This window comes from Salvelinus namaycush, chromosome 2 (assembly GCF_016432855.1).
Source record: "Salvelinus namaycush isolate Seneca chromosome 2, SaNama_1.0, whole genome shotgun sequence".
In the NCBI taxonomy this organism is placed as follows: Eukaryota; Metazoa; Chordata; class Actinopteri; order Salmoniformes; family Salmonidae; genus Salvelinus; species Salvelinus namaycush.
In genome coordinates this window covers 68,764,316-68,908,494 of record NC_052308.1, presented here as the reverse complement: position 1 = coordinate 68,908,494, position 144,179 = coordinate 68,764,316, and the positions used below count along the sequence as shown (strand labels likewise).

General features: G+C 41.4%; 1 pseudogene; it reads left to right on the top strand.

Moving 5' to 3' along the window:
• The first annotated feature begins 46,453 nt into the window (after positions 1–46,453).
• LOC120023117 lies at positions 46,454–126,429 on the top strand (annotated as a pseudogene).
• The last annotated feature ends 17,750 nt before the right edge of the window (positions 126,430–144,179 follow it).

Below are 144,179 nucleotides of genomic sequence, written 5' to 3'. Positions count from 1 at the left end.
TGTTAAACGCTGAGCTGTAGTCAATGAATAGCATTCTCACATAGGTGTTCCTCTTGTCCAGGTGTGAAAGGGCAGTGTGGAAGGCAATAGAGTTTGCATCATCTGTGGATCTGTTGGTGCGGTATGCAAATTGGAGTGGGTCTAGGGTTTCTGGGATAATGCATTTCATGGCTACCGACGTGAGTGTCACGGTTCGGTAGTCATTTAGGCAGGTTAATATGTGTTCTTGGGCACAGGGACTATGGTGGTCTGCTTGAAAGATGTTAGTATTACAGACTCAGACAGAGAGAGGTTGAAAATGTCAGTGAAGACACTTGCCAGTTGGTCAGTGCATGCTCGGAGTACAAGTTCTGTTAATCCATCTGTCCCTGCGGCCTTGTGAATGTTGACTTGTTTGAAGCTCTTACTCACATCGGCTGCGGAGAGAGTGATCACACAGTCGTCCAGAACAGCTGATGCTCTCATGCATGTTTCAGTTCTACTTTCCTCGAAGCGAGCATGGTCCTCTAATAAACAGCGAGCATCGGCCCTTTAATAAACAGCATTTGGAACGTAAATGCAATGGTTCATTGGACCAGTCTAAAACGTTGCACATACACTGCTGTCATCTATTGGCCAAAATCTAAATTGCACTTGGGCTGGAATAATACATTATGGCCTTTGTCTTGCATTTCAAAGATGATGGTACAAAAAAAATACTAAAGACTTGTTGATTTTTTCTTTATATTATTTTTTACCAGATCTATTGTGTTATATTCTCCAACATTGCTTTCACATTTCCACAAACTTCAAAGTGTTTCCTTTCAAATGGTACCATGCATATGCATATCCTTGCTTCAGGGCCTGAGCACCAGGCAGTTAGATTTGGGTATGTCATTTTAGGCGAAAATTGAGTTCTGAGACCCAACACAACTGCTTGTCTACAGTGGAATCTACCTTTCCTCTCTCTTTAGCTCTGCTTCCTCTATCATGGCAGCTTCCAACTCACCCATTATGCAGCTGGATCTCATTTCACGTGAGAATTGTGAACACACCGAGGAGAGGCTGTGGTCTTTACCGTTGCAGGTGCTGTAAGGAGTACTATGTGTGGTCCAGACCAACGCCATCCCAACACCCCTGCCTGGTGGATCTTGATGTACGCTTGATCTCCAGGATTCAGCCCGTGCTCTCGGTTATCTTGGCACCTGCTCCTCATGTGCTGCTCTCACCTGGGAAAATACACTCTGCAGCGCATGGGTCATTTTCTGACAATAGGACAACATAGATTCTCCCATTATTGCCAATCACAAATTTGTGACATGTGAATAACAGCACCCGGTACTCTCATCATTCTCCCAGTTACCACTTCATGTGGTGTGAGTCCTTTGGTGGCGTTAGTTGATGCACTCATTGACATCAGTACCACGGGTACATTAGTAACCCACTTTCCCTTGGGTGCTCAAAGTCTTGACCAATTTCTCCATAACTACGCTTACTGCTGCCGAGTGAGCGGAATTAGATTCCACACTCAACGCCGCTTGTACTATATCATCCCAGTGAGAATGCTGGTCCACTACCCCCGCAATAGCCGTTTTGAGAACAGGTTTCAATCCAGACATACGCATCATCCATTCAATCCACATAATCACGTATTCCTTCTTTCAGACCCTGAGTACAATTACACATTTTACTGGTCGAAACAATACATTCCCAACTGTAGTTAAGAACCCCTCAATTTCATAATTTTCTGTCGCTGGGTCACACGCTTCACGTCTCAAGGACCGAGCTAACGTTCGATATCCATGTGCGAGTGTTGGCAACATGGCCCTTGGAAAAAGCGAGCACACAACATGATCATAGCCACCAGCATGCATTCCAAAAATTCTCCCCTGCCTCCTCAAGAAACTGATACATTTCTGTCCCTCCCTTATTGGATCTGGTGCCTCTTACATAACACTACGCATTTTGCTCACGCTCAGTGGCTGATGGTGATGTTGAATTTGTATCCATACTTGGGGCTGCGCATAATCTGGAATAGGGTTGTCCTCCCCTGGTACTATTTGTCCCGGTTAATATGTAACCGGTGTCACGTGTGTTTGTACTGGTCGCACATCTCTATAATTGCCTGGATCCTGCTGATCCACTACCCAGCCCGGGACTATGATGTACGAACTCGTAATGTGCTTGTCCTCTGCCTCTCGCAACCCATACCGCTCTTTTTGCTCTATAAGAGAGGGGTATAATGGTGGCCCACCAGTTGTGACCTGTTTCACCTCATAGCATGGGGCGAACGGCGGAGGAGTGGCAATTGAAAATACTCCTCCACACATATTGTGATATTGTTGAAGCGTAACTCTGAGTTGTTTAGTCTATCCTCAAGGTCTTTCTCAAATTCCTGGTTTAGGTTTTGACTCTTTTCTTGCGCAATAGCCAATTCCTGCTTCTGTTCATCTAATCTATGTTCATGCCCTTCGACAATGCATAGTTTTTTTTTATTTGTCGCCTCATTCTTGTCTACTGCCTGCTCCATTTTACCTCGCAGGTCTCTATTTTTCTCTTTTTCCAGTTTTATCCGCTGGTGATAAAATTCTGTGGTTAGGATTCCTGCTTATTGTGGTCTGGACCATTCTCTGATTTCAGTGTTCCACACTACGATTGCATCCATACACTCTTGGCTGGTTTTAAACTTTCCATCTACGGGAAAATGTGTACTAATTTTGTCCAATTTGGCGAATATTACCCACCATTTATTTGGTTCTTGGCACTGGTCATATGCTTTTTTTGGTGCCTCTAAAGCTTTGGTAAGATTTTCCACTTCTACGCTTCCCTTTCTGGGAGTATCTTGGCTTCTAGAAGCCATCTCAGTTATTATTGACTAGGCGTCACCCCCCCAGCGGCGTGAAGTAGTAACAGCTTAGGCTATTAATAATTTGGTCACTCCTCCGTACACTTTTGGTGCTGAACGACACTGTCGTGTCTGCCAAATCACCTAATCTGTCCCAATAGGGCTTAGACCAAACTCTCTCTTTATTGCTAGTGTTACTACAGACGATCCTTGTTCAAACATTCATACACACACACACACACACACACACACACCCTACACCCTCATGGCCACCGTGGCTGGGCTTTCACCCCCCCCCCCCCCCCGCCCCCCCATTACGGGTTTAGTAAGGTACCAACTCCACCCGGGATTTACCCCCTCGGACTTACCCTTTGCAGGTACTATCCTGCTCCGGCTTACCTTCTGGGACTTACCCTATTCTTTATAGTACTCACCGGAACCAACCCACTCGGGATTTACCCGCTAGGATTTACCCTCTACAGGTATTAGCTGCTCGGGGTTACGTTCCGGGACTTACCCTGTACCATAAATTTACGACCGGTCGTAATACAATGGGACTTCTGAATAAGCTCAGGCTTTTTAGGTCCTTATTCTATTACTGTTCAGCCTACGATTCTCATCTCCCCAACATGTCAAAATGAGTGGTAACAGGTGTAGGAACTGTACCGACATTGTTTGTTGTGCGGGAACCTGCACCACTGGAATGCAATTTCTAGTCATAATAAATGCTGTCGTTTAATATGATATTATGGAAAATGATTAGACCTGGACTTAGAAACTATAAATTACATATGACAAGGCCCTAAGACACTGGGTGAAATAGAGGGGGCCCTTCGCAAAAAAATGAAGGAACATTTTTAAAAAACGGGTAAAAACTGGCACATAATCCGTAGTCTGTTTATTGGCTTTAATGAAAAAACGATTTATCTAAATCACCACCAGGGAGGATTTCTAGTTAAAGCTGGAGAAAGAGGAGTGGGGAGGATTCCTAGTTAAAGCTGAGGAAAGAGGGAAAGAAAGGGAAAGAAAACACAGCCATTTGGGCTGTGGCACTATCCAAGTCACGCTTTTCCCTTCTACTTTTTCTGTCTGGGTTAAGCAGTTTATTATAATTAAAGCATATTTCATTATATATAGAATATACAGTATATAATCCATGGTTCTATATTGGGGAAATGCTTTTTATGGATATTTCTGTGTTTTGAGAGTAATGAACTGTAATGCAAATGTCTGCTTTACTTTTCCCACAAATAAATCATATTATACCAAGATATAGATACTAAACCAAGATTGTGTTACAATGTAGTTTTTCATATTTTTTATCATACAGGCTTCCAAACAAAGGGCTTTATCTTAATTAAGTTGTATCAACATTGTGTACTTTCACAGTATCTTTGGTTTTATAGTATGAATATGTACTGTAATTTACATAATTATACTTAATACATTTTAGTTTCACAGATCTTGCTCTGTAATTGCTTTCTCAAGAGGCTAATTTCTAACAAATATGCAGCAACACATTTACATTTTCACTGCATTCAAGATGAAATGAAAGTAGAGACTGTATTATTCTTAGCATGGAATTAGAATTGACTCCACTGTGGTAACATTGAGCATTCCACAAAGACATTATTCTTTATTGCCCCATATACTACCCACCACTGCGACCTGTATGCTCTCGTTGACTGGCCCTCGCTTCATATGCGTCACCAAACCCACTGGCTCCAGGTCATCTATAAGTCTTTGCAAGGTAAAGCCACGCCTTATCTCAGCTCACTGGTCACCATAGCAGCACCCACCCGTAGCACGAGCTCCAGCAGGTATATTTCACTGGTCACCCCCAAAGCCTATTCCCCCTTTGGCTGCCTTTCCTTCCTGTTCTCTGCTGCCAATGAATGGAACGAATTGCAAAAATCACTGAAGCTGCATACTCAAAGCTCCCTCACTAACTTTAAGCATCAGCTGTCATAGCAGCTCACAGATCACTGCATCTGTACATAGCCCATCTGTAAATAGCCCATCCAACTACCTCATCCTCATATTGTTATTTATTTATTTATTTTGCTACTTTGCACCCCAGTATCTCTACTTGCACATTCATCTTCTGCACATCTATCACTCCAGTGTTTAATTGCTAAATTGTAATTACTTCGCCACTACGGCCTATTTATTGCCTTACCTCCCTAATCTTACCTCATTTGCACACACTGTATATAGCTTTTTTCCCCTATTGTCTTATTGACTTATTTTTTGTCGCACTGCTTTGCTTTATCTTGGCCAGGTCGCAGTTGTAAATGAGAACTTGTTCTCAACTGGCCTACCTGGTTAAAAAAAATAAAAAATAATAATAATATTGCACAAATATTAGTTTTTTCTTATCAGAAATGTAAATATTGTTCAAAACAAATTGCATTGCCTAGACATGTAGTCACGCATGGTAAATGCAAAGTTGTGGAGTTCTCTCTTGCTACACAGCTGTGTTACAGAATACCATAGCACAACAGCCTATTGATCTACAGTATATTCTTAAAACTTTATTCTTAAAACTTATCCTATTCTTTAACAAAGCAACTTTTTGTTATAGTTGTTTTGTGACCCCTCACGATTTACTTATAGGTCCACAGGGGTATTCTGAACCACCTCTATCTCATTAAAGGGAATGCATCTGGAGAGGGGTGACTGGGAGTCAAAGTGTAGACCTGTGAGTGCACTGTAAGAGGCCAAAAAACCATGGCAACAGAAGTCCAAAACAAAGTGAAGGTGTAAGCTCTAGTAGCAGCTTGATGCCAACCACTAGACCTGGAGTGCTGATATGGCCAACCCTCTCTCTCTCTCAATCTTCCCCTCACTCTCTACTCATAAATTCACTCTCTTTCTTTCTCTATCGCTCTCCATCTCCTCCCTCTCCCAACCCCACCACCCTTCTCTCTCTCTCTTTCCATCCCACCCCCCTCTCCCTATCTTCCAGATAATGGTGCTGACAGACCCTGAGTTTGAGAGCAGTGTGCTCATCAGCTCAGATGAAGGAGCGAGCTATCAGAAATATCTGCCTCAGCTTCTACATTCTAAGCCTTCTGTTCCATCCAACACAGGAGGATTGGGCCTTAGCCTACAGCCACGACCAGAAGGTGAGCTCCATGTCGTTTTTTCTCTACAGTTGGTTGTTTGATAGAGTATGCTTTGGATTTTGAACTGTGTTACACAGTCGGATAAAGCTCCAAGCTGTTGATGTTTTACCTTTTATTCCATCCCGGTTCCAGCGGCCCCGTATTGGTTTATTGAATATCCTTCTGTAATCTTAATATTATTTATTTACGTTCTTTAAGTTTTTATTAGAATATTGATTATTGCTATCCGTTTGATGATACTTTGGTTAGACTTTAGCTAAATGTATTACCATGGCAATTAGTTAGATGCAATGAACACATTTGTGCTATAACGTGATTACAACTACACAGTAACTTTACTTGTAACTACTATGGAACATTCTAATATTCATTAGGAGATGTCAGCACAATTGGTCTGCAAACCACATACAATGACAATGCAGTCCTATACACCAGTGCGCTCATCTGTAACCTTCCATGTACAGTGCTCTCATGTTGAGGAGAGCTCTGTACCCCCCATTCACACACAGGTCATATCCCATATAACTTCCTGTGAAGAAGACTTACCATTATGGCCAATGAGTCTTACCTAGGCTACCAAGATGGCTATCTCACAGGGAAGACTGGTTGAGGTGGAGGAGGGAGAAGACTGACACCTTGGGTTGCTAACTGACCTCAATATCAGTTATAACAATGAAACCTGGACAGATCCAGAGGTTGTAATTTGTTACGCTTTCGGTCTGTGATGGCCTACGTTGGAGAATGCTGGCTACACGAGTTTGTAACATAAGTTGATGGGCTGTTTGATGCACACTATAGATGTTGGTGATATTTTGTTTGCATTAAAAGGATGGACCTTTGTGGACATGGAACACTCTCAGAAGACATACCTTTGTGGACATGGAACACTCTCAGACAACATACCTTTGTGGACATGGAACACCCTCGAAGACATACCTTTGTGGACATGGAACACTCTCAGACAACATTTTTTATTTATTTTTATTTATTTATTTCACCTTTATTTAACCAGGTAGGCAAATTGAGAACACGTTCTCATTTACAATTGCGACCTGGCCAAGATAAATAACATACCTTTGTGGACATGGAACACCCTCGAAGACATAACTTTGTGGACATGGAACACTCGCAGTCGAGAGAAGTACAATGCTGATTAAAGGATTCCTTGAGCATTGATGCAACATGGAATCTAATGGTGATTAATAAATTAGATAATGTACTGTAGTATATTTCATTGGGAGTCCATACAAGTGCAACTTTAAAACAGTCTGTTCTTTACTGATAACATACATATTTTTCTATATTCAAACAGCTGTGTCTCAGGCTTTGTCAGAACACTTTAATATTTGTCGTCGGTCTTTTTGTATTAAATGCAGGTCAATCTGTATCTCTTTCCTCAATGTCTGGAGTAAACTGTTCTCTTTCGAGTTCTAGAACTCTGGGTGCCCAGTCTTGACTCTTCCTCAGAATTTGTGGGCAGTGTATTTTTAGGGCCTTCCTCTAACACCGCCTGGTATAGAGGTCCTGGATGGCAGGAAGCTTGGCCCCAGTGATGTACTGTGCCGTACACACTATCCTCTGTAGTGCCTTGCGGTCGGAGGCTGAGCAGTTGCCATAACAGGCGGTGATGCAACCAGTCAGGACATTCTCGATGGTGCAGCTGTAGAACTTTTTGAGGATCTGAGGACCCATAAAAACATATTTTGATTCTCCTGAGGGGGAATAGGCATTGACGTGCCCTCTTCACAACTGTCTTGGTGTTTGGACCATGATACTTTGTTGGTGATGGACACCAAGGAACTTGAAGCTCTCAACCTGCTCCACTATAGCCCCGTCGATGAGAATGGGCACGTGCTCGGTCCTCCTTTTCCAATAGTCCACAATCATCTCCTTTGTCTTGATCACGTTGAGGGAGAGTTTGTTATCCTGGCACCACACTGCCAGGTCTCTGACCTCCTCCCTATATGCTGTCTCATCGTTGTCGGTGATCAGGCCTACCACTGTTGTGACGTCTGCAAACTTAATGATGGAGTCGTGCTTAGTCGTGCCTGGCCATGCAGTCATGGGTGAACAGGGAGTATAGGAGAGGACTGAGGGGCCCGCATGTTAAGGATCAGCATGCCAGATGTGTTGTTACTTGACCTTACCACCTGTAAGTGGCCTGTCAGGAAGTCCAGGATCTATTTGCAGAGGAAGGTGTTTAGTCCCAGGGTCCTTAGCTTATTGATGAGCTTTGAGGGCACTATGGTGATGAATGCTGAGCTGTAGTCAATGAATAATATTCTCATGTAGGTGTTCCTTTTGTCCAGGTGGGAATGGGCAGTGTGGAGTGCAATAGAGATTGCATCATCTGTTTATCTGTTGGGGCGGTATGCAAGTTGGAGTGGGTCTAGGGTTTCTGGGATAATGGTGTTGATGTGAGCCATGACCAGCCCTTCAAAACACTTCATGGCTACAGACGTGAGTGCTAATGGTCGGTAGTCATTTAGGCAGGTTACCTTGGTGTTCTTTGGCACAGGGACTATGGTGGTCTGCTTGAAACATGTTGGTATTACAAACTCAGAGACAGCTTGCCAGTTGGTCAGCGCAAGCTCGGAGTACACGTCCTGGTAATCCATCTGGCCATGCGACTTTGTGAATGTTGACCTGTTTAAAGGTCTTACTTACATCGGCTACGGAGAGCGTGATAACATAGTCGTCCAGAACAGCTGATGCTCTCATGTATGCCTCAGTTTTGCTTGCCTCGAAGCGAGCATAGAAGTAATTTAGCTCGTCTGGTAGGCTTGTGTCACTGGGCAGCTCTAGGCTGTGTTTCCCTTTGTAGTCCATAATAGATTGCAAGCCCGGCCACATCCGATGAGCGTCGGAGCCTGTGTAGTACAATTCAATCTTAGTCCTGTATTGGCGCTTTGCCTGTTTAATGGTTCATTAGAGGGCATAGCAGGATTTCTTACAAGCGTCCGGGTTAGAGTCCCGCTCCTTGAAAATGGCAGGTCTACCCTTTAGCTCAGTACGGATGTTGCCTGTAATCCACGGCTATTGGTTGAGTTATGTACGTACATTCACTGTGGGGACGACGTCATCGATGCACTTATTGATGAAGCCAGTGATTTATGTGGTGCAATCCTCAATGCCATCGGAAGAATCCCTGAACATATTCCTGTCTGTGCTAGCAAAACAGTCCTGCAGCTTAGCATCTGCATCATCTCACCACTTCCGTATTGAGCGAGTACCTTGTACTTCCTGCTTTAGTTTTCGCTTGTAAGCAGAAATCAGGAGGATAGAGTTATGGTCAGATTTTCCAAATGGAGGGCAAGGGAGAGCTTTGTACACGTCTCTGTGTGTATTAAAGTCCCCGGCCACTAGGAGCGGCGCCTCTGGATGAGCATTTTCTTGTTTGCCTTTAGCCGTATACCGCTCGTTGAGTGCTTGTCTTAGTGCCAGCATCGGTTTGTGGTGGTAAATAGACAGGTACGAAAAATATACTAGAGCTGCTTGTCTTATAAATCTTTTGACAAGAGCTGTCATGCTAGACAACTGCAGGCCCGAATTGTTTTGTGCAGTTCAGCTTTTCATGTAAGACCCTCCCTGCAGTTGATTCAAAGCGATACAGCAAAGATTCTATTTTTCTGAAGGTGTTTATAGTCTGAGATGTATTGGGTTGGGGGGGTTGGAAAGCTAGTGGTGGAAGTCTCAAGGGAGATATGAACATTAACCTTTTAAAAAACACAAGTCCCCTCGACTCGACTTGTTTTCCATTCTTAACATATTGCATCTCGGCTCACACACCACGTTGGACCTGCGACAAGACTTTGGGTCCGTAATGGATTGTGTAAAGTATATGTTCATCAAAACGTTACCTTTGTGGGACCGTTGAGTTCAAGTATTGAGTATACATTGCAGTTACTGTGGTCACTTGGGGATATGTGGTTTTGGTTTCATGATGTAGTTAGAAGTGTTTATGAGAGCAGACAATTCACCTAAGCTGCTAGTGTAGATAAAATGACATTAGCACAGAAAGACAATGAACATTGATTGTACAAATAAATCCAGTTTATGTCCATGTATCTGTTGCCAGACTATCACAAAGCCTATCAATATCTAGCCTGTTTAAGTTCAACCTTAGCTCTCTTAACACCAGTTTTTCAATAAAAGTGTTCTGAGTTTTATCATATCCTTTTCAGGTTGCTGGTGTTCTAATCAATTCATTTTGGGAATGTCAAGAGGAGAACCCCAGGTGGCGTACATAACTTTGTTTTCCCCAAATGTTCCTGTCAGCCCCCTGTAGTCTCCCAGTCAGACTCACAATGTCAGATGAAGAACGTCAGTCAACAGCATTCGGTACAAGAACCAAAATCATGCTGCTCTTAGATAGTTGACATGTTGGAGATGTATTTATTCACACTTCCTTTCAACCTTTGAAAAACGTGAGCAAAAACGTTTCACTTCAGATGTATCAACAGAAACAAGTCACATTTCTTCACACAGTCAAACGAGCTCACGTTTTCTAGCAAATGTAATATATCAAAACCAATGCGTTTGGAGTCTATCACCTGCATACACTATTTGAAGCTTAGTCACCCAGCACCGTAATTACATTGCAGGCAACCCAACACACCACCTTATCCCCGTTTCGATTATTTGTAATTCCTACCACTGGGGGAAATAATCTGTATTGCCAGACAGAGCCGCTACAATAAAGTGTCAGGGTATCTAAGGTTTATTTGTGACTTCTCCAGTCTCTAACTCACTTGCACAACAGTGCGTATGGGGATTTGATTGGCCACTTGTCTGCATCAGGTGTGTTGCCTGTTACAGATATCAGGATTCGTGTCATTAGTCAAGTGGGGGAATGATGGTTCAGAGCCCAATAGATTATAATACAATAGACTATAACTATAACTAGTCTATTGCTGCTGGTGATTCTCTGATCCACCTCTACGCAGACGACACCATTCTGTATACTTCTGGCCATTCTTTGGACACTGTGTTAGCAAATCTCCAGACGAGCTCCAATGCCATTGGCATTGGCCACTCCTTCCGTGGCCTCCAACTGCTCTTAAATGCAAGTAAAACATGCATGCTCTTCAACCGATCGCTGCCCACACTTGCCCGCCCGTCCAGCGTCACTACTCTGGACAGTTCTGACTTAGAATATGTGGACAACTACAAATACCTAGGTGTCTGGTTAGACTGTAAACTCTCCTCCCAGACTCATATTAAGCATCTCCAATCCAAAATGAAATCTAGAATTGGCTTCCTATTTCCCAACAAAGCATCCTCCACTCATGCTGCCGAACATACCCTCGTAAAACTGACTATCCTTCCGATCCTTGACTTTGGCGATGTCATTTACAAAATAGCCTCGAACGAAGTAGTCTATCACAGTGCCATCTGTTTTGTCACCAAAGCCCCATATACTACCCACCACTGCGACGTGTATGCTCTCGTTGGATTGCCCTCGCTTCATATTCACCGCCAAACCCACTGGCTCCAGGTCATCTATAAGTCTTTGCAAGGTAAAGCCACGCCTTATCTCAGCTCACTGGTCACCATAGCAGCACCCACCCGTAGCACAAACTCCAGCAGGTATATTTCACTGGTCACCCCCAAAGCCTATTCCCCCTTTGGCTGCCTTACCTTCCAGTTCTCTGCTGCCAATGAATGGAACAAATTGCAAAAATCACTGAAGCTGGAGACTTATATCTCCCTCACTAACTTTAAGCATCAGCTGTCATCAGCTTACCAATCATTGCACCTGTATATAGCCCATCTGTAAATAGCCCACCAACTACCTCATCCCCATATTGTTATTATTTTTTGCTCCTTTGCACCTCAGTATCTCTACTTGCACATTCATCTTCTGCACATCTATCACTCTAGTGTTTAATTGTTAAATTGTAATTATTTTGCCACTATAGCCTACTTATTTCCTTACCTCCCTAATCTTACTACATTTGCAAACACTGTATATAGACTTTCCTATTGTGTTATTGACTGTACATTTGTTTATCCCATGTGTAACTGTGTTGTTTGTGTTGCACTACTTTGCTCTATCTTGGCAAGGTCGCAATTGTAAATGAGAACGTGTTCTCAACTGGCCTGCCTGGTTAAATAAAGGTGAAATAAAATAAAATGGTGTTGTGGAGGGGGTCTTCCTGGTGAGGATAAAGCTGGAGAAGGTGTTGTGGTGAGGGGTCTTCCTGTTGAGGATAAAGCTGGAGAAAGTGTTATGGAGGAGGGTCTTCTTGGTGAGGGTAAATCTTGAGAAGGTGTTGTGGAGGTGGTCTTCCTGGTGAGGATAAAGCTGGAGAAGGTGTTGTGAAGGGGGTCTTCCTGTTGAGGATAAAGCTGGAGAAGGTGTTGTTCTGGAGGATCTATATGTGTAAATTGTTAAGCAGAGCGACACAGGGGAACTCAAGAGCAGGCTCAGATGAAGAAACAGGGATGAATGAACCAACTATGTATTGTTACACAGGGAGATATGAAGTGCAGATCCGGGGAAGCTTGGATGAGTTGCAGAAAAACCAGATGTGTAGACTGAGGTTGGAGTTAGCTGAGTAGAACAGGGTAAACAGGTCCTGAGGGGAATCCAAGGTAGTGGTGGTGAGTAAAATTCAGAGCAAGGTAGTTGGGTGGTGAGATGTGGTACGGGAGACAGGAGCCAGAGACAGAGCGGTAAACTGAAATGAGAGGATAAACGGTGTCAGGCAGGGAAACAGGCACAGCAGAGTAACAGGATCTTGAATAATCATAAATGGCTAGAAACATGAACTGACTGAGCATTACGATCTGGAAGAGTGGAGTATTTGTAGATGTCTTGATTATGGAACGAGTTGCAGCTGGTAGGGATTTGCTCTGACTCCAGCACACCTGTCTCCAACCACACACTCACACAGAGAGGAAGAGGGAGAGAGTGAGTGTGTACAGGGGGAGTAACTGCAGGTCAAGAAGACACCGGATGAACACCAGAGGGCGTAGCAGGAGCAGATGTGACGTAAATGCTTCAAGATTGCTAAATGGCTTTGCCACTTGATTTGGAACCTGTGCTATGGTCATGAAAATAGACATCTTTGGCCATGCACCATATCATTTACCTTTTTTTTTTATTAGCTCAGTATTTTTATTATTTATTTTATAGTATTTTTTGCTCATCTTTATCAAGGGTGTCAAATATTTTGTAGCTGACTGTAAGTGGGTATGGCATCCATTTTTTAGTATGGGCAGCTTCTGTATTGCATTCCAAGCCCCAGTTGCAAGGCTAAGGCAGGCTACCTTCATACAGATACTGGGTTATTGGGTATTGGGTTATGTCTTATGAGTAGCCCTCCTTGCCCTTGGTGAAGACCACACGTCCACAGGGTGTATTTAGAATTCCTATCCACTCACCTGGAGGCTTTGATATTTCAGTGGCATTAAAACCTTTATGTGTTGGGGGGGCTGTCAGTTTATTGGTATTTGTCTGTCAAGTCATATGGGTGGTGTACAGTGTGTATGCAGGGAAGGTGAGTGTGAGTGTGTGTGTGTGTCTGTGTCTGTTTATTTCTCTTCTCCCACTCTCTCGCTTGTTTCTTGTCCCTGTCTTTGAATCCCCCTCTTCTCCTCCGCCGCAGACAGAAGTCAGAGTGTGTATCTCAGTATCTCGGCCATGGACAAGGCTGACATTTACCTTTAAAAATAGGATGAGCTGGGTATCATTAACAGAGCTGCCATACTTCCAGCATTTTTCTGTGGGGAAGACAAAATGATCGACGTGATGTTTTAGAACTTTTTTGTTTAATGTGGCCCCGAGATTGGCTCTTTAGGACAACATTAGGAATGTACTAATTGGAGTGTGAAATTATAGGGAGTTGTCTTTGCACAAAATGCCATTGAATAAATAGTGCGGAGGGAGGACAAAGATGTATAGTTGAAAAGTGCTGCGTTCATCAGAAAAATGTATGTAATTTCCAATCCACTCTAGTCGTACCCAGTGGTGTAAAGTACTTAAGAAAAAATACTTTTAAGTACTTATTAAGTAGGTTTGGGGGGTATTTGTACTTTACTATTTTTATTTTTGACATGTTACTTTTACTTAAGTATGATAAGTGTACTTTTTCCACCACTGGTCGTACTCCCCCACATATTCCCCTAATGATCGTAGGAGCCTATAAATCGGAAACAGTAGTGAAACTAAGTGTCTTGACATTATGTGGTTTCCACCTATCCGCTCTCAGAGAAAATCTACCAAATGTCCTGGAGGGAAGTGGCACAATCTCGTTTTCATAAGCTTTTTCAAAAGAAATTATCACTAATTACGTCCTCTTGCCATTTTGTTGTCTTTGGTGTAATGAGGTAAGTTGAATTACTCTACCGGTTGACTAATGGTAATGGGTGACTGAAGTTGACAGGGTCCATTTTGGGTTGTGGTATAATGCTGTTGCTGTTAGTTCATTCCCTATGTGTTAGGAAATCCCATTGGAGGTTAATGGCAAGACGGTTGTCACGTTAGCAACTGCATGTGCATTCATAACATGCATGTTGGGGTTTTAATTATGTTCATTGTGCCACCACGGAGATAAAAACCAGAACGTCCATATATACAAATATACATTCCCAAGCTTATTTTAAAGCTTCCCATAAGGTGAAACAGTGCCACTGTTCACCCAGCACATTTGTTATTGCCTTTGTTTCGTTGAAGAAATGGAGGAGAGGAGAATCCAGCATCGCAGTAAACAGAAATCACAGTACATACTCTTCTGTTTATTGCGCGTTGATGTCAGTGGGAAAAAAACAGTATTTTTTTGTTTGAAGTAACTTCTTTGTTGCTGTAATATTGCAAACGGAAATGAGAGTTTCACAGTTAAGGATTCCTGCTTTAAACACAAACCTATTGTTTAGTAGACTGCCGTACAAAATACTCTATAGGAACATCACAATTCCACTATGGCATATTCCATGTACTCTTATGTTTAATATTGGATTGAGTATGAAACAAACATTGTAGATAATGTTGCCAATATGTCATTGTACAGCCTACTTTGTAGTATACTAGGTTGCGTGATTCAGGTCATTGTGGGAAGGAAATATCCTCTGAAACCCAACAGGATATGACATGTTGTTCAACTGTACTGCACACTTACTTATAGAGCAAGACCTGGAAGTATAAGAATAGTGTTTTTAAGAAACAGCAGGGAGCATTTTGGATGGGGAGCAAATTAAAGTCAAGGGGGCTGAATAATGAAAGAGAGAACAGCCTGAAATGTACATTGTACCTTTTGTCTCTCATCCTGAGTAGGGTGATAGATGGACCCCTATCGCCACCCCCTCCTATCATCCTCTCTCTGTTATTCAGATAAAGTCATGAACAGGAGTTGAGTGCGGCCCAGAGCAAACCATACACTTCAAGGGCATGTGAAAAAGTCTGGAGAATAGTTTGGCTTCTCCTGGTTTCACAGAGATCATACTGAAGAGGTGTGGCCCACATCTGGACAAACCCGTCGTCAGTCTGTCAGGGTCTTAGGATTTGGAGGTATTATCAGTCTGGAGAGAGAGGCAGGCTGGGAAATTAAAAAATAACACTGACTGTTGAGGAAAATGGGCACAACTTTTGTGGCAGAACTAAGTTGTGTAAATGGAGAAGTCTCAGGGAGAGGTAAAACGTTGCTAATCACTAAGGTGTTATATCATCAAAACAACATATGTGGTCGTTCTCTTGACACTTTCTACCTCATTAACTTTGGTGATTAGGTTCCTCCGACATTTATCGCTTGCCATTGTTTTGCTTTTCAAAACACACAGGCCACAAATACATATATGTCAGAATATTGGCTGTTGGCACTTAACTTGCCAGCAGAGTGAATTGTTTTTCTCCAATCCCTTCATCCAGTGGGGTAGCTACCAAAAAACAAATCAGGGAAATGGTAGGAAAGAGCGTCTTTGAGTAAGCCACACAGTCCCTCCAGTCCTTCTATATGGAAACATTGCTTGACTTAATCCACCCTATGGATGCAAATGTATGCCGTTAATTATTTTCTACACGGAATCGTATCACCGATAAACGTTAGCCCAAATGCAACAGGGAACATCTGTCTCAATAAAGTATGCAGAGCGAGAACATAAATAGAAACATTTTTTGTTTTTTCTGTCTTCATTTGCATTAAACTGACTTTATAAAAATGCATTAGCATTTCCAATTATGTGTTAATAATAGTAATATGTGGGATATTGTCTTTCTGTGGATGGGTCTCAGCTCTTGTCGTTGGAGGAGTCTCCTTCAGATAAGCTGGTTTAAATCAATCCTTGTCTGATAGGAGTCAGTGAATTTATAAATCCCAGAGCGATTTCGCTTACAGGATTGTCTCTTGTCATTGTAATCCGCGGCTGACACCTTACTGCTGCTCAATACTGATTCTTCATTCTAAAACCTACCGTTTCTGACATCGACAAGACTTAAATAGATGTACTGCAATACAGAGGGAGAGAGAGAGAGCAGTAAACCATTTTTATGATTAAGGAGCTTGTGTTGTGTTAGCAGAAGCAGCATCTACCTCTTATATGCGTTCCCAGACCTGTAGCCAGGTAGTAAAAGTTTAGTATCCAACTGTGGTTGTATTATATTACGTGGTGCAGACTCTGCAATGTACCTCAATGCATGACAAAATGGCTTCCATACGTCAGCAGTTTCACTCCTCTGCATAAACTGATCCTCGAAGGTGATGTTGATCTTGAGTCAAAATGGCCTCCCCGGTCTACACCACTGCAGTGCATAAGCCCACTGTGTCTTGACGCAACCAGCAAGGTGCTGCGGAGTCAGACCCCAAATTGGTTCCTCCACAATAAAAACACACTCGTGTCCATTCATTTACTAATAGTATGTGCTGATCTAAATCCAAAATGGCCTCCACCACAACCACAGTGCTTCCGCTCCCCCACCCACCTTAGATCTGGATGTGACCCTGCAAGGTGTTACTGAGCCAGAGCCTAAATGGCTGCTCCTTCTCATCCTCCACTGTGGTGCATTTCTCAACTCAATGCCAATCCAGATGGAAGGTATCTTTAGTGCTCAGCCCACTTGTCAGCTGGAGCTGCAACAGGTTGGCTCCCCTTGCAGCTTACTGGACCCAGCAGGTCCTCTCAGGACTCCTTTAATGGACTTTAATTTGAAACACACTATCATGTCAATGCAGACCTCCATATTGCCTTTAACAATGGATTAATAAGCACCCATATTGCCTTTGGCAGTGGACTAATAGTGTAATTTTCTCTGTGTTTACCTCATAGCACTACACAGCGCAATTATGCATAATTGGATAACAATGCAGACATACCAAGCCTAAGTACTTAGCTGGATATTACTAATTTGCATTGTGAATCACCAAATGATTTTTCGCAGTCTAGAAATGCGAAAGTCATGTACTTGCTTACACATCCACACACATTATTCCACCATAACATGAACCTTTTTAAAATCTCTACACACCACTAAACTACACCTATAAAAGGTGGATGGGTTTCTAGGAGGAGGTTGTTGTTGACGAGTTTGCAGAGCGAATCCAAACTCCCGTAATAGATGACTGAGCTCAACAGCTATCATTCCTCCCCACCAGAGATGAAACATTTGGTGACATTGTGAACCAAAGCAGTTGCAGCGCCATTTAAACGGCTGCTATCATTTGTCATTTAACTGCGGTAGTGCAGATGTGTGCCCCATTAAGATCCATTGAGGGTCGGTGGTGGGAGATATGTCACCACAATGCGAGAGGGAATTGGTATTGGTTTATAGGAAAGTGGTCTCCATTAGTGTATGAAGTTCATCTCATGAGATAATTGTTTTATTTGGCAAGTGTATACTACTAGCAACTTTAGATTTTCCGCTTACATGTTTAGCGATACGGTATGCTATATGAGAATACATGCTGTTGCCATTGCAGTGTATTTCATTTCTCAAACTCTGAAGATTATCACCTTCTCGATTCATAGTTTAGTGAGGATGTAATGCTGTGTTGAAATATGTATTAAAGGTCTATAAATCTGTAAGACTGGGAATTAAACATTCTTACTGCAGTGACAGCATGGCACCTAGCAAAAATGATGGACATCCATATAGTATCATCCGGTCTAATTCCATTTCAAGTATTTGTTCATCAATTTCAAACACAACGGTCAAATTAACTATATCTAACTCTGGAGTTCATTACAGAGTATCAGCTGTACTGTACAGTATATGGACATAGTTTACATCCCAAATGGCACCCTATTCCCTATGGTGCTCTGGTCAAAGTAGTGCACTATATAGGGAATATGGGCCCATTTGGGACTGTTCACAGTCTTGTTTCTATAGAACATACAAGTGATGCAGTAGATTGTGCTCCGGAGCAGAGACCTCTTATTCCCCAACACCCTGGCAGTTCAAACAATCCAGATGGTTAATTTGCATACACTTTCACATTCCCCTCCATAGGATCGTCTCCAGCACCGCCGCGTTGCATTCTCCTGGCTCCATAAATTCCTGAAAGAATTGTCCCATCACCTCCTCTTCCGCTCTAGTCAGAGCCAAGGCACTGTCAACCGGTGAGGTTTGATTTACTGAGTACTGAGTACTGTAAATAAATGCTTAAGGAATTCATAGGAGGCTTAATTAGGTGTTGTAAAAGTGACTTATCGTAATTTTTCAGGACACAGGGTCTGTAATACACCATTACCATTTCCATAACTCCACATGTCCTATTTCAGTTGGGAGGAGATTCTGCCATTAGGGTGCTATTGGGGGGATAAAGGACCAATCCAGTCAAAAATGTGATTTATCTGTGTTTTATATATACAGTATGTCCACGCTATTGAATAATACTGTGAAATTGTGAAAATGATGATAATGCCATTTAATTTATAATGCCATTTAATTTTATATTAGTTTCAATAGATTTCCTGAAACTTCAGCCTGTTGTGGTGGGATGGAGTTTTGGCCTTTCTGGTAAAATTGAGATAAAAATGGCTGTATTGGACCTTTAACCTGTTTGGCGTGCAAGCCCGACGTCGGTACACTTATGACAACAGCCAGCTCAAAGTGCAGGGCGCGAAATTCAAAAGATATTTTTTTTTATATTTAACTTGCACACATTAACAAGTCCAATACAGCATATGAAAGGTACACATCTTGTGAATCCAGCCAACATGTCCGATTTTTTAAATGTTTTACAGGGAAGACAAAATATGTAAATCTATTAGCTAACCACGTTAGCAAAAGACACCACTTTTTTTACTCCATCAGTTTTTTACTCCATCAGTAGCTATCACAAATTCGACCAAATAAAGATATAAATAGCCACTAACCAAGAAACAACTTCATCAGATGACAGTCTGATAACATATTTATTGTATAGCATATGTTTTGTTCGAAAAATGTGCATATTTCAGGTATAAATCATAGTTTACATTGCAGCTACAATCAGAAATTGCACCGAAAGCAGCCATAATAATTACAGACACCAACGTCAAATACCTAATTACTCATCATAAAACATTTCTGAAAAATACATAGTGTACAGCAATTGAAAGACAGGCATCTTGTGATTCCAGACAATATTTCCGATTTATCAAGTGTTTTACAGCGAAAACACAATATAGCGTTATATTAGCGTAGCCACAATAGCCAGAAACACAAGACATTCCCCAGTAGCAAAAGTTAGCGATCGTAACAAACCAGCAAAATATATATAATTTTTGACTAACCTTGATAAGCTTCATCAGATGACAGTTGTTACGGATACAAGTGTTCTGTGTGTATCCTGTGTGTATTTCTTTTCTCTCCTTCTCCCCTACTCACAGGTGACAATAATCATTCCCCAATCAGTCATCAATCAGTCGCTAATCGGAAGACACCTGCTCCTTTTCCCTTACCCAATCACAGTCCTTTTCCCTTGGTTTAAAACCCCTGTCAGTTGTTGTCTCCCCAGCTCAATCTCTTTGTAACATGCCTTCTGTCTGTAGATCGCTTGTGTGTTTTGCAGCTACATGTCACTTTGTCCCCACCTGTGAGTATTGTTTTGGTTATGGTGTTTGAGTGTTTGTTTGATGGTGGGAAAAGGGGGTAACCAGACAAGTTGCCCTTGGGCTACACTACCCGTAGTTAAACATTGTTAAAAACACTAGTTAGAACTGGGCGGACCACCCCCTGTATTTTTGGTTAGTTAGTTAGCTGTTTGTGAAGTAGGCTAGTCTAGCTTAGGGGTGTTTTTGAATTATTATTCTTTCATTCCTTGGGTCCCGCTCAGCCCCTTTTCCTGCTTTCCCCCCCCCCCCCCCATTTACCGTGTGTTTATAAATAAACATTTAGTGTTTGACGGTAATTAAGTTGTCTGTGTTATTTGTTCTCACTGTTACGTTTTCACTACTATAATTTGCATGAGTTGTGTTACGGGTCCCATTAACATCCCCCCTAGTATCGGGCCAAAGGGATTCGTAACATAAGTGGGGGCTCATCCGGGATCTGTCATTACTGACACCCATACCGCTTGTGCAGATTGTTTTAGTGGTCTAGTTCAGTGTTGAACGTTATAGCTAAAGTAGAATTGGTGTTTGCTATTTGTTGGCTCTGTGTAGTATTTAAAAATGGCTACATTTGATTTGAAGTCCTTTTTGGATAACCCTTCGTGGGAGGTTTTTGATAGGTGTCGTAGAGTTGATTTAATGACCTTGGCTGACCATTATTCAGTATTGATTCCACAGAATGTAGTTAAAGCGGAGGTTAAACAATTAGTGTTGAATGTTTTGTTGGAAGAACAGGTGCTTGTATTACTGCTGCCTGAGCCTACTACTCCTGTAGGGGATGTTGCTGCTCCTCTAAGCCCAGTGGTGTCTGAGGGCGAGGCTAAAGCTCCAGCCACATTGCCCCGTTTTGATCCACTCTCCCCACAGTCAACCGGTGATACCAGGAGGGATGGCCGGTCAATACAGTTCCAACTGGAGGCGGAAGAGAGAGCCCAAATTAGGCGAGAGACTCTCCAGTTGGAGATGTGTAAAATTGAGGCAGAACGAGAACAGCGGCAGATGGAGTTAAAAATGGAGATGTGTAAAATTGAGGCAGAAAAAGAACGAGAACAGCGGCAGATGGAGTTAAAAATGCGCCAGATGGAACTGGAGGCAGAGACAGCGAGGCTAGCCTTCGTTCCTGCAGTGACTGTTAGTGAGCCGTCCTCACCAACTAGAGCTCCCAACACTTTTGACATTAGTAGGCAGATTGCCTTGGTACCTTTGTTCAGAGAGTCAGAGGTTGACTCCTATTTTTGTGTATTTGAACGTATAGCCGTAGCCTTGAAATGGCCTAAAGAGGTATGGTGCCTATTACTTCAGTGTAAATTAACTGGTAAAGCCCAAGAGGTTTTGTCAGCGCTACCTCTTGAAGACAGTTTAAATTATGAGGTGGTCAAAGCTACTGTTCTTCGCGCCTATGAGCTTGTGCCTGAGGCATACCGACAGAGATTTAGGTCTCATAAGAAGTCTTCTAGTAAGACTTATGTGGAATTTGCTAGAGAGAAGGGAAATCTGTTTGATAAATGGCATGCTGCTAGCAAGGTAACTGATTTTAACTCTCTCCGGGAGCTAATTTTGTTGGAAGAGTTTAAAAATTGCTTACCTGAACGCATTGTAGTGTACCTAAACGAACAGAAAGTATCCTCCCTGTCAGAAGCGTCTGTATTGGCAGACGAGTTTGTGTTGACGCACAAGAGTGTGTTTTCGGCTCATACTGAGAGTAGAGTTACAGAATTGCCTACTTATAGCCCTAGTCGGCCAGCAGTATATCAAGCACGCCAGAAAAATGAGCGTCCCTGTTTCTATTGTCATAAGGTGGGACATATGATTAATGATTGCTTCCTGCTAAAACGTAAACAAGGGATGCCTCTTCGTGCCAAGCCACCAACAGGTGTTGGTCTAATTCGTACGGTTGTGAGGTCTGAAACGAAACAGGTGCCTAAGGGTAAATGTATTTTGAAAGACCCAGTTCCCGACCGTAGTTATGAACCGTTCATTTTCGAGGGGTTTGTGTCCCTAGCGAATGACGAAGCGTCTCAGCATCCGGTTAAAATCCTTAGAGATACTGGTGCGGCACAGTCGTTTATGTGGTCTGATGTGTTGCCCTTATCCGACAATACATACTGTGGTTCCAGTGTGTTAGTTCAGGGTATAGAAATGGGTTTTGTCCCAGTGCCATTGCACTTTGTGAAAGTACACTGAGTTAATCAGTGGAATATTCAGAGTGGGGGTACGTCCTATGTTGCCAGTAAAAGGTGTGACCTTTATAATGGGTAACGATATTGCCGGAGGAAAGGTAGTACCCGTATTGGAAGTATTGGATAAAAGTGACCACTCTCTCTCCAATGAGCTGGCACAGAGTTATCCACATGTGTTCCCTGCTTGTGCTGTCACTCGTGCTCAGGCACGACAAGAGAGTGACGTGATAGATTTGTCGAACACTGTTCTGTTCAAAGAGGATGATCAAGAGGATGGGTTGTGTGCTACCTCTGAGGAGCTGATCATCTCTGACAAACAGCCCAGGAAAGAAGCGAAGAATGTTGAACTTATTGCTGATGCAATACAGTTACCAGTCACTCGTGAGCAGCTGGTTGCTAACCAAAAGGTTGACACCAAGCTTGCTAAATGTTTTTCTAGTGTTGTCTCATTGGAAGAGGTAAAGAAGAAAAACGTGGCTTACTTCATTGATGGTAATCTCCTCATGCGTAAATGGACATCCCATGATGACGCGGGCGGAGATTGGAATGCTGTTTACCAAATAGTGATTCCTACAGCCTTTCGACGAAATGTGTTATCCCTTGCTCATGATCACCAGTGGTCTGGTCATTTAGGAATCACAAAAACTTATGATCGGATTCTTCGCCATTTCTTTTGGCCAGGTTTAAAACAAGATGTGGCTCAGTACTGTCGTACATGCCACATGTCAGATAACAGGAAAACCAAATCAGGTTATTCCTCCCGCTCCTCTTTGTCCAATACCTGTCATAGGTGAACCATTCGAACATGTGGTGGTTGATTGTGTTGGACCGTTACCGAAGACAAAATCGGGTAACCAGTTTCTGTTGACAATTATGTGTATGGCAACAAGATACCCCGAGGCCATTCCTCTGCGAAGGATTACAGCCCCGGTAGTGAGTAAAGCCTTAATTAAATTCTTCACGACATTCGGATTACCTAAGGTGGTACAAAGTGATCAAGGTACTAATTTCCTGTCCAAGCTTTTCAAGCAGGTGTTAAAATCCTTGTCAATTACGCACCGTGTGTCAAGCGCCTATCACCCAGAGTCTCAGGGTGCGCTTGAACGTTGGCATCAGACATTGAAGTCTATGCTACGTAAATATTGTTTGGAATCTGAGAAAGATTGGGATGAGGGAGTTCCTCTAGTTTTGTTTGCTGCTCGTGAAACTGTACAGGAGTCCCTAGGTTTCAGCCCGGCTGAACTAGTGTTTGGTCACACAGTGAGAGGACCAATGAAAGTTCTTAAAGAACAGTTTTTGTCCCAAGAGTTGTGTACAGGAGATGAAAATGTGTTGGACTACGTTAGTCGCTTTCGGGAGCGCCTACACCAAGCCTGTGCTCTTGCAAAGGAAGCTCTGTCTTCCTCCCAAAGGAGCATGAAAAGACACTATGATAAAGAGGCTGTTTCTCGTCCACTACAGCCAGGTGACCAAGTACTGGTGTTATTGCCTGTTCCAGGATCTTCACTGTCAGCTCGTTTCTCTGGTCCTTATTTCATTGAGAAGAAATTAAGTGAAACTGATTATGTGCTTCAAACGCCTGATAGAAAACGCCAATCTCGTGTGTGCCACATTAACATGCTAAAAGCATACCACACCCGACCCATCACCCAAGTGGATAGTTCAAAAACAGAGGAAGGTACGGCTGTCTCCGCTGCTTCTACTGCTATGATAGTGGACTGTCATATTGATAATGTTGAGGGAGATGGATTAGAGTTGCGCAATACTCAGCAGCAGTGCGTTAGATTGCCCAACTCAGAAATGCTGCTGTCTATCCAGTCAGGTCTGGTTCATTTAACGGACGGACAGGCCGACGATGTTGTGAGGCTACTACACAGTTTTCCATGTCTCTTTAATGACGTTCCTACTCGCACAAACGTGTTGGAACATGACATTAACCTCTCTGGGGTCGCGGGACGCTTGCGTCCCACTTGGGGAGCACCCCCCACCCACCCCCCACTGATTAGCATCGCTAGCATAGCGTCACAATTAAATAGTAGCATCTAAATATCATTAAATCACAAGTCCAAGACACCAAATGAAAGATACAGATCTTGTGAATAAAGCCATCATTTCTGATTTTTAAAATGTTTTACAGGGAAGACAAAATATGTAAATCTATTAGCTAACCACATTAGCAAAAGACACCACTTTTCTAACTCCATCAGTTTCTTACTCCATCAGGTGCTATCACAAATTCGACCAAATAAAGATATAAATAGCCACTAACCAAGAAAAAACTTCATCAGATGCCAGTCTGATAACATATTTATTGTATAGCATAGGTTTTGTTAGAAAAATGTGCATATTTCAGGTATAAATCATAGTTTGCCATTGCAGCCACCATCACAAATCTCACCAAAGCGACTAGAATTACTACAGAGAGCAACGTGTATTACCAATTTACTCACCATAAAACATTTCTTAAAAATACACAGCGCATAGCAATGGAAAGACACAGATCTTGTGAATTCAGACAATATTTCAGATTTTCTAAGTGTTTTACAGCGAAAACACAATAAATCGTTATATTAGCATACCACATGTGCAAACGTTACCCGAGCATTGATTCAAGCCAAAGAGAGCGATAACGTTATCATCGCCAAAATATATTAATTTTTTCACTAACCTTCTCAGAATTCTTCCGATGACACTCCTGTAACATCATATTACAACATACATATAGAGTTTGTTCTAAAATGTGCATATTTAGCGACACAAATCGTGCTTACACAATGGAAATAGTGTCCAACTACTCAAGCAATCTGCCCGGCGCCATGTTGGAAAGACACCTATTTTTATCAAAAGCTATTCATAAACTTGACTAAAAAAATAAAAGTTGGATATCAATTGAAAGACAAATTAGTTCTTAATGCAATCGCTGAATTACATTTCTAAAATTATCCTTACTGTGCAATACAGGGTTCGCCAAAGCGAAGCTACACAAAAAAAAAATGGCGATATATGCGTTTAACATTTTTCAACAGAACAACGATTTATCATCATAAATAGTTCTTACTATGAGCTGATCTTCCATCAGAATCTTGGGCAATGTATCCTTTCTCCGGTCTAATCGTCTTTTGGTCGAAAGATGTCCTCTTGTCCCGTCGAAATGGCCACTAACGTTCGGCATCTACAGGAAAAGTGTCCAACTCTTCAAAGTGCGTCACAAAGAAATGCCTCAAAATCGCACTAAACGGATATAAATTGCTATAAAACGGTTTAAATTAACTACCTTATGATGTCTTTAACACCTATAACGAATAAAAATATGACCGGGGATATAGAAGTGCCTAAACCAAAGCTTGGAAGGAGGCCAGTCCGACGACCACTCTGCGTCTAGCGCACTGTTGAAAAGGACGGTCTTTCCGCTCCAGGGTCTATTTATAGAGCCCAGATTGCGCAATCCACTCCATTCAAAATCTCCCCGCTTACTGACATCTAGAGGAAGGCGTAGGCAGTGTTTGTAGCATCATAGCATTCACAGGGACTTATGAACTGACCTGGGAGCAGGGGCCAAGATTTCTGAAATCTCACTCCCTGTCAGGAAAAGTGCTGTAGAATGAGTTCTGTTCCACTCAGAGACATAATTCCAACGGTTATAGAAACTAGAGTGTTTTCTATCCAATAATAACAATAATATGCATATTGTACGAGCAAGAATTGAGTACTAGGCAGTTTAATTTGGAGACGAATTTATGCTAAGTCGAAACAGCACCCCCCATAGGCTCAAGAAGTTAATGTTGGAAATGCTACACCTATCAAGCAACACCCCTATCGTATCAACGCTTCCAAAAGGAAGATAATGAGGGATGAAGTGACATATTTGTTGGAGAATGACCTGGCTACGCCAAGTTCAAGCCCTTGGAGTTCTCCTTGCATTCTGGTTCCTAAACCTGATGGTACGTCCAGGTTATGTACGGATTATCGAAAGGTTAATTCTGTCACAATGCCAGATTCGTTCCCGTTACCCAGACTGGACGACTGTATCGACACTATTGGAGCTGCTAAGTATGTTACTAAGTTGGACCTCTTAAAAGGTTACTGGCAGGTTCCGTTAACTTCACGTGCTTCGGAGATTTCTGCCTTTGTAACCCCAGACAACTTCCTACAGTACTCAGTCATGGCTTTTGGGATGCGAAATGCACCAGCCACTTTCCAACGACTGGTTAACTCCGTATTAGCTGGAGTACCCAACTGTAGTGCTTATCTTGATGATCTGGTGATTTATTCGTCTGAGTGGTCAGATCATGTTGACTCTCTCAGGGTAGTATGTGAACGGTTGGCAGCTGCTTCGCTAACCCTGAACTTGGCAAAGTGCGAGTTTGGAAAAGCTACTGTTACTTATCTTGGCAAAGAGGTCGGCCATGGACAGGTGCGCCCTGTTGATGCCAAGGTCTTGGCTATAACTGCATTTCCCGCACCTACCACCAGACGACAGCTACGCCGCTTTTTAGGGATGGTTGGCTACTACCGTAGTTTCTGTCAAAATTTCTCTGCGGTAGTTGCTCCATTGACCGATTTGCTCAGTCCGGCTAAATCATTTGTGTGGTCTCCGGATTGTAAAATAGCTTTTGAATCTGCGAAAGCCCTCTTGTGTAATACCCCTGTACTTGCTGCTCCGGATTTTGAAAAACCGTTTCAACTTGAGGTAGATGCTAGTGCCAGAGGTGCTGGTGCTGTTCTACTGCAGCAGGACAAGAGTTGAGTGGATCATCCAGTGTGTTATTTTTCTCGGAAGTTTAACAAATGTCAGACAAGTTATGCCACAATAGAACAGGAAGCTCTTGCTTTGTTGTTGGCTCTGCAGTACTTTGAGGTGTACATTGGTTCCAGTGCCCTACCAGTGATTGTATATACGGACCACAACCCCTTAGTGTTTCTCCACCGTATGTACAATCAGAACCAGCGCCTAATGCGTTGGGCCCTGATTGTGCAAAATTATAATTTGGAGATCCGCCACAAAAAGGGTTCAGAAAATGTATTAGCAGATGCTTTGTCACGTGTGTAAAAATAATGATGTTTGTATGTTTTGTAAATGTGTTCGCAATCCCTAGGGTTGCGCTTTTAAGGGTGGGAGTGTTACGGATACAAGTGTTCTGTGTGTATCCTGTGTGTATTTCTTTTCTCTCCTTCTCCCCTACTCACAGGTGACAATAATCATTCCCCAATCAGTCATCAATCAGTCGCTAATCGGAAGACACCTGCTCCTTTTCCCTTACCCAATCACAGTCCTTTTCCCTTGGTTTAAAACCCCTGTCAGTTGTTGTCTCCCCAGCTCAATCTCTTTGTAACATGCCTTCTGTCTGTAGATCGTTTGTGTGTTTTGCAGCTACATGTCACTTTGTCCCCACCTGTGAGTATTGTTTTGGTTATGGTGTTTGAATGTTTGTTTGATGGTGGGAAAAGGGGGTAACCAGACAAGTCGCCCTTGGGCTACACTACCCGTAGTTAAACATTGTTAAAAACACTAGTTAGAACTGGGCGGACCACCCCCTGTATTTTTGGTTAGTTAGTTAGCTGTTTGTGAAGTAGGCTAGTCTAGCTTAGGGGTGTTTTTGAATTATTATTCTTTCATTCCTTGGGTCCCGCTCAGCCCCTTTTCCTGCTTCCCCCCCCCCCCCCCCCCCCATTTACCGTGTGTTTATAAATAAACATTTAGTGTTTGACGGTAATTAAGTTGTCTGTGTTATTTGTTCTCACTGTTACGTTTTCACTACTATAATTTGCATGAGTTGTGTTACGGGTCCCATTAACATCCCCCCTAGTATCGGGCCAAAGGGATTCGTAACAACAGTCCTATAACATCAGGTTATACATACACTTATGTTTTGTTCGAAAATGTGCATATTTAGAGCTGAAATCAGTGGTTATACATTGTGCTAACGTAGCATCTTTTTCCCACAACGTCCGGATATTTTTCTGACACTTTTTCTGACACACATATTCTGACCAAATAACTATTCATAAACATAACTAAAAAATACATGTTGTGTAGGAAATGATAGATGCACTAGTTCTTAATGCAATCGCCGTGTTAGATTTATAAAAATAACTTAATTACGACATCCAGCTTAGGTATAGCGAGAGAGTACCCAAAAGCTGGGCGCAAACGACTAGCACAACATGTTCGACAGATATATGAAATAGCATCATAAAATGGGTCCTACTTTTGCTGATCTTTCATCAGAATGTTGTACAAGGGGTCCTTTGTCGGGAACAATCGTTGTTTGGATTTAGAACGGCCTTTTTCCCTCTCGATTTAGCAAGCACACTTGCCAAGTGGCGCGAATCTCTCCATCGTCAACAAACTCAGAGAACGGAACACGGCAAAACTCCCGAAAAAAATTTCAATAATCTGATTAAACTATATTGAAAAAACATACTTTACGATGATATTGTCACATGTATCAAATAAAATCAAAGCCGGAGATATTAGTCGTCCATAACGACAGCTTATCAGAAGGCAAATCCAGGTCCCTTGACGTGCTCTCCAGAAAACAGGAAACTGGTGACTCGTCATACAAAGAGCAATTATTCGAGCCCAGATCAAGTTACACACTCCATTTCTTCTCTCACTGCTTGTCGACATCTAGTGGAAGACGTATGAAGTGCATCTAAACGAATAAATATCAAGGACTTTAATAGGCAGGCCCTAGAAGAGAGCATCGATTTCAGATTTTCCACTTCCTGTCAGGAAGTTTGCTGCAAAAGGAGTTCTGTTTTACTCACAGATATAATTCAAATGGTTTTAGAAACTAGAGAGTGTTTTCTATCCAATAGTAATAATAATATGCATATTGTACGAGCAAGAATTGAGTACGAGGCCGTTTGAAATGGGCACCTTTTATCCAGCTACTCAATACTGCCCCTGCAGCCCAAACAGGTTAACACCTATATCGAATAAAATCAGAGCCGGATATATCTAAGGGCTATAACGGGAGCTTTCTAGAACGACATCCTGAGGTCTGTCTTGCGTCATGGCGAATGAAGGAAAGAGAGGACCCCACGTTGCCAGCCCATTTATAAGGCCTCAGATCTGCCTAGCAACTCCATTCCAATTCTCACTATTTGCTGACATCCAGGGGAAGGCGTATGCAGTGCATCTCAACCAATAGAAGACATGCAAATTAATAAATTGACCTCAGAACAGCCTGCAGATTTCAGATTTCTCACTTCCTCATAGGAAAATTGCTCCAACTCGAGTTCTATTTTACTCACAGATATAATTAAAACGGTTTTAGAAACTAGTGTTTTCTATCCAATAGTAATAATAATATGCATATTGTACGAGCAAGAATTGAGTACGAGGCAGTATAATTTGGGAACAAAATTTTTACAAAGTGCAAACAGCACCCCCTATTGAGAAAAGGTTAAGACACTGTCAGACTGGTCAAGACACTGTCAGACTGGTCAAGACACTGTCAGACTGGTCAAGACACTGTCAGACTGGCCAAGACTTTGTCATACGTTGTGTGCTAAGAGGTGATGAACTTTGCCTTGTGGAGACATGACTTACAGCTTGTGATGTATTAATCACAGTAATATGCTCACGTTCACTTATAAAAAGCACCTCCAGATATGAAATTCAATGTTCCCATCGAACTGATATCAGTCATATTGCCAATGTTAAAATTAAGCCCATGTATTCCCTCCATTAGAGACCAAGGCATAGCTGTAAACGTTCTGAATGGCTGGCTGCAGACAATATAAAAGCTCTTGTTGTCTGTAAAAAGGCCTGTGTGAGATCTTGGAGCCTTGACTGTGATTCAGCCTGCTGGATGCCCACTCTTTGGGGCCGCAACGCACCATTTGTGTCAGCTATAATGTTTGTCCATAATGTTCTGTGTTTTCCCGTAATCTACATTAGAATAAATTATTCTTTAGATGAAGATGCAACACCTGCTGTGCGACGCCCTCCGTGCCCTCACGCGCCGTGATGTTTTTGTTCTTGTACATAATCAGATGTTTTCGTTAGTCCGCTTGACATGTTCTCAAAAGCTTGCATTGTTTACCTACCTAGCTCAGGCACAACAATCATGACTCTCTTTTTCCGTCTCTCTTTCCTGGTAAACCACATGTTCTACTTTTAAAATTCTGCAGTTGGTGTCAGCGTCTTGCATTCTAAAGTACACAGCTAAACAAGCCTCAGAACACAATGACGTACATACCGCCATATAGATTTCTATTGAAATCCACCATCAACGTGAATAATTGAGTGGAACCAACAACTGTTATCCTCAATCCTTCAACCACCATTTAGACACGTGTCCCTGGCAGCTCTCGCTCTCTGTCTCTTGGCTGTCGCCGGGGAGGCCTCATCAGTGGCTCTGGATCCAGCAGGTGTTTTGATTTATTGACGTGAGTGGAAAACTATGAAGCTCACTTTGTGACAGCTCTGAGTTTTAGAATAAAAATATAATTGGCCTGATGAATGAGTGCAGCTTGAGCTCACCCAGTGGCATTGTATGTCACTGTCCAGAGTGATGAGAGACTAGCCCGGCCTAACTACCGGCTGCCTGGCTCAGCCTGCCTGCCACCACAGACTGCTATTGGGAGGAACATGGCTTCGCCTTTCTGCAACCACAGACTGCTATTGGGAGGAACATGGCTTCACCTTTCTGCAACCACAGACTGCTATTGGGAGGAACATGGCTCCACCTGCCTGCCACATGCAGGATCCTATGAAGTGGAACATGGCTTGGAACTGCTATTTATTTACTGATGGTTTAACTATAGGATCAGATCTGGTACCAAGCCAGTGATAAATAACAGGATGATTATGATGATGACAGTTTAATTGTGTGTGCACAACAACTCTTGAAAAATAGATTTTTATCTCAATGAGAAAAACCTGTATAAACAAAGGTTTAATAAAAAAATATCAAATATTTCGCAAATATGGCAAGGTGCATCTGGTGTTTGATGATTGTTGGCCTCGGGGTTGAATGTCAGAACATTAGCATGGAGTTTGACTGGGGTCACCGACTCTGACTGTAGCACTAAAATAGCAATACAGACAGCCAGCAGAAAGCAACATCAGTACCATCAATCAGTGAACTGGAACAAGATGCACCCTGTCATTATGCACCCAGGAAGTGGGAAATGTAATTAGAACAATGAAATACACCTGCTCGTCAACAGGGCAATATATTTATTTTTGGACACGTATATCCATAATTTACAGTATGGTCATGACTGTCCTGTGAGGATCAGAATGGAAAGATCAACCTGATGGGGGGTGGGGGGGTGACAGTAACCAAGCCTCTCTCTCTAACACAGAGAGGACAGGGTGAGCTGCTGGATGGTCACCCTTCACACACTGCTGTAAATCTCTAGAGGGGGAACCTTTCTCTCTCTCTTCAGTATTGGGATCAGAATGTCTTTGTCTAGAGAGCAACTTTTGCCAGCCAAAAACTCTAACGTCCAAAAAGTGAACTTTAGATCAAATATGTCTAACATCCGAATGTGGGAAATGGTCAATGGGTAGACGTGGAAAATTAGTGTCTATTTTGTGATGTCATTAAAAATGGTATAAAATTGTATAACGAAAATACTGTAATTTGGAAAGTGTACACACTGTATATGTCAAGTTTACATCCAATATGTGGTTTAGAGAATATGACAAATTATGTTAAAATAGGAATGTGATTTTAGTTTTCTAATAAGATAATTGTTTTGAGTATACTTTGCACACTAAGTAGCCACACCCCGAGTGAGGTCAGAGAGCTTGTCAGTGTGATTGAACCTCTTTTAGATCAGAGTGCTTAACCTCTCTTGGGCACGTGAGACGGTAGCGTCCCACCTCTTCAACAGCCAGTGAAACTGGTGGGCGCCAAATTCATATACAGAAATACTCATTATAAAAATTCAGAAAACAAAACATATTTTACATAGGTTTAAAGATGAACTGCTTGTGAATCCAACCACGGTGTCAGATTTTTTAAATTCTTTACGGCGAAAGCATACATTACGATTATGAGAACATAGCACACTAAACAAATCATTACAAACAGTAGCCAGTCAGCTAGAACAATTACACAATTTAGAAATAGAGATAAAATGAATCCCTTACCTTTGATGATCTACATATGTTTGCAATCAGCAGACATTCATTTACTCAATAAATGTTCTTTTTGTTCGATAAAGTATCTTTATACCCAAAAACCTCCGTTTTGTTCGCGCGTTTTCTTCAGTAATCCACAGGCTAAAACGCAGTAAAAACAGGAAGACAAAATAATCCAAATTGTATCCATGAAGTTCATAGAAACATGTCAAACGATGTTTATATTCAAACCTCAGGTTGTTTTTAGCCTAAATAATCAATAATATTTCAACCGGATAATAACGTCGTCAATATAAAATGTAAACAAGAAACGCACTCTCTCGGTCTTGCGCAGGAAAAAGCTCTGTGACACGGCATGGTCCACTCATTCAGACTGCTCTTACTTCCTCATTTTTTAGAATACAAGCCTGAAACATTTTCTGAAGACTGTTGAAATCTAGTGGAAGGCATAGAAACTGCATTTTGAGTCCTAAGTCAATGGATACTGTATTGGCATTGAATAGAAAAACAACAAAAACAACAAAAAAAATCCTTCCTGAATGGATTTTTCTCATGTTTCTGCCTGCCAAATCAATTCTGTTATACTCACAGACACTATTATAACAGTTTTTGGAAACTTTATAGTGTTTTCTATCCAAATCTACCAGTTATATGCATATCATATATTCTGGGCCCGAGATGCAGGCAGTTTAATTTGGGCATGCATTTCATCCAAAATTCCGAATGCTGCCCCCTACCCTAGAGAAGTTAAAAGAACTGGGTAAGAATGAACATATCAGACCAGGAAACGTGGAGCGATAGCTACATGTGGGAAATGGTTGAAACAACACGAGAGGAAGAAGATTTGGTTTCAACAGAGATAGATGACGAACGACGGCATTCAAACACGTAAATACATTCATTGCTTCTTATTCCAAAACGGTGGCGGTTCGTGTGCAAGGTATATGATTAATGTGAAGACAGGCCTAGATTGTATCCATGATAAATGTCCCTTTTTCTCTATCACTCGCTGCCAGTTCGTTTTGTTTCGTCAAACCTACCAGCGTTTTTCCCTCTGTTCCTGTCTCTTGATTGTTCCTGTTTTCCAATTTTCCCAGTTTTGACCTTTTCTGCCTGCCCTGACCCTGAGCCTGCTTGCCGTCCTGTACCTTTGCCCCACCTATCTGGATTACTGACCCCTGCATGCCCTTGACCTGTCTTTTGCCTGCCCCTGTTGGATTAATACACTTTTGTAAATTCAACTTTGTCTGCATCTGGGTCTTACCTTGAAATGTGATAGATATAATACAGTGAAATACAGTGACTCTAACTTGAATTATGTAGCACAGCCTTGCCATTGTACAGTGCCTGACTTAAGAAATTCCATATTTAGGTTGCTGAGTATTTATGCTTTTGTGACGGATACCACTTTTTGGTAGAATAACAAACACACAGTATCTGGCTATTGCTGTTGGGGTTGCTAAGGTAATTTGACATTTTGTGACACAGATCTGGGGAGAATGTCCTCACATGGAAAGAAATCATTGTTGAGACAACGCTGAAATGAGACGTCTATATCTGGAGTGGAATACCTCTGCTGAGACTCATCTCCCTCTGTTTATTGTCTTCTTCCCTCCTTCTCTTCCCTCCTCACCTCTTTTTTCCTCCTTCTCTTCACTTCACCCAATCTTCTCCCATCCTGTTCTTCCCTCCTCCTCTCCTCTTCTTCTATCTGTCTCCACTCCTCCTCTTCCCCTCTTTTCATTACTTTAGCCCTCCTTCCCCCTCCTCCTCTTCATCCTTCCTTCTCTCCTCCTCTTCTTTATTCCAGGTCTGTAACGGGTCTAGACAAGGAGTCAGATCTGTTTCACATGGAGGCACACCCCCAATGGATGTGAGAAGCACTACGTACGCACGCACGCACGCACGCACACACACACACACACACACACACACACACACAAACACACCTCTCTTTTTCTTTCTCTCTCTCTGTCACACACACAGCAGAGAAACGCCCCCACATTTGCAGTCCAATTATCAGCCCTCAAACGATAGAAGAGAGTGAGAGTCTGTCAAGGAATAAATTCCACCCTGGGTTTAGAGCGTCGTGTCCCAGGGGAGAGACAGTGGATTTACCCCACTGATAAATGCAGTGCATGACACTTGATTAATATGGCCTTTCCCTCTCATCCCTCTCACTCTGGGAGTGTCAGCTCTATAACTCGCCACGGCAACGCCACCCAAGGTCCTCCATAGGTGAAATTGTGAGATTGTTTATTCTAGCTATCTGCTGCAGATGTTGTTAGAGCCCCGGAATCAGAGACAGTTTAGTTTTCTGTACACAGAGAATGATCATAGTTGATCATGTTGAATAGTGACAAATCTACAACTTCACGTATTGCATGTATGAACCAATCACCATTATAGAATGGAAACCACAACATACTGGTCAAATTACAACTTTTATATATATATATATATATATATATATATATATATATATATATACTGTATATACACACAGTAAGTATACTGTCACAAGTTTAACACTATCTCCTCTATTGCATGTCAATCACTAACCATACAAAAGTGCCCTGAAGTTCAATTAATACAGACATACAGCCTCGGTTTCCAGGTATCCTCACGTTCCCAGGAATAAGAGGCATGATCCACAGCTGGATGAATCCAGATCTCCAGTAATCTCTATCTCCTCATCTTGCAGGTATACAGTATTAACATGCCGGGCTCTAAAGTGCTCAGAGCCCAACAGAAACAACCCCTTCCCTGGATACATCGACATCAGCTCACTGGTGGTCCAAGATGACTATGTTTATTCAGGTAAGGTTCTGTCTGAGGAGAATATATTGTACCATATTGTATGTAGACCGTGATGCATTGCATAGGATGCACATCGTTAGCCTTGAACGATATGGGCATGTGTTGTGTATTACGCACAACTTGGTTTGTCTAGGACTGGGAGAGGATTTACATATTTTACAACACCACATGCAACAACTAGTTGATCCTCAGGTGTGAGGAAATGGTATGATAGAGCTATCCAACTGTAATTCATAAAAAAATATTAATATTTATGATTCATTCTTGTTTTGACACATTGTATTAACTGCAGCATGTTCTTGATTAGAATAGATATGGGAACCATTGATTGACACAAAGTGTTTTAATTCTTAATTTGCAATCTGAATATGCATATGTATTGGTAATTATGTAATAGTCATTCTCACCTCTGATTCTTGAACAGTTGCTATGCTGCACGGGTATTTTATTTTTCCATAATTTTCCACTATTTCCATAATTTACATTGTCAAAAAAACAATAGACACATTCTGTATGAAGAAAATGCACCTCGCATGACATATGCAAACCTTTTATTTGAACCTTCATTTGAGAGTCTGCATTTGCACTCTATTCTGGTTCAGATGAGAAACCTAGGGAGTTTTATATTTTTCCACACCAGTCCCCAAATATGTCATATTAATCATAATTTGTGCGAGAGAGAGGAATCTGAAATGGCAATGTTCTGAATTCTAAGTAATGCTGGTGCGATTTTGGGGTTATGTTTAAATTTCCCCCCCCGCCGCCTGAATAGCATTTTCTTTGACATTGTGCAAATGAGGACGCACAAATTTAAAAGCAAACAGGAAAAGTGTAATAAATATTTCGCCAATCCAGTCCAGTATAAATAATGTTTCTATCCAAATTGAACTCCAAAGGCCTACGTAGTTGTTTGAAGTATTTGAAGGGGAGAGATATAGATGTATTTCTATTAGAACATGAATTAGGCCCACATGTTTTTCCAAGTCAGGTCACATGGTCAAGTAAAGCTCCTTGTCCAAACTATTTCAATTAGAGCCAGGAGTTTTCTCTTGAGCAAGTGGCTTCACCAGGAAAACTCTAGCCTCCAGTAGCCTATATCAGGGGTTCAGGAAGAACTCCTAGCCCTACACGTGATGCCTTGATAAAATTCTGGCATGTAGTTATAGCCTACTCGGGAACAAGACTTCTTCGAAGTCAGGTCACATGTTCAGGAAAACTCAGAATAATGGTCTGAAAACTGCCAGAATAATGGTCTGAAATATATATCTGTGGTCTACCAGATTCCTCAACCATGTTTGACCACATTCATACATCTCCCTAACATTTCCTACCCAGAAAGCCAGCAGATACCAGATACCAGATACATTCTCGATTAATGGAATTACGAAAGAGTAAGTGAATTAAATACATTTCTCCTTAGTGCTGACGCTAGGAAAATCACACTTTTGTTGACCAAAAATGTTCTCCTATCCTGATAGCCTCCGAATCCTGTGTTCTAATTACAGGTTTCTAGCGCTTTCTTCCCTGCTTGCGGTGTTTGTACTGCATAGGCTAACAGCTCAAGTGTTTGCTTGCCGAGGCACTGGTATCATATAGGATGACTTTCCTCAGACAGGCCGCTGAGCATTGCTTGGCAAAATAAAGATTTATTTTGACAGAAAATAATGAGGATATTGATTGTCTCAATTAGATGGTTGGAAGTAATGGCGCCGGAGGAGATGGCTGCCGTTTTATGGGCTACTAATCAATTGTGCTATTGTGTGTGTTTTTATCTGATTATTTGTAACTTATTTTGTACGTAATGTTTCTGCCACCGTCTCTTGTGACTGAAAATCAGTACAGCGATTTTCTCACCTTAAACTGGATGAAGATTTCTTTAACGAGTCGGACAGGGCCCAAATCCCCATCATTCGCTTGAAGAAGAGGCTCCCGAGTGGCGCAGCGGTCTAAGGCACTGCATCTCAGTGCTAGAGGTGTCACTGCAGAACCTGGTTAGATCCCGGGCTGTATCACAACCGGCTGTGATTGGGAGTCCCATAGGGCGGCGCGCAATTGTCCCAGCATCGTCCGGGTTAGGGGAGGGTTTGGCCGGGGTAGGCCGTCAATGTAAAATAAGAATTTGTTCTTAACTGACTTGCTTAGTTAAATAAAGGTTCATTAAAATAAAACAAATAATAATCATTCCTATTTGCCAACGTGCAATCATTGCATAATAAAATGGATTAGTTCTGATCAAGACTAACCTACCAAAGGGACATTAAAAACTGTAATATCTTATGTTTCACCAAGTCGTGGCTGAACGACTACATGGATAACATACAGCTGGCTGGGGTTTTCATGCATCTGCAAGATAGAACAGCTACCTCCAGTAAGACAAGGGGTGTGTCTATTTGTAAATAACAGCTGGTGCACAAAATCGAATATTGAGGAAGTCTCAAGGTTTTGCTTGCCTGAGGTAGAATATCTCATGATAAGCTATAGACCAGACTATTTACCAAGAGACTTTTCATCTATATTTTTCATAGCTGTCTATTTACCACCACAAACCGATGCTGGCACTAAGACCACGAGCTGTATAAGGCCATAAGCAAACAAGAAAATGCTCCTCCAGAGGCGGCACTCCTAGTGGCCGGGGACTTTAATGCATGGAAACGTAAATCCATTTTACCATATTTTTACCAGCATGTTACATGTGCAACCAGGGGGAAAAAACTCTAGACCATCTTTACTCCACTCACAGAGACGTGTACAAAGCTTTCCCTCGCCCTCCATTTGGCAAATCTGACCATAACTCTATCCTCCTGATTCCTGCTTACAAGCAAAAACTAAAGCAGGAAGTACCAGTATTTCGCTCAATACAGAAGTGGTCAGATGACGCAGATGCTACGCTACAGGACTGTTTTGCTAGCACAGACTGGAATACGTTTTGGAATTCTTCTGATGGCATTGAGGAGTACACCACATCAGTCATTGGCTTCATCAATAAGTGCATCGGTGATGTCGTCCCCACAGTGGCCATATGTACATACCCCAACCAGAAGCCATGGATTACAGGGAACATCCGCACAGAGCTAAAGGGACCCGGATGCTTATAAGAAATCCCGCTATGCCCTCTGAAGAACCATCAAACAGGCAAAGCGTCAATACAGGACAAAGATTGAATCCTACTACACCGGCTTGCAAACTATTACAGACTACAAAGGGAAGCACAGCCGTGAGCTGCCCAGTGACACGAGCCTACCAGATGAGCTAAATGACTATGTGCTCTTCGAGGCAATTATCAGTGTAGCATGCATGAGAGCACCAGCTGTTCCGGGTGACTGTGTGATCACTCTCTCAGAAGCCGATGTGAGTAAGACCTTTAAACAGGTCAACATTCACGGCTCACATCAGCACCATTATCCCAGAAACTTTAGACCCACTCCAATTTGCATACCGCCCAAACAGATCCACAGATGACGCAATCTCTATTGCACTCCACACTGCCCTTTCCCACCTGGACAAAAGGAACACCTATGTGAGAATGCTATTCATTAACTACAGCTCAGTGGTCACCACCATATTGCCATCAAAGCTCATCACTAACATTTGATTTGATTTGCCCACATCTACCTTCAAAACCACAAAGGGCATTGACAACAGGAGAGGACGTGAGAGGAGCAGTTTCTGCTGTATTTTATTTTTATTAGTAGATGCCAGGCACATTGGTTTGAGTGTGTCAAGAACTGCAACGCTGCTGGATTTTTCATGTTCAACAGTTTCCTGTGTGTAATAAGAAGGGTTCACCACCCAAAGGACATCTAGCCAATTTGACACAACTGTGGGAAGCATTGGAGTCAGCATGGGCCAGCATCCCTGTGAAACGCTTTCAACACATTGTGGAGTTCATGCCCCGACGGATTAAGGCTATTCTGAGGGCAAAGGGTGGTGCAACTCAATATAAGGAAGGTATTCCTAATGTTTTGTGCACTCGGTGTATATCTTTACATCATAAATAATGTCATGCATGTTCACTTGTTTGAAGGATGCAAGATGAGTAATGATTGATACATTTATGAAGGTTTTAGATTCATCCAAGGAGTTAATTAATGTTGACACCAATGAGTCACAGATGTGCAGCATGGACACATGATACAAGTGAACACAAAAGGAATACTCAGTGTTTTGACTAAATGTGTTCCAGGTTACAACAGCAGGACAGGCCAGCTACTATGTGTCCTACCAGAGGGATCCATTCCTCAAAATCAAACTGACGAAATATTCTCTGCCTAAAGTAAGCAACATTCATTTTACAGTGATAAGCACATGCCTCCGGATACACAGTTCATGCAGTAGATTAATTATTCAGATTGAATACTTTTTAGTATTTAGCAAATTTGTTATACTTTTTAACTCCGCATTGTTGGGAAAGAGCTCGTAAGTAAGCATTTCACAGTAACGTCTACACCTGTTGTGCACGACGCATGTGACAAATAAAATGTGATTTGATTTGAAGTAATTTGTAACATTACTACACACTGGTGTGTAGTCTCATAGTGTGTATTCTCACTCTTCTATTGCAGCTGTTAAAAGACACTATATGTTGTGTAGAGAACATTGGCAGCTATAGTGTTAAACATTCAATATGCACACCAGACCTGATCTTGTGACACACAACACGTACTCGGCGGCTTGTTACAACCCCAACCCCTAAGATCCATCATCGCGGCGGTGCAGGAGTGGAACCAGAATGACACATACAACCTGTACCTCTCTGACACCCTGGCTATTGAGAACGTCAAGACCACCCAGATGCTGGACCTGTATGAGGTAAGTGTTCACAGTTGTAACAACTGTGTGTTTGTGTGTGTGTGTGTGTGTGTGTGTGTGTGAACATGGGATGACACCTACCACCGACACCACCGGACTGGTAATAGCCTTCTTATTCCCTATGTCATCACATAGGTAGCCTAGTGGTAAGAGCATTGGAATAGTAACCAAAAGGTTGCAAGATCAAATCCCCGAGCTGACAAGGTAAAAATCTGTCGTTCTGTCCCTGAACAAGGCTGCCCCTGAAAGTTAACCCTGTTAACCCTAACCACTGTTCCCTGGTAGGCTGTCATTGAAAATAAGAATTTGTTCTTAACTGACTTGCCTAGTTAAATAAAAAATAACAATCATTGCAGATTGTCCCCAGTCCTTTTTCTCAGGATGAATCCACAGTTTATCACCCAGACACTGGCAGGTGTGATGGAGGGAGATAGAGGAGTGAGATATGGGTCTGATCTTTAGAGTCAGAAGCTGCTGCTCCTTCTAACATGTGTGTTAATGGTTTACAAAACGGGCTTAGTATTGAAATTGATGGTGACACCCAGTCGGTAAAACTGGTTGAAATGAAGCCAATCCAGTTTTCCATTCAGTATGACGTTGTTTTAACTAGTTTAGCCCTCTGGGTATGCATGCATATGCTAATTACAAACTATTGTAAATTGAAGTTATGCTGTATGTATCACTTCAAAGTTTCACTTTAATAATATTTCTTTTGAAGAGGCAGACTATGCCTCTGAGTTCCTCTGAAAAAGACTATAAGATATAATTCTGTCCAAAGTACTTTGTTGGAGTCCGAAGTATTGTTGTCACATACCCTGGAGTGTTGGGCTTCAGAAACCCAGTCGCCTCAAAGGCTCTGAGAGAGGAATCATTCACTAAGTACTTTGAGCTCAACAGGGAACAGAGAGACTGAGTGAAAGATCAAATAATTCATTGCCCCTCGTCAGTATTCTCTCACTTTGTCTTTCTCGGTCTTTCTTTCTCTCAAATAAATTATATTATTCACTGAAGTAAAAAATATATATTTCCAACGTTAGCCAAATGGGAGTCATTTGAGTGTCACTTGGATTCAATCTGGACAATCTTTCCTTCAATCGAAATGTTTTTCTCTGTTTTTCGAGTTAAACTTTGCCATTTAGTGTTAGGTTTTTGATTCAATCCATCTCCCAGAGGTATGAACTTCAACACTGATAATTACAGAACGTCCTAACTTGCCTAACACAGTTAATACTCAGAGTGGTAGGCCTACAAATCAATGACAGCCCAATGATGAACTACCTGATTCCCTACTCAATCAGAGCTATAAATAGCTTTTGCATGAGTGAGTGGTAGGAGGGAGGGAGGAAGAGATGGAGGGCTGGAGGGAGGGAGGGTTAGCTAGATGATTTAGGTAATGTAATGGTCATGATGATGATGCTCCTTTCTGTTAGTCTAGCGGTGTGTGTGTGTGTGTTTGAGTGTATTAGCTCTCTGCCAACACTCTTAACCCCTCCCCCCATTTCCCCCCCATTCAGAGCCTCTGATTCGCTGATTCAGCAGTGGATCCATATTTCCAATAGATTGCAGAAATCTTCATTAATGCATATTGAGAGATTGTAAAAGGCTGTCTGCAGGGAGACCGAGTGCACGTACTGAGGGAAGTCTGGTATCTCAGTGGTCGTTTATCATACTAGTGCTACTGTGCTGAAAGTTGTTGTGTTGTTTGTTTTGTCTATGTAGATGGATCCACATGCATACATCAGTCTATATTTAATATTACTATAGTGCTGGACGTTGTTGTTTTGTCTATGTAGATGGATCCACATGCATACATCAGTCTATATTTAATATTACTATAGTGCTGGACGTTGTTGTGCTGTTTGTTTTGTCTATGTAGATGGATCCACATGCATACATCAGTCTATATTTAATATTACTATAGTGCTGGATGTTGTTGTTTTGTCTATGTAGATGGATCCACATGCATACATCAGTCTATATTTAATATTACTATAGTGCTGGACGTTGTTGTTTTGTCTATGTAGGTGGATCCACATGCATACATCAGTCTATATTTAATATTACTATAGTGCTGGATGTTGTTGTGTTGTTTGTTTTGTCTATGTAGATGGATCCACATGCATACATCAGTCTATATTTAATATTACTATAGTGCTGGACGTTGTTGTGCTGTTTGTTTTGTCTATGTAGATGGATCCACATGCATACATCAGTCTATATTTAATATTACTATAGTGCTGGACGTTGTTGTGTTGTCTATGTAGATGGATCCACATGCATACATCAGTCTATATTTAATATTACTATAGTGCTGGATGTTGTTGTTTTGTCTATGTAGATGGATCCACATGCATACATCAGTCTATATTTAATATTACTATAGTGCTGGACGTTGTTGTTTTGTCTATGTAGATGGATCCACATGCATACATCAGTCTATATTTAATATTACTATAGTGCTGGACGTTGTTGTTTTGTCTATGTAGGTGGATCCACATGCATACATCAGTCTATATTTAATATTACTATAGTGCTGGATGTTGTTGTTTTGTCTATGTAGATGGATCCACATGCATACATCAGTCTATATTTAATATTACTATAGTGCTGGACGTTGTTGTGTTGTCTATGTAGATGGATCCACATGCATACATCAGTCTATATTTAATATTACTATAGTGCTGGACGTTGTTGTGTTGTTTGTTTTGTCTATGTAGATGGATCCACATGCATACATCAGTCTATATTTAATATTACTATAGTGCTGGACGTTGTTGTTTTGTCTATGTAGGTGGATCCACATGCATACATCAGTCTATATTTAATATTACTATAGTGCTGGACGTTGTTGTTTTGTCTATGTAGATGGATCCACATGCATACATCAGTCTATATTTAATATTACTATAGTGCTGGATGTTGTTGTGTTGTTTGTTTTGTCTATGTAGATGGATCCACATGCATACATCAGTCTATATTTAATATTACTATAGTGCTGGACGTTGTTGTGCTGTTTGTTTTGTCTATGTAGATGGATCCACATGCATACATCAGTCTATATTTAATATTACTATAGTGCTGGACGTTGTTGTGTTGTCTATGTAGATGGATCCACATGCATACATCAGTCTATATTTAATATTACTATAGTGCTGGATGTTGTTGTTTTGTCTATGTAGATGGATCCACATGCATACATCAGTCTATATTTAATATTACTATAGTGCTGGACGTTGTTGTTTTGTCTATGTAGATGGATCCACATGCATACATCAGTCTATATTTAATATTACTATAGTGCTGGATGTTGTTGTTTTGTCTATGTAGATGGATCCACATGCATACATCAGTCTATATTTAATATTACTATAGTGCTGGATGTTGTTGTGTTGTTTGTTTTGTCTATGTAGATGGATCCACATGCATACATCAGTCTATATTTAATATTACTATAGTGCTGGACGTTGTTGTTTTGTCTATGTAGATGGATCCACATGCATACATCAGTCTATATTTAATATTACTATAGTGCTGGACGTTGTTGTGTTGTTTGTTTTGTCTATGTAGATGGATCCACAAGCATACATCAGTCTATATTTAATATTACTATAGTGCTGGACGTTGTTGTTTTGTCTATGTAGATGGATCCACATGCATACATCAGTCTATATTTAATATTACTATAGTGCTGGACGTTGTTGTTTTGTCTATGTAGATGGATCCACATGCATACATCAGTCTATATTTAATATTACTATAGTGCTGGACGTTGTTGTTTTGTCTATGTAGATGGATCCACATGCATACATCAGTCTATATTTAATATTACTATAGTGCTGGACGTTGTTGTTTTGTCTATGTAGATGGATCCACATGCATACATCAGTCTATATTTAATATTACTATAGTGCTGGACGTTGTTGTGTTGTCTATGTAGATGGATCCACATGCATACATCAGTCTATATTTAATATTACTATAGTGCTGGATGTTGTTGTTTTGTCTATGTAGATGGATCCACATGCATACATCAGTCTATATTTAATATTACTATAGTGCTGGACGTTGTTGTTTTGTCTATGTAGATGGATCCACATGCATACATCAGTCTATATTTAATATTACTATAGTGCTGGACGTTGTTGTGTTGTCTATGTAGATGGATCCACATGCATACATCAGTCTATATTTAATATTACTATAGTGCTGGACGTTGTTGTGTTGTCTATGTAGATGGATCCACATGCATACATCAGTCTATATTTAATATTACTATAGTGCTGGACGTTGTTGTTTTGTCTATGTAGATGGATCCACATGCATACATCAGTCTATATTTAATATTACTATAGTGCTGGACGTTGTTGTGTTGTCTATGTAGATGGATCCACATGCATACATCAGTCTATATTTAATATTACTAGAGTGCTGGATGTTGTTGTTTTGTCTATGTAGATGGATCCACATGCATACATCAGTCTATATTTAATATTACTATAGTGCTGGACGTTGTTGTTTTGTCTATGTAGATGGATCCACATGCATACATCAGTCTATATTTAATATTACTATAGTGCTGGACGTTGTTGTTTTGTCTATGTAGATGGATCCACATGCATACATCAGTCTATATTTAATATTACTATAGTGCTGGACGTTGTTGTTTTGTCTATGTAGATGGATCCACATGCATACATCAGTCTATATTTAATATTACTATAGTGCTGGATGTTGTTGTTTTGTCTATGTAGATGGATCCACACGCACGCATACATTTAACTGGCAAAATAAAGGAAACACCAACATAAATCGTCTTAATAGGGCGTTGGGTCACCACAAGCTAGAACAGCTTCAATGCACCTTGGCATAGATTCTACTAGTGTGTGGAACTATATTGGAGGGATGGGACACCATTATTCCACAATTCCATAATTTGGTGTTTTGTTGAGGGTGGTGGAATGCGCTGGCTCAGGCGCAGCTCCAGAATGTCCCATAAGTGTTCAATTGGGTTGAGATCTGGTGACTGAGAAGGCCATGGCATATGGTTTACATAATTTTCACGCTCATCAAACCATTCAGTGACCACTCGTGCCCTGTGGATGGGAGCATTGCCATCAGGATAGATCTGCTTCACCATAGGTTGAAGTTTATCCCTCAGAGTGGTTGTGTATTTATTGGTATTTACCTTGCCCTCTAAGGGGTTGAGTGGACCTAAACCATGCCAGGAAAAAGTACCCCACACCATAACAGAGCCGCCAGAACCCTCATTTACCCAAGAGTTTCCTTTATTTGGGCAGTTACCTGCAGGTCCATATGTAATATTACTATTAAATGACATCCACACATACAGTTCCAGTCGAAATGTTGGACACACCGACTCATTCAAGGGTTTTCTTTATTTTTACGATTATGATATAAACATGTGGAATCATGTAGTATCCAAAAAGTGTTAAGCAAATCAAGATCTATTTATATTTGAGATTCTTCAAAGTTGCCACCCTTTGCCTTGATGAGAACTTTGCACACTCTTGAAATTCTCTCAACCAGCTTCATGAGGTAGTCACCTGGAATGAATTTCAAGTAACTGATATGTATTTCTAAAGGTTAATTTGTGGAATTTCTTTCCTTGTTAATTAATGCGTTGGAGCGAATCAGTTAGGGGTGCTATACAGAAGATAGCCCTATTTAGTAAAATACCAAGTTCATATTATGGCAAGAAAAGCTCAAATAAGCAAAGACAAACAACTGTCCATCATTACTTTAAGACATGGTCTGTCAATGCAGAAAATGTTAAGAACTTTGAAAGAACCATCAAGCGCTATGATGATACTGGCTCTCATGAGGACCGCCACAGGAAAGGAAGACCCAGATTTACCTCTGCTGCAGAGGATCAGTTAATTAGAGTGAAAGTGCACCTCAGGTTGCAGCCCAAATAAATGCTTCACAGAGTTCAAGTAACAGACACATCTCAACATCAACTGTTCGGAGGAGACGGCGTAAATCAGGCCTTCATGGTCCAATTTCTGCAAAGAAACCACTAATAAAGGACACCAATAAGAAGAGGAGACTTGCTTGGGCCAAGAAATACAAGCAATGGACATTAGACTGGTGGAAATCTGTCCTTTGGTCTGATGAGTCCAAATTTGAGGATTTTGGTTCCAACCATCGTGTCTTTGTGAGATGCAGCGTAGGTGCAAGTGAAGATGATCTCCACATGTGTGGTTCACACTGTGAAGCATGGAGGAAGAGGTGTGATGGTGTGGGGGTGCATTGTTGGTGAAACTGTCTGTGATTTATTTGTGAAAAAATCGAATGTTCTATATATACAGTATATATAAATATATTTGTATTACTTTATATATTATTTATTTATTTTCAGAGGGTGTTGCAGCATCCTCAGCACCCCTATGTCTGTCGGGGGGCATTTTGGGTACTGTTTAGTGCTTGAAAAAGAAAAAAAAAACATAATGTTAACTGTTCTGGTGCTTGGATTGGCTAGTTTTAGTGTCTGTTTTAAGATTTCTTCTCTATTTCTCCATAGGTAGCAGGTATGAAAGGCATGCTGATCGCAAACAGGAGGCTAGACAACCAGGTGAAGACCTACATCACCTACAACAAGGGCCATGATTGGAGGTTACTAAAGGCCCCGGCGACAGACCTGGCTGGCAACGACATCCACTGTATACTGGTGAGTTATACTGAAGCTAACAGGGAAGGCTCATCATTGTGGTGATCATACATGATCTAAGACTCTTTGAGGTGCTTTCCCAGACCCAGATTAAGCCTAATCCAGGAGTTAAAAAAGCATACTCAATAGATAATCTCCAATGACAGTTTATTTTAATCCAGGAATATGTGTTCAGTTCCCTTCAAGGTATGTACATCAATGATAACAGTCGCGTTGCATCACACACTCAAGTAAGTTTGCCTACTCATCTTAACGGAAGGGGAATTACTTTACGTAATCACATTTAAACTATGATATGAAGACAAATTGTGTACACACTCCTTGCTATTTACAGTTATTATTCATTTAAGTGCCCTATCTTTCCTTTTATCCCATGTGACGTGACTTTAAAGGATTTGAGCAATTAGCAGTAAGAGTTCATACTGCTTAAAAGCCTAGGGAGGCAATTGTAGGGGCTGCACGCTGTACGCTGTACGCTGAGTGGGCTACAGGTTGAATACAATTGTGCTATCATGTGACATTCTAATTACAGATGATTTTTGATTACACTGTCAAATCCCATTACCCTTGGTGTCCTTACGGCAGACATTTTTTTTTGGGGGGGGGGGGGGGCTCTGTGAACAGATATGATTGTCTTTTGTTGTCGGCTCGCCGCTGAGACTTGACTTGATGATTTCATTAAAAAATCCTCCCTCTGTCTCTGTATTAATGACTGATAACGACAATTACAACAAACTATGGAGGGAGGCTGCGGGAATTGGCTTAGTTGTGTTTAGTTTTGTTAGCCAAATATAGTTTGTTGTACTGTTAACTGCCTATGTTAGCATTGTTGTAAGCATTTGGTGTAAATGTAACTCACTGGAAGAATTCAGAATCAAAAGGATTCTATTAGTCTGTATCTTCAGGCTTTTCGGAGATGAAGACAGCATAGCAGCTTTTCTTTTCCTTATCTAAAGGACCTTCTCTTGAAATAAAAAGCATATGCTTTGTGCACCTTTGATGATCAACCCTATTGCGTTGTATGTAACATTGGTGATTTGATTGACCAGTGTATAATGGCTTCGTCAAATATAATGGACTGTCTGTCATTCCTCACCGCTCAGCCCTTCTGTTCGCTCCATATCCAACTGAAATGTCTGAAAACCCCTACGTGTCAGGCAGCATATCAACCAAGGCCTCAGTACCGGGAATCATAGTGGCCACAGGTGAGAGAATACAGAATGAACATTTGATGTATTAGACTATATTCCCTTGATGTCCACTTATGTGGAAATTCACTTGGCTGAATGGAAAGACATTTCTATTCAATTTAGGTAATGGTACAAAAGGAGAATAACTGTATCTTTTCCAGGTCAGTGCTGAAATTCCATTTGACTGTGAATATTATGATGATTATCCAATCCCTAACATTACTGATAGGGATCTGCAGGTCCTGCTATAAACAACTCATCTTCAACCGTGTGGGAAAATATTGTATCTTAGCAACAACCACAAAAAAATGACTTACATCCAGGAATATGCTTTCTTGATCTCTGTCCACAAACAATATTTGCTCTGTCACCAAAACAATAGTTTGTCCCCTCCACCTATCCTCTAATCTCTTAATGGATCTGTGAGATCCCTAAGCCACTGTGAGCCTGTATAAATGTACTGAATCTGTCCAGAGACACACTATAACACTTCTGATGTTTGATGTTAGGTTTTGGTGACGCACAGTCACCCGGTTTATTTAAGTGGGCCAGTGCAGACTGAGAACACATGACACAGTTTATTATGTTTGTGTGTGAGTGTGAGTTCGGGTATCTCTACATAACCCTCTGCCTCGGCCCAGTAAAGCACTCGCCCTTGCGCCCTCACACACACACGAACACACACGCACACGCACACGTACACACACACTCACAAGTTAGCTGGTGCAGAGAGAGATCAGTTGGTGAACCTGACAAACATGATGCAGCTCAAAACTCATGTTTGTTGTATTTTTACCACAGGGAATATTGAGTCTGAGCTGTCGTACAATAATGTTGGAATGTTCATCTCATCTGATGCTGGTAACGACTGGAGACGTGAGTTTAGACACTGAATATTGTAGACTGGAGAATAAGTATTTTGGACATGTACTGCTCTCTCTGCCTTTTGATCATGAGGTGTTTTGAAACTCTCGTTATTCAGCAGTAAACTGCTGTAGTGTCTTACATCCAGAGATAGATGTGTACACTAGGTATATAGTACAAACTGTATGTAAATATTCTATTCTATTGAATTGTCTGTGTGTACTCTTTCAGATATTCGAGAAGGAGCACAGCATCTGGTTTATGGATGATGAGGGGCCCTTTTCGCTGTAAACATTTACAGTAGGTTTAACAGTAGGTTTAAACCTAAATCATTGTTTGTCTCTTTAAATTGGTTGCTGTAATATGTTATCACTTCTATTGATGTCAAGAAAACGTTTTTTATTTCACTTTATCTGTTGATTAAAGACAGTATTCAAGGTTGGAACAACTTGCAAAGCACAAACATATGCAATAAATATACTACAAGTACATCAGAAATCAATTTGGGAGAAAGTGTTCTTCACTAAGTCTCCTTTTAGTACTTTAACATATTGCCCATTCTCTTCTAAGTTGGAGCTCCCACGTTTTGCCTCAGTGATGAACAACTCAACTGAAACCACATCTCTCTACTTCTTATCTCACTTTTGGAAAACATTTTGAAATTACTTTTAGCACCAGTCAAGTGTGGATGATTCCTTCCTTCCTGGTTGTGTCTCCAAGATGATTTAAGTGCACTAGTGGAGGAAAGGAACACAGTTGAAGCCTTCATAGCAGACCACGGTTCAAGTAGTATTTGTTTCATTTCAGAGTTTAATTGAGCCATTTAATTGTCTGGAGTGCCAGATGTGCAGAGTTTGCACTTTTGGGCAGATTCCATTGGATTCATTAGACCAGGCAGGCTCAATAACGGGCAGCTAAAGTATACAGTGCCTTGCAAAAGTATTCACCCCCCTTGGCATTTTTCCTATTTTGTTGCATTACAATCTGTAATTTAAATGGATTTTTATTTGGATTTCATGTAATAGACATACACAAATTAGTCCAAATTGGTGAGGTGAAAATAAAAAAATAACTTGTTTCAAAAAAATCGAAAAAATTAAAAACGGAGAAGTGGTGTGTGTGTATGTATTCACCCCCTTTGCTATGAAGCCCCTAAATATGATCTGGTGCAACCAATTACATTAAAAAGTAGTTAAATAAAGTCCACCTTTGTGCAATCTAAGTGTCAAATGATCTGTCACATGATCTCAGTATATATACACCTGTTCTGAAAGTCCCCAGAGTCTGCAACACCACTAAGCAAGGGGCACCACCAAGCAAGTGACACCATGAAGACCAAGGAGCTCTCCAAACAGTTCAGGGACAAGGTTGTGGAGAGGTACAGATCAGGGAATCAGAGGCAACAGATCAGAGGCAACAAAGAGACCAAAGATATCCCTGAAGGAGCTGCAAAGCTCCACACCAGAGCTGGAGTATCTGTCCATAGAACCACTTTAAGCCGTGCATTCCACAGAGCTGGGCTTTACGGAAGAGTGGCCAGAAAAAATCCATTGCTGAAAAATAAGCAGACATGTTTGTTGTTCGCCAAAAGGCATGTGGGAGACTCCCCAAACATATGGAAGGAAGTACTCTGGTCAGATGAGTCTAAAATTGAGCTTTTTGGCCATCAAGGAAAACGCTATGTCTGGCGCAAACCCAACACCTCTCATCACCGCAAGAACACCATCCCCACTGTGAAGCATGGTGGTGGTAGTATCATGCTGTGGGGATGTTTTACATCGGCAGGGACTGGGGAACTGGTCAGAATTGAATGAATGATGGATGGTGCTAAATACACGGAAATTCTTGAGGGAAACCTGTTTCAGTCTTGCAGAGATTTGAGACTAGGACGGAGGTTAACCATCCAGCGGGACAAGGACACTAAGCATACTGCTAAAGTAACACTCAAGTGGTTTAAGGGGAAACATTTAAATGTATTGGAATGGCCTAGTCAAAGCCCAGACCTCAATCCAATTGAGAATCTTTGGTATGACTTAAATATTGCTGTACACCAGCGGAACCCATCCAACTTGAAGGAGCTGGAGCAGTTTTTCCTTGAAGAATGGGAAAAAATCCCAGTGGTTAGATGTGCCAAGCTTATAGAGACGTACCCCAAGAGACTTGCAGCTGTAATTGCTGCAAAATGTGGCTCTACAAAGTATTGACTTTGTGGGGATGAATAGTTATGCACGCTCATGTTTTCTATTTTTGTCTTATTTCTTGTTTGTTTCACAATAAAAAATATTTTGCATCTTCAGTGGTAGGCATGTTGTGTAAATCAAATGATACAAACCACCAAAAAAATCTATTTTAATTCCAGGTTGTAAGGCAACAAATTAGGAAAAATGCCAAGGGGGGTGAATACTTTCGCAAGCCACTGACTGTATTATCATTAGTTTTCATTCCTTCTTAGGCTACATGTTTTGCTCCTGACTCGTTTAGAGTTATTATGTTGTTTAATAACCTGTTGAAATGTCAAACGTCAATTGATAGTGACAGAATCACACATTACTTCTCAAGCAAAGTACATGTTTTGTCTCCTCAGCTATAGAAGGTTGTAGCACAGACTTTGAAAGTCATAAAGACAAACCAAAGATTTCCCATCTGCATTGGAGTCACGTCTTTACCCGCCATTTCACAGCTTGTTTCTAGCGTTGCAGACTAATGCATCATTATAGTTCACTTTATATAATCAGGTCCATAAATGTTTTTCCCAAATTAACAAGTTAACAACGGGGTAGGCTTATACATTTAGAATTGTTTTTATTTAAACCAAAGCTACAATACCCTCACATACCCCCTCAATTCGAGCCCTGGTTTTAACTTAATACACCAAGCTCTTCACTGACACTGAGATATTCAAGGAGTGTTTGGTGTCCGAAGGACTTGGCTGACAAAGTCTATGGATAGTAGACTATAATTGAATCTGCCTAACAGGTAGGCCTACCTCTTATTTCTTGAATAGGAAGAAATAGACTCCAACATAAAGCCCTCTTGTTGTTAGTAGCCTAAAGTCAAATTAAACTAGTGCTGCTTCATAGTAATGTAAGTTCTGTAAATTAATTTAATATGGCTTATTGTGAGGTCAAACACTCTGATAAGTAGCTTCATTATGGGCAACAAAACATATAGTTTTTATTAAAATCAAATCTATCAGTAGCAAGTTCACCTCCGGTCTTCCTTTTTATCTTTGTTCTCTCCCTCTCAAACTGAATCAGTAGGCCAGTAGGCCTGGTCCGCGTGTACAGATATATATACTTTTTTTGACAAATAAAAAATCCAGAAGAAGCCTTTGATTCGCCTCCTAAAGTGCCACCTTACACAGCACAGTCATTTGTTAGGCAGCACAAAAGGGTTTACATCAGCAAGAGCAGGGCAGGCCGGGGCTCATGATTGGGAACGCCTATCCATTGCAGTGTGTAATGCAGTGTAACCTAGTTTTATATACATCATCCCAGCAGTGCAAAAACTTGCAAGGATGTACGTTTTCTTAGAAATATAACTTTGCCCTGTGCTTCTCCTTGAATGCTATTCGTAAAGCCTAGGCCTATAGCATTTTTGGTGCCTTGGGAAAGTGTTCAGACCCCTTGACTTTTTCCACATTTTGTTAAGTTACTGCCTTATTCTAAATTTGATTAAATCGTTTTTTCCTCATCAATCTACACACAATACCCCATAATGACAAAGCAAAAACACGTTTTTAGAAATGTTTGTTAAATTATCAAAAAAACTACTGAAATATCACATTTCAATAAGTATTCAGACCAATTACCCAGTACTTTGTTGAAGCACCTTTGGCAACGATTACAGCATTGAGTCTTCTTGGGTATGACGCTACAAGCTTGGCACACCTGTATTTTGTGAGTTTCTCCCATTCTTCTCTGCAGATCCTCTCAAGCTATGTCAGGTTGGATGTGGAGCGTTGCTGCACAGCTATTTTCAGGTCTCTCCAGATGTTGGATTGGGTTCAACTACGGGCTCTGGCTGGGCCACTCAAGGACATTCAGAAACTTGTCCTGAAGTCACTCCTGCGTTGTCTTGGCTGTGTGCTTAGGGTCGTTGTTCTGTTGCACAGTGAACCTTCGACACAGTCTGAGGTCCTGAGTGCTCTGGAGCAGCTTTTCATCAAGGATCTCTCTGTACTTTGCCTCGATCCTGACTAGTCTCCCAGTCCCTGCCGTTGAAAAACATCCCCATAGCATGGTGCTGCCACCACAATGCTTCATTGTAGGCATGGTTCCAGGTTTCCTCCAAACGTGACACTTGGCATTCAGGCCAAAGAGTTCAATCAATCTTAGTTTCATCAGACCAGAGAATCTTGTTTCACATGGTCGGTGCCTTTTGTCAAACTCCAAGAGGGCTGTCATGTGCATTTTACTGAGGAATGGCTTCCGTCTGGCTACTCAACCATAAAGGCCTGTTTGGTGGAGTGCTGCAGAGATTGTTGTCCTTCTGGAAGGTTCTCCCATGTCCACAGAGGAACTATAGAGCTCTGTCAGAGTGACCATCGGGTTCTTGATCACCTCCCTGACCAAAGCTCTTCTCCCCCGATTGCTTAGTTTGGGTTGGCGGCCAACTCTGGAAGAGTCTTGGTGGTTCCAAACTTTTTCCATTTAAGAAGGATGGATGCCCCTGTGGTCTTGGGGATCTTCAACTTTGCAGAATTGTTTTGCTACCCTTCCCCAGATCTGTGCCTTGACAAAATCCTGTCTCGGAGCTTTATGGACAATTCCTTTGACCTCAAGGCTTGGTTTTTGCTTTGACATGCTCTGTCAACTGTGGGACCTTATACAGACAGGTTTGGGCCTTTCCAAATAATGTCCAATCAATTGAATTTACCACAGGTGGAGTTCAATCAAGTTGGTGAAACATCTCAAGGATGATCAATGGAAACAGGATGCACCTGAGCTCAATTTCGAGTCTCATGTCAAAGGGTCTGAATACTTATGTAAATAAGGTATTTCTGTTTTAGATGTTTAATACATTTTCAAAAATTATCAAAATACTGTTTTCACTTTGGCATTATGGGGAATTGTGTGTAGATTGCTGAGAATTTAGATTTTAAAAAAAATCCATTTTAGAATAAGGCTGTAACGTAACAAAATGTGGAAAAAGTCTGAATATTTTCCGAAGGCACTGGCTATGGATCATTTTATTGAGACCACACTAGGTGCACTTGATATTGCGTGCCCAGCAGAGAATCAGAAGGGCATCATCGGGCACACATCAAGATAATATAATAAGCAACTAATTCTCAAACCCTGAGAAATTTGGCATTTAATCGATTACAAAATTCCTGACCCTCCCCTGGACTAAATAAAAAAATACTAAACCCTCCCCCCGACTGAAATGTTTTTCCATGGTAGAAATGTAGACCAGGAAACCATTGCATGCTGGGAAAAGACCACGCAAAAGTCCTCTTTGCTGAGTTGTGTATCTGTCAGGCCCACAACTTTGAATGGTAATTATAGTATACTAGTATAATAATTCACAATTGCAGTAAAATAGAAGACATGGAAACATTTCCTTTAAACTCAAATCTAAACATGAGTAGATAAACAGAAGTTCAGCATTCATTGTCCATAAAAGAGTGAGATATTTTGTATGATGTTTTGTGTATGTTGTCCCATTTAAGCCAATTTTGCATTTTATACACTATTTCAGGATCCCATTCATTTAGAAGATGAGGGCTTTTAATAGGACTGCTGGGTTGTTTTTTTCATTTTCTAGTCAGGGAAGAGAAAAGCAATGATACATTTGTATATAAATGCCAGCGGTTTCAGGTCAGACTGTATGAGTTTTAATTGCAATCCATTAGTCTCCTGTGATAGTTGTTTTTAATTATTTTGGGAATGAAATTTTTATGTGATACATTTCACAAACTTCCTGACCACATAGCATGTATCTCTCTCTCGTTCCCTCTCTCTCTCTTTCTCGCTTTCTCTCGCTCTCTCTCTCTATCTATCTCTACAGCTGGTGATAGAGACAGTGAAATTCAAAAATAAAAATATATAAATATTTTTGAGAAACTTCAACATTCAGAGTGAATAACAATAAAACTTTTAATTGACTTTGAAGTGTACACAAAAGTCAAGGTCTGAAATGTTTACTGATTGTGTATTGTGTTAGAGGGTGACAATGCACCTGCCTGTTGTTCTGTTGTGCTGTGAACAAAAGGTCCAGGGGTTGATTACAAAGTGGGACAGTGACTGGACTGAAATCAGAGGTTATATACTGAACAGAAATATAAATGCAACATGAGTAACAGTTCATATGAGGATATCAGTCAATTGGAAAAAATTCATCAGGCCCTAAACTATGGATTTCACATGACTGGGAGTAAAGATATACATCTGTTGGTCATAGATACCTAAAAGAAATGGGCCTCAGAATGGGCCTCAGGGCCCCGTCAAAGTATTTCTGTGCAAATTATATTTATCACGTTCCGTAAACAGCAGGTGTAGACTAACAATGAAATGCTTACTTACGGGCCCTTCCCAACAAACAGAGAGAAAATATAGAAAAATAATAATAAATACATGAGTAACGATAACTTGGCTATATACACGGGGTACCAGTACCGAGTTGACATGCAGGGGTATGTGGTAATTGAGGTAGATATGTACATATAGAGTAGGTAGAGGTAAAGTGTTGATATTGATCACATTCTGTATGTGATTTGTTATAGTGATTATGGCTATGAACGGCGTAGAGAAGGGAACTGTCTACCAGCGTTCTGGTTCAACCCAGCTGTTGTATCAAGGAGCTGCAGCCAAGGACAGAACTACCTCAACAGCACAGGGTGAGTTGTGCATAAAGACACTATTTTGTAGCGTTTCTATGTTGTCTATTCTAAGTGAAGGCAACCCTTCTGTATATTTCTGCCCAATGAAAGGTTAAATATTTTTCATTGAATGTTTTCCATTTCATTTTGTAAAACATTATGTTGGTTATAATATGATCCATGCTAAAAAGCCTGAATAGGTATCACACATTTCAAAAGAGAGGTACAAAAACACATTAAAGCTTACAGTGGCTACAGTATCTTTCTGTATAGGTTGGCCAATGCTCGTCATCTTCCCGCTGTAATGAAACACTGCCAGGGTGTCACACCCTCTGGCACGGCTCCTAGTGTGAATAGTGATATTGGCTATTTAGACCTGAGTCATTCACAAGACAGTAGATCTATACTGAGTGACATCGTGTACTGCTGAGAGCTACAAAGGTCTTTCATGAGTCCTAGGACACAGATTAGGACGCCTGAGGATGTATGAGGTCTGAGGAGAATGGAAAATCCTTCATTTATGCATTCGCTTCCCCAAGGTTAAAAGTCAAGTTTTGTCTGGAGTTAGTAAGCATGTTGGAGTTTTGCCAATGTGACCGACAACTACTGTACATCTTGTGTCAGACATTACCTTTCAGGGTTAAAAGTCATGTTTTGTTTAGTAATTACTAAGCATTTTCAAGTTTAATCAAAGAATAGCAAGTCTTGTTCACTAGCTCAGTCACTTCCACAATCACTTTGAGGTTAAAAATAATATTTTTGCAATTTCTTGTCAAGCTTCATTGATGAACGTGACCAATACCTTAGCCTTGTTAACTAGTAGTGTCATGAAGCCATAACCTCAGTAAACCATACTAAACATGTACTAACTCATTCATATGGTATCTTCTTAAGGTACCGAAAAGTGGTGTCCAACAACTGCATCAAGGGAGTCAAGGACATGTACACACCCAGGAAGCAGATGTGTCCCAACAGGGCTCCAAAAGGCCTTTCTCTCTCCACCAGAGAGGGCAAGCTTACCGCCGACCTGCACACCAACGTCACCTTCCTGGTGCATCTGGATGAGGTAGGACTGGGCCAAAATCCAAAATGGCCTCCTTTTTGTATATCATTCTTATGGGCCTGTAGGACCCCAAATGAATGCCTTTGTATGCATCACTGTTATGAATTGCAATGATTTTTTACCTTAAGCCATGGAATGTAAATCTACGTGTTTTGTATTGCTATCCATGGCTGTAAAAGTAGAACTAGCATGTGGTGTACAACTCACTCACTGTAGGCCTGTTACTGAGTGAAATATGGATGCATTTCCCATGTTCGACATGGATGCTTCTCCAGGCATATGCCTGAAATGATCTCCCTGTTATGTCAACCCATACACCAAGTCCTGAAAGTTTGCAACACGCCATCACATCACACACAGCTACAGACCCCAAGCCCCGAGCCGAGAGACGGAGTAAGAGCTAAAGACCTAAGAGAGAGATGCACCCCTGGAGACCCTGTTATAGAGTGATAAACTCAGAGTAGTCTCCTTCTAGGGCCAGCGCCTTGCCTCGCTCCCCTCACTCCCAAGACACTGTTCAACCACCTCACATTAAATACAGGTGGAAAGGTGCAGTAGTGCTCTGCTCGGTGCGGCGGTGCTTTCCCCCTGCACTGCAGCTAAGACGTAAGTGTCTCTCCCACGAGGTCTCTCCTGGGCCCAGCTGACATATTACAGTGTGATGAGTTGTGGAAATGAAGATATATTTATTTCTTCGAGAGGCATCCTCTGATAAGAGAGACACATGCCATGTGGTCAAAACGTTTATGAAATGTATCTTATAATAATTCCAGTCCCAACAAAAATTCAAAACAACTATTACTATCACAAGTCAAGATTTCATTATCACAAAGTGATCTTATATCATGTCATGTCTACACCAACCATAAATCAAATAAAATCATATTGTATTTGTCACATGCGCCGAATTCCACATGTGTCGACCTTACTGTCCCGTTCGGGTGGCGCTCGGCGGTCGTCGTCACCGGCCTATTAGCTGCCACTGATCCTTTTCTCCCCCTCCCTATGTGTTTATTGGGTGCACCTGTTTTGTATTAGGGTGTAATTAGTTGGGCTTATTAGTCAGCCGGCCCGCACGGTTCTTTGTGCGGGATTGTTGGTTAGTAAGAGTGGTGTTTGTTTCGTTCTTCGTGTTATCTGGACTGTGTGCGTTCCCCCGTGTCTGGGGTTGTTTGAGGAGCACACCCAGTGGGTTAAGGAGGGTGGCCTGGTTTCTCCGTGTTCATTAAAGAACAGTTGTTATTGCACCTGCTGTTTCCCTGCGCTTGACTACGCACTCTGACACCCAGGCCTTACACTTACAGTGAAATGATTACTAACAAGCCCTTAACCAACAATGCAGTTTTAAGAAAATACCCCCAAAAAGTAAAAGATAAGAATAGCAAATAATTAAAGAGCAGCAGTAAATAACAATATCAGGGCTACAGTATATACCGGGAGTACCGGTACAGAGTCAATGTGCGGAGGCACCGGTGTCGAGGTAATTGAGGTAATATGTACATGTAGGTAGAGTTATTAAAGTGACTATGCATAGATAATAACAGAGAGTAGCAGCAGCATAGAGGGTAGCCATTTAGTCTGGGTAGCCATTTGATTAGATGTTCAGGAGTCTTATGGCTTGGGGGTAGAAGCTGTTTAGAAGCCTCTTGGACCTAGACTTGGCGCTCTGGTACCGCTTAACCAGAACAGATGGAATAATCCCAAAAGTGCCAATCCGTCCATCTAGCTCTCCAAGCAGGCTAAATCAAACGCTCAAAGCATTTGAAAGAAAGCGGAAACTATTTGAACCCAGGTATGACCCTCCATCAACACGACAGCACTGACATCACACTGTTTATACCATCCTTTGTGTGTTGACATTCACCTGAACAAGAGTCCTTTACACAGTCCTGCTGTGTCTGGATCTGAACTAACACAGGCCAGCAGGCCAGAATCAGTCTCATGCAGATTAGCTAGTGATCCCAGGACACCTTGATAGAGAACTAGAAGTGTCCAGAGTGTGAACAACGGATACCAACAAAAGCCTGTGTTACATCGACGACACCGAAGACCTATTCCGAGTGCCATTTTGGCAAAGGATAGTGGGCCATTACAGTTCCACACAGTAGCTATCACTGTAATCCTTTTCTTCCATTTTATTCTGCCTTTATTTATTCGGCTTATTCATAGTTATACATTTTCTGGGCATAATGGCGTGAAATATACCCCCAGAAGCCTTCCCCCATACACAACCCTCCCGTGTTTTCACACTCTACTGCGCTTGAAAAGAAGCAAAATAGATAGCGAATAAGGAGAGAGAGAAATCGTTTTTTTGCATTTTGTTATTGTTGTGTTTGTTTCGGGCCTGGAGCCCCCTTGTGCAAATGCATTGTTACAAATAAAGATCCCAATTGAATTGCGTTACAATGTGCTGCTGGGAGTTAGTTGTGTTTGCTCGCAGGGTACCGGCAGGATAAGTGGGAGGATTTGGTCACAGTGGCAGCTGGAGCCACTGACAACTGCTGCAGATTCTGTAGAGGCTGAGCAGGTAGTGTCTAACACACACATTAGCTCTTTCACACACACACACACACACACACACACACACACACACACACACACACACACACACACACACACACACACAGAGAGAGAGAGAGAGAGAGAGAGAGAGAGAGAGAGAGAGAGAGAGAGAGAGAGAGAGAGAGAGAGAGAGAGAGAGAGAGAGAGAGAGAGAGAGAGAGAGAGAGAGAGAGAGAGAGAGAGAGAGAGAGAGAGAGAGAGAGAGAGAGAGAGAGAGAGAGAGAGAGAGAGAGAGAGAGAGAGAGAGAGAGAGAGAGAGAGAGAGAACCGTGGGGCAGAATATGATGCAACCCCAATGTTTAGGGTAGTTCTGACTGCTTGTGTCTGTGTGAATTTAACCCAGCAGTCTGTTGACTAGTGTACCTGCTGGGCTCTCAAATACAATTGCTGTATTTTTTTAGTAATGATGAACTTTCTCTTTCTTTCTTTCTTCATCTGTAGTCCTTACTTGAGACTTTACTTGCTTTCCAGGGTAACTCAATGAGAACCAAAATCCAACTGGATTTCAGAGATGGCACGGCAGTCTCCTACTCCATCCTGAGCTGGATCGAAGAGGGGATCAGACACATTTCCAAGGCTGCTGGATATTCCGTTTCTCGGCCTTGGCGGAAAACACCGTGGGATTTGATACTACCACCTTGTAACTCCATGTTACGTGTACGTCACCGCTATACATTCATCTATTTGTCAGGGATATTTAATTTCCGCCATCGAGGAATGAAGTACTTCTGGTTTTTGTTTCTACTATACCTGGTAGATAATTGGTCAGTTACTGTTATGTCGGCCATTGATTGGCCAAAGTGGTCGCTCACCTGGTGACCCAGGTCTGAGTCAGTCCCTGATTGGAGGGAAAGGATGGAAAACAACAGTGCTGTGGTTCTCATGGATCATAATTGAATATATCTGCCTCATATTCCTCTGTAAATAACCACCTTACTAAATATACAGCAGTGTACACTGGAGCCAGGTATAGGCAAAGTACCAGAATGCTTTGCACATAGTACAGCACATTGATGCTCTCTTGCTCTTTTCCTCTTGTAATCAAATAAAATGTCACATACATGTGTTTAGCAGATGTTATTGCGGGTGTAACGAATTACTTGTGTTTCTAGCTCCAACAACTTCACAACAAAACACAAAATACACGTAAATAAATGGAATTAAGAATATACAAATATTTAGGCGATAATAATGCAAAATATGTCAACTGGTGTTCCATTATTAAAATGGCCAGTGATTTCAGGTCTATGTATATAGGGCAGCAGCTTCTAATGTGCTAGTGATGGCTGTTTAACATTATGATGGCCTTGGGATAGAATCGTTGTTTTTCAGTCTCTCACCTTCAGTCCCACGCCTTCTGGATGATAGCGGGGTGAACAGGCAGTGGCTCGGGTGGTTGTTGTTCTTGATTATCTTTTTGGCCTTCCTGTGACAGTGGGTGCTGTAGGTGTCCTGGAAGGCAAGTAGTTTGCCCCCAGTGATGCATTGGGCAGACCGCACCACCCTCTTGAGAGCCCTGTGGTTGCGGGCGGTGCAGCTACCCCACCAGGCGGTGAACAGCCCGACAGGATCCTCTCAATTGCGCATCTGTTAAAGTTTGTGAGGGTTTTAGGTGACAAGCCAAATTTCTTCAGCCTCCTGAGGTTGAAGAGGCACTGTTACACCTTCTTCACCACACTGTCTGTGTGGTTGGACCATTTCAGATTGTCAGTGATGTGTACGCCGAGGAACTTGAAGCTTTCCACCTTCTCCACTGCAGTCCCATCGATGTGGATAGGGGTGTTCACGATCAGTTCACGATCAGCTCCTTTGTTTTGTTGACATTGGGTGAGAGGTTATTTTCATGGGACCACACTTCCAGGGTCCTCACCTCCTCCCTGTACTCTGTCTCGTCATTGTTGGTAATCAGGCCTACTACTGTTGTGTGAAGAAGCCAGCCAAATGTCAAGTAAATAATGTCAGGGAGGCTTGCATCAATTAGTGAAGGTGCCATTTAAATGTTGTGTCTGGTCAGCACAACACTTTTTTGATGGCATATATGCTGCTGGTGTTTTTTTCTCAATGGTTTGCAACATTTTGAGGTCATTTGCAGGGGAGAGAGAGTGCAGGTGATGCTTTTAGCACGATACCACCACATATTTACAATTTTAATATTTTTTACAACAGACACAGTTTAGGGAGCCTGTCCAAATGACTCACACACACGCATGCGCGAACGCACGCATGCACAGATGCGCACACACACACACACACACACACACACACACATACATACACAGCATGCGTTTCAAAGCTAGGATGATAAAGATAATGATAAAGATTAGTCTCAGTTAAAGATGATAAGAGTTAACAGAAGCCCAGGCGGAGACGTACACGTCAGAGCGCCAAGTCACACCACTGTCGGCCGGAGTTTTACTGTTAAAATACTGTGTTATATCTCTCCTGTCACGTTCTGACCTCAGTTCCTTTTTTATTTCTTTGTGTTAGGTTGGTCAGGGCGTGAGTTGGGGTGGGTAGTCTATGTTCTTTTTTCTATGTTATTGTATTTCTGTGTTTGGCCTGGTATGGTTCTCAATCAGAGGCAGCTGTCGATCATTGTCTCATACTTAGGTAGCCTGTTTTCCCCATTTTGGTTGTGGGTGTGTATTTTCTGTTTTAGTGTGTGTTCACCTTGCAGAACTGTTTCGTTTTCTCCTCGTTGTTATTTTTGTGTAGTGTTCAGTTTCAATTAAATTATGACGAACGAGAATCGTTACATCTCCACTATAGGAAACTTCACCTCTTAGATCACGGTAATGCCACGTACACCCACGTCAACTCCCATTACGGTCTCAGCATGGCAGACCACAGTATTACTCACAAGGTATCACGTCATAAACAGGATGACGCCAACTTGTTTTAAGTCGAGAATAAATCTAGTTCTTCAACTAAATTCCATCAAAACTATAAAACTTTATGACAGTTATGATAATTGTTGAGTAAGATTTCATTCACCTTCCCTTTTCAGATAAAGTAGTCTTATTGAAAAGAAGATCCCACACACTACCCCAGTGATAATGTTAAGTGATACTGGCAAGCGCAGTGTGGGAGATCTTGTTTTCTCTAATTCTTCATTTAAGACAGTTGCTATTTCTTTTCTGTAAAAGTAATCTTCGGATGTGCCAGTGCTTTTCATATTTAAACAAAAAAGAATCTAAAAATAATATTTCAATGTGCGAGTACTTTTCATATTGTGAAGTAGGTAGTCTGAAACAATATCCACGTAATTACAATCATATATGGAGTCTGAATCATCCAATATGGAGTCTGAATCATCCAACACTGAATCTGAATCCTTCTCTGTGTTTGTATCAGGTCCTGTGGCAATGTATCATGTCCGTTTGTGGCCATCAAGAACAAGGAAGCAAACCTAACAGCGGTGGTCTGGCCCATCCACTCTAGGACCCTCACCTATTTCTGGTGACTGGGGAACAGCAGTGAAGTAAACTGGACTTTAAACACTTGGTGTACAGAGAAGAGGGCCTAGAACCGAGCCCTGTGGGACTCCACTAGTGCGACCACATGGTGCAGACACAGATCCTCTTTTGATGTTGTGTATAGTATACAGTATACTGTATGTGGGGTACCAACTATACAACTTTAGTAGAGGGGAACTGACAGTATTCAAAAGTCTTACACAATAATGCCATATAGTGTACATGTACTACAGTGGTGGCTGGTGTCACTGTAACTAAATCAGAGAGAGGCTTATTGTCATGGCTGGAACGGAATCAGTGGAACAGCATCGAACACTTCAAAGACATGGTTTCCATTCCAGTTCCATTCCACTTCAGCCATTACTATGAACTGTCCTACCTTCAGTAGCCTCCACTGATATATATATATATGGGTTATACATGATGTCAATGGTATTACGTACATGAACCTCTTCTTTGATTGAAGGCGGCTATGATACAGGCAGAGCAGTCTCTGATTTTGTATTTTGTTCAAACATCTTATTAGTGTGTCATAAGTTATTTCCTTAGCTGTATTGGTTCTAGGTCTAATGGGGAGGATGCTTTTTTTAAGGTTTTACTCATGTCAGAATTTCATCAACTCTAACTACTCAAGTCAGAAGTTATGACTACTCTTAGTGAGAAGTTCAAGGATAAGTTGTTATTATCTGAAATGGGATTATTTCATGTTCCGGGGTTTTAGCTAAAGGTTTTAGGTGAAAGGATTATTACCTGATCAAAGTGTGATCATCCATTTTGTCCATGTTCCCTCTTCCTCCAGCCTGTGATCAGCTTAGACGGGAGCATCTCGTACACCTTCACCAGCGAGGCAATGAACACTGTTACAGTCCAAGTGTCTTCAGCCAACGCCATACTGCAAGACACCAAGGCGATAGAAGTCCCAGGTAAGGATCAGTAGTGATCTCCCCGAGTGAAGACAGGATTTGGGGAGAGTCAGCTCCAAGTAAGAGTTAATTCCTTCCTTCTCTCTTTTACTCCCTCTCTCTCGTCTCTTTCTATCCACTCAGTCGCTTCTGCATTCGCCCTTTGGCTGTCATGTTATTCGTTATCACACAGGTGCGAGAGGCTCGGATTCTTCACCCCCCCACGAGGCAGCTTGATGAGCGCTAATAACTTATTTTCAGAAGTCAGAGCGATGAATTGCGTTCTTCGGAATTAGCCTGGAATGAAGGAGATCTTAGCCATTAGTGGCATTGGATGTGCGTAGTATCTGCGGAGGAGGGCTAGCGCTGATATGACATAGTTAAGTGTGTTATTCTTCCACTTCGTGTGGAGGTTTAAGCCTATAGCGTGCAACTTGTGGTCTCTCTGTGTCTTCACCAACTCCAACGTGGATTTGACATGAGATGGGACTCAGGTGAGCTAGGCTGAGAGCCAGTGGAGGGAGCTACTGTGATAGAGGTCAAAGTGAGGCTTTGTGAGGGATAAAGTGCACTTTGTCACCTGAGTGCCTGGGAGCCACATGATATGTTCATGGCAGTATAGTATAGCACCAGCCAATTGAACTGTGTTGAACTGAGGGGCACACTCAGTCATAGAAAGCTAGAGATCTAGCTTGGGCTATTAATTGCTAGCCTCAATAGAGTGTTACAGCACCTCTTTTCAAATAAAACGTTTTGTTATACAACCTTTTAGGCCCTACAATAGATACTTTATACGGTATATGGGTCTCTATTGAGTTTATGAACACTAGTTCATGTGTCATATGCTCCTCCATATACAGTTTAATCCTCCTTTCATCTCTTTCACCCTTTCTCTAAAAGAAAATCATATTAAGGCCTATTCGTCCATGTACTGCTAGAGTGGACATAGGGTTCATAGCCTAGATATTGTGCAACAACCGCCATACAAAGTGTTATTCAATTTTCTTTCTTCATTTATTTGTATTTTTCTGCGGTTCGCATTCAGTTCACCTCCAAGTTCAAACATATTCCATGTCAAGGTAAACAACTCCCCACAATAAAGCCAAATGAGGAGAAGAAGGGGCATCCACATCGCAATTAAAGTCAGGGTCCATTAAACTGCAGTTTTGCCGTACTACAGTACAGCTCTTTGGCTGACAGTAGTGAGAGTCAGGCAGGGCTGCACTTTTGCTCCTTGGCTGATTCCAACCCACTGCCTAATAGAGGTTTGAATGGGGAGTTCAGTAATAGAGGCTATTTTAAGTTATTTTCAGAAGTCATTCCATCTCTCATGTTCCAGACAGTGACTGGCCGGGGCTAAGAGTTCCATTGGCAAATTCATATAATTTAGTATGTTTTGCGGATGCCACCCCTGGTTTCACCACCACCTGTTAATTCATCTCTCAGTGTTGTGCAAGAGGTTAACATGTCCTCTTTCTTCCCAAAGAGAGTGCACTGCTTTCTCGCCCCCCATTCCTTTCCTGGGTAACGAATGTACTTTACTTCACAGAATAAAATGATAGTTATAGGTGAATCATCATAACCTATTTATAACAACATTGTTGGAAATAATGCACTATGGAAGGAGTTATGGAGATAAAATAACCCAATATCGTTTACGACGAATGAAAAACAGAATCCACTTCATGGTGTGTTTATAATAGTAATTGACAACTGTTTCATCTTATTTAATTAGGTTTATTAAAGCGACAAGATACAGCCCTGCAGAGGTGGTTTTTCAGCCACATTTGAGCTTGGACAAAAATCCCTCAAACGCTCACTCATCTGTCTGACTCACCTGCTCTCCTCCCTTAACCCATATCAGACTTTTCAATTGACTTTTCCAATGAGTTTGGGGGGCATAAAATGCCAGCGCTACCCAAGTACTCAGAGCCAGAAGGCTTTTTAGACTAATGAGTAATCGCAATTGCATCCTATCCCCTTACCTCTCCCATTCCTTCTTTCCCTCTTTTCCCTCATTGCAAGTCATTCCTTTGCTCTCTATTTGTCCACTACTTTGCTACTCAAATAGGGATTTTAAGGCTTGAAAATGTATGTGGTTCATGTGTATGTGACTTGCTGACTACGCCACTCCATTGTCCGCCGATAGCCTTATAAAGAACCCCTAAAAACATTAGTGGCTTTTAAAATGGACACTTATTGCTGGTTGGAACCCGTGCCTCACTGCTAATCTAAAGTGGATGAGGCCGTTATATAGAAAAACATTTAGTAGCAGCTATTTTGAGGTCATGGAAAAATAGTTGTTTGGCAAGATGTACTTTTCCCATCAAGAAATAAATACACTTTCGCGAAAACATGGAGGTTGAGATTGGATTGAAAAAAGGGTAACATTTTATTTGGCACCTAGGGTCATAACACATTATGACACGGTCATAACCATGTCATAGTAGGTCATAACAGCTGAAACAACAAACTCTCATTATATGGTCAGAACATTGTCATGGCACATGTATTTAGACCTGTTGTGACATATTGCATTATTTTATGGCTGGTTATGACATCTACATAAGAGTGTCAAAACCCACAAAACCTACCACACAAAGCAAACCATTGTATTACACCGTAGCCTACTTGTAAACAGTATGTTTATGTTATATTACATTTTCTGGTGTCATGAAGTGCATTTTCTTAATCGAAGTAAAGAGACAGGATGGTCATAATGCTTAATGACAGTGACATAAACTGTATTTTCTTAGTCCAAGTAAAGTCACACAGGATGGTCATAATGCTTCATGACAGTATGTTTTTTCCATAGGTTATTCAAAATATGACGAAAAAAAGTAATTACAACAACATCGAAGGATTTAACTCTAAATTGTAGTATTTATTCAAATGTGTTTTTTCCCTGCCAAGAAGGTTCCTTTCCCTTGGATGCAGCAGTTGAATATAATAGAGTATGCTACAATGCAGTGACACCACTAAAGAAAGGTAAAAACTCCATACCAAATATACTGTATTATGGAAAACAGCAAACACTTTCACACATTCTCAAATACATTACAATCCTGTTTTCTAAATGTTTTATTTTCTAAAGCTAGCTCTCAACTACTTATGTAGCTAGCTACTTAAATGTTAGCTACCATCTTGTTACAGTAGTGTATGTTTAGCTAAGGTTAGCTTCCCTACCACTCAACTATTCATGTAGCTAGCTACCATCTAGTTAGTGTATGTTTAGCTAAGGTTAGCTTCCCTACCACTCAACTATTCATGTAGCTAGCTACCATCTAGTTACTGTATGTTTAGCTAAGGTTAGCTTCCCTACCACTAAATATGGTGGCGTTCAAAACAACTAATTACACCCAATGCATTGTTGAGGCAACAACAGTACATCTGATTCACTCTCTCTATATAGTGCTACTTGTACAAATGAATTATAGAAGAGGCTTGTGTGCTAAATGTAACAAAAACCCATTGACAAAGAACAACAACTAGCTAGCTATGGTTGGCTAGCTAATGTTAGCGGTTAACACGCTAAGTATACATGTACATAATGTTGTGAACAAACAAACTTTGTTTCCAAAATATGGAATTGTTTTGTTGTTGTAAGGGTGATAATAATATAAGCCAGATACGTCTATCACGTACATGACCATATGTCAGTTATACGTTCCAAAGAGGGTGTCCTTCTCCTGCATTCATCCCAGTCATCAGCAACAGAGCATTGGGCTAGACACATGTTTAACATCAATGTGTACAATTACAATGGTGGTAAAATTGCCAATTTTAGGAAATGTTATATAACATACTAGGTACAAGTAGAATGGATTGGTTTGCCTTGTGTGGTAGATTTTGTAGGCTTTGACACACTTACATAGATGTCATAACCAGACATAAAATATTTTAACATACAATACCAGTCAAAAGTTTGGAAACACCTACTCATTCAAGGGTTTTTCTGTATTTTGTATTATTTTCTACATTGTAGTGAAGACATCAAAACTATGAAATGACATATATGGAATCATGTAGTAACCAAAAAAGTGTGAAACAAATCAAAATATATTTTATATTGTAGATCCTTCAAAGTAGCCACCCTTTGCCTTGATGATAGCTTTGCACTGTCTTGACATTCTATCAACCAGCTTCACCTGGAATGCTTTTCCAACAGTATTGAAAGAGTTTCCACCCTTATTGAAATCTGACGAAGTGGCTGGATTAACAAGAAGTTAATCTTTTAACCGACGTATAACACTTATTTTTTCATGTTTTTTATTAATACTATTTCTGTAATTTGAATTTGGCGCTCTGCAATTTCACCGGTTGTTGTCGAGATGGGTCGCTAGCTGCACGCCTGCGCCAGAGGTTAAATAAAAACAATAAAAATAAAAATTCGACCATGAAGGCCTGATTCATGCAGTCTCCTCTGAACAATTGATGTTGAGATGTGTCTGTTACTTGAACTCTGAATTATTTATTTGGGCTGCAATTTCTGAGGCTGGTAACTCTAATGAAATTATTGTCTGCAGCAGAGGTTACTCTGGGTCTTCCTTTCCTGTGGTCGTCCTCATGAGAGACAGTTTCATCATAGCACTTGATGGTTTGTATGATTGCGCTTGAAGAAACGTTCAAAGTTCTTGAAAGTGACTTTACGTCATGTCTTAAAGTAATGTTGAACTGTTATTTCTCTTTGCTTATTTGAGCTGTTCTTGCCATAACATGAACTTGGTCTTTTACCAAATATGGCTATCTTCTCTATACTGTACCACCGCTACCTTGTCACAAGACAACTGATTGGCTCAAACGCGTTTAGAAGGAAAGAATTTTAACAAATTATCTTTTAACAAGGCACATCTGTTAATTTAAATGCATTCCAGGTGAAGCTGGTTGAGAGAATGCCAAGAGTGTGCAAAGCTGTCATCAAGGCAAAGGGTGGCTACTTTGAAGAATCTCAAACATAAAAACAGTTTTTTGGTTACTACATGATTCCATATTTGTTATTTCATAGTATTGATGTCTTCACTATTATTCTACAATGTAGGAAATATAAAAAATTAAGAAAAACCTTTTAATGAGTAGGTGTGTCCAAATCTTTGACAGTTTTTTTAAAATTTTCTTTTGGAAAAGTTTGGTTTCAATTTCTTTATAACAGCCCATATATTTCTGCACATCATTTTATACACATAAAAACTGCATAAAAGCATAAAACACAGAATTTGAATATTACATTTAAATTTGTTAAAAAGTACATGTTGTTAAAATCAATAGAAACAACCATGAATAAAATTATTTTTTCTTGTAAAAAACATCCAACTCTGTAAAAGCCATTTAAAATGTGTACAAATGATTTAACAAAGGTAAAACATTTTTAAGACATGAAAAACATGTTAAAAAGTCACTGTTAAAAGGCTGTCTTCAGTCCTTTGTACAGGAACGGGGTGAGTACTTATCAAACTCGCCTCCTCCTGCTCCTCCGAATCAATTATCGTCCTGTCCGTCGGGGCCCAGAGGAGATCCCTCCCCTAGGCGCCGTAGCGCTGTCAGGCCGTGGCCGCCGGGACCTTGGGTGTTGTGGGGGACCCTTCGCCTGGGGTCGAGGCCCCCTTTCTTCTGTACCACCCCAGGGCTTCCATGGCTACCATGGGCACTGCCTGGGGGGCGGTCTCTACTCGTTTCACTACCAGCAGGTTGCGGGAGGACCACAGTGCATCCTTTAGACACATGAGGGTAGGCCAGAGCTTGGTATAGGCCTTCGGCCCACCCCATACAGCACGAGCTGGGGCGTAAGGTCCTCCCCTGCTGGCAGACACGGGGAGATCAGGGGGCCTGCTTCCTTCCACAGGTCCCTGGCAGCTCTGCACTCCCAGAGCAAGTGTTTGACTGGTACTGTGTGTCACAACAAGTCTAAATATATATGTCATGACAGTGTAATGAAAATGTTATGACACGTTATGTAAAATGTTATGACATATTAAGACATGGTTATAACCGCGTCATAACGTATTATAATGCTAGGTGTCAAATAAAGTGTCACCAAAAAAATTAAGTTGTATTAATGTTGACTTGTCATCTATTGGTTTGGTGACATATTGTAGCATTGTTTACCTGGAGGTTGTATTGGTTATTACCACATCTTGGTCAAGCCCAAATGTATTTAATTGTCACCTCCCTCTCCTTTGATTTCAAACATATTAAATATGTATATAATCTAAGGGCAGTAATTTGGACTGTAGACTAAGAATACCATACAAGTATGAACATATTGTAACAGTATTGTTCATTGTCAACAGGTGTCAGACTTTCCAGAGGATCAGCTATTGGTTGCAGTGTTTCCAGGTGTGCCAACGGCCGCTGAGCTCTTCCTGTTACCACACAAGAACCAATCAGAAGGCAAGAAACAGAGCGAAGTGGAGCTAGAGCAATCTAGAGTTACATTGGACACTGACATGTTAAGTGTCATTGTAATTCTGTCATTGCATGTATAACAAATTGTTTACAATCCTTCACGCCAATTCAAACAATAGGATAAATGCATTGTCATGGTTGAAATGACAGACACACACAGACAATTGAACCAAAGTGGTCGGTATCATGACAAGATGCATATTTAATTATGCAGTGTGTGTGAATTGAAAGAGCTGTAAAGGGTGGAAATTGTTTGACTAAATGATGCTTCTTTCATCTCCTTCAACAGATCTCTGAGATACTTGCCAGCGCTCTGAACCAGAATCTGGTGGCGTTTGAACTAAAGCCAGAAGCAAGAGTAATCGTTTAGATCACACAGCTAGCTGTGGGTAAGGAAAGAAGTTAGTATCAATCAGGAAACAAGGTAAGACCCAGAATCAGACATGTATAATTGGCAATGGTTTAATATTCCAACAGAGCAGGCAATAGACAGGTCAATGCAGGCAGGGGTCAGTAAAACAGAGGTGGGGCAAAGGTACATGTCAGCAGGTAGGCTCAGGGGCAGGCAGAGTGGTCAGGCAGGTGGGCTCAGAGTCAGGACAGGCAAGGGTCAAAACCAGGAGGACGAGAAAAAGGAGAGACTGGGAAAAGCAGGAGCTGAGAACAAAAATGCTGGTTGACTTAACCTCTTGAGCCTATGGGGGCGCCATTTCGACTTTGTAAAAATGAGTTCCCAAATTAAACTGCCTCGTACTCAATTCTTGCTCGTACAATATGCATATTATTATTACTATTGGATAGAAAACACTCTCTAGTTTCTAAAACCGTTTGAATTATTTCTCTGAGTGAAACAGAACTCATTCTGCAGCACATTTCCTGTCAGGGAGTGAGATTTCAGAAATCGAGGTCCCTGTTCTGAGGCCAGTTTATAAGTCCCCATGTAAGCCATCGGGCTACATGCACTGCATACGTCTTCCTCTAGATGTCAGTAAGCGGGGAGAATTTGAATGGAGTGGATTGCGCAATCTGTGGCCCTATATATAGACCGTGGAACGGAAGTACCGTCCTTTTCAACGGTGCGCCTGGCGCAAGAAGACATCACAATGGCGTCCTGCAAACGCTTTCGTTTTAGTAGTTCTATATCTCCGGTCATGTTTTTATTCGTTATAGGTGTTAAAGACATCATAAGGTAGTTAATTTAAACCGACTTATAGCAGTTTATAGCAGTTTATTGCGATTTTCTGGGATTTCTTTGTCATGCGCTTTCCCGAGTTGGACACCTCTCCAGTGGGTGGCTATCGTTAGCTGCTATTTCGACAGGAGAAGAGGACATCTTTCAACCCAAAGACGATTGTTCTGGAGAAAGGACACCTTGCCCAAGATTCTGATGGAAGCTCAGCTAATAGTAAGCAGTCTTTATGCTGTTAATTCGTACTTATGTTGACAAATGTCAAATAATAATTCCGCCATGAATTATGGGGCGGTCTCGCTTTAGCGCACGCTGTATTGCGCAGTAACGTTAATTTTTTAAATCTAACTCAGCGATTGCATTAAGAACTAATTTATCTTTCATTTGCTGTCCAACTTGTATTTTTTAGTCAAGTTTATGAATAGTTTTCGATTAGAATAGGTGCCTTTCCCAAGATTTCTCCTGACATTTTCTTTGCAGCTTGGCTACTTTTCTCATTGTATAACCACGATTTGTGCCGCTAAATATGCACATTTTCGAACAAACTCTATATGCATTGTGTAATATGATGTTATAGGACTGTCATCTGAAGAATTCTGAGTACGTTAGTGAAAAAATTAATATCTTTTGGTGGTTTATACGTTATTGCTATGTTTGGCTTGAATCAATGCTGTTGTGATGTTTGCTATTGTGGTAAGCTAATATAACGCTATATTGTGTTTTCGCTGTAAAACACTTAGAAAATCTGAAATATTGTCTGGATTCACAAGATCTGTGTCTTTCAATTGCTGTACGCTGTGTAATTTTAAGAAATGTTTTATGATGAGTAATTAGGTAATACACGTTGCTCTCTGTAGTTATTCTAGTCGCTTTGGTGAGAGTTGTGATGGTGGCTGCAATGGTAAACTATGATTTATACCTGAAATATGCACATTTTTCTAACAAAACATATGCTATACAATAAATATGTTATCAGACTGTCATCTGATGAAGTTGTTTCTTGGTTAGTGGCTATTTATATCTTTATTTGGTCGAATTTGTGATAGCTACTGATGGAGTAAAAAACTGGTGGAGTAAAAAAAGTGGTGTCTTTTGCTAACGTGGTTAGCTAATAGATTTACATATTGTGTCTTCCCTGTAAAACATTTTAAAAATCAGAAATGATGGCTGGATTCACAAGATGTGTATCTTTCATCTGGTGTCTTGGACTTGTGATTTAATGATATTTAGATGCTAGTATTTACTTGTGACACTATGCTAGGCTATGCTAGTCAGCTTTTTTACTGATGGGGGTGCTCCCGGATCCGGGTTTGGGAGGAATTAGAGGTTAACAAACAAGACAAACTGGCAACGGACAAACAGAGAACACAGGTATAAATACACAGGGGATAATGGGGAAGATGGGCGACACCCGGGGGGGGTGGAGACAATCACAAGGACAGGTGAAACAGATCAGGGTGTGACAATATCAAAATAATTACATATATTAACTGTATGTACCTGCAAGAGAAATCATTATTTTCTCTACATATTCTTCTGTTTTTTTAGCTGTGTTTGTTCATTTTTGCAATGTCAGAAATGCAATGTCATTTACTGGAGATAATGGCTTCGTGAGCCATATTTGGATAGGATAAGCCAAGCACATGTTTTGTTCTGTTTTTAAAATGCATGATATGTTTGTCATCATCCTTGGTGTATGAAGATTGGAGGAGGACAATGGAGGAAGGGAAGGATGGATTTTATTTAAAAGTGGAACTTCTTGAGACAAGGCATATTTTATATCTACCATCAAGACGCCCGACATCTGTTCACTGTCTTTAACAACCATCCAACCACAAAATGAGTGTTGCACTGAGTTTCATTTTGTTGATTATTTAGTCCTTGAGAAAATGACAAAAAAAGAGAAGTTTGGTTATAAATATATGCTGAATTCAGAATGTCCTAAAAATAATCAACAACATTACATCAGTTTGAGTATTGGCTCAAAATGAGACAAACAAATAACTACTCTTGGCTGCAATTGAAATGATTTGCCAGCGTCTACCCAAAAAAACACAAAATCTCCTCCACAATGGAAAAGAGAGTATTGAGAGTTAAGAGTATTGAATGGATTCAGAGCAGTAGTCCAGCCTCCTTCTATATACTCATACAACACCATACTTACCACACCAGCTGGGTCCATATTGAAGAGTTGAGGGTTAAAGTTGGAGCGTGGGTGGGGGTAGGTGTGTGTGTTTGTGTGTGTCTCACCTTAGGAAAAAGTGGGAAGAGCCTTCAAGCTGCTTCAGAAAGGCCATCGACATCAGAGGCCGCCTCTCAGAGCTGGGGCTGGAAAGAAATACAAAGTAGAAAATATACGGTGTGCTAGCTTTGATAATGGATATTAATATGCATTACAAAGTCAATGTATTACCCCAGAGTGAGGGTGAGATGGATGTGTTGAATAGTATAATCAGCATCACAATATTCCAGTTTATTCCACAGTAACTGTTGCACTTTATTTGTGAAAGTTGTCATTGTAAAAGGCTTGTTTTTAGCATAATTTAGCATTTACCTTGGAATATGAATGTCGCTATGCTTGTTTTAAGCAGATGGCTTTTAGTTAGAGAAAAGGCAACCATTTAGAAATAGCAATTTTACGCTATCACGGTCTTTTAAATGTGGGATATTAAAAATGCACTATCATTGCTGTGGATCTACCCAAAGTCCAAAACCGGATTTATTTACTGTTGAATAAACTTGGCGGTGGAGGCATCCCTCGTCCCAGCTCTGTTCTTTTCGGCCTAGACTACATCATCAAACAAAACAGACAAAATAAATGCAATTAGTTGCTGTATATGAACCACTGGAAGGGCTTAGTTTTTGACAATGTTGTGGCACCAACATTCTTTATTGTACACTGTGGTCCTGTTTAATACCATTTTGTTTAAAGAAAACTGATTCAAGTAAAGCGTATGCATTGACTGCACAGTATTTAGCCCTACTGTAGCAGACTGTTGTGATGCAAAAGATATATCTCAACTGTACTCCATGGTTGTTATTAGTGATACAATACTATACAGTATAGGATCAATATTGGCAATGAAGCAAGTAAATCTCCAAGGCATTCCCAGATTAGCCTTTATTGTGTTGCTATGTTCTTGTTATGTTTAACGTTCATCTTCCTCTACCTTCTGTTACAGCACCCTTGGTGGATTCCAGCCCGAGACACAGCAGTTCAGCCATGCTGATGCTCCTATCAGTAGTATTCCTGGGTTTAGCAGTGTTTCTCATCTACAAATTCAAGAGGTACGTACAGTACTTTATGATTATATCTTTGAACACTGTATCGCAGCACTGCTCTAATCACCTGCAATCGTCATTAAAAATGCATATTATAATAATATGCTAGATTGGTAGGGCCTGCATCAATCAACAATTAAGTTTCTTTTAATTTCAAATAAATTGAAGTACGAGTGGATTAACACATTCTAATCATGGTGAGATGAAGATTTTCTTAGATACATATCTAGTGGCTTCGTGATAATTACACATCCAGGGGTTAATTTAGTCTTGTTGAAATACCAACTCTGAACAAACGGTGTAATATATACTACCGTTCAAAAGTTTGGGGTCACTTAGAAATGTCCTTGTTTTGAAAGAAAATCATATTTTTTGTCCATTAAAATAACATCAAATTGATCAGAAATACAGTGTAGATATTGTTAATGGTGTAAATGACTATTGTAGCTGGAAACAGCAGATTTTTAATGGAATATCTACATAGGCGTACAGAAGCCCATTATCAGCAACCACCACTCCTGTGTTCCAATGGCACGTTATGTTAGCTAATACAAGTTTATTATTTTAAAAGGCTAATTGATCATTAGAAAACCCCTTTTCAATTATGTTAGCACAGCTGAAAACTGTCCTGATTAAAGAAGCAATAAAACTAGCCATCTTTAGACCAGTTGAGTATCTGGAGCATCAGCATTTGTGGGTTCGATTACAGGCTCAAAACGTCCAGAAACAAAGCACTTTCTTCTGAAACTCGTCAGTCTATTCTTGTTCTGAGAAATGACAAGAATATCACAAGTCCTCAACTGGCAGCTTCATTACATTTCTTTGCAACTCTGCCTAGAATGCCAGCATCCCGGAGTCACCTCTTCACTGTTGACGTTGAGACTGGTGTTTTGCGGGTACTATTTAATGAAGCTGCCAGTTGAGGACTTGTGGGGCGTCTGTTTCTCAAACTAGACACTCTAATGTACTTGTCCTCTTGCTCAGTTGTGCATCGGGGCCTCCCACTCCTATTTCTATTCTGGTTAGAGCCAGTTTGCTGTGTTCTGTGAAGGGAGTAGTACACAGTGTTGTACGAGATCTTCAGTTTCTTGGCAATTTCTCACATGGAATAACCTTCATTTCTCAGAACAAGAGTAGACTTACGAGGTTCAGAAAAAAGGTATTTGTTTCTGGCCATTTTGAGCCTGTAATCGAACCCATAAATGCTGATGCTCCAGATACTCAACTAGTCTACAGAAGGCCAGTTGTATTGCTTCTTTAATCAGAACAACAGTTTTCAACTGTGTAAACATAATTGCAAAAGGGCTTTCTAATGATCAATTAGCTTTTAAAAAAGATAAACTTGGATTAGCTAACACAACGTGCTATTGGGACACAGGAGTGATGGTTGCTGATAATGGGCCTCTGTACACCTATGTAGATATTCCATTAAAAAATTGCCGTTTCCAGCTACAATAGTCATTTACAACAATAACAATGTCTACACAGTATTTCTGATCAATTTGATGTTATTTTAATTGTAAAAAAAATTGATTTTCTTTCAAAAACAAGGACATTTCTAAGTGACCTCAAACTTTTGAACGGTAGTGTACATCTTTGAGAAATGCTGCAAACGGGACAGACCATCATTGAATAGTCATTCCCTATTGTAACATGGCTGTTGTCTGTCTACGTTTACCGATCTGTAGAAAAATTGCCTGGATTAACATATACGCGGAGGTGAACCAGGAGAAAGAGCAGGAGATGATCGGTTTGGTCAGCCAGAGTGACAGCCCGCCTAAGACCATCCTCAGTGAGTTCTCTACGGCCAAAGAAGTCATGGAGAAAGAGATGGACACTAGGGTTAAACGTAAGATACATAGTCTGATAAATCGTTGTTTATTGTGTTATTAGCAAGTTGCTGATTTGTTGACTTTGAACTTCCTTGTTGAGAAAGATCCACCAATATGACACATATATTGTCGAAGCTAATTGTATTGGACTGGAACACATATGGGTCATTTCTCCATGTATAACAGTGTTGACTTTTAACCTGCAGTGTATAAAGTCTTCATTGTTTCTTTACATGGAATTAACTGGTGGGAAAAAGGAGGAGTAGTGTATCTTCCGAAGGAAATAAGGAAACAAACGAACCAATGGGTCAGCCACTAATGTCCCACATATGAAACAACAGCTTAACTGTTGAGATGGACATAATTTTCTAAATATCAAACCAGGAAAACGCAACGCCACCCCTGCTTGAAATGAAATAAAACACATAATTGGTGGTAATTTTTACCTGCAGCTCAACTGTTAAACTCTTTGTAACAGACGACATAAACATCATGGGATTATTTATATTGTTTGCCCTTTGAATGTAACGAGAAAAGTGGAATCAACCATTTATGATTCATGGATATAATTTTTGTCTGACTCATCAAGGTGATCACACATTGTTGTACATGCCAGTTGCATGTACTGATGAGTATATTGTATAAGGCCCATCAGCGTGACAAGGACAAGTATCTTGGGGGTATTTAGCAGTTCTATAGTTTTTCAAGTCCTTTGCTGGCATCTATTCACAGAGTGTTCTGTCTCTGTAAAGCATGTCAACTCTCAGAGTTTCATGGTAATCTCCTCAAACATTATCTCTCAAACATTATTTCCATACTCGAAGGGAACAGAACAACTTTGTGTTGACTTTCCACTCGTCTGATGAGGTGTCTAGAGTAAAAACTACACAAGACAATGATTTTAAACCACCATCTCCTCCATATGAGTCTTATCAAATCATCCCACTATCAACACATTTCATCAGCTTCATTTAGAAGTTAGAAACCAACTGTTGAGTCAAGTTCCACCACTTGAATTCCCTACTGTAATGAAATACTGTACACACAATAGTGTACATGCTAGCAGGTAGCTAGGTTCCTCCACTACACTGCTGTGCAATGCAGTCCTTTGAAAGCTGTCACTAGCAGGAGTAGCAGGAGATCCAGTCACGCACAGGTCCCTGGCAGCAGGTGTAGCCAGTCTGGCGGTAAGCGGAGATGGGTGGATGGTTAAGCACCGAATGCACCATGCCGAGCTATCCCACAATGCCGTGCCTGGAGTCGGCATGTGACGACACACAGGAGAGTGAGAGAAGGATGGGAATGTTTAGAGATTGTTTGTTGCACAAGGAAAGTGATTCCCATGATTGTGTAGCATACCACCCTGCATACCACTGCTAGCTTGCTTCTGAAGCTAAGCAGGGTTGGTCCTGGTCAGTCCCTGGATGGGAGACCAGATGCTGCTGGAAGTGGTGTTGGAGGTCCAGTAGGAGGCACTCTTTCCTGGAGTATATCCCAATGCCCCAGGGCAGTGATTGGGGACAATGCCCTGCCTGTGTAGGGTTGCCGTCTTTCGGGTGGGATGTTAAAAGGGTGTCCTGACTCTCTGAGGTCATTAAAGATCCCATGGCACTTATCGTAAGAGTAAGACTAGGGGTGTTAACCCCGGTGTCCTGGCTAAATTCCCAATCTGGCCCTCAAACCATCATGGTCACCTAATAATCCCCAGTTTACAATTGGTTCATTCATCCCCCTCCTCTCCCCTGTAACTATTCCTCAGGTTGTTGCTGTAAATGAGAATGTGTTCTCAGTCAACTTACCTGGAAAAATAAAAATATAATAAATATAAGTGTGTTCAGTAGTAAAGGAAAGAGGTGGAGCTTCTGTGTCTGTAGTCCCTTGTTACATTGTGGAGTTACATTTGTGGAGTAACTCAACAAGAGTGGAGTTACATTTTAATATGAGTGTTATAGCAGTTGTCATAGCAACAATCTAACGTTGTTATGATAAATGAAACTCCATCCACAGAGGCATTCTTCCTGACAGGACATAACAACGCAACACTTTGTTTTGTTGAACGACAATTGCATCATCCTCACTCATCTGATTGTCCCTATTTTGTTTGTTGTTGACAACTCACTTTGATGTTCTCAATGTCACGTCGGCTTTGTTCAAATACTTATTAAAAAGAAACATGATTAACGTCGTGACAGATAACGGGAACATTGAAGTGTTTTTTCTTTGTGTCATCTCTGCCACCACCAGTTCCTAAGGTGACTCCTCCAGTTCCTCCACTGGCAGACAAAGATGAACTAGCTGAGCTAAAAGGTCACTCAGAGTTCATCCACATGTATAATTCCTTTTATTTCCCCTGAATTTCTTCGGAAAGACTTTCCTTTGACACGTAAGGCCATTAGAAGGGTGGATTACAACCATTCATCCCATGAGCCTCGAAGCTCCTTTTACCCTATGAGTGGGAAACACGCGTTGGTATTTTAGCCTTGGTCGTCGATCATTCAACAGTGCTGTTCTTCAGACATCCCTCAGAGGCAAGACCTGTTTATATTTGTCTGTACTGCTGCAGGTTTTGTAGGGAAAGTAGTTGGGTTTTGTTACATTTGTTACAGTTTGTCTGCTTATTTATTGGTTTAGATATTTTATTCTACAATATTCGTTTGAATAGTTTTCTCTTGTGTTCATTGCTTTACATCAGATTCTATTAAGTTGGTTTGATTCTTTTTTTGGTACAAATGTTGAACACCTATTATAAGATTACCTATTAAATCGGAAAGGGAATCAAGATTGTGGGAAAGGGAAATTAAGAAATCTTTGTGTACACAGATGCAGTAATGAGGTCAGTGGAACTCGACCAAATTAATGGAAATGCCATGGAAACGCGTGGGGGAAAGATGACGTGGGGGAAATTTCCTGAAACTCCTCATTGCCCCACAGCAAAATTTGCCTACATTTAGGCTTTTGTTTTCTCCACTATGTTGAGGTAGAAATCAGAGTATAATGCTTGTATGGATGTCATCTTGACCAATCAACTGCAATACAGTTTTAAAACGACTTTGACTACCATCACAGATTTCTATCTCTCTTTCGCACACTTGCTGTCTCGACCTCTGAGCGCTTGGCTGTGAAAAGCCAACTGACATTTACTCCTAAGGTGCTGAGCGGTTGCACCCTCTATAACCGCTCTTTATATTATTTGACCCTGCTGGTCATCTATGAACGTTTGAACAGCTTGAAGAATGATCTAGCCTTTATGGCCATGTACTCTTATAATCTCCAACTGGCACAGCCAGAGGAGGAGCCACCCCTCAGAGCCTAGATCCTCTCTAGGTTCCTTCCTAGGTTCCTGCCTTTCTAGGGAGTTTTCATGCCACTGTGCTTCTACATCTGCATTTTTTTGCTCTTTGGGGGTTTTAGGCTGGCTATCTGTATAAGCACATAGTGACAACTGCTGATGTTAGAAGGGCTTTATAAAATACATGTGTTTGATAGATTGATGGGCGTTAAACTGATGTTATGCAAATCATTCCTTCTTCATTACACTTGTCCAAGTATTACAGTGTTAAAACAGTGTAGAGAAAAATATAGTTTCGGGAAAACCAGTGTTGAAAAACAGTGTCAACAGTGTTGGGGAAAAGTGTTTAAAAAGCTAAACTTCAGCACATACCTTTACTCAAAGTCTAACAACTCCAGTTTCTCCTAGTTCATCAGCACTGAAGTCATTAAGGAGCCAGAAAACCGCATCACTGTACACTGTCTGACAAACCTTGATACATTACACCTGCTTCAGCCAGCTACAGAAGCTACAGCCAGGAGCTGAAGTGTACACAATGCTCTCCCTAGCACCAACACTGCAGATCAGAATCAGCCACTTATTTACACTGCTGCAGGCATTTAGAAAATGTACTGCTGTATTCCTGTCTGTCACGATGTTACTGTGTGGAGAAAACATTATCTACAGCTATTAGGGGGATATGTATGTGTGTGTCTCTAGTGACAGGCATGTAATTAGCAAATAGCAGCTACAACAGTTATTGTAAAATACTTGCAAAGGCTGCAAGACAAAGGTAGAGAATGAATCTTGTTAATGGGATAGTTTCTGATAGCGGTCACCGACACTTAAAATAAAATCGGTTATGTGTTAAAAGTTAATCTTCCGATATTGCAGGCATGTTATACAGTAAGTCCCTGTTAAAGCTACTGCATCTTGTTACTGTAGATACTGTACTGTATCTCATTATTGTAGATACTATACTGTATCTTGTTGTTGTAGATACTATAATGTATCTTGTTATTGTAGATCCTATACTGTATCTTGTTACTGTAGATACTATATTGTATCTTGTTATTGTAGATACTATACTGTCATTGGCTATTTTAGAGAAGTCATACTTCTTTAGAATATTTTCTCAATTTCCTTCTATGGTAGCGAGGTCACTGAGTGTCTCCTTTCTGAACCCAAACAGGTGATGAGGTATTGCTATGAGGCACTGGTTTAATTATCACCACGGCGACAGGATGACTTCACTGTACTATGGGATGCCACTTCCCCTTCTGATCTTTTCTACTGACATTCTTTTGACACTGACAGGTAAATCGTCCTTAATTTGACAGCCGTGCCATGTGACACCTGCTACCACTCGAACATCAACAATGAGCGTTGTCTAAGTGGCTACTTTTTTTTCATTATCCTCGAGCCGCCTGTAGACGGTAAGAGCGGACGAAGCGGTGAAGAATTGATTGGAGGCAGAATTTTTGCACTTGATAAAATACCCTTTGTCAAGAAAGATTGCAGCATTGTCATCTGTGAAGCCACCGTCCTCTCAAGGGATTGGGCCTTCACCAGACTATAAATGTACTCTGTCAGTTATTGGCGAATAAAGACTGTCCTTCGAATAGTTTATTTAACTTTCGCAGTTTCTGCGGTAGTTGGCAGATGGGCAGACTTGGAAATGAAAAGGATACCACTGGACAGCAAAGCCTGGCATAAACAAGGGCCATCAGAGGGGAAAGCCTTCAGAACAGCCTCATTATACCTAGGGTTAGATTAATATTGGGGCCTTTCTCCCTCTTTCACCTTGGGACCCATCACAATGTTATACAGGTCTCTTAGGCTGCGTTTACACAGGCAGCCCAATTCTGATATTTTTCCCACTAATTGGTCTTTTGACCAATCAGATCAGCTCTAAAAAGACTGAGGTGAAAAGATCTGATGTTATTGGTCAAAATACCAATTAGTGGACAAAATATCAGTATTGGGCTGCCTGTGTAAACACAGCCTTAGAACCACAAACATATACTCTAATGATTGGCAATATTTGCTGATAGACATGTGGGTAGGGTAATAGAAGCTAGGCAAAAGTGTATTTACACATTGTTTTAATGTGAGCTGGGCTCCCACTCATTTGCAGAGCTCCCACATGTAGGATAACACTGATATTGGTTAGGATGGCACTCCTGTGAGAGGTGGTTTGATCATAAGGATGTACATTTTGAGACCCAAGGCCCAAGACTGTTGTGGTGCTTAGGATAGTTGACTGAGTAAACATAACAAAAATAAAAATGTCAACAGCTATTATTTTCTGTAATAAATGATTTTAGGATTACTCCATACCTCCCACATGTTGTTTATCATAATATGTCAACTAAAATGAACTTGACTTTCAGTATAATCACTCAAAAATGTACTTAATCAAAATAAGTATTAATATAGGCCCACTGTGGTATGGCACAAACAGTGATGTCATGTGATGTGCAATGTTGTGGTCTTGCTTGAAAACTGCAATATCATCATCTTGTGTCTCCCATTGAGCATAACGTAGAGGAATACAACCTCCATAAGCATCTATTGCTTCTGACTTGGGGTTATTTTCCTCTGCTAACAACAGGCACGCTAGAGGACAGCTTTCCATTGTCTTACAACCCACAGGGACCGGAAGAGGACAGGAAGCCATTACAGGGGTGGCTTATGCATATTGTAATAATAATAATCCATTTATTAAATCTACCACATAATCACATTCACAAAGAAGCCTATTACATAAACAGAGGCACTTAGCTAGATGAAAAGCCCTTCTAGTCACTCATGAGTTCTGCAAACACTTACACTGAAGAGAGGGGATAGACATCAACCTCTGTTGACTATCATAAGAGAATCGGTTTGATATCAAATCCCCTTAAATGAGCTCCAAAACTTTTTGACCCTTCAAGTGGGAGTAAGCTTGTACATTTAACATTAGAGATTATCTTAATGAAAAATGTGAAATGAGTGCTAGCCCAGAACAACAACATATGTAGTATTCCTTCTAGGGTCCTACTAGATGGAAGAATCTGAGGAGACGTACTGCTGTCCACAATATTTGAACAATATCTCTCAGAGTTTAGCATAAATAAATTCACAAAATCATGTAAGATGAGTAATGAAACATTCATATTTATATAATATTTTAAAAACAAGGGAATAACTCATTTATTTATTGATGATTTCACACGCTCAGCAGACTACATAAAAAATATGCATTATTTACCTCTCTTCAAAATGGAGCTGTCATGCAGGCATTTTTGATCAGTTAGGACGACAACACCGGAGGCTATTTGTTGTAATTCAAAGGCTGAATATGTATCGTTGTACCCATATCTAGGTAAACTTTGTATGAAAAATGATCTGCACTAACACGTTTGGACATGAGCTCCATCTAGTTTAACTTGAATTGATGAAGGTAATATAATTGACTGAGCCTGATAGCAACTCTATGACCTCATGATAACAGGGTCATGGAGGAGCATGGGTGAGCAGAAGGTCCAGCTTCACTGCAGAGATTTAGAAAATAGATAAATAAGGGAGATATGGAGGATCCGTTAGGGAGATAATGAGCTTATTGTCAATATCATTATATTGATCGTAATGTAGATATTTGGATTAGCAATAACCATTAAAACATAAGCGTATGTACGTAAGAATATCAAGGCACATGCATAAACTTGTTAAGTTTGTAATATTCTGTCATGTATGTCTTTGAGTGAGAGAGAGAGAGACCCTACCAACTAGCTCAGAGGGCCCTCCGTTGTCACGTGTTGCTGACGAAACTCCGAGGGTGACTTCCAGAGAGTGGGAATGGGATCAATAAACCCATCAACTTCAGGACACACTCCTGACTTGAATAATGCAATTCCTGTTACACTTTTAAATAATAAAACCAGCATGAAATTCTAATTACCAAATCCCCCCTGTCGTTTCATATATAATTTGGGAACTATTTCGTCTGTTACATGTCAAATCTCAAAATCAATATTTTGTATAAAACTTAGCAAACTTCAAACATATGGCATTGCGTGCTGGGATAGGACATTGCACTGAGGCCAGCAGGCTTTCTTGTTCAGTCGAAGTGGCTATTTAAGGGTCTAGTTAGCCCCTACACCCTCTATAGTTTTCACTCCCTCAGCTTTGGGACACGTGAATGCGCAAATGGTGGTGGCGTGTGTGAATGTGCAAATGGAGGGCCGAGTGGCGAGGGGAAGGGGGTGATTTGGGACGTAGTCAGAGAGAACATGGTGCAAAAACAGTATATGGAATAGCTACTTTTCATTATTGGGCCAAGTAGATAGTTGGTTCATCGCTAGTTCAAGGACAAATCCCTGTACATTTATGTGAAAGAACCAGCACACACTAATGCTGCACACTACACTCTCTAACATTGGACTGTGGAAACAAGATAACATAACCTGCTTTCTATTGCTTTCCCTCAATGATATGAATTGACTCACCTTGGAGAGAAAACATAACTGATACCTTATGTAAGTGGGGTTGTCAGCCCTTGCCTGCACTGAGCAACATATACTCAATGGTTTTTGTATTTCGTGACACTTTTAAAACTCTTTGAGGAAGAGGGATCCCCGAACGTAATAAGACAGCATCTGTGCTTTCGTTTTCAATTTCGCCGCCACCAAAGGACCATACTGATCGTGTCTGAAGCTATTGTGTATTCAGATCATCCAGCTCCTTACACAATGCCGCAAGGTTTCACCTCTGAGTTTTAGCACGGCACCTTCTCAGTGTGCCAGATACATAACCAATTCAGCGAGGCTCATAAATACAAATGAATAGCAGTTGAGCTTTTGTTTTTGCTTTGTATCTGTCAGTCTCAAGAGTGAAGGCAATTTTAGTGGAGGAAGATACAGGTAACTGACAAAATAAAGGAAACACCAACATAAAGTGTCTTAATAGGGCGTTGGGTCACCACAAGCCAGAACAGTTTCAATGCACCTTGGCATAGACGCCGCTCCAGAATCTACCACGGGGGTTCAATTAGGCTGAGATCTGGTGACTGAGATGGCCATGGCATATGGTTGACCTTGTTTTTGTGCTCCTAAAACAATTCAGTGACCACTTGTGTCCTGTGGATGGGGGCAATGTCATGCTTTAGCCTGGTAGCCAAAATAATGGCACGCACAACATTTTTATACATGACCCAATTCATGATTGGATGTAAATTGCTTAATTAAGTCAGGAACCAGACATGTGTCGAAGCATCTGCTTTCAATATACTGTATCCCTTATTTACTCACGTGTTTCCATTATTTTGGCAGTTACCTTTATGTTAAATACATTATAAACCCATCCACCTGTGACGGTGAAGATATACACTCAAAGGGCTCTATTTGATCTGTAGTGCTGAAGATACTCTTTAAAGGACGATTGACAATTAAATGCGATGTTACCACATTTGTGGAGACTGCATTCACGGTAGGCCTAAACGCAGCATTTGTCTTTAACATTTTCAAGCAGATCCTCCGCGATACTTCAGCGATACAAATTGAATCCAGCCCAAAGACTGGCCTTAAATTATATTTACCAACAAAGTCAATGCTCGCTTGAGCTTTTGCTACAACCAAATGAAAATGAAATTGTCGATTCAGATTTGATATTCAGGTTTGAGATGTGAAATGACATTGCTTAGGTGACTCTAGGACTATCCACTGTCTATAACAGTGGATGGGTCTATAAAAGTAGAACATTTGTCTCCATCCACTTCCTTACATCTGAAACACAGGCTTCCAGGGAGGGATATTTTGGGTTTTCTCCATGTTCCATCAAAATGTACAGCTGTGTGTCATCTGCATAGCAGTGAAAGCTAACATTATGTTTCCGAATGACATCACCAAGAGGTAAAATATAAAGTGAAAACAATAGTGGTCCTAAAACGGAGCCTTGAGAAACACCTACATTTACAGTTGATTTGTCAGAGAACAAACCCTCTACAGAGACAAACTGATATCTATCCGACAGATAAGATCTAAACCAGGCCAGAACATGTCCGTGTAGACCAATTTGGGTTCCAATCTCTCCAGAAGAATGTTGTGATCGATGGTATCAAAAGCAGCATTAAGGTCTAGGAGCACGAGGACAGATGCAGAGCCTCGGTCTGACGCCATTAAAAGGTAATTTACCACCTTCACAAGTGCAGTCTCAGTGCTATGATGGGGTCTAAAACCAGACTGAAGAATTTTGTATACATTGTTTGTTTTCAGGGAGGCAGTGAGTTGCTGCGCAACAGCTTTTTCAAAATGTTTTGAGAGGAATGGGAGACTCGATATAGGCCGATTAGTTTTTTATATTTTCCAGGTCAAGGTTTGACTTTTTCAAGAGAGGCTTTATTACTGCCACTTTTAGTTAGTTTGGTACATATCCGGTGCATAGGGAGCCGTTTATTATGTTCAACATAGTAGGGCCAAGCACAGGAAGCAGCTCTTCCAATAGTTTAGTTGGAATAGTGTCCAGTATGCAGCTTGAAGGTTTAGAGGCCATGACTATTTTCATAAATGTGTCAAGAGATATAGTATTAAACAACTTGAGTGTCTCCCTTGATCCTAGGTCCTGGCAGTGTTGTGCTGTCTCAGGACAACTGAACTTTAGAGAATTACGCAGATTTAAAGAGGAGTCCATAATTTGCTTTCTAATGATCTTTTCGTCAAAGATGTTCATTCATTTATCACTGCTGAATTGAAAGCCATTATCTCTTGGGGAATGCTGCTTTTTAGTTAGCATTGCGACGGTATCGAAAATAATGTTGGATTGTTCTTATTTTCCTCAATTAAGTTGGAAACATAAGATGATCGAGGAGCAGTGAGGGCTCTTCGATACTGCACGGTACTGTCTTTCAAAGCTAGTCGGAAGACTTCCAGTTTGGTGTTGCGCCATTTCTGTTCCAATTTTCTGGAAGCTTGCTTCAGGGCTCGGGTAATTTCTGTATACCAGGGAGCTAGTTTCTTATGACAAATGCTTTTTGTTTTTAGGGGTGCGACTGCATTTAGGGTATCACGCAAGGTTAAATTGAGTTCCTCAGTTTGGTGGTTAACTGATTTTTGTACTTGGGTAGGTGGAGGGAGTCTGGAAGGGCATCTAGGAATCTTTGGGTTGTCAGAGACTTTATAGCATGGCTTTGATGATCCTTGGTTGAGGTCTGAGCAGATGATTTGTTGCGATTGCAAACGTAATAAAATGGTGGTCCGGTAGTCCAGGATTATGAGGAAAAACATTAAGATCCACAACATTTATTCCACGGGACAAAACTAGGTCCAGAGTATGTCTGTGGTAGTGAGTAGGTCCGAAGACATGTAGGACAAAACCCACTGAGTCGATGATGGCTCCGAAAGCCTTTTGGAGTGGGTCTGTGGAATTTTCCATGTGAATATTAAAGTCACCAAAAATTATAATATTATCTGCCATGACTACACGATCCGATAGGAATTCAGGGAATTCAGTCAGGAACACTGTATACGGCCCAGGAGGCCTGTAAACAGTAGCTATAAAAAGTGATTGAGTAGGCTGCATAGATTTCATGACTAGAAGTGGGTGATATGGTCACTAGTGTAACCAGGAGGAGAGGCCTCATTTAACACAGTAAATTCATCAGGCTAAAGCCATTTTTCAGTCAGGCCAATCACATCAAGATTATGATCTGCCTTGGAAGTGAGAGATCTAACATTAAGGAGCTCTATTTTGAGGTGTGAGATATCACAATATCTTTCAGTAATGAAAGGAATGGAGGAGGTCTCTATTCCAGTGAGATTGCTAAGGCGAACACCGCCATGTTGAGTTTTGCCCAACCTAGATTGAGGCACAGACACGGTCTCAATGGGGATATCTGAGCTGACTACACTGACTGTGCTAGTGGCAGATTCCACTAAGCTGGCAGGCTGGCTAACAGCCTCCTGCCTGGCCTGCACCCTATCTCATTGTGGACCTAGGGGTTAGAGCCCTGTCTATGTTCGTAGATAAGATGAGAGCACCCCTCCTGCTAGGATGGAGTCCGTCACTCCTCAGCAGGCCAGGCAAATTCCTGTTTGTGGGTGAGTCCCAGGAAGAGGGCCAATTATCTACAAATTCTATCTTTTGGGAGGGGCAGAAAACAGTTTTCAACCAGTTATTGAGTTGTGAGACTCTGCTGTAGAGCTCATCACTCCCCCTAACTGGGAGGGGGCCAGAGACAGTTACTCGATGCCGACACATCTTGCTAGCTGATTTACACGCTGAAGCTATGTTGCACTTGGTGACTTCTGACTGTTTCAACCTAACATCGTTGGTGCCGACGTGGATAACAATATCCCTATACTCTCTACACTCACCAGTTTTAGTCTTAGCCAGCACCATCTTCAGATTAGCCTTAACGTCGGTAGCCCTGCCCCCTGGTAAAAGGTGTATGATCGCTGGATGATTTGTTTTAAGTCTAATACTGCGAGTAATGGAGTCGCCAATGACTTGGGTTTTTAATTTGTCAGAGCTAATGGTGGGAGGCTTCGGCGTCTCAGACCCTGTAATGGGAGGAGGATAGACCAGAGAAGGCTTGGCCTATGACCCGTTGCTTAATGGGGAAAACCGGTTGAGAGTTTCTGTCGGCTGAATGAGCGACGCCGATTGAACATTCCTACAGCATTTCCTTCCAGAAGCCATGAGAAAATCGTCTTGTGCGGGGACTGTGCGAGGGGATTTATACTACTATCTGTACTTATTGGTGGCACAGACGCTGTTTCATCCTTTCCTACACTTAAATTACCCTTGCCTAACAATTGCGTCTGAAGCTGGGCTTGCAGCATTGCTATCCTCGCCATAAGGCGATAGTTCTCCTGTATATTATGAGTACAGCGACCGAATTAGAAGGCATAATGTTAATGTTACTACTTAGCTTTGGCTGGTGGAGGTCCTGACGAACCACGTCCAGATAAAGCGTCCGGGGTGAAAAAGTTGAATGAAAAAAGCTCAAGCGAGGGAAAACATTTAAATATAAAACGGTAATTAAAAAATCTAAACTGTAAAGTTGGCAGGTGGCAAAGTAAGGTTAGCAACAAACCTCATATCAGCACGTAACACAGCAGCACATAAACAAGTCTACAAGTTGTGACCGGAAATAACAGTGGATGGGTCTATAACAGTGGATGGGTCTATAACAGGTCTGTAACCTGTCATTATGTTGTATCTCTCAGTCTCAGTAGTGGAGGCAATTTTAGTGGAGGAATATATGTTAAATACATTATAAACTCATCCACATGTGCCGTTGAAGATAGACAACCAAAGAGTCGTCTTAAAGTTTAGTTACCAACAAAGTAGAAGCTTAGCTGTGTCAACAACAATAAAGTCAGAGAAAAAATGGAACCTAGTTTTGGTTTTTAAGAACTGGATATCCCCTTCCCCAAATGTAATACCTTGGAGATCCATAAAACTGAGTGGGTATTCTGATCCTCTCTGATGCACATTGATATGACACTGTTTTGATATAAGATTGCCTGACAGGGTTTTGCTTTGCACATGCTTAGCTACACATTCAAGACGCTTTGTATTTCAGAATGTGTGGGAAGAGTTGTACGATACACATCTTGTAAGAAAGGAGCCCTGTTGAATGGGACGAGTCAGTTGGCATAAAAATGAGTGTCGCTTTTTCAAGTCTCACTTCCTGAGTCCCTGAGCATTTTAAGTCATCTGTCAAGCACAGTTCACCTGTGTACTTGAGGCGTTGAGTAGTCTCTCAACTGAACGTCACTTGGTCTCAAGATGTTGTCATCTTGACGTGGCTTTGATCTTTATGAACAAACAAGCTTTTATACGTGTTACTTTTCCATCAACAATGGATGGGAAAAGAGGACTATGATCTCATTTATGAAATGAAAAAAAAAGACCAAGATGCTGTAATTGTAATTAATTTCCCTGATCCCTGATGTTAATTACTTTTGCATAATTTTAAATAAATAAACACTTTTTATTATTACTTCTTGAAATCCACAGATAATGTAAAATAATCAATAGGCCAGCAGGCCATGTTTGAAACGTGAATCATTAGCAATAGCACAAAATTAAACATTATGATTGTGTTCAGATGTATATCAAAGGGTATCAAAAGTGTTGCACCCACAGAAGTTGTTTTGACATTTCAAACCCAAAATAGAAATAAATAAACACGCAATATGGATCTGCCTGCCGTTGTACTGTAACGGTCGTCCTCCTCCTCTTCGGAAGAAGAGGAGGAGTAGGGATTGGACCAAAGCGCAGCGTGATAATTGGACATAATGATTTTTATTAAAGTAAAGACGAAAACCGAAAACACTTCAACAAACTACAAAATAACAAACGAACGTAGACTGACCTAAAACATGAGAACTTACATATAACGAAGAACGCACGAACAGGTACAGACTACAAACAAACAAACGAACAACCCGAAACAGTCCCGTGTGGTGCACATATACGGACACAGGAGACAATCACCCACAAACAAACAGTGTGAACAGCCTACCTATATATGGTTCTCAATCAGAGGAAACGTCAAACACCTGTCCCTGATTGAGAACCATATAAGGCTAATTACAAATGACCTAAACATAGAAACACAAAACATAGAATGCCCACCCCAACTCACGCCCTGACCAACTAAACACATACAAAAATAACAGAAAACAGGTCAGGAACGTTAGACATGTACTCAGTCAACGGAAAATGAAAGCCACACATCTCAGCTGTGAATTGTATCCAGCTGAGGCCAATGTTAAATGAATGTTAAACAGTAACTTTCACCTCATGATTTCAGCAATTGCTGGAAGATTCTGAAATATTCTACTACTTTTTCAAAGCCTGTTTATGTGATTTTTGATGAAAATCGATTCCCATAAAAACAAACAGTGCAACCTGAGTGGAGTGCAGATGCCGAGCGCTACAGAATAACATGACAGTATAATGATGAAAGACATCAAGTCCTAATGAAGCATCTGGAATCATCAAATAAGAAGACAAACTGGTGTACTCCTTTCCACCCTCCCTCCCTCTCTGGTGGATGCTTGTCCTTGATGCTTAGCGTAAAAAAAAATTAGGTTGGATGCCGTGGGAGAGTTACTAATAGTTTATGTGTCGGGGGGCTAGGGTCAGTCTGTTATGTCTGGAGCATTTCTCCTGTCTTATCTGGTGTCCTGTGTGAATTTAAGTATGTACCCTATAATTCTCCCTCTCCCCCCCTCCCCTCCTGGAGGACCTGAGCCCTGGGACCATGCCTCAGGACTCCTTGCTGTCCCCAGTCCACCTGGTTGTGCTGCTGTTCCAAATTGAACTGTTCTGCCTGCAGCTATGGAACCCTGACCTGTTCACCGGACGTGGTACCTTGTCCCGAACCTGCTGTTTTCGACTCTCTCTCTACCGCACCTGCTGTCTCTAACTGAATGATCGGCTATGAAAAGCCAACTGACATTTACTCCTGAGGTGCTGACCTGTTGCACCCTCTACAACCACTGTGATCATTATTATTATTTGACCCTGCTGGTCATCTATGAACGTTTGAACATCTTAGCCATGTCATTTTCTATGAGTTTGTCTGAAACGTTTCTTAAATGTTTGAAGTAGGCGATGAGATTGATTACAATCAAAGCTTGCCGGACTAGGTTGAACTAGACCCTGCACATTTGAAACTGAGCGTTTAAGACATACTTTGTATTTCACAGAGTTGTGTGTCGAGTGGGGCGATATGGTGGCATTTGTTTCATCAAAGCAATGATAGACACAAGCAAACAGGGGGATCTTTAATTCAGGTATAGCTGTCTGTAACGGTGTGTTCGCACGTAAATGAATGTGTGTGCTGAGAGGATGGACAGTATTTTCAACCTTCCTCCCTTGATTATTTATGCCTGTATTTAAATTGACACAAATCAACAGAGCAAGGCTAGGACAGCTTAAAAGCTTACCCCGCAAGGTTCAAATATCAGTTTAAAGATCAGTTAACTTTTATATCCTCTCTGACTCCGCACAAAATAATGTCTCGTGGGCAGTGGTGGAAAAAGTACCCAATCGTCATACTTGAGTAAAAATAAAGATACCTTAAAAGAAAATGACTCAAGTAAAAGTCATCCAATCAAATAGTACTTGAGTAAAAGTAATTTGGTTTGAATGTATTTAAGTATCAAAAGTAAATGTAATCGCTAAAATATATTTAAGTATCAAAAGTAAAAGCATGAATTACATTCCTTATATTATGCAAAACAGACAGCATGATTTTCTTTCTTTTTTAATGTACGAATAGCCAGGGGCACACTTCAACACTAAGACATAATTTACAAACAAAGCATTTGTTTTTAGCAGTGGTGTAAAGTACTTACGTAAAAATACTTCATAGTACTACTTAATAAAAGTTTTTAGTGGGTATCTGTACTTTACTTTACTATTTATATTTTTGACAACTTTTTCTTTTACTTCACTACATTCCTATAGAAAATGATGTACTTTTTACTCCATACATTCTACCTGATACCAAAAAGTACTCGTTACATTTTGAATGCTTCGCAGGACAGGAAATTGGTCCAATTCATGCACTAATCAAGAGAAAGTCCCTGGTCATCCCTACTGACTCTGAACTGGCAGACTCACAGAACACACATGCTTCATTTGCTAATTATGTCTGAGTGTTGGAGTATGCCCCTGGCTAAAAAACATGAAAATAGTGAAGTCTGGTTTGCTTTATGTAAGGAATTTGAAATGATTTATACTTGTACTTTTTACTTTTGAAACTTAAGTATATTTTAGCAATTCCGTTTACTTTTGATACTGTGGTGGTTATTTCTTTATTACCAAATGAGGAGAGACAAACTTATCACACAAGTCAGAGTTAAAGTAAATATTTTTTCACGTATTAATAAGGAAAGCAGGTCACACCACACACACAAGTGAATGATGTGAGTGCTCTGCAATAACGAGGCTGCTCAACCCAACACTCTTGACTGTTGGGTTGAGAGCCCTGACACAAAGATTACAAAGATACACCCTCTTAGTTTACATGACAAACAACAGATGTATGGAATGAGTCAAAAGGTTAGGGTCTGTATGAAAGAAAATAATAATTCACAGCAGACAGTATCTGCTGTGAAGACTGTTCTCATTGTAAGGAAACCAGGGTTTGGCCCCCAAAACGAGGTTCTTCTCAACCCGAGCCATCTCTTCCTGGTACCTTCCATTACACAAACAGCAATTCAGTCTATGTCCTGCAGGCTCAGTCAGACCGGAGCCGTCTCCCTCACATTAATGGAATGTGGCTTGTTAGGTTTATCACCTAAGGCGTGGTAAATCTACTGTCAGTGAAGTTCTTAGGGCTAGGCCTCTTTTTTCTCAATTTCTGCCTGAATGACATGCCCAAAGTAAACTACCTGTTGCTCAGGCCCTGAAGCCATGATATGCATATACTTGGTACCATTGGAAAGAAAACACTTTGAAGTTTGTAGAAATGTTAAAATAATGTAGGAGAATTTTACACAATAGATATGGTAGGAGAAAATCCAAAGAAAAACCAACCAGAATTTTTTGAGAGAGAGACCATCCTCTTAGAAAGGGAAGTAAAGGTCATGTTGAGAATTTGCTCCCTGCATGCAATTCCTATGGCTTCCACATGGTGCCAGCAGTCTATTTTCAAGGTTTCAACCTGGTAACTTCAAAAACGAATAAGAGATATCAGTTTTAGTACAGGGACACTGTCTTGGAAATGTGTGTTCGTGCGAGCCATGAAGACAGTACGCACCTGCTAAAATCGGTATCCTACTGAACATACTTCTTTCCGCAATAAATATTATAGTTTGATTACATTTTAGGTTATCAGAGGAGTAAATTGAAACATATTTTGACTTGTTGAAACAAAATTTTGGTGTAGATTTTCGGATTTGTTTCTCTGCATGTTGAATGAGTGGATTACTCAAATTGATGGCGCCAACTAAACTGACTTTTGGGGATATAAAGAAGGATTTTATCTAACAAAACGACACTATATGTTATAGCTGGGACATTTGGATGACAAATCAAAGGAAGATTTTCAAAAAGTAAGTGAATATTTAATCGTTATTTGTGAATGTATGAAACCTGTGACAGTGGAAAAATATTTTGATGTGGGGCGCCGTCCTCAAACAATCACATGGCATGTTTTCGCTGTAATAGCTACTGGAAATTGGACAATGCAGTTAGATTAACAAGAATTAAAGCTTTCAGACGATATGCGACACTTATATGTACCTAAATGTTTAATATCCATAAGTTTTATGATTATTTATTTGAGTTGCGCGCCCTCCAGTTTCACCGGAAGTTGTCCCCCTAGCAGGACGCCTATCCCTAAGAAGTTTTTTTAATACAGACACAGATAAGCGTGTACTAATAGAACTGTATTCTATTGCATAAAACAACCATTTGTTGCAATAACAGTATATTTGAAACCAAATACTTTTAGATGTTTACTCAAGTAATATTTTACTGGGTGACTTTCAATTTTACTTCAGTCATATTCTATTATGGTATCTTTACTTTTACTCAAGTATGACTATTGAGTACTTTTTCCACCACTAGTTTTTATTGAGTCTGCCAGATCAGAGGTAGTAGGACTGACCAGGGATGTTCTCTTGATAAGTGTGTGAATTAGACCATTTCCTGTCCTGCTAAGCATTCAAAATGTAACTAGTACTTTTGGGTGTCAGGGCAAATGTATGGAGTAAAAATTACATAATTTTCTTTAGGAATGTAGTCAAGTAAAAGTAAAAGTTGTCAAAAATATAAATAGTAAAGTAAAGTATAGATACCCAAAAAAACTACTTAAGTAGTACTTTAAAGTATTTTTAATTAAGTACTTTACACTACTGGTCACGGAAGCTTACTGACACGGTTTAATTAATTACCATAAAGGGTTCACAGATGGAACTGTTTCTGTGATAGATTGACCAGAAACGGACTATAAAACTCTGGCCTCTTAGTGGCACTCTGGAGTTCATTTGATAATATACTACCTACTGTATTGGAGAAAAAAAATATTTGGACAAACAATGAATGTGAGTCTTTGAGTATTCTCTTTCTCTTTCTTTGGAGGATGGTTTTGTTCGTTAATATTTCACCTCGGAATGGCGATAACTGAAATGAAAGTGAATGCAGAGGTATTCATGAGTAATGAAAAAGGTCAATTTCTTGTATGTCTGAAGTGGCTGAGTTGAAGCCTAATTGAACTGGGGTTTGGGATATTTACTTAATAAACAGTTCTATTGAGTATGGCAGTGTTTACCAACCCTGATCCTCAAGTACCCCAACAGCACCCTGTTTTGTTGTAGCTCTTGACAAACACACCTCATTTAACTCATTAGTAGCTACAGTATTGTAGGGAACTCCATTGTTTACAATGATATGAATAGCTATAAGAAAAAAAAAATCTATCTTCACTCCTGAAACATTGTCAGGCTCAATCAGAATCTCTAGAATGGATATGCCACAAACAATTTCATTTTAAATTTCTCTATAAAGTATATCCTTTCTAGGACACACGTTCCGCTAGCGGAACCACCCCCCAACATTCCGCTGAAAAGGCAGCGCGCAAAATTCAAAAATATTTTTTAGAAATATTTAACTTTCACACATTAACAAGTCCAATACAGCAAATGAAAGAAAAACATCTTGTTAATCTATCCATCATGTGCGATTTTTTAAATGTTTTACAGCGAAAACACAACATATATTTATGTTAGCTCACCACCAAATCCAAAAAACACATAGCCATTTTTCCCAGCCAAAGATAGCTTTCACAAAACCCAGAAATAGAGAGAAAATTCATCACTAACCTTTGAACATCTTCATCAGATGACACTCATATGACATCATGTTACACAATACATTTATGTTTTGTTCGATAATGTGCATATTTATATCCACAAATCTCGGTTTACATTGGCGCCATGTTCAGAAATGCCTCCAAAATATCCGGAGTAATTACAGAGAGCCACTTCATATAACAGAAATACTCATCATAAACTTTGATGGAAGATACATGTTTTACATATAATTAAAGATACACTGGTTCTTAATGCAACCTCTGTGTCAGATTTAAAAAAAACTTTTGTAAAAAGCACACCATGCAATAATCTGAGACGGCGCTCAAATATAAATAACATTTCTCCGCCATGTTGGAGTCAACAAAAATACGAAATTACATCATAAATATTCCCTTACCTTTGATTATCTTCATCAGAATGCAATGCCAGGAATCCTATTTCCACAATAAATAGTTTTTTTTTGTTTGATATTTAGCTAGCATGTGTAGTACACGTGTCCAAACAATGGCGCAAGGGAAGGCAAACGTCGGACGGAAACTTCAAAAAGTTATATTACAAGTCGAATAAACTGGTCAAACTTAGTTTAGAATCAATCTTCAGGATGTTGTTATCATATATATCCAATAACGTCCCAACCAGAGCATTTCTTCATGTCTGTAAAAGTAATGGCACACATTGACATCCCATGGCTAGTGTGCGTGACCAGGAACTGGTAATCTGCCAGACCAGTGACTCAAATAGCTCCCATCCGGCCCCACATCACACTAGAGGCTTCATTCCACATTCTACTGACTGTTGACATCTAGTGGAAGGCGTATGAAGTGCAAACATATCCATAAATTACAGGGATTTGAATAGGCGATGACTTTCACATCGACCCTTTTCAGAATTTTCACTTCCTGTTTGGAAGTTTGGTTGTCCATATGAGTTCTGTTATACTCACAGACATAATTCAAACAGTTTTAGAAACTTCAGAGTGTTTTCTATCCAATAGTAATAATAATATGCATATATTATCATCTGGGACAGAGTAGGAGGCCGTTCAATTTGGGCACCAATTCATCCAAAAGTGAAAATGCTGCCCCCTATCCCTAAAAAGATATCTTAGCTAGACGAGTGGAGCTATTTCCAGGACGGCATCTGTCAAATCCAATAAAAAATGATGAGTCCCTCTCACCGCCACTTCACCCTCCCCTACCTCGACACACAATCCTGCAATGAGAAGTATTTAATAGTTTAGCATAAGCCTTTGTCTGTGTACTAATACTACCTCTTGTATCCTCCAAGTCCAGAGTTCTCCATGCAACAGCAGGGACAGCTGCCCTCGTTCACAGCTCATTTGCTCCTATTTGTCTTCTGTGTATGAATAATAACACTGTTTTTTTCCTTCTACTTTTATGTGCCATCGATATATCCCCTGTCAGGTATTTCTGTCAATAGTCTCATGAAAGGAACACAGTAACTTGTGCAGTCATACAGCTGCGCATATTCGTGCACATTTGAGAGTTTATTGACCACTTTCAATTTAGTGAAGTCACTATTGATTTCATTGAACCACTATCAAACAAATGTTTGCCCTATTGAGTTATGAACACATTTTGTTGTGTTACAGCCTTTAAAGAGTTTAAAATTGATATTATTGAGATGTTGTGGTAACTGGCCTACACAAAATAATATAAAAGTTATGAATAAATTACAAATGAAAAGTTGAAATGTCTTGAATCAATAAGCATTCAACCCTTTTTTTATGGCAAGTTCAAGAGTCGCTCAGTCGAGCAGTGAATTTCAAACACAGATTGAGTCACAAAGACTGGAGAGGTTTTCAAAAGCCTTGCAAAGAAGGGCACCTATTGGTAGAAAAAAGCAGACATTGAATACCCCTTTGAGCATGGTGAAGTTATTACATACACTTTGGATGGTCTATCAATACACCCAGTCACTACAAAGATACCGGCATCCTTCCTAACTCAAATTTGATTTGATTTGATTTGAGAGGAAAGAAACCGTTCAGGGATTTCACCATGAGGCCAATGGTGACTTTAAAACAGTTACAGGGTATAATGGCTGTGATATGAGACAACTGAGGATGGATCAACAACATTGTAGTTACTCCACAATACTAACCCAAATGACAGAGTGAAAAGAAGGAAGTGTGTACAGAATAAAGAGTATACTCCAAAACATGAATCCTGTTTGCAACGAGGCACTAAAGTAATACTGCAAAAAATGTGGCAAAGCAATTCACTTTTTGTACTGAATACAGAGTGTTATGTTTCAGGCAAATCTTATAGAACACACATTACTGAGTGCCTCTCTCCATATTTTCAAGCATAGTGGTGGCTGCATCATGTTATGGGTATGCTTTTAATCATTAACTTCTTATGGCTGCAGGGGGCGTTACTGAGTAGCCAGCTAAATCGTGCCCATTTCAAACGGCCTCGTACTCAATTCTTGCTCGTACAATATGCATATTATTGTTATTATTGGATAGAAAACACTCTCTAGTTTCTATAGCCGTTTGAATTATGTCTCTGAGTGAAACAGAACTCATTCTACAGCACTTTTCCTCCCAGTGTGTCAGATTTCAGACATCTTGGCCTCTGGTTCCAGATCAGTTTTAAAAGTCTCTGTAAATCCTATGAGGATACAAACACTGCCCACGCCTTCCTCTAGATGTCAGTAAGTGGTGACAATTTGAATGGAGTCGATTGCGCAATCAGTGCCTCTATAAATGACCAAATACCGGAAGTAGCGTTCTTTTGGACCCTGCGCTCAACGCAAGAAGGACGTCGGACTTGGCTTTTTCCAAGCCTTTGTTTAGCCAGTAATATAGCGCCGGTCATGTTTTTACCCGTTATAGGTGTTAAAAACATCATACGTTAGTTAATTTAAACCGTTTTATAGCAATTTATATCCGTTTAGTGCGATTTTGAGGAAGTTCTATGTGATGCTCTTTGAAGCTTTGGGCACGTTTCGGGGTCCCGGTCGAACGTTAGTGGGCATTTCGACGGACAGAGGACATCTTTCGACCAAAAGAAGATTAGACCCAAGAAAGGATACATTGCCCAAGATACTGATGGAAGATCACCTCATAGTAAGAAATATTTAAGATGATAAATCGTTGTTCTGTAGAAAAATGTTAAACGCACGTTCCGCCATCTTGTTTGCTATAGCTTCGCTTGGCGAACCCTGTATTGCACAGTAAGGATAATTTTAGAAATGTAAATCAGCGATTGCATAAAGAACTAATTTGTCTTTCGATTCCTGTCAACCCTGTATTTTTTAGTCAAGTATATGATTAGCTATTGATTAAACTAGATCACTCTGAAAGATGGCGACCGACATTTTCAGGCATGTTTTGCTACTATTTTCATTGTATAACCACGGTTTTTTATGGCTAAATATGCACATTTTCGAACAAACTCTATATGTATGTTGTAATATGATGTTACAGGAGTGTCATCGGAAGAATTCTGAGAAGGTTAGTGAAAAAATTAATATATTTTGGCGATGATTACGTTATCGCTCTCTTTGGCTTGAATCGATGCTCTGGTAACGTTTGCACATGTGGTATGCTAATATAACGATTTATTGTGTTTTCGCTGTAAAACACTTAGAACATCTGAAATATTGTCTGAATTCACAAGATCTGTGTCTTTCCATTGCTATGTGCTGTGTATTTTTAAGAAATGTTTTATGATGAGTAAATTGGTAATACACGTTGCTCTGTGTATTTATTCTAGTCGATTTGTGATGGTGGGTGCAATTGTAAACTATGATTTATACCTGAAATATGCACATTTTTCTAACAAAACCTATCCTATACAATAAATATGTTATCAGACTGTCATCTGATGAGGTTTTTTCTTGGTTAGTGGCTATCAATATCTTAGTTTAGCCGAATTGGTGATAGCTACTGGTGTTGAGAAAAAATGGTGGACAAAGAAAAGTGGTGTCTTTTGCTAACATGGTTAGCTAATAGATTTACATATTTTGTCTTCCCTGTAAAACATTTTAAAAATCTGAAATGGTGGCTTTATTCACAAGATCTGTATCTTTCATTTGGTGTCTTGGACTTGTGATTTAATGATATTTAGATGCTACTATTTAATTGTGACGCTATGCTAGCGATGCTAATCAGTGTGGGGGGGGTGGGGGGTGTGTACCGATGTCGGGACAGCCCGCCTAACAGGTTATGGACTGGGGAGTTTTTTAGGATAAAAAATAAACAGAATGGAGCTAAGCACAGGCAAAATCCTAGAGGAAAACCTCATTCAGTCTGCTTTCTACTACACTGGGAGATTCATTCACATTTGAGCAGGACAATAACCTAAAGCACACGGCCAAATCTACACTGGAGTTACTTACCAAGAAGACAGTGAATGTTCCTGAGTGGCTGAGTTACAGTTTTTACTTAAATCTGCTTGAAAATCTATGGCAAGACCTGAAAATGGTTGTCAAGCAATGATCAACAACCAATTTGAAAGAGCTTGAAGAATTTTGAAAAGAATAATGGGCAAATGTAGCACAATCCAGGTGTGGAAAGCTCTTTGAGACTTACCCAGAAAGACTCACAATTGTATTCACTGCCAAAGGTGATTCTAGCATGTCTTGACTCAGGGTGTTGAATGCTTATCTAATTAAGACATATTAGTGTTTTATTTTAATTTATATTTTTACAAATGTTAGCATCTTTCTTCTACTTTGACATTAGAGTATTTTGTGTAGATCATTGACAAAAAAATTACAGTTAATTACATTTTCTCCCCACTTTGTAACACAACAAAATGTGGAAAAAGGTCACCGAAAAAGGCATTGAAAAGGGCACTGTCTATACTCTTCATCTATAATCTAAAATATCCCACTGCTGCGTGATGTCTTGATAAATATATTAATCCTATGAATATATTAATTGTGAAGGTATTTCATAATTTAGATGCATGAAGTTATAATTCAGTCCATTAAGATGCAGGGAAGATAAATATAAAAACTGATGTTTTAATTGTGTGTGTCACGCCCTGATCAAATCAAATCAAATGTATTTATATAGCCCTTCTTACATCAGCTGATATATCAAAGTGCTGTACAGAAACCCAGTCTAAAACCCCAAACAGCAAGCAATGCTAGAAAAAACTCCCTAGAAAGGCCGGAACCTAGGAAGAAACCTAGAGAGGAACCAGGCTATGAGGGGTGGCCAGTCCTCAGTTGAAATTGGAGCAGCAGCACGGCCAGGTGGACTGGGGACAACAAGGAGTCATCATGCCAGGTAGTCCTGAGGCATGGTCCTAGGGCTCAGGTCCTCCGAGAGATAAAAAGAAAGAGAGAATTAGAGAGAGCATACTTAAATTCACACAGGACACTGGATAAAACAGGAGAAATACTCCAGATATAACAGACTGAGCCTAGCCCCCCGACACATAAACTACTGCAGCATAAATACTTGAGGCTGAGACAGGAGGGGTCAGGAGACACTGTGTCCCCATCCGATGACAGGGCCAAACAGGCAGGATATGACACCACCCACTTTGCCAAAGCACAGCCTCCACACCACTAATCTGATCTGTTTCACCTGTCTTTGTGCTTGTCTCCACCCCCCTCCAGGTGTCGACCATCTTCCCCATTATTCTCTGTGTATTTATACCTGTGTTCTCTGTTTGTCTGTTGCTAGTTCGTTTTGTTCGTAGAACCTACCAGTGGTTTTTTCCAAGAAAAGAGTTCCTGTTTTTTAGTTTTTCCAGCTTTGTCCCTTCTGCCTGCCTTGACCCTGAGCCTGCCTGCCATCCTGTACCTTTGCCCCACTACTCTGGATTATTTGACCCCTGCCTGTCTTGACCTGTCGTTTGCCTGCCCCTGCTTTTGGAATAAACTTTGTTACTTCGACACAGTCTGCATCTGGGTCTTACCTTGAACGTGATAGTGAGATGGAAAATGAGAGGCAACATGTTTGCAGTGAGTGGTAGTGTCTTCTCACTGGTGCTCTGAGAGGTTTGTCAGATAGTACTACACCACATGTGTTTGGTATGTATGTATGCAACCTGTAACATTTGTTGGAACAGGGAATAGCATTCAATGGTATGCTACATACCATAACACAGGGGTGGTCTATCCTCCTCCTGGATAACTGGGGATGCAGGCTTTTGCGCTCACCCTTGATATTCCTTGTACAAGTATTTGTCAGACATATTGTCGGTGACTTTGTCTAAATTGTCATGACGTTGTCCTGTTGGTGAGGTTCATGACCCCCATAAATACCCTTCCCCTTTTTCTCTCTCTACTCTACAGAATGGACTCTTGGAAAGCTCTTTGTTAACATATAGAGAGTATGGTAACATCAAAAGGTTGGGAACCAAACAATACTTCGGTAATCCAACCAGTTGAAAGAATCCGTTGGTACTCAAAGAATATGATGTCAGATCAGTTGTCGTCTGAGACATTATTACTGATGATAGGACGACATAATATCTTGGAAAGTCTACACATTCTAGTTATCAGATTCACACAGAATTGTTGTGCAATTTAAATGTTTAAATATGAAACTATTTGTGAAAGATTAAATGTAATTTTAGTTTTTAAAATGAGAGAAATGGTTTTCATAAATACAATATGCTAATCAGTGGCCACGCCCACGTGAATAGGCATTGGTTGGAAATGATGAACCAACGCCTTTTCTACATTTCTATAAGAGCCTCCGTGACCCAATTCACGGTGAACTAAGTCAACCTCAGCGTGAGCTCTGGTTGCGAATGGTTGAACGACTACAACCTAACGAAATTAACATTGTGTTCTCGATAACGTGAGGACTGATGTCCATACGTTTAGAAGGGTGAATTTCAATGTGGAGGTAACGATCGCCACACTGGAAGGATGAATTTGACTACAGCAGCCAGAATATAGCATGAGTTTATAGAATGGCAACTTGGTATGAACTTTGCACTCTTATTCACTAGTGATACATCCTAGACGTCGAGCTATCAGCAGCAGCTGTAAATGTGTGTGGCCTAGGAAAGGACGGACAATCTCTTCAGAACGACAGGATACTACAACGTATCCGTTTTTACCACACGACGACAGACCACAACGTATCCGCCCAGTAAATTTCTTCAAAGGACAAGGGTGATCTCTGCTGGGCAACCCAGCCTTCCATCTTCGACCAATCTATCGAAGCGCAGCTCAGAGTAAATATATTTCTTGCATTTTCCTTTTCCGAATGGGCGGTTATTTAGAATGCAGAAGATTCTGTATTTACGATGGCATAGCTTCATAAGGATTGATAGAGACCCAATCCTTTTGTTCCTCAGTCTTCCAGCGTTTTCATTCAAACCCAACCACCTTTCTTTGTGTAACCAGCCGTCATATCAATTTCGTCCGCTAGGGACGTTTTCTTTTATGACATAATTAGTAATCAATGTATGATCCCTCGTGTGTATATGTAATTCTGTGTGATTAGTTAGGTATTTAGTAAATAAATAATTAAACCAATTTTGTATTGCTGATTCAACTTGTTAGCCAGGGTTCGTGAAGATAACCAATAATTTTACAACGTTCAGATGAGACCGAATAAGGTGCAGATTAATAATTGACGCCTATTGATATAAAAGATTACCAGGTCTTTAAGAGTTTATTCGGAAGACAAAAGCTCTATAAACATTCTTCTGTGGTGCCCCGACTTCCTAGTTAATTACATTTACATGATTAGTTTAATCAGGTAATATTATTACAGAGAAATGATTTCATAAAATAGCATTTAATCCATAGTAATGTCACAACAACATTGTGCAACATCAAAACCACATTATTTCCATATTTTTGCAACATTCACGAATCTCGATACTCTCGTCTTGCCCTCTGCTCTCCTCTGCTGACTGACGGATGGATTATTGAGTAATTAATCAACTCACGAGTCGGCCGCATAATTCCAAATGGGGGCCGAAATGAGTCTGAACGGCATACTTAAACATGCACTGTGACTCGATGTTCGGGACTCTGCAATTAAAAATTCAATATCTAGTCTTCTCCTCCAATGCTTCTCTTGGTGGAGGTGGATGACTCTGGGTTATGTCCTTGCGAAGGGGAAAAAGTGTCAAAAGTGAGCATTTGCACGCCTTAGTTTCAAGTTTTAACCTGTTTGAGCTGCAGCCCGACACCGGTACACTTATGACAACATCCAGCTCAAGTGCAGGGCGCGAAATTCAAAAGATATTTTTTAAAAATATTTAACTTTCACACATTAACAAGTCCAATACAGCATATGAAAGGTACACATCTTGTGAATCAAGCCAACATGTCCGATTTTTAAAATGTTTTACAGGGAAGACACAATATGTAAATCTATTAGCTAACCACGTTAGCAAAAGACACCACTTTTCTTACTCCATCAGTTTTTTACTCCATCAGTAGCTATCACAAATTCGACCAAATAAAGATATAAATAGCCACTAACCAAGAAACAACTTCATCAGATGACAGTCTGATAACATATTTATTGTATAGCATATGTTTTGTTAGAAAAATGTGCATATTTCAGGTATAAATCATAGTTTACATTGCAGCTAGTCAGAAATTGCACCGAAAGCAGACAGAAAAATTACAGACACCAACGCCAAATAACTAAATACTCATCATAAAACATTTCTGAAAAATACATAGTGTACAGCAATTGAAAGACAGGCATCTTGTGATTCCAGACAATATTTCCGATTTATCAAGTGTTTTACAGCGAAAACACAATATAGCGTTATATTAGCGTAGCCACAATAGCCAGAAACACTTGGGCGCCGACGACCAGTTCACATGCATGACAGATATTAGAAATAGCACCATAAAATGTTTCTTACTTTTGGTGATCTTCCGTCAGAATGTTGGACAAGGTGTCCTTTGTCCAGAACAGTCGTTGTTTGGATCTGGAACGGCAAATTTCCCTCTTGATTTAGCATGGGCACTTGCCAAGTGGCACGGATCTCTCCAACGTCAACAAAGTCAGAGAACGGAACACGGCAAAACTCCCGAAAAAATTTCAATAATCTGATTAAACTATATTGAAAAAACATACTTTACGATGATATGGTCACATGTATCAAATAAAATCTAAACCGGAGATGTTAGTCGTCCATAACGACAGCTAAACAGAAGGCAAATCCATGTCCCCTTTCGCGCGCTCCAGAAACAGGAAATGGACGGTCACGTCATACAAAGAGCTTTAATTCCACCTCAGACCAAGATAAACACGAAATTTCTTCTCTCACCGCCTCTTGACAACCAGGGGAAGGTGTATGAAGTGTACGTAGACTCTTACGTATCATGCCCATGTATAGGCAGGAAGTTGAACAGAGCATCGATTTCTGACATTCCACTTCCTGGTCAGGAAATGTGCTGCAGAATGAGTTCTGTTTCACTCAGAGAAATAATTCAAACGGTTTTAGAAACTAGAGAGTGTTTTCTATCCAATAGTAATAATAATATGCATATTGTACGAGCAAGAATTGAGTATGAGGCCGTTTGAAATGGGCACGATTTAACTGGCTACTCAATACTGCCCCTTGCAGCCATAAGAAGTTAATGTCATGTGCACAAATACAGTGAAATGCCTTTCTTGCAAGCTCAAAAACCCAACAATGCAGTACTCAATATCAATGTAGTACCAAAAACACATAAGGTAGAACAAAAACATGAGTAATAAAAAAAATGAGAAACAAGCTATACACAGGGTCAGTTCCAGTATCATATTTACAATGTGCAGGGATTCTGGAGTGAAAGGGGTAGATATGTATGCAGATATGTGTAGGCCGTCATTGTAAATAACAATTTGTTCTTAACTGACCTGCCTAGTTAAATACAGGTAAAAAAGTTTTAAATCTATAGGGGTAAGATGATTAGGCATCAGGATAAATGATAAACAGAGTAGTAGCAGTGTATATGATTATTGTATGTGAGTTTGAGTGTGCAGAGTCCCACCCAATTAGGGTGTGTGTGTGTGTGTGTGTGTGTGTGTGTGTGTGTGTGTGTGTGTGTGTGTGTGTGTGTGTGTGTGTGTGTGTGTGTGCGTGTGTGTGCGTGGGTGGGTCGGTGCGTGCGTGCGTGCATGTTGAAGTGTCAGTGTGCGTGAGTGTATAGAGTCCTGTGAGTGTGCATATATCATTTTTTAAATAAAATACAAGGGTCAACTCACATACTTTGCCAGTTTGTTGGCTATTTAGCAGTTTGCTTTGGTATTGGGCTGCTAATGGGTGAGAACTAACACTATTTCTCGGCTAATGTTTCTGACAGTCTTAAAGGTCACAGTGATTTCATGTAACTCTGGTGGTGTAGATCTGCTGGTAGAATACTACAACATGATGACTCATTGGTGTTTGGGGAATATAAAGCAATAAAAGGTGACTGCAGGTCAAAATTCCTCTTGTCTTACTGCTTATTTACAACAAAACATGAATGCAACTATGATGACAGCAAATCTTTTTCATTTGGGTAATTTTCCATCAAATGTATTTCTTTAACTAAAGACACCAATTAGAACTACAGATGTAAGATCTTAATTTGAGCCAGTTTGCTACAGCAGGAAAATAATCCTGCGGCAACAAGAAAGGTCAGTTATTATGTGGATTATAATTCATGGACATTACGTAGGGGTTTAATACATTTTTCATTAGGTCAAATCAAGTAAAACATGTCAAAGTGGAAATTACAAACTTTAGAAGCTTTTTTAAACCTCAAATACACAAATAACTTCGCATTTCCTATAGTGTAGGACAATTATCATCAAATGATGATCCTACATCAATAGTACACAAAAAAGACATTGAATTCCAAAATCCCTCGGTCCAGTTGTAGTACAGTAGGTTCTGTACTAGCCATGCATAATTAGAGATCAAGTCACTAAATCAATACTTTTCCTCCAAAGGTCATGCATTACCAGAACTTTCTGTAGCATATGTCCTGCATCAATTGGAGAGATAAACATAATTAGCTGAGAGAAAATGGCACAGAAGACCTGCTGAGAGATGCTGTGTTAATCGAGTTTCAACCACTGGTGGTTCACATCTGAACATAGAAATATAATTACTGGCATGGGTACACTCAATATGGCCGCTAGCCTATCCATCACAGAACATTGAATTGTAGTTCTAGTAATCATATTTCTATTCATGTGATTCCACAAGCTGGGCCAGACATGGCTGCCCCCTGTGAGTCCTCGACACTGCAGCTGTGGAGAGTGACAGTTGGCAGTGTCAGTGGAACGTCAGTTTCCTGCTTGGAAGCCGTTTGATTAGAGAAACACCTGATGCTCTCGTTCCAGCAAGGGCATTTGTTGGTACAAAATTGTTATAGGGTTTTCACTTCTACCATTTATGACATTTGACTCCAGCTTTGTCTTGTTTATTTCAGAGAATGTGTTATTGGGCATCATGAATGACTGTATTTAGCAGGTTGTTGACAAGGGATGTTCTGACTTAAGAGGTGGAGTGTGCGTTCACAGATTAGACATTGGCATCCCATACGTATGGTACTCAGGCTGAACTACCTGGTGACAAAGTACCATAAAGATATTAAACCCTTACTTTACCAGGTAAGTTGAAATACAAGCAAAGCTAGAGGTCAAAATCTGAATTATATGATTTTGTTTATTCTAGCCGTCTTCCCATCCATATAGATAGACCAGGGAGTCAGGACTCATTCCTCTTAGGATGTACTTTTATTGATGGCAGCATTTACGCAAAACTAAAAGCACGTACCACCCCATTTAATCATGTCAAGGCGACTGGAAACATGACCCGAATACAAACAGTGTAGTTATTCCAGTAAGGCAATCAAACAAGCAAAGCGTCATTATAGAGACAAAGTGGAGTTGCAATTCAATGGCTCAAACACGAGACGAATGTGGCAGGGTCTACAGACAATCACGGATTACAAAAAGAAAAACAGCCCCGTCGCGGATATCGGCGTCTTGCTCCCACACAAATGAAACGCGCATTGAGGACAATACAGTTCCACCGACACGGCCCGCTACCAAAGTCTGTGGGCTCTCCTTCTCCATGGCTGACGTGAGTAAAACATTTAAACGTGTTAACCCTCGCAAGGGCTGCCGGCCCAGACGGCATCCCTAGCCGCATCCTTAGAGCAAGAGCAGACTAGCTGGCTGGTGTGTTTACGGACAAATTCAATCAATCCCTATCCCAGTCTGCAGTCCCCACATGCTTCAAGATGGCCACCATTGTTCCTGTTCCCAAGAAAGCTAATTTAACAGTTTTGCTTCCGTCCCTCTCCTTGCCCCTACCTTGGCTCGAACCAGGGACCTTCTGCACACATCGACAACAGGCGACCTCGAAGCATCGTTACCTATCACTCCACAAAAGCCGCGGCCCTTGCAGAGCAAGAGAAACAACTACTTCAAGGTCTCAGAGCGAGTGACGTCACCAATTGAAATGCTATTAGCGCACACCCCGCTAACAAGCTAGCCATTTCACACCGGTTACACTCACTCCCCTTTTGACCTCCTCCTTTTCCGCAGCAACCAGTGATCCAGGTCAATAGCATCAATGACGTCACCGATTGAAACGCTATTAGCGTGCACCCCGCTAACTAGCTAGCCATTTCACACCGGTTACACTAAGGTAACTGAACTAAATGACTATCGCCGCGTAGCACTCACTTCCGTCATCATGAAGTGCTTTGAGAGACTAGTCAAGGATCATATCATCTCCACCCTACCTGACACACTAGACCCACTCCAATTTGCTTAACGCCCCAATAGGTCCTTAGACGATGGAATCACCATCACACTGCACACTGCCCTATCCCATCTGGACAAGAGGAATACCTATGCAAGGATGTTGTTCATTGACTACAGTTCAGCATTCAACACCATAGTACCCTCCAAACTCAACATTAAGCTTGAGACCCAGTGTCTCCACCCCCCCCCCCCCCCCCCCCCCCCCACAACTGGGTCCTGGACTCCTGATGGTGAAGGGAGGAAACAACATCCCAGCTCCGCTGATTCTCAACACTGGGGCCCCACTAGGGTGCGTTCTCAGCCCTCTCCTGTACTCCCTGTTCACCCACAACTGCGTGGCCATGCATGCCTCCAACTCAATCATCAAGTTTGCAGACTACACTACATTGGTAGGCTTGATTACCAACAATGACGAGACAGCCCACAGGAAGGAGGTGAGGGCCCTCAGAGTGTGATGTCAGGAAAATAACCTCTCACTCAATGTCAGCAAAACAAAAGAAATTATCATGGACTTCAGGAAACAGCAAAGGGAGCACCCCCCTATCCACATCGACGGGACAGCAGTGGAGAAGGTGGAAAGTTTTAAGTTCCTCTGTGTACATATCACCGACAAGCTGAAATGTACACAGACAGTTTGGTACACAGACAGTTTGGTGAAGAAGGCGCAATAGTGCCCCTTCAACCTCAGGAGGCTGAAAAAAAGTGGCTTGTCACCAAAAATCCTCACTAACTTTTGCAGGTGCATAATTGAGAGTATCCTGTCGGGCTGTATCACCGCCTGGTACAGCAACCGCACTGCCCACAACCGCAGGGCTCTCCAGAGGGTAGTGTGGTCTGTAAAACACATCACCGGGGACAAACTACCTGCCCTCCAGGACACCTACAACACCCAAAGTCACAAGAAGGCAAAAAAATAATCAAGGACAGAATCCACCCGAGCCATGACCTCTTCACCCCGCTTCCATCCAGAAGGCGAGTTCAGTACAGGTGCATCAGAGCTGGGACAGAGTGATTGAAAAATAGCTTCAATCTCAAGGCCACTAGATTGTTAAACAGCCACCACTAGCACAGAGAGGCGGCTGCCTACCTACAACTTGATATCATTGGCCACTTTAACAAATGGAACACTAGTCACTTTAATAATGCCACTTTAAGATTGCTCTCATATCTCGCATTACTCATCTCATACAGTTGAAGTTGGAAGTTTAGGGAGTTAGGAGTCATTAAAACTTGTTTTTCAACCACTCCACAAATTTCTTGTAAACAAACTATAGTTTTGGTAAGACAGTTAGGACATCTATTTTGTGCATGTCACAAGTAATTTTTCCATCAATTGTTTACAAACAGATTATTTAACTTACAATTCACTGTATCACAATTCAAATGGGTCAGAAGTTTACATACACTAAGTTGACTGTGCCTTTAAACAGCTTGGAAAATTCCAGAAAATTATGTCATGGCTTCAGATGCTTCTGTTAGGCTAACTGACATAATTTCAGTCAATTTCAGGTGTACCTGTGGATGTATTTCAAGGCCTACCTTCAAACTCAGTGCCTCTTTGCTTAACATCTTGGGAAAATCTAAATAAATAAGCCAAGACCTCAAAAAAAATGTGTAGACCTCCACAAGTCTGGTTCATCCTTGGAGCAATTTCCAAACGCCTGAAGGTACCACGTTCATCTGTACAAACAATAGTACACAAGTATAAACACCATGGGACCACGCAGCCGTCATACCGCTTGGGAAGGAGACTCGTTCTGTCTCCTAGAGATGAACGTACTTTGGTGTGAAAATTGCAAATCAGTTCCAGAACAACAGCAAAGGACTTGTGAAAATGCTGGAGGAAACAGGTACAAAAGTATCTATATCCACAGTAAAATGAGTCCTATATCGACATAACCTGAAAGGCCGCTCAGCAAGGAAGAAGCCACTGCTTTAAAAACGCCATAAAAAAGCCAGACTACGGTTTGCAGCTGCACATGGGGACAAAGAATGTACTTTTTGGAGAAATGTCCTCTGGTCTGATGAAACAAAAGTAGAACCGTTTGGCCATAATGACCATCGTTATGTTGGCAGGAAAAAGGGGGAGCCTTGCAAGCTGAAAAACACCATCCCAACCGTGAAGCACGGGGGTGGCAGCATCATGTTGTGGGTGTACTTCACAAAATAGATGGCTTCATGAGGCAGGAAATGTATGTGGATTTATTGAAGCAACATCTCAAAACATCTGTCAGGAAGTTAAAGCTTGGTCGCAAATGGGTCTTCCAAACGGACAATGACCCCAAGCATACTTCCAAAGTTGTGGAAAAATGGCTTAAGGACAACAAAGTCAAGGTATTGGAGTGGCCATCACAAAGCTCTGACCTCAATCCTATAGAACATTTGTGGGCAGAACTGAAAAAGCATGTTTAAGCAAGGAGGCCTACAAACGTGACTCAGTTACACTAGCTCTGTCAAGAGAAATGGGCCAAAATTCACCCAAAGTATTGTGGGAAGCTTGTGGAAGGCTACCTGTAACTTCTGACCCAAGTTAAACAATTTACAGGCAATGCTCTCAACTACTAATTGAATGTATGTAAACTTTTGACCCACCGGGAATGTGATGAAAGAAATGAAAGCTGAAACAAATCATTCTCTCTACTATTATTCTGACATTTCACATTCTTAAAATAAAGTGGTGATCTTTACTGGCCTAAGACAGATCATTTTTACTAAGATTAAATGTCAGGAATTGTGAAAAACGGAGTTTAAATGTATTTGGCTATGGTGTATGTAAACTTCCGACTTCAACTGTAGGGCGATCACGTTGGCAGTCCAATCGTGATGGATCGGCGGGGCTCCGTGTCGACAGTAAAGGGTTCAGGCCAATTGGCAAAGGAGGTGTTGTAGCCCTAGAGTTAGCTGGTATATGGGCCTAGCTCGAGGCTAGCTCAAGTCTAGCTGGTGCTTGTTTCGGGACAGAGGCGTTAGCTAACAGTAGCCACTTATTTGCAGCTAGCTAGCTGTTATGATCCGGTGTAATGATCCAGAGGGGCAGGAATCCGGTGATAGGTAGAGAGAAGCAGTCCGATATAATTTGGGTTGATATCGCGCTGAGCAAACAGGCAGCTGTTGTCCGAGCTAAGGCTGGCTGGCTGGTGACCGAGAAAAAGGTGAAGAACGCTAGCCGTGGCTAACAAAGACTAGCAGCTAGTTAGCTGGCTAGCTCCTCATGGAAGTTCCAGTTTTAACCTGTCTGGGATAGGCGTTCCCGCTAGCGACCCACCTCGACAACATCCGGTGAAATTGCAGAGCGCCAAATTCAAAATACATAAATACTCATAATAAACATTCATAAAAGATACATGTGTTATACATCGGCTTAAAGGTTAACCTCTTATGGGTAGGGGGCAGTATTTGACGTCCGGATGAACGGCTTTCCCAATGTAAACTGCCTGTTACGCAGGCCCAGAAGCTAGGATATGCATATAACTGGTAGATTTGGATAGAAAACACTCGATCGTATCTAAAACTGTTAAAATGATGTTTGTGAGTATAACAGAACTGGTATGGCAGGCGAAACTCCGAGGACAAACCATCCCCCCAAAAAATTTGGCCTACCACAATTTTCAATGGCTATCACTTTTATTATAATGCCAAGTCCTCCCAGATTGCAGTTCCTAGGGCTTCCACTAGATTTGAACAGTCTTTAGAAAGAGTTTCAGGCTGTTTTTTTTTTTTAAATTAGCTAGAAAATGTAGTATTTCTAGGTGGCTCCCATTTTGGCTGTAGTGTTTCCAAGCGCGTGGATGAGAGCGCGTTCTTTGGTATTTCTCTCCGGTAAAGACAATAACGATTCTTCGTCTTAAATTTGATCATTTATTTACGTATTAGGGTACCTAAGGTTTGATTATAAATATTGTTTGACTTGTTTGGATAAGTTTATTAGTAATGTTTGGGATTAATTTTGTATGCATTTTGATTGAGGGAAACTGGGTGGATTATTGACTGAAATGGAAGTAATGGAAAGTATTTTATCAGGCATAAGGTTTCAAAGCAGAGGATGGAAACATGGTAACCTTGTTCATCCAAGGCTGTGGCATAAAACTTTGAATTACATTTCCTTTAAACCTTTGCACTGAATATCCCCACAAAATAAATACTAAACAGCCTAATAGTAGTCCCATGGGCACTGTGTATAGTCAACTTACTATTTGCCATTCATTCTCTTTGACCAGACATAGGTCTATCCCAGCAGCGGCGCCGCCTTATGAATGGGGAATCACATTGCAGTGACAAAAATAGCACACTTGTTTATTTCCAGGATTCTTCTTGGGGATGATTTACAATGGCATAATAAATGACCAGTGGCATGAATCACATCATAGTGTAAAGAATTCTGTGAGTCACATCCAAAGCCTGATTATGATGAGGTTTATGGATAGGGCTATTACAGTACAAGCTGGATTGTCTTAGCTCTTAGCTCAATTCCAATAATACAAGTGTGTGTGTGTGTGTGTGTGTGTGTGTGTGTGTGTGTGTGTGTGTGTGTGTGTGTGTGTGTGTGTGTGTGTGTGTGTGTGTGTGTGTGTGTGTGTGTGTGTGTGTGTGTGTGTGTGTGTGTGTGTGTGTGTGTGTGTGTGTGTCTGTTTCTGTATCCATTTGACCTGCAATTGTTTCCAAGAACTGCATTTGTGGTGTTGCTGCCATAACTAAAATAAGGCTGTGTTTGGAATAGCTTTCCTTTTTTCTGGTCTTTGCTGGCTTACCTCCTACAACATTAATTAATAGTCTAGTCTATGATTGATGACCTCAGCTTTAGCAACCTCACTCCCATTCATCACCAGCAGTGTAGGAGGATGGGACCCAAAATCTTTGACTTATTTTTTCCGGTCCCTTCCTTTTTCCTCTGTGACATGAACGGAGCCGGAGTGGCATTATGTGCCAAAAGTAGTCACAAAAAGGCTTGTTGATTTGACCGAGTCGGGCTTGTTGGTAAACATACTGTTGTTGTCCTACAGAGGCAGTGTATATATCACCGCCAATGAATCATGTGCTGTCATATTGTTTCTGGTATGAATTATGTAGACTTGCAGTACAATTGTTGCAGTACAATTGTTTTGGATGACAGAGGATTGCAGGGATACATTTATCACATTATACATACATTGTAAGGTATAATACAACTGTTTACTGATGATTAATGATAGCTACAGAATCAAATCATACAAAGTCATAATATTACTGTAATTATTAAATTGTGTGGATTGGCAGTTCAGTATATACCAACCTGGACTCAGTGATAGACTCTCTCCATTTTGTTTGATATGTATTAATGTGTCCATCAGACAATTTGTATTATATGTTACGAATTATAATTCAAATGATATATTATGAATTCCAATTTGCTATTGCTATTGTTAGCTAGGTGGCTAGGTGCCTAATGTTAAAACTAGGCTAGGGGTTAGGGGAAAAGGTTAGGGTTAAGGTTAGGGTTAGGAGTTAGATTAAAGGGTTAAGAATAGCTAAAAAGAGAGAGATGCAGCTACGTAAGAGTGACTGTCCAATGGGGTTCAAGGTGGATTTAAAATGTTGTTTAACCCCTGCTTCCACTCCCTCAGATCTGTCCACTTAGGAAAAACTAAAAAGGGAAATGCAAAGAGATGCAGCTATTTAAGTGTATTGGGGCGTAGCTGCTCTAGTTCAATGACAGCTAGTGTGACCTCTACAGCTAAATTAAGTTTGGCCTTTTAATTACAGAGTTTGGATGACAGGGCTAATGATTATCTGTTAGCGCTGCCAATGTGATATAGATTGAGATAGCCCCAGAGACACAGGGTGATAATTCATCTGTCTGATGCCTGTGTAAATGTGGAGAGGGCCAGCGGCCACCTCGGTAGCAATGTAGGGAACTGAAAAACACATACAACTGAAACGATTGTCTTGGCTTCTGTGGATGTCAGTTGTTGAGGTGAATCAGATGTGTGATATAACTCGAAGAAATGGAATGATATGAAGGTGTTGGTAGGATTAGAATTTGACCACAAAAATATATATATTTTTATTAACAAGATATGAAAGCTGACTTCATTGTGTGGTTCATGTCCTTTTACAGTGACATAAACCTGGGTCGCTGCCGTGAATGGCAAATATCCTACACCTCACACCACTAGTGTTAATCCACTTGATGGGAATTGTAAAATGGCTCATATAGCGCGTATCACTACTCAGCCCAATCACACTTCCGGGCTATGCTATTCCAACAGCCTCACAGCTGCCATCCCACTTCTGACACCAATGTAGCAAACGGCAGGACAGGAAACCTGGGTCTCTGCTGTGAATAGCGAACAATCTACACATCGTGCTAGTAGGGTTAACACACTTGGTGGGAATTGTAACATGGCTCATATAGCAAGGATCGCTACAATATGTTAGATGACAGATCTTTTTTATTATTGACAGAAGAATATTTGTTTTTTGAGCTGTGCAAACCAAGACCTGTTGACTTAAGCCTCTTTCAGACTGAGTTTTGACCGTGGACAAACTTGACTTCACGCTATTTGGAGATGCATGCTCAAAGTAAAACTTGTGATGAGGCATATTAATTGATAGTAATTACCTAATCCAAAGAGAAGAAGAAGGGGGGGGGGCAGAGAGAGAGGAAGATGAGAAGGGGGGCAGAGAGAGAGAAAGAGAAGAGGGAGGGGGCAGAAAGAGAGAAAGAGAAGAGGGGGCAGAGAGAGTGAAAGAGAAGAAGGGGGGGGCAGAGACAGTGAAAGGGGAGAGGGTGGGTGCAAAAAGAGAGAAAGAGGAGAGGGAGGGGGCAGAAAGAGAGGAAGAGGAGGAGGCAGAAAGAGAGAAAGAAGAAGTAGGGGGCAGAGAGAGAGAGAAAGAGAAGAGGGAGGAGGGGCAGAAAGAGAGAAAGAGGAGAGGGTGGGTGCAGAAAGAGAGAAAGAGGAAAGGGAGGGGGCAGAAAGAGAGAAAGAGGAGAGGGGGCAGAGAGAGAGATAAAGAGAAGAGGGAGGAGGGGCAGAAAGAGAGAAAGAGGAGAGGGAGGGGCAGAAAGAGAGAAAGAGAAGGAGGGGGGCAGAAAGAGAGAAAGAGAAGGAGGGGAGAAGAGAGAAAGAATTTACTCTTGGTATACACTACAATGTAAAACACCCTTAATACATGTTGACAATGTATAAATAAACTGTTCATTGTTGGCATTAACCCAATGAGTCTCACCGTAACGCCAGCGCTCTTTGGACTTCTAACCCCTCTTAAATGATGTGTGTTTGAGCTACAGACTTATGGGATGGACCATTGGATTAATCAATTTCTTGATTAACGAGGGCTGAGTTAGAACGGTGTTTTTGAGACAACGGCGGATACCGAAGGGGCCCGGGGCCGGGACTTTTTACAAAAACATCTGTAGACTCTGAATGGTTTAAGCTACAAACTATTACATTAAAATCTATCTATGATAAGCTGACTCTCACGAACATGGACATGTAACATATTTTGTTCACAAGAGTTGTTAGAAGGTAAGGGTGTCTTCTACATAGAAGATCATAGGAAATCCCATGATGTAGTGTCTATAATGGGTCAGCGGTCAAACGACCTCCACTCATCACTGTCAAACGCTCCCTGAAACACTTCAGCGAGCAGGCCTTTCTAATCGACCTAGCCTGTGTATCCTGGAAGGATATTGATCTCATCCCGTCAGTAGAGGATGCCTGGTTATTTTTTTAAATGCCTTCCTCACCATCTTAAATGAGCATGCCCCATTCAAGAAATTTAGAACCAGGAACAGATATAGCCCTTGGTTCTCTCCAGACCTGACTGCCCTTAACCAACACAAAAACATCCTATGGCGTTCTGCATTAGCATCAAACAGCCCCCGTGATATTCAGGGAAGCTAGAAACCAATATACACAGGCAGTTAGAAAAGCCAAGGCTAGCTTTTTCAAGCAGAAATTTGCTTCGTGCAGCACAAACTCAAAAAAGTTCTGGGACACTGTAAAGTCCATGGAGAATAAGAACACCTCCTCCCAGCTGCCCACTGCACTGAGGACAGGAAACACTGTCACCATCGATAAATCCACTATAATTGAGAATTTCAATAAGCATTTTTCTACGGCTGGCCATGCTTTCCACCTGGCTACCCCTACCCCGGTCAACAGCACTGCACCCCCCACAAGCCTTCCCCATTTCTCCTTCTACCAAATCCAGTCAGCTGATGTTCTGAAAGAGCTGCAAAATCTGGACCCCTACAAATCAGCCGGGCTAGACAATCTGGACCCTTTCTTTCTAAAATTATCTGCCGAAATTGTTGCAACCCCTATTACTAGCCTGTTCAACCTCTCTTTCGTGTCGTCTGAGGTTCCCAAAGATTGGAAAGCAGCTGCGGTCATCCCCCTCTTCAAAGGGGGATGACTGTATCTATCCTACCCTGCCTTTCTAAGGTCTTTGAAAGCCAAGTCAACAAACAGATTACCGACCATTTCGAATCCCAACATACCTTCTCCGCTATGCAATCTGGTTTCAGAGCTGGTCATGGGTGCACCTCAGCCACGCTCAAGGTCCTAAAAGATATCCTAACCGCCATCGATAAGAAACAATACTGTGTAGCCGTATTCATTGACCTGGCCAAGGCTTTCTACTCTGTCAATCACCACATCCTTATCGGCAGACTCGATAGCCTTGGTTTCTCAAATGATTGCCTCGCCTGGTTCACCAACTACTTCTCTGATAGAGTTCAGTGTGTCAAATCGGAGGGCCTGTTGTCCGGGCCTCTGGCAGTCTCTATGGGGGTGCCACAGGGTTCAATTCTTGGACCGACTCTCTTCTCTGTATACATCAATGATGTCGCTCTTGCTGCTGGTGAGTCTCTGATCCACCTCTATGCAGACGACACCATTCTGTATACTTCTGGCCCTTCTTTGGACACTGTGTTAACAACCCTCCAGACGAGCTTCAATACCATACAACTCTCCTTCCATGACCTCCAGTTGCTCTTAAATACAAGTAAAACTAAATGCATGCTCTTCAACCGATCGCTGCCTGCACCTGCCCGCCCGTCCAACATCACTACTCTGGACGGTTCTGACTTGGAATATGTGGACAACTACAAATACCTAGGTGTCTGCTTAGACTGTAAACTCTCCTTCCAGACTCACATCAAACATCTCCAATCCAAAGTTAAATCTAGAATTGGCTTCCTATTTCGCAACAAAGCATCCTTCACTCATGCTGCTAAACATACCCTTGTAAAACTGACTATCCTACCGATCCTCGACTTCGGCGATGTCATTTACAAAATAGCCTCCAATACCTTACTCAAGAAATTGGATGCAGTCTATTACAGTGCCATCCGCTTTGTCACCAAAGCCCCATATACTACCCACCACTGCGACCTGTATGCTCTCGTTGGCTGGCCCTCGCTTCATACTCGTCGCCAAACCCACTGGCTCCAGGTCATCTACAAGACCCTACTAGGTAAAGTCCCCCCTTATCTCAGCTCGCTGGTCACCATAGCAGCACCCACCTGTAGCACCCGCTCCAGCAGGTATATCTCTCTGGTCACCCCCAAAACCAATTCTTCCTTTGGCCGCCTCTCCTTCCAGTTCTCTGCTGCCAATGACTGGAACGAACTACAAAAATCTCTGAAACTGGAAACACTTATCTCCCTCACTAGCTTTAAGCACCAGCTGTCAGAGCAGCTCACAGATTACTGCACCTGTACATAGCCAATCTATAATTTAGCCCAAACAACTACCTCTCCCCCTACTGTATTTATTTATTTATTTATTTTGCTCCTTTGCACCCCATTGTTTCTATCTCTACTTTGCACATTATTCCACTGCAAATCTACCATTCCAGTGTTTTACTTGCTATATTGTATTTACTTCGCCACCATGGCCTTTTTTTGCCTTTACCTCCCTTATCTCACCTCATTTGCTCACATTGTATATAGACTTATTTGTGTACTGTATTATTGACTGTATGTTTGTTTTACTCCATGTGTAACTCTGTGTTGTTGTATGTGTCGAACTGCTTTGCTTTATCTTGGCCAGGTCGCAATTATAAATGAGAACTTGTTCTCAACTTGCCTACCTGGTAAAATAAAGGTGAAATGAAAAATAAAATAAAATAAATAATACTGTAATAAGCTCATATGGTTGCTGTCACAAACTCCAAAATCCAAAGTCAGTTGTCACTGACTAGTTGGATATTAATTTCCCACTGAGCAAAACATTTCTGTACTTACAGGATTCATAAAAAAGGCATTTTTATCATGTTTCTTCTTTGGCAGATCTTTTTTTTAATTGACATTTTTCAATAATACTCATGAATACAACCGTTTATGTGAAATTATTTTGTGTTGTACTTGTAGCCCGGGTTGTCCTGAAAATAAAATGGTAAAATACCTAATTGTGAGGCTAAATATAAGGGCTGGAAATTTAGATAAATGAAACTCATATAAATGAAAAGCCGATTTTTGCTGGTGTCTCGGGACCGATAGTGTTAAGAGGAGAAGTTTTTTTCATCCCTTAATGAGCCTTGTTTTTATTAATGAATAGTCATTTCAAGTGCTGCCTGCCTGTGGGTGCCTGTATTTGCATTTCCAAAAACAACCCTATCTGTTTCCAGGCTACGTTGTGTGTGTACTCATGTGTGGGTGTACACATTAAAAATGCTATCTAATTGGGGCGGGGAAACCAATAATTTGTAGCTATTGCTGAGTCAACATTTAGTTTTGTGTCTATGTCTGGAATGAATTGGATAATGTTCTCTGAACTTTTGATGAGAGTCAAACTGTAATTGATTGCCCCAGTTTGGTTAGCATTTGATTTTCTACCTTGCTGTCCATTGCAGGCTACTGTTGTTGGGTAAGACCCATATTAAAACCTCTTAGGGATCCCTTCACCCCCATTCCCGCTCGGATCCCGTTAACGGGATTGATTTGACAACATCCAGTGAAATTGCAGCGCGCCAAATTCAAAAACAGAAATACTCATAATAAGAATTCATTAAACATACAAGTGATATACATCAAAATGGAGCTTAACTTCTTGTTAATCCAACCACAGTGGCAGATTTAAAAAATGCTTTACAGCGAAAGCAGACCATGTGATTATCTGAGGACAGCACCCCGCATACAAACACATGAAAATCAGATTTCAACCAGGCAGGTGTTACACAAAAATCAGAAATAACGATATAATTCAAGCCTTACCTTTGAAGATCTTCTTCTGTTGGCACTCCAAAATGTCCCATAAACATCAGAAATGGTCCTTTTGTTTGATAAATTCCTTCATTATATCCCCAAAATGTCCACTTATTTGGCGCATTTGATTCAGAAAAACACCGATTCCAACTCGCCTATAAAGTATCTAATAAGTTACCTGTAAACTTGCTCCAAACATTTCAAACAACGTTCCTAATCCAAATGTATGTATCCTAAAACGTAAATAATCTATCAAATTTAACACGGGAAATACTGTGCTCAATTCCGGACGAAAACAAAGTGAAGCGTTTTCCAGATCGCGTGGACTTGAGTCCCTTTGTGTGACACATGGAAAGAACAGAGCTACTTCTTCATTTCTCAAAGGAAAAACATCAACCAATTTCTAAAGACTGTTGACATCTAGTGGAAGCCATAGGAACTGCAAGCATATTTTTATTAAAAAGAGCTTCCCATAGAATATTAATGGAGAACACATTGAGCTCAAAAAAATGTTTCCCTGTATGGATTGTGCTCGGGGTTTCACCTGCCAAATCAGTTCTGTTTTACTCATAGACATTATTCAAACAGTTTTAGATACTTCAGAGTATTTTCTATCCAAATCTACTAATAATATGCATATCCTAGCTTCTGGGCCTGAGTAGAAGGCAGTTTACTTTGGGCACGCTTTTCATCTGGAAGTGAAAATACTGCCCCTAGCCCAAAGAAGATATTATTAAAGTACAGATGTAGGATCTTAAATTGAGCCAGTTTTCTACAGCAGAAATATAATCTTATTATGCAGATAATAATTAATGGGCCTTTTTGTAGGAGTTGATGCATTTTTCGAAATGTCAATCTTAAATGTCCTGCATTACTGGAAAATTCTACTGCAACAGGGTGATCAAATTAAGATCCTACATCTGTATTATCCTCATTAAAGTATAGGTCAGAAGACATACAGTACTGTATTGCATCCATTCTGAGGGACTCTAGTGAAATATTTTCTTTATAGACAGTCAGCAAACCTGGGTTTAAATACTATTTGAACTCAAATAGCTGGGCTTAATTGAGCTTGTCTGATGCAGTGGAATTATTAGAGTAATTGTGAAAGTGTAAACCCCCCATCTTGCATTCCTGGCAGAATAAAGCAAACAATATATGTCATTGAAAGCTTTCAAATAGTATTTGAACCCAGGTCTGACAGTCAGGAGAAGCATTGGGCTGCTGAGCTGCAGCTGTCTTTCAAAGGGCCACTGACTACACACTAGACTAGGACCACATGGTGAGAGAGCGAAAGAGAGAGAGAGATATCTGGGATTCCCTTTGCATCTCTGAATTATCTGAACAAATTATACTGGTTCTGTTGACGTTTGTCCTGCTTGATATTCAAGCTTATGGAGTCGGCCTAACTTATCATGGATGTTGAGCTAAGGTTTGCATTTCTTTCCCTGCTACCAGACTGTACTATGTAACTTCAATGGGGTTGTCATGATCAAAGACAATCTAACTGTTAAGAACTCAATGGGATGCTTTGTGGATCTGCCAGATCTTCTGATAGTATGAGAATGTTGAATGCATTCATAACCCAGATGGGGGATGGTGATACAGTACTGTGGATGAACGCTCATTTTGAGCATAAACAATTCAGGGAGATATTACAGATGTATTTACTGCGTATCAGTCAAAGCTTTTGTTATTCAGAAGGGGGCAATAATTCAATGGCATCCATTGAACCTGAACCACCTGTTTTAAATCATTTGGAATGTATATTTGTTATATTCTGGAAGGGCAACAGAATGAGAAAAATACCCTGCATAGCTAGATTAACACATATAGTCTATAATTATTGGCACCCTTGATAAAAATTAGCAAAAAATTATATATAAAATAAACAATACAAATACTGAGCTCTATTCTATGCAAAAATACAATTGGTAAATTATATTACTAATATTATTAATTATTATATTACCTCAATATTAGGTTTAAATGTCTGTGGAACAGCGTGTACAATGACAACCCCGACTCAACCTCATCATAAATTGACGAATTTACTTGTGGAACAGTGCATGCATACAGTGCAATGTGAAATAGATGCATAATAAACACTATCAAGTCACAACAAGACCGATTTCAAATGTCGACACTGAAAGCCCTCACAGTCTCACGTCAGAATTAGACGTTCATCCATGTTTCTCAAACGTCGAAAGTAATATTTTTAAGGTTAGGGTTAAGTTTATGCACTAACTCCAATATCTTAAGGGAAGGCATTAACACAGAATGGTTAAGGTAAGGGTTAAGGTTTGGGATAGGCTTAAAACAAAAATCTCTAAAACAACTTTCTATCTACCTCTGCACCAGAGGCAGACCGTTAGCACCAGAAACAGAAACCTACTTGAAGGTAACAGCGCTCACTGTTGCCCCTAGTGACCAGTTTCCACATCATTTCCCAAAGTCCTCGGACATGAATAGACGTCTAACACTGACTTGTACATTTTTTTCAATATTAAATGATTAACCTATCATCATTAATATCATATTTTATTTACAATGTACTAATAGAACTAATGGTTTCTTTTTCTTGTTTTCGGCAAAAAGTAAACATCCAGTTAGTTTTCAGTAAGCTAAAACTGATTAAAAAACTATTTGAGGTCCACTATATCCGAGGACAGGCTTTGCAGTCTTGCCATGCTGTCCATTGAAAGTCAGTTAGCTAGAAAGCTGGACTTCAAAGACTTGATCAGTGACTTTGCTAGCAAGAAGGCTCAACGCTGGGCTCTTGGTTAGTAAGGCTGAGCAAGGGCCAGTGATAACTGTTAAATGGCATCGCTATGGATATTGGATCACTACACACATGATGCCCACAGGCTGAGAACAAGACTGAGAACAGACTGAGAACAAGATATATCTCAAAGTAATGGCTGGATTGCCATGAAATGTGTTGTGTATAATCAAGACCCCAAGTGGAAGAAACCTATTGATTTGGTGACCACTTGACCTTTCCTCTAGCGCCACCATCAGGCCTTTTCATTTCCATTTCCATTTTGTTTTCCAGCTGCTTATTTTCTAGGTGGTTTGTATGCTTAGTTAAAAAAATCTGCTGCTGATTTAATTATTTTGTTTGTTATATCATTCCATAGATTATAATGTAAATGTATTTTCATTGAAGAGGTTAATGTATATTTAAGTGATATAAATGTTAAGTTATTCATTAATGTTAAGAGAATTATTCCATTCAAGAATTGTACCATTACAATTACATTAAGACTGTAAAAGGTGGCCTTTAGCACATTTCTCATAGAGGGTCAGTCTTGCATCAGATAGTGAATTCCACTGTATGCAGAATGTTGCATGCATGTCTGCACAGTGTTATATTTTCACAGATAACTGTCAGTAAATATCATACAGTAAATATTGGACTACAAGAGAGTTGCAAGCCTGCAAAGGTAGAGTTATTTAAAGCTTTGAATGGGTCGATTGGGTTCTGGAGGTGTGTGGTTAATTCAATTGCGCAGGGTTGGTGTGGCCTGTGGTGGTGGGACCCAATGTGATGTCTTTTCATGGGGCCTAAAATCCCGGCCGGTGCCCCTGATCACAGGTGACCTGGCTGGACATCCATAGGCATAGTATGAGTTTTAAGTTTTGGGAACCTATTTTTTCACCATTAAATTGCACCTTTATAATAAAGGATTGCATGCATCTATCATCTCATTTGCAGACTAATGTAAAATAGGAAGATAGGCTACTAATCCCAATTTGATGAGTGGATTGCTGTAACGTTCGTCTTCGGGTGAAAGAGAGGAGGACCAAGGCGCAGCGTGGTAAGTGTTCATGATGATGAATTTTAATGCTAATCCAACAAAACAGAACACTACAAAATACAAAACAACAAACGAAGTGAACAAACGAACGAAACAGTACCGTGTTGGCGAACAAACACTGACACGGCAACAAACACCCACAACTCAAAAGTGAAACCCAGGCTACCTAAGTATGATTCTCAATCAGGGACAACGATTGACAGCTGCCACTGATTGAGAATCATACCAGGCCGAACTCAAAACCCCAACATAGAAAAAGACACATAGACTACCCACCCCAACTCACGCCCTGACCATACTAAATAAAGACAAAAATAAAGAAAATAAAGGTCAGAACGTGACAACTGCACAGTCATATTTTAGTCTAATACTATAACTCTACAACTGTTAGCAAAACAGACCATTATGAACAATGCATGCCTGAGCGTGTAGTGACATACAGTGCATTCGGAAAGTATTCAGACCCCTTGACTTTTTTCACATTTTGTTACGTTACAGCCTTATTCTAAAATGTATTGTGTAGATGTATTTTTCCCCTCATCAATCCACACACATTACCCCACAATGACAAAGCAAAAACATAATTTTTTTTCAATTTGCAAATTTCTATAAACAGAAAACTGAAATGTCACATTTACATAAGTATTCAGACCCTTTACTCAGTACTTTATTAAAGGATCTTTGGCAGCGATTACAGTCTTGAGTCTTCTTGGGTATGATGCTACAAGCTCCTCTTTCCCTTGATCCTGACAAGCCTCCCAGTCCCTGCCGCTGAAAAACATCCCCAGAGCAAGATGATGCCGCCTCCATGCTTCAACGTAGGGATGGTCCCAGGTTTCCTCCAGATGTGACACCTGGCATTCAGGCCAAAAAGGATCATCTTGGTTTCATCAGACCATGGTCTGAGAGTCCTTTAGGTGTCTTTTAGCAAACTCCAAGCTGGCCATCATGTGCCTTTTACTGAGGGGTGGCTTCCGTCTGGCCACTCTACCATAAAGGCCTGATTGGTGGAGTGCTGTAGAGATGGTGGTTCTTCTGGAAGGTTCTCCCATCTCCACAGAGGAACTCTAGAGCTCTGTCAGAGTGACCATCTGGTTTTTATTGACCTCCCTGACCAAGGCCCTTCTCCCACAATTGCTCAGTTTGGCCGGGCGGCCAGCTCTAGGAAGAGTCTTAGTGGTTCCAATCTTCTTCTATTTAAGAATGATGGCCACTGTGTTCTTGGGGACCTTCAATGTTGCAGACATATTTTTGTACCCTTCCCCAGATCTGTGCCTCGACACAGTCCTGTCTCAGAGCTCTACGGACAATTCCTTCGACCTCATGGCTTGGTGTTTGCTCTGGCATGAAGTGTCAACTGTGGAACCTTATATAGAAAGGTGTGTGGCTTTCCAAATCATGTCCAGTCAATTCAATTGACCACAGGTGGACTCCAATCAAGTTGTAGAAACATCTCAAAGATGATTAATGGAAACAGGATGCACCTGAGTTCAATTTCGAGTCTCATAGCAAAGGGTCTGAATACTTATGTCAATAAGGTATTTCTGTTTTTTATACATTTGCAAAAAATTCAATATTTACACAGTATGGGGTATTGTGTGTAGATTGATGATGAACATTTTTAATTTGATCATTTTTAGAATAAGGCTGTAACGTAACAAAATGTGGAAAAAGTCAAGGGCTCTGAATACTTTCCAAATGCAAAGTGTAGGCCTAATGAGAGAAATGTCTTCTCCTTTCTTTGCACAGGAAAAATGTGGCCTTTTAGAAACACATTTTATGCAATTCTACTACACTTTATATGACTGGAGACATAAGCTGTCACGGTCGTCTTGAGGTGAATGAATGGACCAAGGCACAGCGTGATATGAATACATCTTCTTTTATTTTACGACGAAGATGAACACGAAACACTTATACAAACTATACAAAACAACAAACAACCGTGAAGCTACAAACGAAAGTGCACACACAAGCTACTTACGTTCAACATAGACAATCTCCCACAATCACCTAAAGCCTATGGCTGCCTTAAATATGGCTCCCAATCAGAGACAATTAATGACATCTGTCTCTGATTGAGAACCAAACCAGGCAACCATAGACTTTCCTAGAACTCTCTCCTGAACACAACCCCATACACTATACAACACCCCCTAAACAATACACACACCCTAAACTAGACAAAACACACAAACTTCCCATGTCACACCCTGACCTAACTAAAATAATAAAGAAAACAAAGAATACTAAGGCCAGGGCGTGACATAAGCAATATATTTTTTAAGGCACAAATTAGTAGCCTACTATGCTGATACTGACAAACAGATCAGTAAAAACAACTTGTCTTGAATGCAACCATCTAATCTAGGCTTCGAAAAGGGGAAACACAAATTGTACAATATGATCACCATCTAGACAGGAAGAGGACATTATTGTCTTCAAAAACTTTCAAGTGGTACTGGTCTAATGGTAAAGACTGTGAATATGTTCTCTGCTGGTGCCAATAAAATAGGCTACTGTTTGCTTAATTCAGAGTTTAGAATTTTGATAACTAGAGAGTATTTTCTTTGTCTTTTGTTTGTATTTTCACCAATAACCATTTGTTTTCTAAACTATGTTTTTCCTACGATTGTATTTTGGAATATTGTGCTAGGCCTAGGGCTATTTAACTGCTTTTCCAAGAGAGCTGTAACTCAACAATCAGCTATTTGGTACGGTAGGCTATTTGTCAGGCATGCTGCTCATATTGCACGCTTAAAACAATCCACAACTCATTGCTCTGTAGTATTTTGAATTATTTTCTGTATTTCTGTAAAGACACCAGTAATTAAATCGATTTTTTAAAATAAATTTAATTCAGGGGAAGATTGTTTTCCCCTAGTTTATTTGACGCACAGCCTATGCCGACGTCAACAACACAACATGACATCAATGTGAAAGTAACCGATGAATAAAACAGCTGGTTCAAATGCCGACATCAAACTCAAAACAATAGGCGCCTTGCCTAAACGACTGACTGGTTAAGCAAACTGTCTGGCACTGTCTTTGCTCTCTGAAAGAAAGGCGCACAGGGTGGTAACTTCACTCAGAGCGTTGATCTGCATGGTCATAAAGCCAACCAACCGATACGTTAAACAGCGGTGGCATTTTAATAGAGATTGGAATTAAAGTAAATGATAACTTTTTTGTAGCCTACTTTTAAGTTTTTTGTCTCCATCTGAGATTGGCATGCCCAACTGACGCCCCTGCTTGCACTTAACTCTGTGTACCTGGCTTCAGATCTCCGCTCATACCCAGTTAAATGCCGATGCGGATATCATTTGCCCAGTGTGACCGTCACCAGTCCAGCTACACCTGGAGAAATTACAACTGTACGCATGCAGCTGGGTCCGAGACAGGCGGCCAAAGCTCTGGAACAGGTCCAGATGGAGTACTAACCAATTACTTAAGTACTAAGCGACACCCAACATGCAGGTGTTTAAGAGAATGAGACAAGGTTCACTGACGATGGAGTTACAGTAAAAGTCGCTCTGGAAGATTCACCCGGTTCTAGTAAAAACGAGAGCGCGAAGTTTAGCGAGTCTGAAGACTGATGGCCCCGGTTTGGAAGGAGAGACTTCGGATGAGCGAAGGAGTCCTGGTCCGTTACTGGGCGGAAAGACTGGGCCGATTCAAGTGGAACACGACGAGAGGAGAGGGACTTCCAGAAGAGAAGCCACAGCCAGCAGAGGAGATGATCCCAAACTAACCACCACTACTTTCGCCTTGACAGGGGACACAACCATGCAGTGGTTTGCTGTTTGGGACAAAACCGCAGCGTAAGTGATGATTATTGATCAAATGCATGTGGTTTTATATTATGACTAAAGCACTACGTTTCGTAAAGCACTGTAAGGGCTTTTCATATTCTGCTGTGAACGGAAAACTTGCCTGTTTTAGCGAGTTCTTTGTTCACGGTAACAGGTGCATTGGTTCAGTTGGGCACAACAGGGCACATAGCCCAAATACTGGGTTTCACCACATCCAGAATAAAGCATTCGGGACCACGTTGGACTGGCATTGGTATTGCGCACCAAGAGATGCTTGCTTGCTGCAGACTCCGTGCCCGTGCCATACCGGCAGCAGCATTGCTTCACATGGGGGCGGGTAGGCTAGGCTACTCTGACAGGTGAATTCCAATATTAGTTTTAGTGTATTTATATGTAATGAAAACGACCGCAATAAATGCTAAACCTTAACTTGTCTGGTGTTTTGCAATAGATGTGTTTGGTAATAAATTATACCTCGATTTGGGTCCAATTTAATTGATTGGGCAGAGTTGTAAATATGTTTGACGGGCTATAAATTCTTCGAACTCTTTACTTTTAATCAAATTTCCATGAGAAGGAAAGTCTGTGGTCATCTGAATTGCTGACTAGTTCTTGCCACTTCTACCTTCACAATAACTTTACAAAAGCTATAGATGATGCCTTGTTTAATTATTTGATTCTATGCCGATGAATTATGTGGAGACTATCTTTGTATGAGACTATCATTAGGCTTCCTAAAAGCAGCATTTGCAGCGGTGTATTGTTGTAGGGATACAGGGCCTGAGACAACGGTGTATTGTTGTAGGGATACAGGGCCTGAGACAATGGTCTCTGAAGGAATCAGAGGCAATGAAATCATCTTGTGAAGGATCTAGTCTTAACTTTCTGAGCAAAACATCCACAGAACTTATAACACTGTTGTAAATATGCCTTCTTAGGCCTATATGTTCAATATATGACGGTCAAGAGTGCAATTACATTGATTTGGCAGGCTACAAGTCAGTAATAGTATGCTTACACATTCAAACAGAAGCATAGTTATGGTATGTCATATTTGATTTTGGTCCATAACTGTTGCATGTTGTTTCTGCCACCAAAATCTCTCAGTCTACATAAGGGTATTAATTAGTGATGCACTACAACCTGTCTCATCCTCTGTGAGTGAAGACAGCTTGTACTTTAACTGAGGTCACTATGGAACGTGTAGGTCATGTTAATGATAGGACATGTCCTTGTTCTGGCTAATACTGCAGGCTACTAATACATGAATGGCTGTTATGACACAGATGAATCATCTTCCTGTAGCAGCCAGATCATTCCATCCCAGTTTTATTTTGAGTACTGAAATTATAGTGAAATGATTGCATTCCCTCAAATGGGATAGAGGCCTTCATTTGAAACAGAATAGTGAAGCAAAATGAAAAAAAGTAATTTTCACAACCATGAAGACTCAGAGTAGAGAAAGTTGTGGCTGCCTCTTTTTGCTTGATTTCATTTGGATGAAGGAGGAAAACAACAAATCCCACAGTTTTAGTCCTCTTGTCTGGAATTATTATGACATGCTGCATGAACTTGTTTTTTAACCCGTTTGGGGGAAGTGTGTGTGTCCGTCTGTGTGTGTGTGTGTGAATGCGCTAGCGTGCCTGTAAAACCGGGTCGCTGGGTGTACTTGTGCAATGTGAAACTGTGCAGATGTGCGTTCTTTGACAGCTAAGCTAGATATAACATTGGCGACGCAGATGGCTGAATTCAGTATACCACCACCAGCACCATTCCTCGCCGTGCCTGGCGAACCTCCAGTCCCATGGAATAACTGGCTTGAAAGTTTTAACACTTATCTCAAAGTTATGGACTTTTCTAGAATCTCCGACAAGCGGAGGACAGCACTGCTCCGTCACTGCTTTGGTACAAAGGGACAGAGGATTTTCAGAGCGCCTGGATCGGCTCCTACATTCACCGCTGCAGTCAGCCTCCTACGGAACCACTTCGCCAGGAAAGAGCGAGTGCTGCTCCGACGCTACCGGTTACGGAAAAGACACCAATGCCCGGGTGAGTCCATTCAAAACTACGTGGCTAATTTGAGGGATTTGGCTCGCTCTTGTAACTAGGTACACTTCAGGATGAGATCATCAGAGATCAGCTGATAAAGGGGACGTTATGTGAAAAGACAAGGGAGAAACTTATTTTGGAATCGGATAATTTACAACTTGATGGAGTTATTAAAATAGCACTCCAGGTTGAAGTGGCTTTGGAATGCTCTACTATGCTAACAGAAAACTCTGCAGCATACACTCGGCCCCCAGCCATTCTCACACAGCAGCTTCAGCCCGAGCAGGTGCACTACAACAACCACGCGCAACCTGCGCACACCCTTCTTACTTCGATAGCTGCATGGACACAGACACCGGCATGCCCGTGCAGCAGGCACACAGACGAACAAACAGAAGTAGCTGTGGCAACTGTGGGGCTAGTTCTCACAATGCAAGGGCTTCAAACTGCCCAGCCCGTGGGAAAATATGCAAGAACTGTTGAAAATACAATCACTTTGCTAAAGTGTGTCGTTCTACCCCAGCTACTAGCTCTACCCAGAACAGGCCCTTATTTTCATCTCGCTCTCAACATGAACACACTGAAATCCGAACCGTCTCCACTAACCATGTGTCATTTAATTAATGCACTGTGCAGCTGGGTGAGGTGGGTTTGCCTTTGCTACTGGATACTGGCACTGCGGTGTCGTTTCTCAACCTTGCAACTTACTACAAGTTTTTCAGTCACCTACCACTCCAACAGCCCCCCACTGCCCTGTGTGGCCCTGTGTGGGTATGGTAGATCCAAGCCCCCCACTGCACCCTCCAGGTCCCAGTGCACTACGGCGCCAAGCACCTGCCATCATTCACATTTCACATTGCAAAGCGGGGTGCCAACCTCCTGAGCCTCGACCTCGTCAAAGGCTTGGGGTTCACACTGGGAGATAACAATGGGTCAGCTATCCACCAAGTTACCGGCACATGGCAACAGAACTGGGCTGCCTCACAACTTTTACTCACAGGCCCCTAGTGAACCTGGATGTGACCGCAGTCATGCAGCCCCTGCGGCGCATTCCTTTGCACTGTGTGATGATGTCACAAAAGATATCCAGTCAAAGTTGGAGGCAGGCATCATTGAGCCAGTCAACACTGCCCCTGGATTTGAAACTTGGTCATCACAACCAAATAGTCAGGTGGAATCCGGACCTGTATGGATCTCCGTTCTGTGAACAAGGCTGTTGTCCTGGATAAGTACCCCTTGCCTACAGCTGAGGAGCTGACCGCACGATTTCATCGCTCCAAGAACTTCACGAAGCTCGACCTGGGTCAGGGTTATCTTCAGGTGCCCCTCCACCCAGCCAGCAGAGACCTCACAGCCTTTGTCACACATGCTGGTGTGTTCAGATATACACGCATGCCTTTTGGACTTAGCTCCGCCCCAAGCTGCTTCCAGAAGGTGATGAGAACCATCCTCGCTGGAATACCCAGGGTGGCAGTCTATCTGGACGACATCGTGGTCCACGGCCCTGACCTCCCCATCCATGACCATCGACTCCACAGAGTTTTCAGTGCTCTACTGCGAAACAACCTGACCCTGAACGGTGGAAAATTCACCTTTGCAGCTCCAGCCGTCAAGTTTGTGGGTTTCCAAAGGCATTGACCCACTGATGTGGAACATTGAAGCTGTCATCTGCATCCCGGAACCAACCTCAGCTTCTCAGGTGGCCTCATTCTTTGGCATGACAGCCTACAACCTCCGGTTTCTGCCCCACTACTCTCAGACCACAGCGCCCCTGCGCCAGCTCCTCAAGAAGAACGAGCCATGGGTCTGGACCGCAGCCTGCTCAGACGCGGTCCGCTCACTGAAGAGCCAGCACACCACAGCTCCGGATTAGGCTCACTTTGACCCCCTCTGCCCCACCATTGTCACCTGTGATGCCTCAGTTGGAGCACTAGGAGCTGTCCTCTCACAGCTGCAGAATGGCATTGAGAGGACCGTCGACCTTCACCTCAAGGGCCCTGAGCCCCACTAACAACGGTACTCTGTGGGCGAACAAGAAGCACTGGCTTGTGTCTGGTAGTGCGAAAGGTGGCACCTCTACTTATATGGCCAGCTGTTCACACTCCGAACCGACCACCAGTCCCTCACAATGCTACTGTCAGCATCAGGAACTGGCCACAAGCCACTTCGGCTGCACAGATGGGCCGACCGCCTCAGACAGTATGACTATCAGCTGAAGTTCACTCCGGGGTGGGATAACATGGTGGCAAACCTCCTCTCACGCTCCTTTGAAGCTCCTACTCCGACCGTCTTGCCAGACGACAACGAAACAGAACTCGTACAAATGCTCTACGCTCCCCTTCAGTCAGCCGTCTCACTGGAGGAGCTGAAGCAAGCATCGGAACACGATCCCACACTGTCTACCCTGCGCAACTGCATATGCACTGGATGGCCAGCACGTATGCCGGAAGAGCTGGCGACTTTCGCTAGTGTGAAGCCCAAACTTTCTTGCTGGGAAGAAGTCTGTGTCTCTCGAGGGTTTTGCATTGTGGTCCCGAGTGGCCTGCGTGCGTGTGCTCTATCAATGGCACACGATTGTCACTTGGGCATAGTGAAGGTCAAGTAGCGATGTCGAGACCTTGTGTGGTGGCCAGGCATCGACCACAACATTAAAGCCCTGGTCAGGGATTGTGCTGCATGCCTCCTCAGTGGGAAAACAGGGAAGTCCGCCCCACCCCCCCTGCAGCTTCTCACATGGCCGTCCCAGTCCTGGGAGCACATCCAGCTGGACATCTGTGGCGATATCCATGGAAACGCAGTCCCTCACCATCAGCGCTTCCTGGTGGTGGCATATGACCTCCACTCTAAGTGGCCAGAAGTTCCGGTCGGACTGTCACAACACAGGCCATCGAGGACATCCTAGACATCATGTTCACAAGGTGGGGCCTACCTCTCACCCTCACCACAGACAATGGGCCCCAGCTAACCTCTGTCGAATTCTCCTCCTATCTCAGCAACAAGGGAATCAAACACATCTGCACAGCCTACTACAACCCACAAGCTAACGGACGCTTCAACCAAACGCTGAAGAACGGCATCAGAGTAGACCTGGTCCATGGGCGCACGTTCCAAACTGCTTTGAACCAAACGCTAATGCACTACAGAGCATGCAAACACACAACAACAAAGGTCTCCCCGGCATCTCTCATACTAGGTCGTGAGATGGAACTGCCACTGGACAGACTCAGAACACAGAGAGTAGCAGAACTGGCGACTAGGCGCACCCAAGAAAAGAAAACAGTGACCAGGCACCAAAGAACAATGAAACAGCGTTTCGACAAGACACACATTGTGAAGAAGCCAATCATCCAGGTGTCAGACTGGGTTCGAGCCCGACGACCTCGGCGGTGCAACAAAATGGCCTCATTCTGGTCGGACCCCTTGCAGGTCAGTCGACAACTGTGACCCGTCACCTTCATGCTGAGCAATGGATCACGCTGGCTCGCCAGCCACCTCAGAAATGTCCCTGCCCCTCAAGGAACACTAATTCCTACAAAACTGACTTACAGGCCAGAAACGCTACCTGATGGACCTCTTCCACTACTATCACCTGAGCCCCAGCCTCTGTGGGCTCTCCAAGGGCCAGAGCCACAAGCTGGGGCAGCTGAAGAACGGCCTATGAGGGCACGAACTCGCCCTGCTCATCTGGGGGACTACTTAACTTCTTTGGGATAGGGGACATCATTTTCACTTTTGGATGAATAGCGTGCCCAGAGTAAACTGCCTCCTACTCAGTCCCAGATGCTAATATATGCATATTATTATTAGTATTGGATAGAAAACACTCTGAAGTTTCTAAAACTGTTTGAATGATGTCTGTGAGTATAACATAACTCATATGGCAGGCAGAAACCTGAGAAAATATCCAAACAGGAAGTGGGAAATCTGAGGTTTGTAGTTTTTGAACCTGAGAAAAAATCCAAACAGGAAGTGGGAAATCTGAGGTTTGTAGTTTTTGAACTCAGCCCCTATCGAATACACAGTGGGATATGGGTTATTTTGCACTTCCTAAGGCTTCCACTAGATGTCAACCGTCTTTAGAACGTTGTTGCAGGCTTCTACCGTGAAGGTGGCCGGATGAGAGCTGTTTGACTAAGGGGTCTGGCAGCAGCCTCGTTCTCAGTCATGCGCATTTCACATGAGAGGTAGCTCTCGTTCCATTGCTTTTCTACAGACAATGGAATTCTCCAGTTGGAACATTATTGAATATTTATGATAAAAACATCCTAAAGATTGATTCTATACTTAGTTTGACAAGTTTCTACGACCTGTAATATAACTTTTTGAACTTTTTGTCTGACTGGACCTGAACGCGCGTTTAGATTTGTTTACCAAACGCCCTAACAAAAGAAGCTATTTTGACATAATTGATGGACTTTCTGGAACAAATCAAACATTTATTGTCGAACTGGGATTCCTGTGAGTGCATTCTGATGAAGATCATCAAAGGTAAGTGAATATTTATAATGCTATTTCAGACTAATGTTGACGGCGCAACATGGTGGATATTTCTTGTTTTGGGCTCTGAGCGCCGTACTCAGATTATGCTTTTTCCATGAAGTTTTTTTGAAATCTGACAGCGGTTGCATTAAGGAGAAGTTTATCTATATTTCCATGTATAACACATGTATTTTCATCAACATTTATAATGAGTATTTCTGTAAATTCATGTGGCTCTCTGCAAATTCACTGCATGTTTTGGAACTACTGAACGTAACACGCCAATGTAAAATTAGATTTTTGGATATAAATATGAACTTTACCGAACAAAACATACGTGTATTGTGTAACATGAAGTCCTTTGAGTGACATCTGATGAAGATCATCAAAGGTTAGTGATTCATTTTATCTCTATTTGTGCTTTTTGTAACTCCTCTATAACATAATTGTTTGTGGAGCTTTCGCTGTAAAGCATTTTTGAAATCAGACACTGTGGCTGGATTAATGAAAATGTTATCTTTAAAATGGTGCCTAATACTTGTATGTTTGAGAAATTTGATTTATGAGATTTCTGTTGATTTGTATTTGGCGCCCTGCAATTTCATTGGCTGTTGGCGCTAGCAGAACCCCAGTCCTAGACAGGTTAACCTCCTTTCATTCTTAGGCTCCGTTAGCTATCTTAGTCAACCTCCAGGTTAATAGACTGAACTGGCTAGTCCGTAGAGTCGTTATTTACCTCTTCCGTTTAAGGGTTAATGTTTCTTTCTTACAGGTATCACTCCAGGTACTTGCCCTATGGACATTTTTATATATGGTACCAGTCCGTGGTTTTGGAAAGAGGGGGGGGAAATGTTATGTATGGTATGACGTGCTGTTCGTCGTACTGTACGTTGTTATGGTATACGACAGTGTGCTGATTTAAGATGGATAGGTTGTCAGAATGAGTGGCACATGTCATTAAACGAGAGAGTGATGTGCAATGTGAAACTGTGCAGATGTGCATTCTTTGACAGCTAAGCTAGATATAACAGTACTTTCTACCTCAGCCTTCCTTCCTGCCTCTGTTTCCCCTCAGCTGTAAATCTTTAATAATTATTTTGAAGATGGAAACTGGCATCCATTTTGAGATATTTTCTTATTGCCAGGCGAAAGGGACTGACTGCCTACTCAAGCATGTTTTCTCTAGCTCTCAGACACTAGTACTGGGCTACTTTATCTTCATTGGGCTTTAGATCCTGATTGTATGGGTGATGAAATAAGCCCTCAAGGACAGCCTGATGGAGCCTGAAGTGCTCTAACTCTAACTTAACCACAGCAGTTGGGGTCGGTGTGTGTGTGTGGCGGGGGTGGCTGAACGGGGGACTGAGTCTACTCTGGCCTGACCCATGCATTCACTCACATGTCGTTGTGCCACCATTGCTTTTCCCTCCTTTTCTCTTTTATTCCCTACCTCTCCCAGAATGTCCTGCTCTGCTTGTGCTGCCCGAGCTGTGCTGTGGTGTGTTTTGCCACTATTCCCTCTAGGATGACCTGGATAGTAGTGGTGTTATGTTCCCCAAGACAGGTTGTGTCCTCTGAGGCGTGTAGACAAGGATAATGTGGTCTCTTTTTTGTCTATCCATCTGTCTGTCTGTCTGTGTGTGTGCCTGAGCCCTGGGTGGATACTAGCCTAGCCTAGACACCTTATGGGGAGAGAGATGGGCTGAGTGTCAAGTCTCTCAGTCTCAGTGGTGTTTATCAATATAATGGCAGGATTTCTTCTACCTGGCAGTGTGGATGCAAAATGGCCGCCATGATTGTGCCTCATGCTGATCGTTATTATCATAAAAGCCACTTTCCTAAGGGATTTTCAACCTTGATTTCATCCACCAACTCATTTTTTAAGTTGATGGTTGCAGTAATGCACTTCGCTGGTAGTAAATATCTACATACTTGTCAATATTGCACGAAAGTCTGCCAGCCTTGGCAGGATCTATGTCAATTATTTTCTCTTGATGTTATTTCTTCATGATGCAACACACGGTTTTCTCTTTGTTCTTCATACATCTAGTGGGGAAAATCTAAATATGGATTTGCATATGATGCAGAATGGGACACTGTGAGTGGTCTTTAATGTAAGGGACCTCATGGAGAGAGTTCATTATATATTAGTTATCAATGAGGTGAGTGAGCTGGTCTTCTGAAATGTTCATAGGCAAACACATGAACACACACAGGCACACATACACACACACACACACACACACACACACACACACACACACACACACACACACACACACACACACACACACACACACACACACACACACACAGTAACTGGTATAAGAGGCCCATTTTGTAAGGCTACAGTAATTCACATTCAGTAAGTAACTGTCCACTGCAATATTTAGGCTGTAAGTCCTAATTGCCATACCATAGGCATGCTGGATAGGCCATAGTTGGATCATTTGTTTCAATAATTGCAGTACATTTATTAGACTCAATCATGTGGCTCCTCAACCCGAACAAAGGAATATCCTGGTACAAATGGATTCTTCCCCTCTAAATTAACTGAAATAAACTGAACTCAACTGAAATGAACTGAACTCAACTGAAATTAAATTAATTTAACTAAACGGAATTGAATTGAACTGAACTTCCTTAGTCAATAACATCCACTCGTCTGGAAGAATATCGTTGTTCGCCAACCCCCTTACTGCACCCACCAACAGTAAGGAGAGGGTGGCGTAGTTGGTTGGCATAGCGAAACACAGCTTTGGCATCCATGCAGAGGCCTGGATCATGATTTAGGATGTACACAGGGGCTTGTTCCGAGCCCTGTCTGTGTCTCGTCTCACCCCTTGGATGGCTTCCCTTCCATTTAGTGATGCTAAATATAAAGAGGCACTATTTTGCTTCCTAGCACTATGGTGGAGCTAACTGCTCTGAAGGAAGAAGTGAAGAGAGGAGGATAGGATGAGGTGTCATAAATAATGCCCTCTTCCAAAGGGACTCTTCCTCTTTTCACCCCTCCATCCCCTCCCCTCTTCGTTTAATTTGTGTTTACAAATGTGTTTTCCCAGCCCTTGTTTCCTCTCCGCAGTGGAAGTAGTGAAGCTTGGTGGCAAGACGCCATGCGCCGCCACGACTAGACAGAGGATTTGTCTTGACTTGCCCCCCAGAGCTAATGTCTTGGCCGGGGTTCCAAATGGGGCACTTGGCCCAACCTTTTCAGGCTAGTGCCGAGCTGTGTGTTTGTGTTTAGCATCTTGTTTAGTCACTTTATCAAGATCGTCTACATGCATGTCATTTATTATTTAGTTAATGGACTGGTTTGAGAGAAACTTGTGAAAGGCGATGGAATTATACCTAGGGTCCTCGTTTTACCTTGGTGAACTTTCCCTGGTCGGGCCAGGTCATGAAACTCCTTGTCATAATTGCTCCCCAATACCTACCAATGAAGCTAGTTGAATGTAGCTACAGTTGGCTTATCAGCATTTGCGAGCCACCACAGGAGGTTGGTGCCACCTTAATTGGGGAGGATGGGCTCGATGTAATGGCTGGAGCGGAATCAGTGGAATGGTATCAATTACAACTTGATGCCATTCCATTTGCTCTGCTCCAGCCATTATTGTGAGCTGTCCTCCCCTCATCAGCCTCCACTGATAGCAACACATTTACCAAGTATGCCTGAATTGATGCTGCATTACAACATATTCAGGGTCAATTACAATCACATTATATAGCACCTGCTGCCGAAACAAAATATCATCTAAGACCACAGAATTCCCTAAAAGCCTTGAGACTCATGTCTCCTGCATGACTCATAAATGCTCATTGGATGATAGGCTTTGAAGGCAGCCAATCACCAAGCTAATGGTCTCAATATGTTTCCTGTACCATCGCCACGGTAGCGGTACTAGAGTAGGCCTTGGTGGAAGGATATGTTATGACAGTATGACTTGAGTGTAATAATACGCTTGGCCACTGATCCCCTTCTGCTGTACAAGGGTGTCGACAGAGCACCGAGCCGCATGTCTTTGTGGCGTACGTCTGTGTGAGTGTGTGTGTTTTAGAGAGAGTCTGTGTGTGGGTGTTAATTACATTTATATAAAAGAGTGTAAAAGGTGATTTACTGCCATCTTTAGTCTATTAAACCCCTTTTCCCACAGAGGGTATCTCAGGATAAAGTAGCGGCTGACCGTGACATTGTCTCTGGCTCTCTAACAGCTGATCCCAGTACAGTTTGGATGGTAGTGGTTTCACTGGCAAAGTCTGACTGTCTCTAGTTCTCTAACAGCTGATCTCAGACCAGTTTTGCATGGTAGTGGTTGGACTGCATGGTGCAGTGTAGTAGGTAGATTGAAGTTGGTGGTATATGCAGCATGCTTCCCCTGGGCATAGAGTCTTGACCTTTACTGCCTGATTTTGAGGCAAAGTGGGATACCTTGTAACGTTGATCTCTCTTGGCATTTCCTGAACATTATCACACAGGCAGAACGAGATGAGTAAGTAATGATGTCAGAGAGGATGTTGAGGGGGGAGATCACCTACCTCTCTATCTGTCGTTCTCTTCTCACCCTCTCTTTCACTCGTTCATCTCTCTGTCTCTCACACACACAAACACTCTTTCCCTCCCCCTTCCTCTCTCTGTCACTCTCTCCTCTCTTTCTCACTCGGTCAGGTGAATGGTGTCACACTCGTGAGGGGTTGCCGTTGATGCAGACTAATAATGACACATTATACCCCAGGGCCCACACTCAATTAACACACTGTCTAATTAAAATGATCTAGTGGTTTATCTCTGAAAAAGACAGAGTGGTTGTAAAACCGGGCCACGCCACATTAACTTCTCTATCCCCTTCTCCTTCCCTTTTTATTCCCATTTAGATTTTAATGATAATAACCTGTTTAAACATCGGCCATTACCAAACATATTGCGTAAGCATCTTTCATTTAGTGGAGGGAAATAGATGCGGCTCGATGACAGGAGATTTGCTAACAGAGTTAGTCTTGGTAAGCAAGAACTACGTGACTTTGAACTCCTGTCTCTCCATTGTATTTGCAAAAGGAAGACTATTTCTCTTACTCTCGCTCTCTCTCGCTCTCTCTCTCTCTCTTTCTGATCTTGACTATACTCATGAAAGTAGCCTCTAAAAAAATGATAGTTTTTCTCCTTCTCCCGAGCCTGCTATTAAGTCATGGAAATAGATCACTGTATTTATATAGTTTATTTTACACTAGTATTATATCTTTATTTTCTCCACCCCTTCTCTGCATTCACACATTTCCATTTGTATTAACTCTTTAAGAGAAGGAAAGACGAGCTTGGTTTGAAACCTAATAATACAACAGTGCTCAGTAAAACAGAGAGAGAAAGAGAGCATGTTCATAGATATCAATGCATTATTCATTTTCCTTCTCTTCAGAGGAGTTTTACTAAGTGGGAGGGGCATCGAAACATGAGTTGCTTGGTTTACTGTTTTGGAATAGCTTTTTACAAAATGTGGGATTGTTATGAATGAAAAGGGCTTTGAGTTATCCCTGACCATGTGACCCAACCAGGAAATACTCTGAGCCCTTGTGATAGCCTATACTTAGTGCCTAAGGTAATACTCTGGGCCCTTGTTAATTAGGCCCCACAGTTTAATCAAGTCAGGAAATGCTCCAGGGCCTAGTCATGAAAACACTTCACCACTAGAAAGGCGTTGTCAATGTGAATCTTATGAAGGCCTTGTGTGAACAATGTCCTTAGGTAAGGTGTTAATTGCTTCTAAATGTATTTGATGTGTAGGCTAGCACCTGTCTGGTCCATTGGAGAACAGCCTATTTCTACCTCCAAACAGACTACATATATGCAGTTTTTACTGCTTTCCTTGCGCATCTTGCTATGCTCTGTCTAGGTATGCATCCCAAATGGCACCTTATTCCCTATGTAGGGCCCATTGAGCTTTGGTCAAAAGTAGGGCACTATATAGAGGATAGGGTGTCATTTGGGACACATTTTAGCAGGCTTCAATACAAAGACAAGGAAATTGCCAGATATCCTGGTTTGTCTGAGTGTGTGCCTTGAAGTTTCCTCAGTCCCAAGATCGATTATAAATAGCTACTACCACTATTGATTATAAATAGCTACTACCACTACCACTACTACCACTATTGAGATGTGAGGCCATAATGGACTCACACACAGAGACAGGCAGAAGGACATAGAGACCTTCACACACACAGACACAGAGAGCCAATATTAGCTGGAGTTCTTTCATGTTTAATATGCCTCGTCTCTACCACCACTGACTCAGTCTCGACCTCAGTCTGTATTTAAATAGCTTTCTCTTACTCTCTCTCTCCTGTCTCAGGCTGAGGCTGAGTTTGTTCGTTACCATTCCCGTTCACAGCTCGCGTGCCACATATGAACATATTGAATTTAGTGATACATGGCTTGACAGATAAGGAAGCATTTGTCGAGCAGGTCAGCTATGAAAGATGATGTAATCTAACATTGTCCTTCTGTGTATTTTTCATTCATATTGGGGTGCTCTCATCTCACCTATGAACATAGACAGGGCTCTAACTCCTCGAGCTCCATAATGAGATTGGGTGCAGGCCAGGCAGCAGGCTGTTAGCCAGCCTGCCAGTTTAGTGGAGTTTGCCACTACCACAGTCAGTGTAGTCAGCTCAGCTATCCCCATTGAGACCGTGTCTGTGCCTCGATCTAGGTTGGGCAAAACTCAACACGGCGGTGTTCGCTTTAGCAATCTCACTGGAATAGAGACCTCCTCCATTCCTGTCATTATTGAACGAGATTGTGATATCTCACATCTCAAAATAGGCCTACTTAATGTTAGATCCCTCACTTCCAAGGCAGTTATAGTCAATTGACTAATCATTGATCATAATCTTTAATTGATTGGCCTGACTGAAACATGGCTTAAGCCTGATGAATTTGCTGTGTTAAATGAGGCCTCTCCTCCTGGTTACACAGGTGACCATATCCCCTGCCCATCCCGCAAAGGCGGAGGTGTTGCTAACATTTACAATAGCAAATGTCAATTTCCCTCCCAGAAATGACTGCGTTTTCGCATTTTGAGCTTCTAGTCATGAAATCTATGCAGCCTACTCAATCCCTTTTTATAGCTACTGTTTACAGGCCTCCTGGGCCGTATACAGCGTTCCTCACTGAGTTCCCTGAATTCCTATCGGATCGTGTAGTCATGGCAGATAATATTATAATTTTTGGTGACTTTAATATTCACATGGAAAAGTCCACAGACCCACTCCAAAAGGCTTTCGGAGCCATCATCGACTCAGTGGGTTTTGTCCAACATGTCTCCAGACCTACTCACTGCCACAGTCATACTCTGGACCTAGTTTTGTCCCTTGGAATAAATATTGTGGATCTTAATGTTTTTCCTCATTATCCTGGACTATTGTACCACCATTTTACTATGTTTGCAATCGCCACAAATAATCTGCTCAGACCCCTACCAAGGATCATCAAAAGCCGTGCTATAAATTCTCTGACAACCCAAAGATTCCTAGATGCCCTTCCAGACTCCCTCCACCTACCCAAGGACGTCAGAGTACAACATTCAGTTAACCACCTAACTGAGGAACTTAATTTAACCTTGCGTAATACCCCTAAAACAAAACCATTTGTCATAAGAAACTAGCTCCCTGGTATACAGAAAATACCCTAGCCCTGAAGTATAAGCTTCCAGAAAATTGGAACGGAAATGGCTCTACACCAAACTGGGAGTTTCCGATTAGCTTGGAAAAACAGTACTGTGCAGTATCGAAGAGCCCTCACTGCTGCTCGATCATCCTATTTTAACCTAATTGAGGAAAATAAGAACAATTCTACATTTATTTTTGAAACTGTCACAAAGCCAGCTAAAAAGCAGCATTCCCCAAGAGAGGATGGCTTTCACTTCAGCAGTGATAAATTCATGAACTTCTTTGACGAAAAGATCATGATCATTATTAAGCAAATTACGTACTCCTCTTTAAATCTGCGTATTTCTCCAAAGTTCAGTTGTCCTGAGTCTGCACAACACTGCCAGGACCTAGGCTCAAGGGAGACACTCAAGTTTTTTAATACTGTATCTCATGACACACTGAAAATAGTCATGGTCTCTAAACCTTCTGGCCTCTAAACCGCTGCATACTTGTCTGTATTCCAACTAAACTACTGAAAAAGTTGTTTCCTGTGCTTGGCCCTCCTATGTTGAACATAATATCCCTATCCACCGGATGTGTACCAAACTCACTAAAAGTGGCAGTAATTAAACCTCTCTTGAAAAAGCCAAACCTTGACCTAGAAAATATTTAAAAAACTTTTAGCCTGTATCAAATATCCCATTGCGCTCTATTTAAAAAAAAAAAGCTGTTGCGCAGCAACAAACTGCCTTCCTGAAGACTAACAATGTATACGAAGCGCTTCAGTCTGGTTTTAGATCCCATGATAGCTATGAGACTGCACTCGTGAAGGTGGTAAATTACCTTTTAATGGTGTCAGACCAAGGCTCTGCATCTGTCCTCGTGCTCCTAGACCTTAGTGCTGCTTTTGATACCATCAATCACCACATTCTTTTGGAGAGATTGGAAACCAAAACTGGGCTACACGGACAAGTTCTGGCCTGGTTTAGATCTTATCTGTCAGAAAGATATCAGTTTGTCTCTGTGGATGGTTTGTCCTCTGACAAATCAACTGTAAATGCCGGTGTTCCTCAAGGTTCTGTTTTAGAACCTCTATTGTTTTCACTATATATTCTACCTCTTGATGATGTCATTCGGAAACACATTGTTAACATTCACTGCTATGCGGACGATACACAGCTGTACATTTCGATGAAACATGGTGAAGCACCAAAATTGCCCTCCCTTGAAGCCTGTGTTTCAGACATAAGGAAGTGGATGGTGGCAAAATGTTTACTTTTAAACTCGGACAAAACAGAGATGGTTGTTCTAGTTCCCAAGAAACAAAGAGATCTTCTGTTGTATCTGACAATTAATCTTGATGGTTGTACAGTCGTCTGAAATAAAACTAAAGGAACTCTGCGTTACTCTGGACCCTGGTCTCTCGTTTGACGAACATATCAAGACTGTATCAAGAACAGAATTTTTCCATCTACATAACATTGCAAAAATCTTTCTATCCAAAAATTATGCAGAAAAATCAATTCATGCTTTTGTCACTTCTAGATTAGACTACTGCAATGCTCTACTTTCCGGATACCCGGATAAAGCACTAAATAAACTTCAGTTAGTGCTAAACACGGCTGCTAGAATCTTGACTAGAACCCCAAAATTTGATTCACATTACTCCAGTGCTATCCTCTCTACACTGGCTTCCTGTTAAGGCTAGGTCTGATTTCAAGATTTCAACAAAGCATGACATGGGCTTGCTCCTATCTATCTTTCTAATTTGGTCCTGCTGTACATACCTACACGTACGCTATGGTCACAAGACGCAGGTGTCCTTACTGTCCCTGGAATTTCTAAGTAAACAGCTGGAGGCAGGGCTTTCTCCTATAGAGCTCAATACTTATGGAATGGTCTGCCTATCCATGTGAGAGACGCAGACTCGGTCTCGATCTTTAAGTCTTTATTGAAGACTCATCTCTTCAGTAGGTCCTATGATTGAGTGTAGTCTGGCCCAGGGGTGTGAAGGTGAATGGAAAGGCACTGGGGCGACGAACCACCCTTGCTGTCTCTGCCTAGCCAGTTCCCCTCTCTCCACTGGGATTCTCTGCTTCGAACCCTATTACTTGGGCTGAGTCACTGGCTTACTGGTGCTCTTCCATGCCGTCCCTAGGAGCGGTGCGTCACTTGAGTGGTTTGAGTCTCTGACGCGATCTCCCTGTCCGGGTTTGTGCCGTGGGGGAGATATTCATGGTCTATACTTGGTCTTGTCTCAGGGTAGTTGGTGGTTGAAGATATCCCTCTAGTGGTGTGGGGGCTGTGCTTTGGCAAAGTGGGTGGGGTTATATCCTGCCTGGTTGGCCCTGTCCGGTAGTATAGTTGGACGGGGCCACAGTGTCTCCCAAACCCTCCTGTCTCAGCCTCCAATAATTATGCTGCAATAGTTTATGTGTTGGAGGGCTACGGTCAGTCTGTTATATCTGGAGTATTTCTCCTGTTTTATCTGGTGTCCTGTGTGAATTTAAGTATGCTCCCTCTAATTCTCTTTCTTTCTCTTTCTCTTCTCTCGGGAGGACCTGAGACCTAGGACCATGCCTCAGGACTACCTAGCCTGATGACTCCTTGCTGTCCCCAGTCCACCTGGTCATGCTGCTGCTTCAGTTTCAACTGTTTTGCCTGCGGCTATGGAACCCTGACCTGTTCACGGGACGTGCTACCTTGTCCTGGACCTGCTGTTTTCGACTCTCTCTCTCTTCCGCACCTGCTGTCTCTAACTCTGAATGATCGGCTATTAAAAGCCAACTGACATTTACTCCTGAGGTGCTGACCTGTTGCACACTCTACAACCACTGTGATTATTATTATTTGACCCTGCTGGTCTTCTATGAACGTTTGAACATCTTGGCCATGTACTGTTATAATCTCCACCCGGCACTGCCAGAAGAGGACTGGCCACCCCTCAGAGCCTGGTTCCTCTCTAGGTTTCTTCCTAGGTTCCTGCCTTGCTATGGAGAATTGCAAAGACTTGCAAAGTCTAGCAAACCTCTGGAGTGGATCTCATACCTGGCATCTGTTTACTGTTTAACTTCTCTGGGATATGTGGGACGCAAACATCCCACTTGGCCAAAAGCCAGTAAAAATGCAGAGCGCCAAATTCAAATAAATTACTATAAAAATCAAACTTTCATGAAATCCCACATGCAATACACCAAATTAAAGCTACA